The sequence below is a fragment of the Rhinolophus ferrumequinum genome, chromosome 3 (genome assembly GCF_004115265.2).
Source record: "Rhinolophus ferrumequinum isolate MPI-CBG mRhiFer1 chromosome 3, mRhiFer1_v1.p, whole genome shotgun sequence".
NCBI lineage: Eukaryota > Metazoa > Chordata > Mammalia > Chiroptera > Rhinolophidae > Rhinolophus > Rhinolophus ferrumequinum.
Window position 1 is genome coordinate 93364950 of NC_046286.1, and position 144179 is coordinate 93509128.

General features: G+C 43.3%; 2 protein-coding genes and 1 pseudogene across 2 annotated transcripts; 2 read left to right on the top strand and 1 right to left on the bottom strand.

Moving 5' to 3' along the window:
* Positions 1–37618: 37618 nt before the first annotated feature.
* On the top strand, positions 37619–104390 carry PPP1R14C (protein phosphatase 1 regulatory inhibitor subunit 14C). The gene is made up of 4 exons (XM_033103700.1): positions 37619–38051; positions 87756–87839; positions 89213–89245; positions 102809–104390. The coding sequence occupies exons 1-4, from the start codon at positions 37746–37748 to the stop codon at positions 102881–102883; spliced, it is 498 nt and encodes a 165-aa protein (XP_032959591.1). The 5' UTR covers positions 37619–37745; the 3' UTR covers positions 102884–104390.
* LOC117018350 (akirin-2-like) lies at positions 65867–70574 on the bottom strand. The gene is given in 4 exon segments (XM_033099317.1): positions 65867–66357; positions 66360–66568; positions 66571–66987; positions 70415–70574. Coding segments are annotated over 4 exon segments (984 nt in total). The 3' UTR covers positions 65867–66159.
* LOC117020901 (60S ribosomal protein L9-like) lies at positions 77988–78990 on the top strand (annotated as a pseudogene).
* Positions 104391–144179: the final 39789 nt, after the last annotated feature.

Genomic DNA, 144179 nt, shown 5'->3' on the forward strand with positions numbered 1-144179 from the left:
GCAAGGCTTCATCCAGCTCTGAAAGTCTCTGATCCTGTGTATAAAGCAAAGTTTTCTAGTAGAGCTTCTCTGAAGATGATTTTTAAAATTATTGTTCAATGAGTGATTTTTCCCCCCATCTCTCTCTATGTTGTCTGAGATAGGTCATTGTTTATGTTTAAAGTCTGGATTTTGAAACAACTCATATTTTAAACATTGTGTTTTTAAAGTGTCTCTTGAATGGCCAAGGATACTCAACAACAATTGTGGATCCTTTGTTTCCTTTGTATTTTCTTTTTGATGTGCAGCTGGCAAGTTATTTGATTTCAAGTAGAAAACACAGGAGAAAACACAAGCATGGAATCTTAATCTTGGAATTAAGAACATAGGTACATAAATTATTATTTTTTAAATTAAAAAATGAAGGTACCTTAGGAAGAGAAGAAATACCAGGGTGCCAAAAACATATATACAAGTGGGCACTTTGGTCAATGTTGTTCAAGCAGTAGTTCGTGGTAATCAGAAGTGTTTGGATACTGATTGTAACCACTTTGAGTACCTCTTGTAATTGCAGAAGTCAAACGTGATTTGTATTCATCTTTTGTTATCAGTATATATCGAGTATTACAATTTTAACACAGTTTTCCTTTCTTAAAATGTGTCTACATTATTTTGGCATCCTCTGTATTTTGCTCCACTGTAGTGCATGTTTAGGAATAACCGCGCTGTTCCTCCATTTCAACTTTGAACTGCCATTCATTTTTATCGACCTACTTTCCAGCTTCAGAAAGAAACAAATCTTGGTGCTGTGAGATTTTTTTTTTTTTAAGTTAATTTCAGTGTCGTTTCGTTTTCTTCTGTAAACATAGTTACTTTATTCCAGGCTGGGGAGGGCATAAATTCACTCTTTTTACAAAGATGATCCCTCAATTTATGAGAATGTGTAAGTGGTCATCTGGGATGAAGTACAATTTCTCTGATAGCATGTCAGCTACACTAACTATTCCACAGTGTAACCCTGTGCGATATACCCAGAGCTAAAGGAAAAGAAATACCACAAGGATAAAAATATTTAAAGCTTGTGCATCAAAATAAGCCTTTGAAAGCTAGAGGGAGAAAGTGAACATCGTTTTAAGGAGGCAGGATTCTGCACAGGCACCACTGGTTACACAGAGGGAGAGGCCTACAATTCGTAGACAAGCTGGGGCATGTGGCTGGGGAACCTCTATCAGATCTGTCGTTAGCCTGAACAGAGAAGGGTGGGAGGATGCTTTGCTGCCTTTGCCTTTCTGTCCATATGTCTCACTCTTACAGCCAGACTTCTTTTTGGGCAGCTCTTTCCATGGTACCCACTGGACTTTTGTGTTGCAGGTTGGTCAGGAAATATGATTTACTCCATTTCTTAGGTGAGGAAACAAATGTGGAAAGGTGAACTGACATGCCCAAGGACACACTAGTTAGTAAGTGTTGTGGAATTTGAACCCAAATCACTTGATGTGAAATGTAATGCTTTCTCTGCATTCCTTGTGACTTCTGGAAGAAATTCTCAAAATACTTCCTGCACTGATTTGCTGCCTTTCCATTACTAAACTTCTAGCAGAGTGTTAATAACATCCTCTGTGACCCGGCGAGTTAGAACCAGTCAGAGACTATGAAAATCTTACATCCTGTGGCTATGGGAAAGCAAGCTGCTGCTCTAGCAAAGAGGGGTGAAGTGTCAAGATAGCACAGCTCATGATGTCATAAAAATGGTGGTGTGAGGTGGGTCTCTTGAAATCTCCTCTGGAATTTACAACAAATTGAACAACTATAACTCCACAAAGGACTCCCTGCACAGCAGACAGGCAAGACGAAGAGGTGCACCACTGAAATCACCTAAAGGTGGGCAAATTGCACAAGTAGGGGAGGAGGGAAGGGAGAAGTGCTGAGATGGGGCCACGCAGGCGCAGGACGCAGACTAGCTCAGTGCTCCGAGCTTGCTGCATTCTGGAACTACCGCAACTGCAGGAGAGGGAAGAACTCGGACTGCTAGGGCGCCGCTTATGGCCCTCAGGGCTGAGGGGACATATAACACAGGGCATATAACACAGCTGAACCCAATGCTCACGGCAGAGACCTCGGAGCAAAGACTGAGGGAAGAAGGCTCAAAACGGTGGTTTAAGCCCTCACTGCCGCAGAGAACGGAAGCCTTAGGCATTGAGACTAGCCGACCTCTCCCTACCCTCCCAGAGCTCACCCCGCTCCCACCTGCCCAGTGCTAGAAGCAGAACAGTAGCAGTGTCAGATCAAAAGAACAGAATATTTGCAATTCTGAGAACTGTGGTCTGCAGACATAGATTCGCAGCCCAACTAGTTCCGGCGAAGGGGAAGGAGCTTTGGAAGCAGGACTGGCTGTGGTGGTGGTCGCCGCCATTGCTCTGGGCCACCTCTCACAATCCACACCACCCCTGTCCCCACCTATCTGGGCAGATCCCTGCAGGAGTAAACAGAGCTGCTGAAACACATGGGCTCTGAATCTGGTGCAGGAAGAGCTTTGGAACTTCAGAAGCTCTCCACATCCCCCCACGGAGGTGGTCCCCTATGACCCAGGTGAACTGTTCACAGAGCGTAGCCCGCCTTCCAGGGAATCCCCCCATTGTGTGAGAAGCTGGAATAGTGCAGAGAAAATATAACACTACAGTGTGAGAGAGAATAAAAGTTGCAGTCGGAGAGAAAATAAAACATTCTACCAACACCTACTGGAAAACAAAAGAAAGACCTCTTTCTATCAACCTATTGCAGAACCCACTCCTGCCGATGTCTAGGAAGAGAAATAATAAATCATTTATTGCCATGAAAAACCAAGGTAACAAGATAGCTCAGAAAGAAATGAAAAGTCTCCAGAAAATGAACATAAAGACATGGAAATAGGTGACTTAAATGACAGAGAATTCAAGACTGCAGTTCTTAAAAAACTCAATGAGATGCAAGAAAACACAGACAGGCAGTTTAATGAACTCGAACACAATCAAAGAACAAAATGAACATTTTACCAAAGAGCTTGAAATTTTAAAAAAGAATCAAATAGAATTTCTGGAGATTAAGAACTCAATAAAAGAAATGAAGAATGAAATAGCCAGCTTAGGTAGTAGAGTTGACCAGATGGAGGAAAAAATCAGTGACATCGAAGATAGAAATCTGGAAATGACACGGATGGAAGAAGAAAGAGACTTGACACTTAAAAGAAATGAAAGAACTCTACAAGAACTTTCTGACTCCACCAGAAAGAGCAATATAACAACAAGGGGCATATCAGAGAAAGAGAGAAGGGAACAGAGAGTATATACAAGCAAATAGTCGACGAGAATTTCCCAAACTTGTGGAAAGAACTGGATCCTCGAATCCAAGAAGCAAGTAGAAAACCTCATTACCTCAACCCCAACAAGGCTTCTCCAAGGCACATTGTATTGAAGCTGTCAAAAATTAACAACGAAGAAAGAATTCTCAAGGCAGCCAGGGAAAAGAAGACGGTAACCTACAAAGTAAAGCGCATTAGATTATCAACAGATTTTTCAACAGAAACTCTACAAGCCAGGAGGAAGTGGAATCAAATATTCAAATTATTGAAAGAGGGAAGTTATGAGCCGAGAAAAATGTATTCAGCAAAGGTATCCTTTAGCTATGAAGGAGGAATAAAGACCTTTCCAGACATACAAAAGCTGAGGGAATTTCCTAACACACGACCTGCACTACAAGAAATAATGAAGGAGGCTATTTGACCAGCATAAATAGGGGTAACTTGTGCCAAGCAAAACATACAAGGGGGGAGAGTAAAGGCCTGAACCGAAATATGGGAATGGAGAAAGTAAGCATGCTGAAGAAAATGGAATACTCTAAATATGAAACTTTTTTTACATAAACTTAATGGTAACCACTCAAAAAAAATCCAGAACTGAAATATATAATGTAACATAAGAAGAAACAGAGGGAAAAATCATAGAATACCACCACACAGAAATAATAGACAACAACAAAAAGGCACCGGTCTTTGGTTTTCAGTCTTACCAGAAAACCACAGATAGACTGATAGGAAATCCTCATATATCAATAATCACTCTAAATGTAAATGGACTGAACTCACCAATAAAAAAGCACAGAGTAGCAGATTGGATCAAAAAACTAAACCCAACCATATGTTGCCTCCAAGAGACACATCTCAGCTACAAGGACAAACATAGACTCAAAGTAAAAGGTTGGAAATTGACACTCCAAGTAAATGGTATCCAGAGAAAATCAGGTGTACCATACTGATATCAGATGAAACAGACTTCAGGATAAAAAAGGTAACAAGAGACAAAGATGGACATATCATAATGGTAAAGGGGACTATACAGCAAGAAGACATAACAGTCATCAATATTTATGCCCCCAATCAGGGAGCACCGAAATATACTAAGCAACTACTAACAGAACCTAAGGGAGAAATTGACTAAAACACAATTATAGTAGGGGACCTAAATACATCATTGACAGCTATGGATGGATCATCCAAACAGAAAATAAATAACGAAATAGCAGCCCTAAATGACTCAGTAGAAGAAATGGACATGATTGACATATATAGAGCACCTCATCCTAAAACATCAGACTATACATTCATTTCTCGTGTACATGGAACATTCTCAAGGATAGACCATATATTGGGGTATAAAACTAACCTCAGCAAATTTAAGAAGATTGAAATCATACAAAGCATATTCTTTATCACAAGGCTTTGAAATTGGATATCAACTGCAAAAAAACAAAAAAAAAAAGCAGGAAACACTACAAGTACGTGGAGATTAAACAATATACTTTTAAAGAACAACCAGGTCAAAGAAGAAATAAGAGAAGAGATGAAAAGAAGAGATGATACATAGAAACAAATGAGAACAAAAATACATCCTACCAAAATTTTTAGGATGCACTGAAAGCAGTTTTAAGAGGGAAATTTATATCATTGCAAGCCTATCTCAAGAAACAAGAAAAATCCCAGACAAATAACCTCACGTTACACCTTAAAGAACTAGAAAAAGAACAAATGAAACCCAAGGTCAGCAGAAGAAAGGAAATAATAAAAATCGGAGCAGAGTTAAATGAAATAGAATAAAAAGACAATAGAAAAAATTAATGTGAGAAAGAGCTGGTTCTTTGAAAAGATTAATAAAATTGACAAACCCTTGGCTAGACTCACTCAGATAAAAAGAGAAAAGACACTAATAAACAAAATCAGAAATTAAAGAGGGGAAGTTATGACAGATGCCACAGAAATACAAAGGATCATCGAAGAATACTATGAAGGACTATATGCCACCAAATTTAATAATCTAGAAGAAATGGACAAGTTCTTAGAAACATATAGCCTTCCTAAGCTGATCACTAAGAATTGGAAAATCTAAATAGACCGATTACCAGTAAGGAAATTGAATCAGTCACCGGAAACCTTCCCAAAAGCTAAAGTCTGGGACCAGATGGCTTCACTAGTGAATTCTACCAAACCTTCAAAGAAGATCTAATACTTGTTCTACTCAAACTCTTCCAAATAATTAAAGAAGAGACAATACTCCTTAATTCATTTTATGAGGCCAACATTACCCTGATACCAAAACCTGGTAAGGATAACACAAAAACAGAAGACTATAGACCAATATCTCTGATGAATACAGATGCAAAAATCCTAAACAAAATTCTAGCAAATCGAATACAACAATGCATTAAAAAGATTATTCATCACAACCAAGTGGGGTTCATCCCTGGGGCACAAGGATGATTCAACATCCACAAATCCATCAGTTTGATACGTCACATAAACAAAATAAAGGACAAAAATCATATGATTATATCACTTGATACAGAAAAAGCATTTGACAAGATACAACATCCATTTATGATTAAAACACTTAATAAAATAGGTATAGAAGGAAAATACCTTAACATAATAAAGGCCATATATAACAAACCCTCAGTTAATCTTATAATTAACGTTGAAAAACTGAAGCCCTTTGCTCTATGTTCAGGAACACGACAGGGCTGTCCTCCATCACCTCTGCTTTTCAACACAGTGTTGGAAGTCCTCACCAGAGCAATCAGGCAAGAGAAAGAAATAAAAGGCATCCAAATTGTGGATGAAGAAGTTAAATTGTTACTCTTTGCAGATGACATGATGCTATATAGAGAAAACCCTAAAGACTCCACCAAAAAGCTATTAGAAACAACAAACGAATACAGTAAAGTTGCCGGCTACAAAATCAATGTACAAAAGTCCATTGCATTCCTATATACTAACAATGACACCTCAGAAAAAGAAATAAGATAAACAATTCCTTTTGTAATTTCAACAAAAAGAATAAAATATCTAGGGATAAATTTAACCAAGGATGTGAAAGACCTATACACTGAAAACTGTAACACATTTTAAAAAAATTTGAAGACACAAAGAAATGAAAAGACATTCCGTGCTCATGGATTGGAAGAATCAACATAGTTAAAATGGCCGTATTACCCAAAGCAATATACAGATTTAATGCAACCCCCATCAAAATCCCAATGACATTTTTAAAAGAAATAGAACAAAAAGTCATCAAATTTGTATGGAACCACAAAAGACCCCAAATAGCCAAAGAAATCCTAAGAAAAAAGAACAATGCTGGAGGTATCAAACTCCCTGACTCTAGTGTGTAGTACAGGGCAACAATAATCAAAACAGCATGGTATTGGCAGAAAAACGACACACAGACCAATGGATTAGAATTGAAAACCCAGAAATAAACACATATAAATATGGACAGATAATTTTTGACAAAGAAGGCAAAAACATGCAATGGAGAAAAGACAGCCTCTTCAATAAATGGTGCTGGCAGAATTGGAAAGCCACATGAAAAAGAATGAAACTGGACTGCTGTCACCATGAACCAAAATTAATTCAAAATGGATCAAAGACCTAAGCATAAGACCTGAAACAATAAACTGCATAGAAAAAAACATAGGTACTAAACTTATGGACCTTGGGTTCAAAGAGCATTTTATGAATTTGACTCCAAAGGCAAGGGAAGTAAAAGCTAAAATAAATGAATGGGACTATACCAAACTTAAAAGCTTCTGCACAGCAAAAGAAACCATCGATAAAATAAAGACATGACCAACTGAATGGGAGAAGATTTTTGCAAACAGTGCCTCCGATAAGGGGTTAATATCTAAAATATACAAGGAACTCATACAACTCAACAACAAAAGAACAAACAACCTAATTGAAAAATGGGCAGAGGACCTGAAGAGACATTTCTCTAAAGAGGACATACAAATGGCAAATAGACATATGAAAAAATGTTCAACATCACTAATCATCAAAGAAATGCAAATAAAAACCACAATGAGATATCACCTCATCCCAGTCAGAATGGCTATCATCAACAAGACAAATAGTAACAAGTGTTGGAGAGGCTGTGGAGAAAAAGGAACCCTCATACACTGTTGGTGGGAATGCAGACTGGTGCAGCCGCTATGGAAGGCAGTGTGGAGGTTCCTCAAAAGATTACAAATAGAATTACCATATGACTCAGCAATCCCTCTCCTGGGTATCTACCCAAAAAATCTGAAAACATTTATCCATAAAGACATGTGTGCTCCAATGTTCATTGCAGCTTTATTTCCGGTGGCCAAGACATGGAGACAACCAAAATGTCCTTCGATAGATGAATGAATAAAGAAGTTGTGGTATGTATACACAATGGAATACTATTTGGCAGTAAGAAAAGATGAAATAGTACCATTTGTGACAATATGGATGGTTCTTGAGAGTATAATGCTAAGCGAAATAAGTCAGACAGAAAAAGTAGAGAACCATATGATTTCACTGATATGTGGTATATAAAACTGAAAACAACAAAAGAACAAGACAAACAAAAGAAGGAACAAAAACTCATAGACATAGACAATAGTTTAGGGGTTACCAGAGGGTAAGGGTGGAAGGGGGAGCTCTAGAAAAGGGTAATCAGGGTCTAATATATGGTGATGGAAAAAGAATTGATTCTGGGTGGTAAACACACAATGTGCGAGATAGATAAAGTATTATAGAATTGTACACCTGAAATCTATGTAACTTTACTAGCAATTGTCACCCCAATAAACTTTAATTTAAAAATAAAGGATAGCATGGCTCTGTGTCAACTGGCTTGTGCGTCTCAGAGGCTGACTGGTGGCTGGGCTGTTTGTGCGAGTCTGGTAGTTTTAGCTTCCTTCATCAGTGGTGGGGGATCGGAAGGGGATGGAGCAGAGGAAGTTGACATTTATGGGGCACCTGCCATGGCTCTCCCTGATGCTCTCCAAAGTGGTAGGTTGTAGGAGGCTAGATATCATCTCTTCCAGCTCCCGGCAGCCAGGTGGCAGGCTTGTCTCCTGAGCGTGCTGACTGGATGCTTTTGCCTGGGATTCTGAAGTGGAAAGACTGGCCAGGGTGCAGGGAGAGTCTGGGATGATTCATGGCTGCAGCAGGGAGCCAGTGCCCTGTGGGGCAATTGTGGTTTCCTAACCAGAATGTCCCTGTGGGTTATCCTGGCTGGGCCTCTCCTGGCCTGGTGCCGTGGTTTGCAAGCCTGGATCCCCAGCCCTCCCAGGGATCCAGAGAGACTCCCTTTCAATAGATCCTTTCTGCAAAAGATGGTTTCTTTCTGTCTGTTGCATCTGAAACCCCAACTATGCAGCCAGGAAGAGGTAGAATCATGATTCAAACTGGGTTTCTCAGATATTGTAAATGTGTTATATATTCTTCTATGCCTCCAAAAGTGATCAGAATCTCAGTGACTGCCAAATCCTGTCCAGTTTAAGCCTTCAGGGGAAATAGATTTAATAGATCAATAATGATTAAATAGATCAATAGTGATCACACACATATATCTAAATATAGACACACACGTATCTATATTTACACACGCACGTTTAAATTGATTGGCAAATTTAATGAAATAAATTAGTTAAGCTTTATGTTGCTTACCCTTGTGACCTTGGACAAATTATTTATTTTCTTTGGTCCTCGGTTTCCTTATCTGTAGAATGGGGATAATAATACCCATTTCAAAGAGATTAAAAACACACAGTGCTTGGCACATGGTTAGTGCTCAGTAAATGGGAGGTATTGTTTTTATTTAAATGTATTGCATAGTTTAATTCTCACAGCAAGGCTGGTAGACAGGTATTTGCCCTTTCTTGAGTAAGTTTAGGAATCTTACTTGTTAGCACCTCCCCTTAGTTCCTTCTAGAAGGGCAGTGTGGGAGTGGGTGAGGAGCAGGTGAAATGAGGAAGCCAAAGAGATCTTTATATAAGTTCTGTATGAGCTTGAAGAGGCATCTGAGTTGTCCATTTTCAGGTTCATTATTGAACTGTTAGTCAATAATTGACTTGTTCGTTTTACTTGCCATAATACCCAAGACAAATTTATATTTAAATGACACTGTTATAAATGAAGAGCCCTCGGTATTTTATGATAAGCCATGATGCCATTTTCCTGAGTAGGGTGAGCTGTGTTATCCCTGGTCTCCTGACATTCAGGACCATGATACACCCAGGGAAGGCCCGCAGCCCTGATCATCCCTGCTGTAGGATGCTGCAGGCAGGTTCTGAGAGGTATCACAGGCAGGTTCTGAGAGGTACCAGTCCTGACGCTGCCACGTCACCAGTAAAGTGATGATGGCTTTGGAGGAAGCAAGTGAATCCACTTAGAAAATCAATCAATCAACACATTTTTCTTAATGAATACCTAATAGTAATCCAATTGTATTCTATTACACAAGGTAACATGCACAGAATCTTTGCCGGTATGCTGAGCAAATAAATGACAGGCACTAAAGGAAAACTAAAGTTCCCTTCTCCCTTTCTTACACAAACCCTATTTATGGCTTGTAAACATTTTCATCTGAGTTAGCTTATATAATTCTCACAATGATTTAAGAAGATGTGTGTTTGGGTAATTTTGTTAGTTTTTTCCTCTTTATTTTATTTTTTAAAATTAAAAAATATTTTTTCTACTGCAGCTGATGTTCAATATTATATGAGTTTCAAGTGTACGGCATAGTGGTTATACATTTATATAACTTACGATGTGATCCCCCCATACGTCTAGTACCCATTTGAGAGATGTGTGTTGTTTTTAGTCTCTTTTTGTCTGAAGTGGAAATCTAGAATTTGGAAAGAGGAGTTTTAAAGGATTGTGCTGTCTGGAAATAGAAGAGCAGGGATGTAAGCCCAAATCACTGGATAGCAATCTGTATTCATTCATTCCCCATTTGTGGATCACCTGCCATGTGCCATGGCCAACGCACGGGGGATCCATGTCTTGGCCATGGCCCGTGCCTGCATGGAACTCACACCGGTCATGAAGAGTCTTTCCTTTTTGCCATCCTGTCTGAGACGGCGCCATTTTTTTTTTCTGGCCCTAATTAATAATCCATTCATATCCCAAGGCCAGAGGATGAATAGCTATATTCAGGTTTCCAATTTATGGCAATTTTCTTTGGAAACCGACCAGTTTCAGGTCTCTTATTTCAATCTGCCCACATACTTCATAGTTCAACTGTCAAAAATGAGGTGGAATGTGGGAATAGCTTTTACAAGGCCCGAAAGAGGGGCATCTCAGGGGTCTATGACACCCAAACTCTCTTCAGTCTGGGAAACAGGGAGAAAGATGTCTCACGCCCAATGGTTGTGTTGTTTGTTTTTGTTTTCCATATGTTTTATTTATTTATTTATCTGCTTATTTATTTATTTATTTATTTATTTATTTTAATAAGCCAAAGCTGGATGTATTGCTTACTCTTGTAAGAGAGAGACAGCTATTTCAACCAAGGCTTGCTAGCACCTCAGCGGGGTGAGGGTGAAGTTGGGACACTTATTGAGACTTTGAAATCTAGTTTAATGCAAATCTTTCAATGTGGTGCTGGATTACGACTGCGTTATTGTTTTAAAGCTTTAGATTTAGTTCCTTGAGAGGAAAAAGCTTAGAAAATCCTTCTAAGATTTGGGTCTATTGTTCAAGTCTTCCTTTGGCCACGTTGTAACATAATTAGTCCAAGAAATCCAGCTGTGGGATGTATGGACCAAGACACCAGTGACCTGCATGTCCAGCCGCTTTGATTCTTCTTCTTTTTTTTTTTAGTTTTAATTGGGGAATATTGGGGAACAGTGTGTTTTTCCAGGACTGATCAGCTCCAAGTCAAGTCATTGTCTTCCATCTAGGAGAGCACAGCTCACCGGCCCATGTGGGAATCGAACCAGCGACCTGGGTGTTACGAGCACTGTGTTCTAACCAACTGAGCCAACCAGCCTCCCCATTGATTATTCTTAGTTTACCACTGCTTCCCAATTTGGTCCAAGGACAAGCCCTCTTTTCCTCCCCGTCCCACAAAAGGTGGAGCTTCCTGGGGCATCATATATATGACAGAATAATAATCATACCAACCACGGTAATACTAATTTATTTACCTCTGACTATGTTCGGAGAACTGGGCTAAACACTTCCCATTAAGCCCCATAAGAATGCTGTGAGGTGGGTACTGTTTTCTTCTTATTTATAAATTGGGATAATGAAACTTACTGAGGTTAAATAACTGGGACAAGGTGTTAAGTAGTGCAGGAGCCAGAATTCAAGCCAAGGCTATCTCCTACCTGAGCCCAAAGGCCGTATGCTCTTCCTATTATGCTGCAGAAGTCCTCTCTCCCTTTAAAATTTATTGTTTCTACAACTAATTTCTTTAAAGCAACATCCAAGTGTTCGCTCACAAGGGAGAAGATTGACTCTCCCTACAGAACTCCTCTCTTCTTTCAAGCTGGCAGGAAGTTTGGCCTTTAATCCACATTTAAGTAACTAGGTAGATCCTCCCGTTCTCAGGGGTGGAGGCTGCCCCACTTTTGTGATGTTCTGCCTGGTTTCCTGATTTCCCTGGGAAGGCTTCCAGGTAAAAAGCGGTCTCCTCAGTAACTGACAGCCCACCCACTGCCTCTCTGCCAGAGTGAATTCATCGCTTTGTGAGTCTTGGTTTCCTAAAGGAGTTTCTGTTGGGATATTCCCAACTGCTTTGACACATGTTATGACAAATTGGTGAAGAAGACACTTCCATGGGCTAGAAGGAATGAATATTCAAATAAATAAAACTGTCAACATAAATGGTGGCTGCTGTAGAGTGGGAGGACTTTGAGCAACTGGTTAATTTATTTTCCTGGCTTTAGGCAGACATATCTAATTGTTCTAGACAGATGAAATTCTACCAGTTTAAAAAGCTCCCTAGAGAAGGAGATTTCACTGTTCCCTGTAACCGGTGTACGGATATAACATTTGGGTCATTATTTCTAATAGCTAATCAAATTCCCCCACCTAGCAAGCTTAAATTCATTTCTAATTATTTTTCCTCGGGAGAAATGGACAAAGGATTGCCCACTTGATAGAAGGGGTCACACTTATTCTGCTTTCTTGTCTTACCCACAGGGCTTGCAGTTGAAGGAAAGGATTCGCTGGCCTTCATGGAAGGAAGGGTGGAGGGTGAGGGGAGCAGTAAACCCCAAGCTCAGGCTCAGAAAGTGGAGGCCCAAGTCCTAAAGATCAGGAACCATGATCATGGACCTTCTGGAACTCCATAAATGTTCTGTTTGTTTAGCTAGTGCCTGTTTCCCATTGGGAAAACACTTATAAAGCAGGGCTCTGTGTACTTGCTTCTAGGCAGCAAAAAAAAGATGAGGAGGAGGTAGCAGGTTGATGGTTGAGCTGACGTAGGGAACTGGGGCAGAGAACAGCCGCGGGGGCAGTGTGAGAGGGGACTGCTCCTTCAGGAGAAGATGCAGGCTGAGTCTCGGCCACCTGAACTGACAAAGGCATAAAAAGCATGGGGAGGGATTTGGGGTCTCAGAAAGGATTGTGACAAGACCCCATTAGAGCTGCATCCTACCATGGTCTTTTAACACATGTGTAATCTGTGAGTAAAGTTCACGGCCTCCTGACACAGCCCTGGGAAAATCGCACCTCCTCCTGACTTGTGGTTTTTTCATTCCTTGTAGTTTTGTCTGTTCTAGTCAAAGAGTGTTATTTTATATGGGGAGAAAATAAAATGGGGGGAAGAAGAGGAACCAGATTTCTCGAAACAGGTGAACTTTAAAGGTAGAGCTTGGGGAACAGAGACTTTTAATTTAAAGGGCCGGCAACAACAATAAATAAGTGAAGCCAATAAGAAAGGATGAAAGAGAAGTAGTCAAGACAGAGCATATACATTCCCATATTATGTGCACGTGCAATGATTATAGTCTTCCATTGATTCAATACGTTTTATTAATATTACCATTCCTAGGAACTGCACTGTTTGCTCTGGGCAAAGCATACATGAATTAGACTTGGAGAACCCAGGATCTGAGCTGACTTACGTAACAGAGCTAGATGGTGACAGTGAAATATGGAGGTCCACAGCCAGTGCCGTGGAGCTCAGAGAGGGTAAGATCCAGCTCAGCTGGAACAGCAGGGGAAAGGCTGGGGAGAAGGACGCCTGAGAACCAGCATTTGAAGAATCGCATGTCCCTTCCTTGCCAATACCCCTCCCCTCCTGAGGTCACCACTTCTGACACCATTGATTCGTTTGGCCTATTCTTTAACATCATGTGAATAAGATCATACAGCATGGTCTCCTTCTTGTCTGGTTTCTTTTGTTCTTGTAATGATTGTGACAGTCATTCTGGTTGTTTGTACCAGTAGTTTTGTTCTTTTTGGAAATGGCAAGTAGTATTCTTTTGTATGACCACGCACAATTCTGCTGTCTACACCAACCGTTCTACTGTCGATGGGCATTGGGGCTGTTTCTGGTTTCTACTTGTTATAAGGAAAGCTGCTGTGAACTTTCTTCTTTTTTGATATTAGTTTCCATTATGAAATTTCAGATGTGTTTCCTAGAAAACATTTTGACTGTAATGAGTAATGTGAAACACCAAACATTGAACTGAAGGCCTCCAAACGTAAAGGACAATGATGGTTTCAGATGGCATCATTCTCGTAAGTAAATCACATAGTAAAACAGTGTTCTCTGATATTATTTTTCCCTTTGGCACACAAGCAGAAGAGTTCACAGTAGTGCTTTCATACTGCAGATTGGGAATCATCAGTGTTATAAAGTAAAAAAACAATTTTTTGTTTTAAGGAAATAGAAAATAAGAGATAAACTAAAACTCTTTAGACCTGGTAAGGGTAAGACGTGTACTTTAGGACTTCTGTTTTACTGATGCATTCAAGTGTTTTTGAGTTGCAACTATAAAGGGAAAATTGTCCCAAACCTCACCTAGAACAACCCTGAATGTGATGGAATTCACAACCTCTTTCTGGGAAGAAACTAGCATTCCAGGTAAAATACTGAAGTGATTTTTCTGATGAACTTTAAAAGGATTAAGACTTGGTCAAGGAAACTGGTCACCTACCCACTTAGTTGACTGTTAGTATCAGTCAAGAATCTAGTGACTTTTACCCAAACATTTATTTTCTTTTAGTAGTTAGTCTAACAATAAACCATATATTTTAAATAAAATGTCCCCACCACAAATAAATCTTTGAATAGCCTATCAGAGGGCTATTCCTTTGCAGCAAGATTAGAAAAATAATAACTTAAAAATATGCCCATAAATTAGACTGACAAAAATTTTCCTTAACACTATGTAAAATATATTTCTAGAAAGAAATGAGTCAGGATCAAAAAGTCTGAAAGTCATTGGTTTAAAGTGGGCAGGACACTGGCCGACTGATGGAACAGAACACGTGGCATTAGGCAGTTTCCTGGATTCGGATACCAGGTCTCTGTGGCGGTCAGAAGCAGGGCTACAGAGGCTTTCTCATCCCTAGATGACACTGTAGGTGAAGAGACCAGGTGAGGGGCTCTCCAAGGGAGCAAGGGAACAACAACTGTGCGACGAATCATGCAAACAGGGTTCATGCCAAGACATCACCTGTGGGCTGAATTGCCTCTCTGGGTGGCCTTACAGCTGACGAATTTGGCCAACAGGTGGAGGGCAGGGTCTGAAGGTAGAGAGCGAGAAGCTGGAGTCTGCAACAGCCACAGGGAAAATCATCCGGGGTCTTGTGTCTTCTTGGTGGTCCTGCCATGGCAAGTGACATCTTGTGCCTTCAGTAGAAGACAGAAAGTTGCCTTGTCTTGCTCCGTGCTGCATCTCTTAGCACATAGTGGGTACACAGTAAACATCTGTCAAATGAATGAATGTGACTTTCCTATCATTAAGGGGTCCTGATGTGTCTCTCTCTACCCCGAAGTCCTCTCCGTGCTTCCTCAGACAGATCAGGGCCCAGCCCAGGGCTGGGTGGTGATTAATCTCCTTGGTTCCTGGGTTTCTACACTACCTGCTTCTTTCCCAACGGGCCAGGGGCTGGCGTCTGACAGATGGGTTTTGACTGGGTCTCCCAAATACATGGTTACCTGGATCCTAGTTCCAGGGACTTAAAGGCGGTTGCTAGCTCTTAGTATGACCAGTCAGAGGAAGGAGGAGGATATTAACAGAGAAAGAAGACTAAAGCATAGATGATTATCGTTAACAGGACAGAAGATGAAGGAAAAAGAGAGTGCATTTACTGTACCAAGAATAGTGAATAAAATATTTGCTGAGCAAATTCCTGAAAATGACTGAAGATAAAATTTGATAAAAGAACTCGTTAAGTAATATGCACTCAATTTGGTTACCTGATAGTCTACATTTTGAAATCGCGAATTTTAGCATATAAAATCTAAAATAGACCACACTGCATATCTCTTTGTTTGTTGATTCTGCTGGAAATAATTTGGCCTGGGTTATAAAAAACAACTTTCAGAATAGGCTATATAGTCCAGAAAGTATGTCATCATCTTTCCTTTCCCCATATAGTTGAGTATTTAGAAGCAGGTTGATTGTTTTATTTCTTCACTTGCTCGTTTCCATTGTGTCTTAGCCTGGGTTTTGCAGAAAGCAGAGGCTGAACAAAAGGCTTATGTATGAAGATTTTACTGGGGCGTGTGCGTGATCCCGCAGAAAGAAGTCACGGTCAAGCAGGGCCTTCCTGGCTCTTAGCTTGGCCTTGATTTCCTGTCTCACTTGCTGATTAAGAGGGAAAAATGATTTTGATCAAACTCTCTAAGGAAAGGAGGGAAACTTTAATTGAGTGACTGTTGTAAAGTATTGTTGAATCAGTAGAATAGCCCTGTACTTTATGACATGTAAATTATCCCCTAATGTTATAGTAACAAGGATTTCCCATGGGCTAGCCCTCCTCAGTCTTGGGAGAGACATTGATAAGGATGTAAAACATGCCTCAAAATGCAGGAAGCAACTTACACACATGGGCCATTGATACAACATCAGAGAACCAAGTTTTGAATTGTGCTGGGCAGAGATGGAGGCTGTTAGAGATTTTACAGCATCATCTTGGTGAGCCGATCGTGGGAAAAAGCTAATAAGGAACCACCCTGGGCTTATATTGTATTTCACAACATATCCAATGTTTTCGTTTGTCTGGTTTTCATAAAGTCGTATGGTGAGAAAATATTTTACCTGATTGGAGTTTCACTGAAATTTCATAAGGCACTTTTCTTGTGATTCTAGTTGCTGGCTATTTCTCTGTGATGCTAAAACATGTGAACGAAGAGAAAAAAATGCAGTCATCTCTGTTTTTTGCTTACTTTGCATGACTGAATTTTCAACAGTTCTTCCAAATGTTGGCAGCATGTAGGCTGAGACATGGCAAATGGCAGAGATTCTAATCATGGGTTAATGAGAGCTGTAAGAAAATAATCACGGCCATGTTGACTTCTGTCAGCGTTTACTGTAAGACACTGAGATTAATCTTATTCTAATTAGGATCATTACTGTGGCCTCAATTTCTTTAATAAATGCCAGGTTAAACCCATTACTTAGTTCACAGCTGTGAATGAGCTCCATTCTTCATGAACATTTGCATATACCAGAGGTCAGGTTTTTTTTCTTTACGTCAGGAGAATTTTTCCTTTTGTTTCATGTTTAGGATGTTTAACTTGTTGGTTCTGTCAAAAAGTGAACAGAGAAACCATTTATGATCACTGCTCTTTAGGTTGGGTGGACTCATTTGGCTTAGGGTAAAACTTGCCAACATCTGACAAAAATGATTTAGTCTTAACACAACCATTACAGACTGAACTGTGTCCTCCCCCAAATTCATATGTTGAAGCCCCGATCCCCAGTACCTAAGAAGATGACTGTATTGGGAAATAGGGCCTTTAAACAGGTGATTAAGTTAAAAGGAAGCCATTAGGGGTGGGCCCTAATCCAATCGGACTGACGTCCGCAGAAAAAGAGGAAATTTGGACACATAGAGAGACACCAGGGATGGCACAGGATGGCCATCTGTAAGCCAAGGAGAGAGGCCTCAGGAAAAACCAAACCTGCCAACACCTTGATCTTGGACTTCTAACCTCCATAATTGTAAGAAAATAAATTTCTATTATTTAAGCTATCCAATCTATGATATTTTCTCCTGTCAGCCCTAGCAAACTAATACAACCTCCAAGAGCAAATTTATCATTTCCCTATCCAAACTCATTCATTCTGTGACAGAGGCATTTACTGCTCACTGAATAACCCTGTAATTTTCTTGAAAGCCATGCCCACCTGTAGTTAGGTGGGACCATGCACTAGGTCTGATCTGTGGGTGACAACAATATTATTCCCTGTCACAGTGATGAAGGAGCTACTGTCCCAGAGGTGTAGCTCTGTGATGGTGGGATTTCCATCAGGTCCCTGGGAGACTGAGTGGAGCAAAATCTCCCACCAACCAGTGTAGTGTATGTCTCCAGGAGAGAAGTGATTTATTACTGTATTAAGCCTGGGATTTGAGAGTTTCATTTGTTTCTTCAGCTTAACTTTGTTTATCATTACCAGTACAATTGCCATCCTTAGTTCTCCTTGGAGTGTAACCTGAGCCATATATTTGGATTCCTCTAACTTCAGTTTCACATCTGACTGGTCACTAGTCTTTTCCATTCTACCTTTGCAGCATTCCCCAGCTGTGTCCCTACTTTTCCTTCACAGAGCTGCCATAGTTACCTTCCTGAACAAACGTAACGGCGATGATGATGACAGAACACTGATCCAGGGACTGTTCTTCATTCTTATACAAAAGTCATTTAATCTCATCACCTGGGGAGTGGGTACTATGATCATCTCCTTCTCAGGTGAAGAAATTGCAGTGCAGGGAGTTTAAGTAACTTGTTCAAGTTCACACAGCTGGTAAGTGGCAGAGCTGGGATTTGAACTTTGTCAATATGGTTTCCATTGTTTTTGAATACATTCATGGCATTAGTGGCCCTTTAAGTTCTAGTCTCAGTGTACCCTCTCAGTCTCTTCTCTCATCAAAGACAACCCTCCACCTCTGACTACTTCCAACCTGGTTACAGTCTAGATTGTTTCTGTTCTCCAAACAGATCTTGCATTTGTCAACCTCTGTTTCATTGCCCAAGCTCTTGCATCAAAATTGTTCTATTTTCCATTGCCTTTCCCCCTGGGCCCTAAGTATCAACATCCTATGCGTCCTGCACCACCCCACTCATTAGTCACCTCTTCCGGGAAGCCTTCCTTGGGTCATCTTCATCCAGCACTCCCACAATCCTTGTCTATACTTCCCTGTGGGCACTCATGGTTCACTTTTTTGTGTATGTGTCTATCTCTCTCCCTAAAGTAGAAGCTCCTTGAGTGCTGGGACCATGTTTTCTTTATTTTTAGATCGCCTCTCTAAGTAATGAGTGCATTGCACACAATCATTGTGTTATAAATGTTGATTGCAATTAATTGAAAGGAAAGTTTCCTTGCATGTCTCGCTATTTCACAGAAGATAATAATGTTATCCCTTCTCACTTTGGCCACAATGGCTTAGAATTCCCAATCACACATTGTGAAAGTGACTTTGTTAGCATCAGAGCATTTTTTCTTCGTTCTTCTGTCTGCTGTCGTTTCTCTGAGTTTGATGTTATCACACTTCATCTGTGTCATGTGAGCAAATTGCTCCTTTGGCCTCTTTATATTAGAACTGAATTTCACTGGATTTCAATTTTTTCTTAGCTTTGACTTATTGATTAAGAGCAATCTTTTATCCCGTGGTACTTTTCAAGCATGCGGTAATATACGGTCCAATCAGTTGAAAGAATAGAGAAGGATGGTGTTCCTGCCTCTCTCTTTCCCTGCAAGTCTCACCTTTGAGCATTTCATGAAATCTTAGCCCTTTTCTCTCAGGGATGGGCAGAACCCTGAAAGGAAGATGGAGTGTGATCACTTGCTAGAAGAATTTCTGTTTCAAATGCAGGATGAATTTGAAACGTAAACACAATTGAATTTTCTGAGGATTTCAGTTGATTGTTTCCCCCAAAAAAGTATTGGTGTGAAATGTATTCTTACATAGGCATGCATTCAACATGGTATGGCTGCCATTCTCCAAGATGGCCTCCAATGGTCTTCACCTCCTGGTATTCACACTTTTCTGTTGTCTCCTCTCACACTAAATCGGGGAGCGATCCTGTATGGACAGTAGGATATTGCAGAAGTGATGGGGTGTGACTTCCAAGACTAGATTATAGAAAACACGTGGCCTCCACCTTGCTCTGTTGGATCACTTGCTCTGGGGGAAGCCAGCCTCCGGGATGTGAGGAGCGGGAGGAATCCTATGGAGATGCCCATGTAGCAATGAATGGAGGCCTCCTGCCAACAGCCAGCACCAACTTGACAGCCATGTGAGTGTGCCATCTTGGAAGTAGGTCCTCTAGCTCCAGCCAAGCCCTCAGATGTTAGTAGCCCTAATTTTAATTCATGAGAGATTGGAGCTGGATCAGCCCAACCAAGCTGTTCTCAAAATTTTGACCAACAGAATCTGTGTGAGATGATAAATATTTACATGTGTTTTAAGCAGCTAAGTTTTGAGGTGTTGCTATGCAGCAACATGTATAACTAATATACATGGCACATGAATTTTGATTTTACTGATTGGTTCTTTGTGAATCCATAGTCTTGCGTTTTCAGTTCTAACAATATTTTTGGCAGTATATAGAGCATGACTCTTTGTATGGTAGAAGTACAAATCAATGGCATACAAGGAAAATGACCATGGTTTGGTCAGATGTTCAGCATAGAGAGGTTGCCTCAGTTTCCTGCTTTGGTTGTGCCTGGATCTCTGGAACTGCCCTGAGACATGCTCCTTTTACCAGCTCCTCCTTAAGACCCCTTTTAGTCCCTTCTCTCAGCCACCTCACCCCCCTTGCAGGTGGAACCCATCAACCCCCTGGGTCAACCTGGACCGTCATGCTCTTTACATCCACTATCATGCCCAACTGCTCTGATGGGAGTTCTGTGACATTGAAGAACTTCATGGAATATTTTCTCCATCAGTCCTGTAAGGAGAGACAACACACTGAGAAACTGATTCAAGTGCAAAATCACTGACCAAGGAGACCAAATCTTTTGGCGACTAAACGAAAGGGCTGACAGCAGTGAAGTCAGCATTTCACTGGGTGGGGAGAGAATGTGAGTGACTCATTACTTCAGTAGAACAAACCAGCCCCAGACACAGACGACCCCAGGTGAGGGACCTCCCTGACATCCATTACCTGAATGAGCAGGTGAAACCACCAAAGGTTACTTGCACTAGATGTGGCCTCAGATTCTGACATGGCAGAGCATCTCTTTGACAAGTACACCTGGAGACATCCACAACTAGTCAAATCCTGGGCTGTTTCCCTCTGGCCTTGAAAAAGATGGCCTCGCCCATTCCTGTCTATTTCAGAAGGTGCCTGTGTATCACCTTTCCCTTCTCCTCTGCCCCCGACCTCCCTTTCCTCTCCTCCTTCTCTACACTCCTATGCACTGGCACAATTATAAAATCAACGTTCACAATTCTAAATAGTACATTTAAGGAACTTAGTTAATTAGTAGAACTTCTGCATTGCTTTATAAGCAAGGAGTATGGAAAACATTGTGTAAAATTCTGTAATGATTAATTCTATTACTTTAGAAAGATAAAAACTGAAACAAATGTATTAAGTGTATACATGTTTCCCGTAAGATGTTTGAGAACACAAGCCATCTTTAACTTAAATATTTGCTGTGTATCTATACAATTTAGAGAGAAGTGAAAGTTAAAATCTGCATGGTTAATGTATTCAGTGTTCAAAACCATACTGGGTAATTTAGGCAAGAAAATATTCTTCATCTACTTTGATTAAATCTGCAAGATTTAATGTAGCTGCCAAATTTTCCCTTGGCTCCATATTGCACAGACAGATTAGAAGGATTTGAAAGATTTTATCAATAATCCCTGTTATCAGGATACATGCAACACCTGCCACTGCCCACCTCAGATCATTTTAGGTTTCAATCTCCTGATGCTCATGTCCAATGAACAGGTCAAACTTGGCTAAGTGTCCATTGGCTAAGAGCCCCAGGGTCTAAGGGAGGACAGAGGACTCTGGTCCTTTCAGGCCTCCTGGAAGCTCACTTCTTCCCTCAGGCTCACAGTCAAGTCCAGGCCTGCCCTTTCTTCCCCGTTACCCTGGGGCTGGCCCACTAAGACTGGCTCCAGGTAACACAGCACATCTGGGACAGAATGGTGTCTGATTGCTTTTTCCTTTTCATGGTGTCAATCAGGTGCTTTACAAAGTTGTCCCTCCACACCCCTACTCCAACAAGAGCTATTATTGTGTTATTGAAACTGCTGTGGGCACTTCCTGGGAACGAGTAATTCATCAAACAGAAACACACAATGAGAGGTATGAACAAATTCCACAAGTGTTTGCTCCTCTCGGGATGCGAGGGGAGGAGAGTACGTTGTGCTTCTTGCCATTGGAGAGACACTGGGGGATGCCCAGGTAGCCGACTCAGTCACAGTCATGACATGTCCGTACTGCTCTGAAGGGAATGTCTGGAAGGGACCCTGTCTCCAGGAGCGCAATCCATCAATCAGGACCAAAAGGCCATTGTTGTGACCAGTTCCCTGATGAGGCCTGGACAGCCTTGGACAAAACTCTGAAGTGGGTGGGCTTGTCTTATTGCTCTTTCTCCTTCGAGTCCTCTGGCACATGCTTTCCAGGTTTCCTCATCTTCTACTCTCACCACTCCTCTTCCATGGGCCACTTCCTTCTCATCACTGGCTCTCAACTACTCAGGCCAATCGGCTTCGTCCAAGCCAGCTTCCCCTCCATCTAAGACACCCCAGGCTTCACCTTCTCCTGGCCTGTAATCTGAGACGGTCCCCCCTACTCATGGGACAATCAAAGAGACCCCAGCACTCCCATGGCCTTCTCTGCTTTTGAGGAAACACAGGTAAAAGTTAAGACTCTCTGAATACGTAACTTTCACACCTTTCGGTAACCCAGCAGGGCCTACGGGGGAAGGAAGTGCAGCCTTAAGGAGGGAACATAACTGTGGACAGGCTGTGGGGACCATCCCTAGGGGCAGTGTAGGTCCTGCAGAGGAAACCCTCAGATGAAACAAACTTGGCAAACTGCTGCTCACAATTAAATAGCGCTCACGGATGTCTTTTGTTTTGCTTGCAGTTTTCTTAATTTTTTATTTAGTTGTCAACATTTTATGATAAGGGGATTTCACGTTAAAAAAAAAACCAATCTGTATTTCTGGATTTTCCTGAAAACCTGAAGACTTGGCCCTGCGGGGACTGAATAGATCTTGGTAGATGTGAAGAATGTACCTGTCTTTAATAAGCAAATGGGTCTGTTGTACTCTGAGGGTCGCAGGTTGGGGAAGGCCTCGCTGAGGTGAGGTGCCACCCGGCTGTTGGGTGACTGGTGCCAGGTTCCATTTTGGAGGAAGTCAGAGTTGAGATTCTTTGCTCAGAATCTGCATGCCTAGAATCAAAAGAAAGTAACCAAAGTGATAAGCTTGCACCTGAATAAACATGATTTCACAATGAAGCTGATGTCAACACTTCTAACCAGCTCTGAGGCTGGATTACTCAGGAAATTCCTCAGAGGTCAAGGAAAATCATTTCTGGGGAGCTGTGGGGTGGAGCTCAGAGCTGGCATCAGGGGCCTGTGATCTGTGCATCACACAGGGCCCTGCAGCCGGTGCAGTCACATAGGGCCCGTGCTTGGGAGGGCCTCATGCTTGGTTTAATGCTCTGCTGAGGTTGCCTTGAAATTATTGATAATCTTTGAGCAAGGGTGCAACAGTTTCATTCTGCACTATGCACCCTCCCAAACTTGGGTAGGCAGTCCTGGCAGAGCTTAACCAAAGCATGACCCTCACCTCACCAAGGGGATCTTTGAACATTGGATGCTTTAAAGAGATGTAAAATGTTGCTGGATGCCCTGTAGCTCTGGGGTGCTGAGCAGAGAATAATTTTGTGTAATACTGTGCAAATCAGTGAAATTAGAGAATCCAGTTAATTGATGATAGAGTTCCGAGGAGAATATGGGAATGGCTTAACACATTGTTAAGTGACCAGAAAGCTATTACTATCTCAGGGACGGTGAAGTTAACATCCCTGCTCTAAGACATTTTGCAGACGGTTGGGTAGGCCAGCGAGGATCAGAGCCAGCGAGGACCACATGTGGAGTAACTGGTGGGGACCTGCAATTCTGAAGAAGTATCCACATCTGCTCAGGATTGCTATTTTCCTTCCAAAAGAATATAGTACAAATATCAGTACAAATACCACAGCATCAACTCAAGTAAATCAGTTTGGGGGAGCTGGGGTGGAGCTCCAGGCCTGCCTCAGGGCCATTCGACTGGCCAGTTACCCGGGGCCCATGCTTAGTTTAACGCAGCCACCCTTTCCTGCTCTGCTGGCCCAGCAGCCAGCCAGTCAGGCTCAGTTAGGTTCCTAAGGCTTGAGTCAAGCACTGGCCCACCGTGTTCCAGGCATTACGGTTGAAGCCCACCCCTTACGGCTCTAAAGTAGGGGCCAAGCATCTTCCACCTGGCCCCTCGAGGATGGGTGTGGAGGACGTTCAGCAAAAACTGCCACCCCCAACTCCTCTCTATTAATACCCTTCATGTGAGAGAGGGGTCTGAGAGTGGCATGAGCCTTGTCCCCCACTTCTGTTTTGCAGTGCTCCATGGTGGTCTCACACCTTACGTTGGCATGTGGATCCGGTGTCATTTGGGGTCAGTGAAATGTAATAGAGCCCTGTTACAAGGGTTGACTCTGTGCCAGGCCTCACGTTCATCCCTGTGTAATACAGAGTCTAAGTGTATGATCTCATGTCATCCACACAATACCTCCAGGAGGTACGTGCTATTCTTGTACCCATTTTCCTGAGGCTAAAACATTTAATGCCTTGTCAAGGTCAACAGCTGCTACGTGACAGAGTCCAGAGTAAAATCCAGGTCTATCTATCTGACTCTAGGGCCTAATACGGATTACTGTAATAGTTAAAAGAGTTTTGTTATTTTTTTCAATTGTTCAGAAAAGCCCTGAAAACAGGACTTTAAAATATTAACGAAAGTACTTCCCATAGCCTACATTGTTCAAAATGGTGCACCTTTATTGAAAGTAGGAGAAAATAAGGTTCTGGCTTTATCCATAATCTCACAGCTCATTATGTGGCAGAGACTGCTATGGGCTCATTGAAACCTTGCTCTCCTTTCTCCCTGGGCACACAGCTACACTCTGTTTCCTTGCAAGGTCCCCTTGCAATGAGGAGTGTCCCATGTGACTGAGTCCTACCCAATAGAATGTGATGCATGCCATTTCCTGGCCTGGCCTATGAAAACCTACTCCATGCTGTCTTCCAGGCTTTCCCCCTTCTGAAGGCTCGATTTCATCACCGAGGACACCTGGAAAGTCACAAGCTGAAGATGGCAGCGTGTTCATGAGCCTGGGTCTCTTTTTAAATGACAGCGTGGAGGAGGGCTGCAATGGAAGAGGGCTGTCCATCTACCCAGAGTTAATATGTAAGCCCAGAAGAAACGGCTACAGTGGTGGTGCTATTGCATATTTTGGGTCTTTGCCATAGCAGTTAGCGATTCTAATGACCATACACTGTGTTAACGATACAGAAGCAGAGCAGGTGGCTCACAGGCCATGTGGAGATAAGTGCCCCCCAAAATCCACACATGGTATTACTTTCCAGAATAAATAAATGTATCGACTCAAGTTTTTCTGAATAGTTTTAAGGTATCATTTTATGCCAACCAAGGGTCCGCTAAGTAGCTGCAGCCTGGGAGGTGTCCTGGCGGTGGTTTAAGGAGTTCATAAATAAACATAAGCCACCTGTTGTCTTGACTGCATCAGGTAAATGGTCCTCATTAGCAAACCTCCCTCAATCCCATTCTGATTTCTCAGGCGCACGCAGAAAACTTACTAGAACCTCTCGGAGGTTTGGCAAAAGGCAGTCATCAATCTTGATGCTGTGAATAGAATTATCACTGCTGTCCTCTTGTTTGTCTGTTTAAAATTTACTTTCAATTCTGGCCATTCTAACCATGTCCAGGGGAAATGTGACATCTGGGAAGAGAGCCATTTAAACAAACAGTTTCGCGTTTTACCTACGCGAAATTACTGTATTTGCAAACACTAACTTGCTGCCTTAGGAAGAGAAGCCACAACTTCAGGTCCTTCCTGATTACACTGTGATGTACGCCTTGCGCATGGGGTGTTACATGTTAAAGGATTCCTTGTACCTGAGAGCTGAGTGTGAACATCAGCTTTCAGGAGGAGGCTGTGGAGTGTGAGGATCTTGGGTTTGGAGGGAGATGGATAGGCGGTGACCAGGAAGAGCTTGTCCTGGAGAGACTCAGTGGTGCTTGTGAGTCCCAGGGAGATGGCCAGACGTGGTACTTGCGAGCTGCGGACACTTCATAAATGTTTATTGGAGGAATGACTCCTAATGAGAGGCTGGATAGGGAAGGGGGTTACACTGGCTGGGGTTACTCTGCCCCTTCCCAGCTGTGTGATTTGGGCAAGTTACTTAACCTCTCTGTGTTCTCTTGGCCTCATCTGCAAAATGATGAGTTGTGAGGATTAAACAGTTAGTAGGTGTAAAAGAAGCAATTATGACAGTAGCGGGTATTCAGTAGGGTTATGTAAGTGTTGTTTTCCTTATTACAGTAGTATTATTAATATTCTGCCCAAATATTGACTTTCAGGAGGTTGAATTGATTCTTAATGTTTCTTTCTTAACAAGCTGAGTAGAAGAGCACAGAAGAGTTACAGCTTATCAAGATGATATTTTTATGTCCAAGTAGCATTTGGTATTTAAATATTTTTATGTTTAAAAAATTAGCATATTTAGTCATGTATTTATTCATTAAATTTACAGCTTGTCAAATACCATGTTAGGTAGTAGGGATACCAATCTAAGATGGTGAGCCAAATCAGTTTTTGTTTTTCTTCTGGGATTTTATAATCTAAACCCTGTTGCTTAAGCCATTTTCTTTCTAGCCTCACAAATTTTCTGAAACCACTGTGACTTTAAATCTTAAATATTTAAACTCTTAGAAGCTCGTCCTTTTTTTCTGGGATTCTTTTCTAATATTTTGGCCTACTAACTAGGTACTGGGTCCAGTTCCTACTAATTAAAAATCAACTGACCCTCAGTGCCTTTGGATAAGAATTAATAATTCCACAGTTTTGAAAAGATTAGATTTATTTGAAAAAGACGTTTGAAAAAGATTACTTCTGATTCTAAGTGTGTTGTTTTGTATTCATTTCCTTCCCTCCCCCCCAAAAAGTGAGAAACAGAACAACATGGTAGGATAGCGAGTGAGAGTGGGGGCCACTGGCTAGAAGGTGGGTGCTAAGCCTGGGAGCCCTGGAAGGTGCCTCCAGCAGGGCTGGCAGTAGGTGGTATGAACTGTCACTCTTTCTTCTGGGTTCAGGGCAGACAACACTAGTGCCCGGCAACGTTCTTCCTGGACACAGCTCCACAGCTCGCCTCCAAGCACAGTGCTAAGTGGCCCCTGTGAAGCAACGTGAGCCTCCATTTGAGATGAAACTTACTTTCTGCCCCAAATCTGCAGTAGACTATGGTTAGCAGCCAGCTGCACACTTATCTTTGAAGGCTCTGTATTAGTTTCTAGGGCTGAAATCACAAGGTACTACAAACGTGGTAGCTTAAAACTGCAGAAATTTACTCTCCCCGAGTCCTGGAGTCTTAAAGTTGAAAATCAAGGTCTTGGTAGGGCCGTGCTCTCTCTGAAGCCCCCAGGCGAGGACCTGTCCTCGACTCTTCCAGCTTCTCTGGTGGTTCCTGGCACTCTTTGGCATTCCTTGGCTTGTAGACGCCTCACTCCTATCTTTGCATCCATCATCACACAGCATCCTCTGCGTCTCCTCTCCTCTTACAAGGACACCAGTCATATTGGGCCAGAGGCCCTCCCTACACCAGCATGACCTCATCCTAACTAGTTACATCTGCACTGATCCTATTTCCAAATAAAGTCACACTCTGAGGGTCCAGGAAGGACATGAATTTTGGGGTAGGGGAACGTGGGGACACCATACAACCCAGCACAGGCCTTTGCCTTCTGCCATTATCACACAGCTGGTTTATCCCAGTTAGTAATTGCTGCCTTGGTCCTGGATGATGAAAAGGAGGGCTGGCGATGGGGACAGAGAGGAGTGAGAGATGTGTCAGGGGACAGGCTCGTGAGAAGCTCTGCCAGCACATGGTGGTGAGGGAGGGATGGGGCACCTGGAATATGCACCTGGGTGAGGTGGGGGACCTGGAAACTAGGAAGAGGGACACATATCATCCACTCACAGCATGGATCTAGCTCTGAACCAACCCAGAACTGCATTTAGAACCAACCCAGGTGAGCTCCCCGGGGGTGGGGTCTGGCTTGTTCCTTGCCCAGCCTGACGGATTTTATAGGACAAAGGAGGGGCTACCCTGTTTCCCAGGAAGATTCCACATTTCTTGGTTTACTGGAAGCATGAATTTGCTAGCATTTTTATTTTCTGAAATGATGGCTGCGATGACAACGGCAGTTCTGCAATCTATACAGTTACAGCTTTGGAAGTACCTTGAGGCTTATCTTCATTCATTATGCTCTATAGCATTTCTGGGTTTTTCTGTATAGCACCTCTTTCTAAGGGTCAGACAGCCAAAGGGCATCTGTGGAAATTTTAATAATTTTCTCTGTGGGTTGGGCAGTCGGAGCAGAGGAGGTTAATGTCATTTATTACTTATTCCACAGCTTATTGCTTTGCTGTCTACACTGAAGACATTACATACACTTATTGCTTGACTCCTTTTCTGGACTGTAGCTTTATTGCTGTACATGACATACAGTGTTATAATGTGGTCTGCTTTCCAAACATTATGTATGCAGCACAGTGCAATAGATTTTTCTACTGGAAAAACATTTTTTCAGCTGGAAAAAAATGCCGTTATCTAGTTTTTCAACCTGTTATGATGCCTAGTGTCAACATAATTCTCTACACCAGGTTTTGATTCACACACTCGAGTTATTGTTGTTTTTTTTCTTCGGGTTACGTAATCAGATTTCTTGGTGAGATGATAGATTTAGTTATTTATACAAGTCTATAGCTATATCTGATCCCATTCTTGTTCTATAATTGAAGTGTTTTGGTCCATAAAGATCCACTCTTTTTATATTTCAAAACAGTGGCTAAATTGCTTCACCAGTTTCAAACTGTACAATGAATTTTGCACTGTGACTGAATTGAGTGTTTCTATCGGAGTTGACACATTTGATTCAGCATTTAAGGAGGAGTTGGTGATGCTGCCGCTGAGGTTTTTGTGCAGCAAAGCCCTTGAGGAGAGAGGAGTTGAGAGTGGGAAAGAAGGGAAGATGGTTGGGAAGAGAGGGCAGGGTTTGAGGAGACCAGTTGTCATTTGTAAGATTATCATCAATGGTCTGGGACGTTAGTCCCCAACACTATCCGCATGGTGGAGTCACCCAGGCATTTTAAACAGCACCAATGCCCAGGGTGGCCCACAGCGTGGGATGTGCATCCCAGGTGGCAGGGCCCATGGAACTGAACATTCTAGGAGATACCATTTATAACTGCCAATCCATTTCAGAAGCTCTCAGTTCTCAAGGCAGAAAAGGGGAAAGGAAAAACTGCCTTCATCAATAGAAACAAAACGTGGCCACTTGAAATTTGGAACTGGACTAGCAATCTTTGTGGGGGATGGGCTCGTGTTCTGTCCTCTGAGGACGACTGTCCCTGAAACTCGCTCACAAAGACCCCAGGCTCCACCACACTAGGCTGGAACGGGAGGAAAGGGGATGCTGTGGGCCCATAACCCCATGACCCAACCCTAAACACATAGCCCTGCCCCTAAAGACCCTGCACAGAACTGAGAGAAGGCTAGAACATTCAAGTAAGATTTTACTAAGGACGAGGCCAGCAGATAAAAAGTAAGAGCTCTACTACTCATAAAACCACAGGATGCACGTAGGGGTTACTTAGCTTCTCGGAGCTTGGCTTCCTTATCTTTCAAATAAGCATAATCATCAGTCTTACAGAGACGTTGATTATCATCCAGGGTTGTGGGAATATTTAATGAGGTAGCATTTATGATAAAGTGCCTGACACACAACAGGTGTCAGTGATGGGTAGCCTTTGGTATTATTAAATCCAAACTATTATAAACCTGGGTCATCTGCTCCAGGGAAGACGAGCTCAGGGCCTGCCGACCCTGGCTGTGGGTGCACTTTCCTGTGGGAGACACCTACAAGCCTCGTTAGGTCTAGGCATCTCCCTAGAGTCTAATCACAAGGCCAAAGAAAAATGGCTGCTTCCACCTCCCTAAGGAGTTTGGCTTCTGGAAGGACCTTCCAGTTCTCCAGATAATTGACACTGGACTGCCAGGCCCTTCTTTGATACTCAGCTCCCTGTCCACTGGGATGGAGCCCATTGGAACACAATGCAACACACTATGCAACAGAATGCAACACACTCAACACGATGCAGTCATGAGAGACACACAAAGAAATGGGCTGATTTCTAAAGGAGGGATTCTCACGCCATCCTCTCCAGGACACGAGAGCCAAACCATACGATGGCCACACAGCCTCATCAGAAGGCGAGCCTCTTTCCGGGTCACTGGCGTCAGCTCTATTTTTATCAAAGATTTATGGAGGAGGACATTAAAACCAGTGTCTCATTCTCTCAAGATGGAAGGCAATGCCCAATTATTATTGCTATTATTATAGCTATGAAAGTTTATTAGCCATTCATAATTATAAAATCGGGCCTCTAGCACACTGATTTTCAGAGTGTGGCTCCTGAACTGGTGCCAGTTGGTGAACTGTTTATTTCTGGACCATGGTGAGGTAAGTACAGCACTCAAAAGTAGATATTTAGAAAGTTTGAAAGACATTAATTGTTTTTCAATGACAGTTGACATACAATATGATATCAGTTTCAGGCGTATAGCATAGACATTTATATAACTTAAGAAGTGATCACCCCACAAAGGCTAGAAACCATCTGACACCATACGTAGTTATTACCTTATTATTGGCTATATTCCCTAGGTTGTATTTTACATCCCTGTGACTGTTTTTATAACAGGCAACTTGTATTTCTTAATCCCTTCACCTTTTGCTAGATGGGAAGGGATTACAGGGATGGGCAAAAACCTTTCAGAGACATTGTTATAGGACCAATGGTATATATAGACTGGTGTCAAAGGACAGGGTTTAGACCAGGCCGCGAGTTGTCAGGCTGCCTTGGTGAGTCGAAGGTGACACAAGCTGCAGGACCACATCTGGGGAACAAAAATCGCTGCCTTACCATAGACAGCTTTAGATGGTAGCCTTCAAAATCATTCCTACTTTTGCAGATGCAAAAGCAACCTCTTGGCGGGTGGCAGAGTTGGGTAAGAGTAATTATGATTTGCTTTTACACCTAATTCCTCAGCCACTGTCTCATAACGGCCTCAAACCAACAAGGTGTTGAAAGGCTGAAACTGAATACTGGAGAAAAAGGTGATTGTGTAGAACCTTGGGAGAACGGGGTGACAGTTGCTTCCTTTGTTTACTGTGGAAACAGTAGAAACCCAGGGATCTGTGGAGGGCAAACTGTGACTGCCTATGATTTAAAGGAACAACCATTCCTATGATTTAAAGGATTGGGACTATACTGAGGAGAGATGAGAGACACTTGTGTTTTTGTATGTTTGCATTGGAGAATCAAGAAAAAAACATGTGCACAGTCAGAAGTGGAGACAGTTTCACTCATTCACTATTTGGGGGCCCCTGCCACGTGGTAAGCACTGCTCTTGGACCTGAGAACACAAACTCCCATGAGCCATGTCCTCGTCTTCAGTTTACCGTCCAGTAGGAGGGACAGATGACCTAACAGAGATGCCTCATGCTGCCACTGGTCTCACACTGTTTTAGGAAGTGGAGATACCAGAGTGAACCATGGAGTCTCTGCCCTCATGAAGTTTAAATTCTGGTGAGAGAGGGAGGCTGCTACCAAATACGTACATAATTTTCAAGTCGTCATAAGAATGAGGAAGAGAAATAGAGTGAGGGGACAGAGGGTGCAGTGAGAAGGCCTGTCTGAGGAGGTGACATGTGGGTAGAGACTTGATCACAAAAAGGCTTGGTGGGTGATGAGATCGAGAAAGAGAGTGAGATGGTGGCCAACAGGCAATCATGAGAGTGACACCTGGTTAGGAAACTGAGCAAAGAAAATGTAAGACCCAAAGCTGATCCTGGAGGGGTATGAGGGATCAGCCTGGCACCATGGGGAACTGGGAGGGGAGGCTGTGGGCATAGGCAAAAGTAGACAGGGGAGTCCTGTATTTGGGAACTCCAAATTCAGTGAGGTATTGCGCAGCATGAGTTGTGCATATATACAGGGTGTGGTGGGGAGTGTTTGAACAGATGTTGGAGCAGAAAGCAAGGGCCAGAGGAAGAAAAGCCCCATGTGCAATGCAAAATTGTTTGGACTTTAGCCTGAAGGAAATGGGGAATATGGAGGGAATTTTAAACATAACTTCAAGCAGAAGACTGATACGATCACATTTGCTTTTAGCAATCTCTCTGTGGGAACAATATAGAGAATGGATGGGAGGCAGGGCTAAGAGAGACAAGCTAGGAGCGCCCAGGAGAAATCCAGGAGGGAGCGTGGGGATGGAGAGGAGGGGACGGATCCAGACAAATGTGGGGTCAATAGGATTTGCTGATTGGACACTGAACAAAGTTTCTAGATTAGACCAAGAAGTAGATGGTGTTCAACAGTCCCAGCAAAAGGATGACGGGAAGTGAAGTGGGTTCAGCCTGGGAAGATGGTGATTTCAGTTTGTATCTGTTACTTTGAGGTGACTACAAGATATCCAGGTGCAGGTGTCAAATGAAGAAGCAGCTTCAGAGCTGGAGGTAGACGTTGACCTCCATTTATTGGGACTTGTCAATGGGAACTGTAACTGAATAGAGCTGTGTGGTGAGTAAAATCCCTCTGGAGATGTTTCCTCACTGTTCTCCTCACATCCCTGAAATTGGAATGTGATACACCCATGATTTCTTTGGAACATTGCTGGAACAATGGTGAGTCATTCCTCTCGGCTATGTTTATGATCCCTTCACACATGCTAGCAGGCATTATTCTAGGTGCTTTATTCCCAGGAACTCATTTTCCCTCAGAACAGCCTGTGACACAAGCGCTTTTTATAGATGGAGAAATGGAGGCACAGAGGGGTTAAGTAACTTGCAAAGGTCACAGAGTGCCTAAGTGGCAGAGGCCGGATTCAATCCAAGCAGTTTGTGCTGGAACCCACCACAATATATTTCTCTTCAAGCTGGAGGTTCTACGAGTTCCTAAGGCCTTCTGATCTTTATCCTCCTGACACTCCATCATTTCCTGAGAGAGCACGGAGGTCCAGGAAAGTTGCATCTTAACTTCTAGAATATTCTTCTTCTCTGGTTCTTTTGTGGCACTTCTAGAGGATCACACACATGCCCTATGCCAGCCTTATGAGGTCAACATTGTTTACCGGAACACTTAATAACTTAACAGTGACAGAAAGAGAGTGCCATGGAAATACATAACAAGCCTGGAGTGTACCATTAAAACTAAGGAGGCCCAGGATTGGCACTCACAGGCACTGTTCTGGCTGACAGCAGCATTTTTCAAACTCTGGGTTGCAACCCTTTAGTGGGTTGGGAAATGAATTCAGGGGATTGTGAGCAGCATTCCTTATAATAATGAGGCAGAATACAATAGAATAGGACGTGTCAGAGTGTATCACATGTAATATAGGTAAGTTATGTGTGTGAAGATATATGTGGGTCATGACATGAAATGTATTTCTTATTGTGGTTTCTGGTTAAAAAAAATATTTGAAAAATGCTGAGCTAGAGCACTCTTTACTGTGCTGTCAATCCATAGTCAAAAATACATTCAGTTCACTATTTTGTTCTCTAATGCACTAATATAGGTGTCTATTTGTGTACTTATAAATGTATTTGCATAGTGCATTGGCCCTCAAAGCAGCATACCTATAGATCCGAAGCTCAGACCAGAAATCCGCCATGATTTGGGGAGTTTGTGGCAGGTAGATGGTAGGTTGTCAAAACAGAAGCTTCAGCAGGAGATAAAATCACCTGGAGAGAGCCTGTGAAAGAGCCGAGAAAGAGCTGAAGGAACCACCTACCTTTAAGGCAGGGATGTAGGAAAAGGAGCTGAGATGAAATAGACAAAGAACTAAAAGGCAAACCAGGAGGTTGTTGGCATAGGAGGCAAGAGAGAAGAGAGTCTGAAGAGCAGGGAGAGGTTCAAGATTTTCAAAGGTAGAGGGAGGTCAAGTTAGGTAAGAGCTGAAAAACCCACATTGAATTGAGCAACATGGAGTTTGATGGTGACTTTGGTTGGTGCCTATAGTACACTGATGGCAGGTGGATGCAGATGGCTAAGTGGTGAGAGGGTAAGACAGAGACGTGGGGCAATGGACAACTCTTCCAAAGCTTTTGGCAATGAAAGGGGGAGGGCAAGGGACTGTTGGCTAGACAGGGATAACTGACTCCTCTAAATACAAATTTGACCCTAGTTTTAAAAAAAGAGACAGAATATTCCACAAGCTAGGTTTATAGGAAGGCCCGGGGATATTTAATCTTTGTTAGAAGGAATGAGCTGAAGCTATGTTCCCCTAGCCCCACCCTCTTGCCCCGCCCCCCCCAACACTTTCCATCATCTGTGAACAGTCAGGTAAGAATTTCTGTGAATTGCTAAGACAAAAATTTACAATTCTGACAATGACTGCTCTGGTTATTTATGCACGTAATGGCTAAGTGTATTTTGGAAGTATGATTCCAAATTGTAGCGCACGATACAATCAAAGATCCAGAATTAGGAGGAGGGAAAAAAACACAAGAGGATGAAACACTCAAAAGAGAAACCACATTGATCCACTGTGAACAGCATTGCTGCTATCACTCCGTAAAGAATATTGAAATAATGGACTGTATTCTGCAAACTGAAAATGTTGTGGGTAACTGACAGACTCCCCAAGGACAGATTACATTTCTTCTACTTTTAGGAGGAAAACCAGACTTAACATTCTTCTTGCTTTGAGAGAATCTGGATGTAGGCACCTTATCCCCTACACTGTTACTCAAGGTAAGAATTTCATGTTGAAGTTTGTGGACCTGGGGACTATAATTGTCACAGTCTCAAGGTAGATTACTAGGTGTTGCATAACTATTGCAACACCCTGTCTTCAAGGAGTGAGGAAATTTGCATCTGAGCATAAACATTTGTATTTAATCCTTGTTTTCCTAGGGCGTGAAGAAAGCCCTGGGACCCCTGATTAAGTCACCTTGTCTAACATGCTTAGACAAAAAGCATGTTAAAGATCACTTTCAGAGGTAAAGGCCCTATGTAATTCCTAAAAGAAACTTCCCCCAAATGAGAAAGCAAGTAAAAAAATGTCCAGTTAAGAAAACACAAAGCAATGCAGAAAGGATATCGACAAATGAATCTTCTTTAGGCTGCTCTCATAGCAGGGAGTAATTACATTACTCATCCTTTGTGTTCTAGAAAATTCTCACACCACTCAACTTATTAAAAACTATTCATTGTTTTTTATTAAAGCACTTTAAAAAACTTGTCTAAATGGGTTAGAAACAAAAGCATTTGCCTTGAACACATAACTATATATCTATATCTAAACATAGATCTGTCTTGTAGATGAGAAATATTGCTGGTTTTGCTGAATTTAAACAGTCATCTCTGTAAAGGGTCTCTGGCCTGAGAATAATTCCCTTATCCCCAAATATTTTGAAACATGGAACTGTGTGTGTGTCTGTGTATTAGGGGTGGGGGCTGTGGAGTTCACTTTAAATATAAATTATGTCCAGGGTGGAACAAGTGGATTTATAGGAAGAAAAACTCCTAGTTACAAGTCAATGTACCTGACTGACTCTTCACTGGCTATTTTTCTACAAGATGCCTAAAACCCTAAATTTCTTTTTAAATGTCTCTTCATACTTGTCATTTTGAATTCATAAGTGAAAGTTGAGCTTTAAACACAAAGAAAAAGTTAAGCTATGTAGTGAGAAAAAATTGACACAAGAAATTTCTCAGAAAGAACTTAGTAAATGTTTATAAGTTCTTTGAAGTTATTCTTGAATTACTGAAGTCATTGTCCAAAGACTCAACAACAGGAGTTGGAATTCCCCACTCTTTCCCATACTCCTGTATCCCAGGCACAGTTTTCATATTAATAGGTATAGCCAGGTCCCAGTGCCAGAATGAGGCAGAGGGCTCATATAATTTCTCCTTTATTAATTAAAATTTTAGCTGTTTTTGTTTTGATTGACATCACCTGGTTAGCTGAGTTGGTTAAAGCTGGTGCTAGCTAAATGAATGAGTGCCAGATGTCTGGAGAGAGACAGGCTTGTTTTGTCTGTCTCACTGCAGCCTTCCCTCCTCTTCCTCCTGGTCCACAGAGTCCCCTTTTATTGATGCTCTCACCCTCCTGGCTGTGTGTTCATGGTTTAAAAATGACCTATGATGTTTCAGGGCAGGTGTGGGTGGAGGTGACGTGGAGAATGGTCATCAATCTTTAGGGCCCAATCACAGTAGTTCTGTCTCCCTTGTCCATGAAAAGTTGGGTGGGAAAGCTACCTTCCTAAGGACAGCTGAACTCTTCCGTGAGACAGGGATCTTTTAGTCTTGACCTCTTCTACTTATGACAGGGGTCCAAGACCCACATCAGCCGCCCTATTTCATTTAATCCCCACTAGATCCTTTCCCTTCACTCTTCAAGGCCTGACCTGTCTTGATGATGAGCTTCAGGCATGGAACACTTCGGGAAAATTCCTACTCAGGCTCTTGCTGCAAAACACCAAAGAGAAGAAAGAGAGCCAATTATAAATCTGGGCACCATTATTTGAAGAACCAGAAGAGCCAGGAGAATGTTGCTGGGCACTTCTATTGCTTTTGGTCCCTTTACAGCTGTTGGTCTAGAATCTCACCATAGAAAGTATTCAGAGGAAACTGACTTGGTTATTTTATCTCTGAGAAACTTCTTTGAGAGCTGCCATTCACCTTTCAGAGCTTAAAAAAATTCATAAAAGCTCCTTACTGTGTTTGAGCATCTTTGTGGTTTCTTTCAGTTGCCGGAACAGAGATGTAATGTTATATACAACAGAAATATATTAGTGTCTCCCTACAATTTTACATGCACACACATGCAGTTTTCTGTTTATAACTTCCCTCCCCGTCTCTTTGCCCTAAACTTTATAATGAGCTCATTCATTCCTAACTCTATTTGGCTGCATGATGTTTTTAAAGTAGTCAGTGCAGTTGCTTTGCAGGGTAAAAAGAGGTAGTTTGGAAATCGTATTGAGAGAGAAAAAAGCTGGCTACGCAGGAAACGCAACACCAGAAATTAAGGCCAGAAAACCGTCCCTGACTCTTTTAGAGAAATGTTTGCTGTCTGGATGTCCCCCCAGCCCTTTAAACCAAGAGATATCAAGTCTTCTGTCCTTTAGATATAAAGATACCCCAATGCTCTGCCTATGAATAAACAGACACTTCGTAAGGAGAGAAAAACTGGTCTGGAGAGAATTTCTCAGACGTGGCGACTGCCTGATTGAACAAACATCGCCTCGTCAATTTTTCTCACAATCCAAGAAAGGAAGTGGCATGAATAATAGGAATGTGTGTTGGAGCTCTGGGGTGGGGCCGCGAGCGGAGGAGACACTTCCCCGCCCTCCCTTGAGGAACCTGTGGCGCGATCCCTTTTCCCGGTCCCCTTCCCGGCGGTCCCCTGCCTCCCGCAGCGCAGTCCGAGGCCGCGGGAGGCGGCGGATTTCGTGCGCTCCAGGACTGCAGCGGGAAGCGAAATTCCCAGTCTCCGGGAGGAGAGGACACGGTCACCCGCGCCGAGGACCATCTCTGGCACCAGACCCACACCCGTCCAATCGCTTGTCTAAACACGAGCAGCCGCGCGTATTTACGCGCATACATTCCTGCTTCCGCGCGCAACTCCCACTCCCCGGGCCCCCTTGCCTGCTGGGCGCCAGATCCGCCTCCCCGGCTGGACCCAGAGGGTCCTCGGTGGCGTCTTTAAGGCTGCGGTCCCCGCCCCTCCTCCTCCCCGCCCTATTCGGGGCTGCGGCGGCTCCTCCGACCTCCCCACGAGCCCGGCGGCTGGGCGTGCGCGGCGCGCCGAGCAGGTGCGGGCGAGCCCCTTGCATGCCGCTGCCGGGCGGGAGGTGGTAGCGGCGCCCGGCGCGCTCTGCCCGCCCTCCTCCGGGCCGCACTCGGACTCCCGCGCGCGGGGACATGTCGGTGGCGACGGGCAGCAGCGAGGCGGCCGGTGGGGCCGGCGGCGGCGGCGGCGCGCGCGTTTTCTTCCAGAGCTCTCGGGGCGGCGGCGGCAGCCCGGGCTCGAGCAGCGGCTCCTCCCGGGAGGACTCGGCGCCCCTGGCCACGGCGGCGGCCGCTGGGCAGGTTCAACAGCAGCAGCAGCAGCAGCGGCGCCACCAGCAGGGAAAAGTGACAGTGAAATACGATCGCAAGGAGCTTCGCAAGCGGCTGGTGCTGGAGGAGTGGATCGTGGAGCAGCTGGGACAGCTGTACGGCTGCGAGGTACGTACCTGGGCGACGGGCCGGCAGGGGCCGGGCCTGCCTCGCCAGCTCTGCCTACACGGGAATTCTCCAGGGCTCCGGGGTGCTGACTCCCCGAGACACAGCCCTGGGAGCAAAGCGCGGCGTGTTCCCTTTCCAAGGTGTCTTCCAGCGCCGGGGCGCAGCGATTTGGGCGCCGCTGCCTGGGTTCAGCTGCCGCGTGCCGGGAGAGCTGCGGGTCCCCTTCATGGCTGTGGGTTTGGGTCTTGCAAAGCGCATTGCTTTTCTCCGAGCCCCGGGCGCTTCTAGCTGCAGCTATATGAAGCAGGGCTTGGAGGGGCTCGCCCCAGCTGCGCCTGACCTAACGAGAACAGCACTCGCTGCTGGGATGCTGGCAGCCCCGATTTTTGTGGAGAGGGAGCAGGAAAGGGACCCGAAGCTGCTTCACGGAGAGGAGAGGTTCTGGGGATCTCAGAGGCCCCCTCGGTCCCGGAAATTCTCTATCAAAATCATGAGATGAAGCTTTCCCTTTTTCCACCAGCCCCAACGCGTGTCCCCATAATTGCATTTACCAAAGGTGCACACGTTGGTTGATCTTTCTTGAAGCAGCTTTCTTGTTTCCTCCTCAAGCTCAGTTACTCCCGCTGATGGGCGCAGAATGAGAGCGGTGGGCAACCTGGGTGGGAGGAAGGTAGCTCAGCGGGTGGTTGGTGTGCGGGAGCTCGGAATTATGACTTCCCACAGTTCAGGAGCTCAGGTTATACACCAGTTTGACGTGCATGCATTTCATATTAGGAGAAATAGTTAGAATAAGCTGTAACAAACGTAGGCTAGAAAAGCGACCAAAGCCAACATGATCTCCTATGAGAATCTTTAATGACAGTAATTCTACATGAAATGTTCTACTTCTCTAAGACAGTGGAGTTTGGAAAGGGTGGAGGAATGAAAAGGATTAATAATTTAGGATATGACCCCTGAGTTAAAGCTAGGTTTGTGTCCATACAACTATTCAGCAAAAATGAAAGCCAGATGAACTCACTGGCTTTTCCACTGGTTTGGCATATTCTGTATTTCATACATTTTTATGGCCCATTGTGAATACATATTTCCCTTAACATTCTCATCACACAAGGAAAACAGCATTCTCATTATGCACTACTGATGAATGATTATGATATAATGAAGCGTGACTATATGACTAAATGGGCTTGTAAAAATATATTGTTTCTCCAGCCCAGCTCTTATAAAAAGCCATTTTAGTTGCATAAAAAAACCTGGCCAACATCGGAAGTGTTCGTGGTTTTTTAAAATAGGAAGTTGGCAAAACTCTCTAAAGAAACAATATGTTTGATTTAGATGGAATTACTGTTGGATGGATGGATATGCTTAGTCTTGCCTCTGTAGCATCTAATTAATTTTCATTTATTTCATACTGGCCTTTATACTCCATTTTGGATTTGGAGAAGATTTGAGTTAATAGAAAAACCTGTTGTTGAAATTAACAATGCGTCAGCAATGCTCCTTTTATGGCAAACTAATTAGATGTAACTTGGAGCACGAAGGTAGAAAGAGTTTCAGCCCCTTCGTAGGTTGGCAATTCTTCTATTTTAAACATTCTTCAGCATAACTCGGAAACAATGAAGGATTGATTGTTCACTGTATTGAACCTGTAGGTTAGGTATACTTTTAAAGGGTAAATAGGAGCTTGACTCTTTTCCTTGTACTTCTCGTATCCCATTTTAGACCTTCAAAGTACAGCAAACAGCTAGAGATTTGGAAGACAGGTTTTGTAGTGAAATGATACAAGATGCTATACTAGTATACTGCCCACATGTCATTAAAATGTGGCAAGCATTTCTCTTCAAGTTGTTTGTTCTGTCATTTTAGACTGAAAGACTATAAATCATTGAGAAGGTTGTCAATTTGTAATTACTATGCTGATAGTCCACTTTCATTTAATAATCACAAACATGTGGAGTAATAAGTAGCCATATAAAGTATTGTGTTCCTCCATCTATTTCTCCACTGGTACGGCTCTATTTTTAGGGCTCTATTAGTCTGTCCTTGCTGATAGCTTCAAGTAGTTCAGCCTCTGATATGTGACTCTAGAAGGACCTACCCTGGCTTATAGCTCTGAATCTCATGAATATGGAGGTTAGGAAATGTTCTTTTTACACTTAAGAGTTGGTAATGTTTTCAAATGTTTATTACGTGAAATTGTCTCAGAAAGCCAATTTGCCAGACTTTAAACTTGTAAGAGGCCTGAGTTATCTGCCAAGCTGGGGAGGTGGGGGGAACATGAACACATATTTAATTTCAGAAGAACTTTTATCAGGCAGGTCAGCAGATGACTTGTCCTTTGCAGAATAGAAAATAATGATCTTTTGGACTGGCATAAAGCACAATATTTCAAATTAGAAAGGAGTGGGAAAGGAGAAATACACTGCCTGGCTGAGATCTAGAATAACTTCCTGGCTGTGGTCCTATCTAGAAGTTTGTACTGGCCAATCAGTTTTATATGAAGAATACGACATTTTTGGAGAGTTTATTATGTACCAGGTGCTGTTCTAGGCACTTTATGTGCACTCATTGCTTAGTCTTTAACAACCCTATGAAGAGAGTGCTGTTATTATCTGTTTTACAGTTGAGGAAACTGAGATACAGAGAGATTATGAGGCTTTGCCAAGGTCACAGAGCTGGTGAATGGCAGGGGTGGGGGTATGAACCCAAGCCTGCCTGTAACCCTGCAGGGTCCTGTGCAAGAGAACAGATGGAGGCCCTCAGAGCATATGTCTAAATATTCAGAAACTATGCATTAAGCTAACGAGCACTTATATAAAACTTATTCTATCCACCTACCTTGATAACAATATGTCCATCATGGCCTGGAAGGTTGGGTTTGATTGTTTAATTCTCAGAATTCAGGGCCCAGTGCTGGAATGCGGTTGGGAGAATCTGCCCGGGACCCAGGGTCTGCTTCCCTTTGCTTCCCACCCCTGTATAGTCCCTGGTGGAGGATATTGTGTCCAGTTGCATATCCAATCTCTGTCCACACCCTCTGCCACCCCTTAACCATACCTCTGGCTCAGACCAGTGGCAAAGTCCCCCCTTGGGAGGACAGATCTGGGAGGAGTCTATTCATGCCCTGGAAGCAGCTTGGTGTTTGGTCAGGGAGCTCTGAGGACCTGGAGCATAGCTGAAAACCAGATGGAGGGATGCCAGTTCTGGGTAGGTAGGTCCACTTGGTCCCAGGAACTCTTCAGGAAAAGGGGTGTGGCAGAACTGGGGCTCAGATTGTGGCCTTCCTTACCTAATCTAAGGGGGTATGACTAAACACCACACCATACAGCCTTTTGGATACATAGATAAATATTTTAATAGATTCTAAATTCTTAGTTATGTGTTTACAGTTATTATTGCATTTCATCTTGTACAGGTGGTTAAATCTTCAGCTAGGAATTTGGTTATTATGGTGCTCTTCGGTTAAATTTATATCCACATATAAGGCTTTCTGTTTAAGACGTTTTCATATGTCTTCCAAACCCTGAGGGTTTTGAAGAGCATTTTAAATCTGGCCTAGTGTCTGCTTGGACAAGTATTACAAGATGATTTACTGGGTAAGTCATATCTGTTTTTCCCGTCTTGCCCAGCATCAAGGTAACATCTGTACTTCCAGGTTTGCAATTTGATTTGCTTTTGAAACGAAAGCCTGTTGTTAACCTCAGATTATGGCACTGCCTGGAGCAGCCTTGTCATAAACAGACTTGTACACAGAGGGTGTTTCCTGAATTGTTTTCCTGATTGTCTATTTAGGAGCGCTGTCCTCTGGCTGCTGCTGTCTGCATTTTAAAAAGTGGTTTCTGGCATATTCCCCCTTTTCATCTTCCCTGACTCCCTACCATCCTCAGGCTGTAAGTCAGTGTTTGCCAAAGTTTTATTTTTGATGGTGACTCATAGGAAGAAATACCTTTAGATTGTTGCCTGATACATACATAGACACATGGATGTATGAAAACAGATACACAAAGCACCCGTTAATGTTACTATGTATACTAAAGAAAAAAAATGACAAAAGTAATATAAAATATTACTTTATTTATATTTAAATACGATATTCTGTTCTATTTCGTTTCCCAGAGTTGCTGGTTGTGATCCTCTAGATTGATTTCATAACACATTTTTGGATTATGGCCTATAGTTTTAAAAAGACTGCTCCAGAAAGGGAAATGCCTAAATATATGTAATAAAATTAGCTGACCTTTATCGAATGCTTTCTATGGATCAGTATGATTCATGGACTCCTAGTAACAACCTCTGATACTCCCATTTTGTGGGTGTGAAAACTGAGGCACAGAGAAGTCAAGAAGCCGCCCAAGCCCTCAGCTGGGATGTGGCAGAGCCGGGATGCATCCAGGAATTCAGATGCACCTTGACTACTGCATTGTACTGCTTCTCGAGGTGGGACAAGCTTCTGTGAACCCTGTGTATTGGGTAAGCCCCAGGTACGGCTGTTGTAACTTCTGATTGACTGATAGTGCCTGGAGAAGGACACCACTCTCAGTGGGTTTGTTCTTGTACTTGGATCAGGCCTCGCTTTAAGTTTCAGTCCTTGCTTTGTATCTAGATTCTCTCTCTACAACATCAAATTCGCCTGCCTTGCTAGTTTGTGAGTTCCTCCGCTGGAGGCAGAAACTGCTGCTTAGAATTCAGCTTGTGGATTATTTGGTGCCTCCCCATTTGTGTAGGTATATGGGAGTGAATAGCCTTTTAAACAAAACTGCTTAAAAAAACAATCTCTGTAAGCTCAATCTGTAAAATATTGAGGAGTAAATGAAACATGTTAAATGTCTATGAACAAAAGAATTCTAAGTTGCCAAAGGAAGAAAAGAAAACTGTACTGAACACGTTTCCCTTTGGAATAATGGTTAGGGACATTCGGTGTGGAGGCAGTGGTTAAGAGAACAAAGGCTTTGAAACTATGTGTACCTGAAGTTCTAGCATGGCCTGAGCATCTAGGAATAGTTAGAGATGAGGCAATTTCCTTAACCTCTCTGAGCCTCACTTTCCCCCATGTTTAAAGGAATTGTTCTGCAGGATTGTTCTGAGGATCGAATGGGTAAGACTTGGAACTTGGTAGGTACAGTCAGTGTTGTAATTTGACTTATAACTAGCCACTAACTGTTGGTTATTGTGTATGATGAGGGGAGAGGGCAGAAAGGAGAAGAAAAGAAGGTATTCATGTCTACTTGGTGGTACAACTTGGAGAAGGATGTGTGGGTATTTTGGGGTCAGAGATGTTGGTGTGTGTTTGAACTTGAACATGGCAACCATTCTCTGTATCATTCCCCTTTCCCCTAGAGCCTTCCTTGTTCTGGAAGTTCTATGGATTTCCATATGTGTTTACAGAGAAATTAGACTTCAACAATTTTGAATACAGGATCTGTCTTAGTTCTTTTTGTCTACACCCTAATACATCCCAGTTCTTTAACCATTAAGCATTTGCGTGAATAAATGAAAAAGGGTCAAATATTCAGAAAACCTTGGAAAAGTCACCCATGTTTTAGCATTGAATTTGTTGGTGGTGTTTCTTTATCATAGTCATGGCTAGGAGAACAAAACTGGATCCATGGTTTTGTTATAATAATCCATATCATACTCTCGCATCATTACTGTTTTATGTCAGCGTTGTTGAAAAATACACCTGCCTTCACTGACTTATTTGTTCCAAACAGGAATTTAAAGGTAGTAGGGGCAGCAAATTGATTTTTAGGCTTATATTGAGAGAATTCTTTTGAAAATTGGGTCTTCCCGGAGTCTCTTGTCTACTCTCTTTTTCTCCACGTCTGCCGTGTCCTCTGCCATACTAGTTCTGCCTGCTGGTCTCATCTCTGACCCGTGGTTGCTTCCAGTGTCTTCTGTTTTCCTCCGAGCTTTGAAACAACCAGCTCCATAGGGCATCCCTGGCCTAGCTCATGACTCCCCTCAAAGATGCCACCTCTCTCTAGGTGGAAGGAAGAAGAAAGACTGAATTGTTCTCTTTTCCATGTGGTGTGTGCCCAGTTCATTTCGTCTCTTGTTGCTCGTTTCCTGCACTTGGCTATTTCAAACCTTCACCTGTCTTTTCAAGGCACCTTTGCTGTTACACGCTCCGCCTCAGCCCGTATCCTCAAAACTTCCTCCTGTGGGGGCTAGTCCAGCCCCACCCCCTGCGCTTCCTTCCCTTACTGACCTTCCTTTCTTGGCCGCATTTTCAACACCCCCCGCCCCTTGTACCCCAGTATAACAGACAAGTTGAGGTTTTTCTCTTCTGTCAACAACTAACCTGTACCACAAAAAACGTGTTCTTTTCTCAATCCTGTAACTCCTCTGGTTGCTAGTCTATCTTTCTCCTTCTCTTACTATAATATATTTTTTCCCAGCTCTTTCTCTACCCATGACGCACACTGTTTATCTACCACACCTGGTGTCAGCTCCCACCACGGCTTCCCTGAGGACCTTGTGGTTTCTCCATCCAGTGGGTTTGTTTGGGTCTTTATTTGACTTGGCTTTCTGTGGCATTAGGTACCTGTCATCATTTCTTTTGGAAGCCTTTGGCTTCCCAAGCCATCCCCTCCTGGTTCTCCTCCTGTTCCCTCACTCCTCTTCCAACCTCCTTCCTGGGTTTTCTTCCTCTGCCCGCCTCTTCATGCTGATGTCACACGGCGTCTGCCTTTGGACCCCTGCTCTCTCTTCTCTGCTGTTTTTCACTCCTGCATGCTCTTTCTGGGTGATACGAATATTCCCGTGGCTTCGATTTCTGTCCATTTGCTGACAACTCTTCAATCTACATTTTTAGCCGAGGTCTGTTTTCTGAGTACCAGACATATTCCGAGAGTTTTGAAATGGACAGCTCCACTTAGATAGCTCATGGGAACCTGATACTCATCTTCTCTAAGAGTGAGTTTAGAGACAGATTCCTCTGCAAATCTGCTCCTCTTCCTCACTGCCCTCAGTGAATGGCAGGGGCTGCCATTTCCAGAGGTCCCAGCCAAAGATGGGGCTGGCATCCTTCTCTCTTGCCTCTCTCTTGCCGGTCACACCCAGTAGTCATGAAGTCTTGTTGGTCTTGCTCCTTGTGGCTCTGGAATCTGATTCCTTGACTTCCCACTGCCACTGCTTTACTCCAATACTTTAGGATTTCTCCCCTGAATCAGGGCAGTACACACTTCAGTTTCGTTTCCTTCAAATTACTGCTGGTTGTCGTACTGGTATTGCTACTACTACCAGCTCTCTCCTCTTGCTGCTATTATTATTACTACTACTTCACCACTAATACAGCTGTCAGTGAGGCCCAGGTAACTTAGATGCCTTATCTCCTACAATCAAACTTCACAAACCTCTATGAGGTGGCTGGTATCATCTTCGCTTCTTCCTTATAGAGGAAGAAACTGGGATCAGAGAAGGTGTGACTTGTCCTTGTCCAAGGTCATGCTGATTCCAAAGTCACATAGCCAGGATGCTATCATCGCTTCTGGCAGCTACATTTATTAAGTTCCTACTGCATACCCCATCCTTCATGAGCTCTCCTTTAATCCTTATAAGGGTTAATTAACTCTGTAAGGTAGGTAGAAACTGAGAGCTGGAGAGTTGGAGCGACAGGCCTTTGTCCCAGGTCACGTAAGTCTCAAGTGGTGAAGTCAGGGGTGGACCCCTGTCCTGTCACTGGTTCCAGGGCTGGAGCCTCCTCCTCTGAGCCCTCATTTCCTGCTATGCTGTCTCAAGTGGTGGAGTCAGGTGGAGTCAGAAACACTGCCTGAGTGTTTCTAAAATCCAGACCTGAGCTTGTTATTCCCCACAGCCTTCAGGATAAAGTGTGAACACCTTAGCCTGTGACAGCAGCTGGCTCAGCGGTGACCCCTGCTCACCTCTCTAGTTCCATCTCTTGTCACTGTCCCCACCCCTGCTTTTTCAGTTATCAACTGAGATCTAATGCGGGGCAGGTAGGAACCCCTTTGCACTTGCTTCTCCCTTTGCCAGAATCATCTCTCTCTCCCTCCCCCACCTTACCTGTCTACTTGTTACCTGTTCTTCAGGCTCACCCTGTGGTATCTCCCCCAGGAAACCTCGCTGGCATGTCTCCTCACCAGCAGGCTTACTGACAAGGCCTTTGTTGGCTTGTTCTCACCCCTTCCTCGGCATCCCATCTGTAATCTTGTCTCCCTCCACCCCTAGCTGCAGCTTCAAGGAGGCAGGAACTTGTGACCTTTGCGCTCGAGTGCCTCTCGCACACCTGGTGCCCTGTACCTGGATGTCAAACGAATGAGACAGAAACTGACTCTCAAGGGCAGTTGACAGCATCTTCCAGTGCTGTGCTTTTCAGAAATACATACCACAGATTACTTGCATTAATGTAATTTGGCTCTGCCTATATTGAAAATCTGCCCTTTCATCACTGACTTGACATTTCCGTTCTTTCTCATGGTTATGAGTTATAGCTCTACAGTCCTTTGAACCTGTGAACTAAAAGGAAGTTGTTATGGAATAAAGCACAGATGCATGGGTGATAAAAGTCCTCTAAGGAAGTAATCACAGGTTACTGCCATTTATTTCTGTAATTTTAATTTTTCAGCATGTACAAGAATGCTGTTTTATTTATGCTGTAATTGTTCATTTCTTTGGGAGCAGAAATGCTTGCTGTGCTAGGAAGTGGGGTGTGCTTTTCCACCAGTGGATAACATTCAGAGTAACAGGCTTACACAAGTCTTGATAGAACAGGAATGAAAGCCAGGATTCCTGCCTCTGCTTAAAAGTTTGGGCCAATAAATTCTCACCAGGTTTTTCTTAGTCGGCATTGGCATTTTGGAAATCTGTTCCACTGCATAAAAGCTTAGAAAAAAGAAAAGACCAGAATGTGGGTTAGGCTCTAAAGCATCACTTCATTGTTGAGGAAAAAAATGATCCTAGAAGGGCTTTTGCTTTTTGAAAGAATCCTTGGGGAAAACTGTGGAAGGAAGTGTGGAGGGCAGGAATATTCATTCATTCATGCATTCATTCATTCATTCAGCAGGTATGTACATAGACGAGGAAAAAAGAACGAGAAGATTTTATCCTTTTAAACTGGCTAAGAGAAAAAGTAGACTAAGTAAAGGAACCCTTCCCATCACAGGAGAAGAATTGGAGGAGTTCATATGAGAGCATGTGTTTTGAAGGCACAAACTGTCTCCTGCTTGCAGTTGTATTAGTGTGTCCAGCATATATTTATTGCATAGTGGTTGTGTATTTCCTTTACACATAAGCTTTTTCCATAAGCTTTTCCATTTCCATAAGCTTTCAGAAAAGGTTATGATACATTTATTGACATTGTAGTGTAAATGACTGAAAACACTTCGTCTTTTATTTTAATAGGAATTAAGATCTTAAGAGAAAGTAATCTCTTAACAGCTGAAGTTCAGGAATAAGCCTGAGCAGGCTGTATTATTTGTGGGCTGTGGGACCTTGTTGGCATCTATGAAATCAATGAAATCAAACACGTCGATTGTTCCCAGTACGATGTTTTGGGAAGGGCCCTGCCTGGTCTGTGACACTCTCCCTGGGCCCTGCTTACCAGCTTGGGTGACTTTGGCAAGCCATATTCCTGATAGACTTTTGTTTCCAGGTTTACTTTCCTCCTCTGAAAAAAATGAGGGTGGTCTAGGGATTTCAAGTTCTACTTTAGAGATGCTATATAAATCTGGCCTTGCACTGGAAAAAGTGAGATTTATTAAAGAGACGGTGATAGTTAAAGCAGTAACAGAAGGGTCTGTTCCTCTCGAGGTAAACTGGAGACAAGAATTAGACTTGTTCACCAGATCATCTAATTTACATAGTTAATTTTAGTAGCTCAAATGAGAGTGTATCTTTCCACCCTTTCCTTGGCATAATCTCTGGTGTGATGTGACTTGGATAGAAAGGATCAAATTGAGAAGCCTTTTCTTTTGAAATCCTTCTTTCCCGCTCCAGCACTTCCTCCGCACTATTGACTTCCAAGTTAAATTTGAAATCTGACAAGTACAGATACTCATAGCTACCCTATCCGCTCCTTTTTTTTTTTTTTTTTGCTTTAATTGGGTTAACCTTTAAGAAGAGCTGGCATATTTGACTTAAAAACTTTCAGCATATAATTTATAATATTGGCTCTTGGGGGTGGCTTTCCTGTTCTTATTATTTGTCCTTTATCTTGGCAACTCTTAATTTACTAATGTTGGTATTTATTTTAACTTGAGCAGCATGTGTGTTGAGCTATAAAATGAGCATCTGAGAGGGAAAATCGCAGCAGCTTTAGGAAATAAAATTTAAAAAATATGAAGGGTACAAATTAGCCTAAATAAGAGGCTGAATAAATCTGTACTAAACAAATTAGTTTTCACTGGGGAATTTATTCCTGGAATGTCACTTTATTGTTAGTTTTAGAACTAACATGACAGCATAGAAAAAAGAAATGAAGATTTTTTTTTTTTTATGGACAGTTTCGGTAGGAAGTGAAAAGCAGAATTTCTTCCTCTTTATAATATTTACTTTGTATGATGACAGAATTCATAAAGAATCCATCAGACAGTGCCATTCAATCCTCACAAAATCTTTCTGATATAAGTAGTTATCTCATTTTTAAAATGGAAGAAAACTGAGGCTCGGAGAGACTTAGTCCCATGTGTAAGTTTAAACTGCCAGGAAGAAGAGGAGGAAGACACACTTGAAACTAGGATTTCCACACGGGAATTCCCGCCCGTTCTCGGGAATTTCTTTTGCTTTTCCATTCCCGAATCCTGAGAAAATTTGGTCGGGAAATCGGGAAAATCGGCTCCTTGAACCCAGGTGGTTGGTAATATCAGCCATCACTTTGTGGAAGTGATTCATCGTGGAGAACAGAAAACAGTTTATACCTTGGGATTCGGGAATGGGAAAGCGAAAAAAATTCCTGAGAACGGGCGGGAATTCCCGCCTGGAAACCCTCCTGGAAACTGCTCTTGGAAACAGTGAATATCAGTTTCACCTTCGCCACCTGATCATTTCGGTGAATACCTATACACCGGGAAGCCTTTTCTGCTTAATTTATTTGATACATTTTCAGATATGCTTCCTTTTTAACAATTTACAGGACCCCGTTATTTCTTAGATAAGCCATTTCCAGGATTCAGCTATTTCTTTAAAAAATTCAGTTCCTTTAGCTCTCAAGTACATATCACCGTGAGTGTGTTACTTATTTCTTTGCCAGGTTTGCATGAGCAGTGAGTGTTAAAGCCCGTAGGCTCCCTATCTATCCACTTAGATGGAATTTTGAGGTTAAAAGTTAGAAACTCATTTAAAATAAGCCAGAGGATGCAGAGTGAGTATTTTATTCTACATGTTTAAAAGTACCAGCTATTATTACTGTTGATATGATAGAAGTAAGAAAATAAAATATAACGTGAAAAACCTTAACAACTTGTTTTGCTTCTGCTAAAGGATGTCTTTGTTCTGAGTTCTTTGGTCAATCATCTGTTAATATCTTTTATATGTCAGGTGTGCAGCTGACATCACTGCTTCATTCATTTCTGCTAATTTAATTAAATGTTTCAAGCCAAGTGGGTAAGGTGTTGAGTTTTCATATTGGCAAAAATGGCTTTTCTGCTTAATTCTTGTGAGCTAATATTCTACATACCAATTCTAATTAGTAAACTGGTTTTTCTCCTGTTTGTGATGGGGCATGGAAGCTCTCTGACAAGTCACAAGAAAATGAGTCATTGATTTGGTGCTAAAACATGATTATACTTGCTATAATGAAAACATCCTACAACTACTATAAGAAAAAAAATAACATGTACTATCTGTAGTAGACAAGTGACTTTTGTTAAGCCAAAATACTCCATTTCTTCATCAAATCCCAGATGGTTCAATATTTAATAAACTTATGCCCGAGCACTTTTTATAGATGGATGTTTAAATAATGAAAACGTTTGTGTATGTAGGTAAACAGACTACCACCTAAACTAGCCTGAGACTCTAAAAGCATTTAGCTGCCAGTTATGCCTCAAACTTCTGAGATATTCCCATGTTAAACTCCAGAGAGGGATGGTAGGCTGCATTTAATAAGTAAACATCCTAAGCTTGAGTTAACTTAGTACTCCAAAGAAGGAGAAAATGAGGAACTTGTTTATTGATCATTGACACCTTACTATGAATTGCCTTGCACAAAGCAACTTAAAACAGTGAAGGAGCACAAAAAAATGAGATGCAGAGCCCATATAAAACATTGAGTAAAGTGAAATTCAAATTCTCCAGCCGTCATTGTGACTAAGACACTGGCCCACTCTACCTCCTGGGTCCTCCAGGAACTGAGACTCCACTCTTTCTCCCTCTTGGCTCCACTTTACAAAATCAAAACAAAATGAAAATTTCCTAGATATGTCTTCTTACTGGTGGTAGGAGTTAGTTTGCCTCATTTCAGAGATCCCTACCGGTAGCAATCAGGGGTTCTTTCTACATGCTTTATTGCCGGGTGCCGGGCATTGCCTTCTGGGAGACTCTGCCTTCTCCTGGGGTAGGCTTGGTCTATTGAGGAGGATGAAGCAAGGCTCCTCTCATCCACCTTGAAGGATGTCTTGGCTGCTTCCAGTTTGGGGCGCTTATGAATAAACCTGGTGTAAACATTTGCAGGCAAGCTCTTGTGTGGATACAAGTCTCAAAGCTGTTGGGTAGATTTGCCAGGTGCACTTTCAGGTGCCAGGGCTACAACAGTGAATCAGAGGCAGAGCCTCTGTGCCCCAAAAACAGATATACATGAAGGAGTCAAAATGGTTTCAGCTCTTAAGAAGTGGTATGAAAGAAATAAAACAGGCTAATGGGATAAAGAGGGAACAACTGGCCAGGTTGGTGGGACCAGGTAAAGGGCCTCTTTGAGGGTGTTCATTGCATTTGAACTTGGACCTAAATGATGAGAGAGAACACCCCTCCCCCCCACTGTGCAAAGGCCTGGCAGGATGAGCTTTCTTGCAGCAACCTCAGTTAATGCTGAGACCCTGAGGATGAATGGAGCTTGACTTAGACGAGGGGTTGGGACAGGAAGAAATGTGAGATGATAATGAATTAGAGCGTCAAAGAATTTTTTTCTTATAGTATGGCGTACAAAGTACACACAGATCTTAAGTGTACAGGTGGATGAATTTTCCCAAATTGAGCCCACCACGTAACCACTGTCCAGATGAAGAAACAGAATCTTGGGAGCACCACAGGCGTCCCACTCGTCCCCTCTTTCCATCATTAGCCTCCCACCGCACTCCAGTGTGACCTGGTAGACTTTGCCTTTTTGGAAGAATTTTTATGTGTTTCTTTTGTTCAACCTTAAGTGTGTGAGATGCACCCTTCCCAGCATGCCATTGAGGTTTGTTCTTTTTAGTTGCCATATAGTATTCCATGTGTTAATATATCACAATTATTTTTCTATCCATTCTGCTTTTGATGGGCATTTGAGAGGTTTCCAGTTTGGGATGACTCTGAAGTGAGCTGCTGTGTACATTACTGCACATGTCTTTTGGTGAACACAGTGGTGAAATTTCTGGTTTATAGGGTATGTTCAGCTTCCCTAGGTATTCCCAGCTGATTTTCCTAAGTAATTATACTGACATTCCCACTGCAGTAATGAAAGTTCCAGTTGTTTTGCTATACACCAACACTTGGTATTTTATCTTTTTCACTGAACTGTCTGTTAGGTGTATCGTTGTATATTGTATTGTGGTTATAATTTGCATTTACTATGTACTAAAGATGTCCAGCCTCTCTCATATGTTTATTGGCCTTGGGTGGCCCCTTTGTGAAGTGTCCGCTCAACTCTTTTCCCAATAAAACAACCAAACTTTGGGTTGAGTGGTCTGTCTTCTTTCTACTGGTTTTTATATATCCTGGATAAACAAAGCTTTATACATCCTAGATATCAGTCCATTGTCAGAAATATGTGTTGTATTTTCTCCTACTTTGCGAATTGCCTTTTCCACTCTTTTAATGTTTAGTGTTTTTTGATGAACAGATGTTCTTAATCTCAATTTTGCCCAACTTATCAGTTTTTTCCTTTACACATAGTGCATTTTGCCTCCTTTTAAAGGAATCTTTGCTCGAAGATCATGATAGTCTCCTATGTTATCTTTTGGATGCTTCATTGTTTTACCATTTATATTTAGATCTGTAATCTATCTGAAATTGATTTTTATGTATGTATAATGTAGGGATCAAGATTCACCTTTTTCCCCTGGAACATCCAGTTGACCCACCACAGTTCATTGTAAAGATTATCCTTTCCTCACGGCACTGTAGCCACAGACCAGGGAACCTTGTATATGTGGGTCTATTATAGATTCTGGCATGTGTGTGGGGCCTTCCTGTCTTGCTCTGTATACTCCATCTCCATTTCCTGGTACAATGGCCCATGTGCTATGAATGGTCAGTAAATATTAGCAGATTGATTGACTGGTCTGAACTTGCCTTTATGCAGGAGTATTTAAAACACCTAGGTTCAGGCTCAAAGAAAAGATACTCAGATTTTGTCTTAGAGAAGCCTTTATGTGACTAGTTAGTTATGTTTTTTTTCAACTGGCCCCACTATGGTTTTGGACAAGTCCTGCTGGCCAAACTCCTAAGGAAGGCCAGTCAGCCTCAGACCACCCAGTCATTAGTAGTGCGTCTATTCAACCATCCAGCCAGCCACCCAATTCATATTTGTTCTGGCCCCCTTATGTGCGAGGCATAAAATAGAGCTATGAAATAATGGGATTCTTTTCAGAGTTTCTATTTTTAATATTAGAAATTTGTTTTTTTTTTTCTTTATAAGGTAAATGCTCAGTGCAAGGAGGGTAATTTTTGGAATTTTCTTCTATTTCTGGGATAGCTTTGTTGTTCTATTGTAGTTGTTTAAAATTTATTTGTATGACAGTCTGGGTAAATAGGCAATGGGCCTCAGAATTAGAGCTTTTATGCTGCTACTGGAATATTTTAAAACAAACCCTACAAAAGAAAAGAGATTATTATTTTTTAATGTTTAAAAAGCACATTATTTCATCCAGTGAATTCAGCAAGCAGTTAAATACTTTCCTCATTTTTAGAATTAAGCGCTAGGCCGAAGACCACGTTCAGAGAAAGAGACATGTATTTTCAGGAAGTTGGTGTTACATCAGATGCAGTGCAGGTGGGTCCCACGCTGAGCACTGTGGTTGCTCCTGGCACTTGTCCATTCGGGCACCTGTCCATTGATGGCTTCTCTCCGGCTGCCGTCTTGCCCAGTCACACCAGGGCCATGGTTCATGTCACTGGTCCCCTCTGCTCCTTGCCTCCCTTGGGGATGTACAAGCAGAGTGGCAGTGTCGACAGATACCCTAAGCTGGGGCCAGCCCCCAGCATTAGCTGCTGGAAGGTGGGGCTGTCTCTGCCAGCACTTCTTTGTCTGCTGCTGTCTGTTTCTGGTGGTTGCCAGTTCCAGCCGCTCAGAGCATTTTGTGGACCCTGGGAGAGGCGTCCGTGCAGCTGGGCCATGGCCGGCTCTGCCCCTGCCTCACGAAAAGGAAATAGACTGGCAAGAGAACACAGTGTGCTGTCAACTCTCACTTATATAACAGGACTTTCTTATTTAGTGAATGTTGCTTCTGTTTTCTTTATTTTTTTTAGTCTGTCTCAGTGGAATGTTTTATAGATTTAGTGAAACCTCACCTACCCGGAGGTCACTCACCTCAATCATTTGGTGAATTAGTGAAGAACCTAAAAGAAAACAGGATGAGTAACTTTGAGAACCTGAGGAGCTGTACTGGAGTTTATGTTCTTTATTGATTGGAGAGACCCATAGGCTTTTGTGAGAGCTTCTTGACTCTTGGTTTCGCCACAATTCTCACAAGCTTGGTTTTCTGACTTGCTAGTTCACTATGATTTAGAAGCAACAATCTGGGCTGCAAGTACTGGGAGACCTGTCTAGAAGTGACAGCTGACAGCCTGACAGTAAGGGGGTTGACAGAGAATCTATAAAAAACTCAGAAGATTGGAGCCATTTTATAGAAGACAAAAAGTGCTCTGTGCCTCAGTGGACTAAAGGGTAATGCAGAACAATAGAAAGTCTGATCGCCAGGCTGACCTGAGTCACTGAGAAAATATTGAATTATATTGGTAGCCTCTGCCTCTGAAGGCAGGTGCATGAGTAATATATTTAGAGAGATTTTCAGAAAAAGAGTTTAAATGTTGGTTATGTGGAAGTCATTGCTTATATAGAGAGCCATGGTTTTCCTCAGGGAACTAAATAAATAAAATAATTCTCCCTTTCTCTCTATTCCCCTCTTTCTTCCTTTTTCCTCTCTCTTCCCTCTTCCTCTGTCCTCTCTCTTGCTTTCTTCCCTCCCTTTCTCTACCCTCTTCCCCTCCTCACTCTCCTTTAGTTCCACTTCCTCCACCTATCTCACTATCTCGCCTGACTGCTTTTCTTCCCCTTTTCACTTCCTCTTCCCACCCCCCGTCCCCCACCCCCAACACAATACAGTTTCCCATGTTTCTTTGTCTCTGAAGGACACTAATGTCCAGTGGGTTGCTGGTAAATGTTTAACAACATGTTTTTGAGGACAAAATCCCCCTGATTGATAGCATTTACTCGTTTCCTTGGTGTAAATACTCCCACCATGGTTGATTTCAGGCTACCATTGTGAAATCACTGAAAATGGAGCAGTAACAATGTTCCTCCATATAGGTACAATAACAACCTCAAGAATATAGATAAGAGGGAGAATGGAATACAGTTGTTAGAAAGTGATGAGTTTTGAGTATTTATTAACTTTGTCTTAGTTATAATAAACTTACTTGTATGTTTGTATCATTTACTTTTTAATAATGACTGTGTTTAACAGCTGTTTTGTAAAATTCCTGAAAATTTAACAGTCATCTCTCTTGCGAGTTGCGACAAGCCAGCTCCAACACACCATTGTACGTACCGACATCTTATAGCTGAGAGTTGCCTTGTAAGCTTATTCGACCATAACAACAACCTAAATTCTATGAGACTCTCAGAAGAGAGACCCTAGGGCATCTATTCTGATCTCTCTGCCTGACACATTAATTCCATCCACAGCCTGGTGAAAAGGCATTCCAGGGCTCTGCCCAGATTCTTCACATCCCAGTGCAGAACCCATGATTGACGCACACATTTGAAAGTTAAGGGACGTTCTTCAGGCTCCAAACCAGGACTGGAATTTAATCTCTTTCTCCTGGTGCTCTCTACTTTCATTTTCCTGAAAACAACCCAATTCCTGATTTCATTATTTAGCACAGGACATATTTTATTTGTAGGGATTAATATAAATACCATAAAACCAGGTCATTAAGTAAAATCAACAAATGTTTACTAGCACTTATTACATGGTAGGTGTTCAGAATCTTTCCTGTTTTTTTGCTAAAGAATTTATTTTACAGATTCATCACCCATCTATAAAGGACATTCATTATATAGGTTTTATATAACCTATATATATATTTATTACATGGTATATTCATTCTAGGTATATATATTATACATATATGTATACTTTATGTATGTATGTATTTGTGTATATGTATTATACATACATATGTATATGTATACTTCATGTATATGTATTATACATATATGTAATCCATTATATGATACTTTTGACATTTAGAACTAATGGTTCAAGTTACTATAGCTAGAAAATAATTGATTCCCTTGGGTCAGTGAGACTAGACAGCTTTCTAGAAGATCTCTCTAACTCCAGATGCTGATACTTTTATGACAAGGTGAAGCTCTTTTGTAAAGCTGCACTTTTGTGTGAGTTTGTTAATGCAGCCGACCATAGCTGGCCTACTGTACAAGGCCCAGGGTATCATGGGAAGAATATAACCTGCAGAGCAAGGCAGTCCTCAGCCTAAAGGAGGACTGCTGCTCACTAGTTGGTAATGGTTCTTTGTTTGGACTATTGAGAGCAGATGTTAGGCATATTTCTTCTTTCCTTAAGAAGCCTGGGTTTATTATGGGCCTCAAAATAGAAGCTCCTTAGACTGGAGATAAAGTTCTTTGGAAATACTATCTGCCACCTCTCCCGGTGGGCAAAGTTGCTGTAACAAGAAGCATTGGGTGTGTGGGGTACTGTGTGTGATGGGGTGGGCAGATGGCTCATGACAAGGAATGTGAGCATGGTAATTTGAGAGGACAGTCCAGCCACTCCTTGTCTCTAACAGGCCGTATTTGTTCGGATTCGTCATGCGGCTGGATGTGGGCATGAGGACGTGCTCTCACATGTCGGGCCTGGGCGTCTCCTTGGTCTCCCATCAGCCATATTGCTAAGTTGCTCAATCAACTCATCACCTTAGCTCCAAACCAATACTTGCCCTTACTTTCTCTTTTTATTGATGATGTGATGAATTGCACAAAAAGACCTGGAGTTTTATTTTGCTTTTATTTTGAGATAATTTTAGATTTATGGAAGTATTGAGATTGTACTGAGTTTTCCCATATCCCCTTCACCCAGCTTCCTCTAATGTTGTCATCAACATTGGCACAATACTATTAGCTAAACTATAGTCTTTATTCAGATTTCCCTGGTTTTTCCATACTGTTCTTTTTCTCTTCCAGGGCCTCATCCAGGATATCACATTGTATTTAGTGGAGTTAGTTTTTGACTCCTCTCATTTCCCATCTACTCTTTGAAAGACCTAATCCAGTCCCTTACACACCCACTTCCTGTGACAAGTGCCACAGCCCAGCCCCAACCCCTTACTTCTCATACGTGGACCCTGACACATTATTATTGCACTCCTGTCCTCAGATTCCCCCACCTTCTTGCAAGCTGCCCAGAGCTGCCTGGTGAACCATCGTAAAAATGACTCTTCTCAGGTGGCTCAAATCTCACCTTGAATGCAAGCTGAGCTCCCGACAGCTTCCATTCTAACCTTCCAACATTATCTTGTATCACTTTCCAGCTTCAACTTCAAGGTCTTCCACAGACAGTTTGATCTCTTGGCAGCCTCCTTAACACTGTTTAATATCTCACAATTGCGAACCTTGAGTCCTAATGTGTGCCAGGAATGGTGCTAAGCTCCTTACATGCTTTATCTTACTCAGTCTTTAGGACACTTCCTATGAGGGGGACCAGTTAGGAAACTGAGGCACAAAGAGGGTAAATAATTGGCCATGGATGCTCACACTAGTATGTGGACGAAGAAAAGGTTTGGATTGAGGCAGTTTGACTGCAGAACTTAGGTTCTTAAGCACCCTAGTCTCTCATCTCAAATTCAAGATGGCCCCATGAGTTTTGCTCCTGCCATTCCCAGTATTCCCCAAACCCTCCCTCTCTCAGTGAGGATCCTCTCCAGCCTCCAAATCCCAACTCGGACCCCATCTCCATGGTGTTTTTCATAATAGGCTGAAATAAATTTGCTTACCCAGCCCTTCTTAGTATTTATAAATCAATTAAAAATGAATGCTTTAGCATTACTCAACTGGCACTTACCACAGGCTGCCTGTGAATGTGGTTTCTTATGTGCATGCATCTTCCCAATCCGACTATAAGCTCCTAGAGGGTAGGGACTTTGGCTTATAATATATGCGTCTTCCAAAAAGTCCAGCAGATATTCTCTGTTGAATGGATGTATTTTAAATAAGTGTGATTTTTTTGGAATATCATTTGATTAACAGTGAAGAGTGACTTCTTTTTGGTCTCATTCTATTTGAAACATTATCAGTGATTTCAACATGGCTTATGTGCTGCTATGGCTTTTAGTCCCTGTTGTAAACAATGAGACCAATAGTAAGAACAGTAAGTCACCTAATGCTTATTGTATTCTTGGCTCTATGCTAATACCCTTCTCACATTAACTCTTCATAGTCTTAACAAACCTATGAGGTGGCTACTATCACTAAGTCCCATTTTAAAAGGGTGGGAACCAGGCACCAAGGGGTTCAGTCACTCACTGAGAGCCACAGAGGAGCTGGTTAGTGGAGCAGGAAGGATTGTCCCCATGGTCCAGGCCCCTGGGGTCTCCTTCTGTGGTGTCTTTGCCAGCAGAGGTCACAGATGGACATGGAACCCGACCTCCTCTTTTTGTGAGATCAGAGTGGTCGTTTACTAAGGATACAGAATGTTGATATGTTGAGTGTATTTTGGGGAAAGTGAGTTTGTTAATGCTGTGAGCCTTTATAAATATTTAACTCCTTGCTCTTTATGACTGCTTAATGGTTTCCTTTGTAAAGTATTCCTTCAGCAAATAAACACAAATAGCACAAGGTAAGGCAGCCTCAAGCGTGGCTCTTGTGAGGGCTTCTTTAACAGTAAGGAAGTGGCTCTGACATTTCCTGGGTGGTGGTTTGGTCCCCCCAGGACGCAGGAGACACCCAGAACTCTTTGTGTGTTTTTCCTGTTTCAGTGCTTAGTAATTTTACAACATCCTATCAACCTCCTGTTATTGGGTAACTGTAAAGCTGCCTTTTGACTCTGCTAGGTTTGTCTGGGGTTTTTTTCAGCAGAATTGGTTAAAATAAAACCTCAATGTCATACCCCTGCACTGTTCTGGGAAATGCCGTCTGAACCACAAACACCTGAGGTGTTTTTAACTACTATTTGGTTTTCTGGTCTGAATTCAACAGTGGGTTCTGAAAGTCTCTCTCTCATAACAAGAGCTCTACGCCGCCATACTTAAGTCACAAGTGACTCTACTGAAGAATTCAAGACTTCACGGGGGTTATTTAGAACATTGGCCCTGACCTTTTTCATTTCTTGTGGACCTGTTTGTTTTTTTGGGGGGAAGGGGTTCTCAGGATTGGGGTCAGCAGGACGGATCCTGTTGGGCACCACCAGGTGAGGGGGTGTGGGGTTGAGGGTAGAGTCCACGTGATGCTTGCAGCCTGCCCTGCTCACTAATCTGGATGGGCCATTTCTGTCTCTACAGGGGTTCCCTTGCCACCTTGAGTTATCAAGCCAGCAACTCCTCCTAAAAATCAAGTTTGAGGCAGGCTGCCCACGGTACAATCGGTGTCCGGCTACTTGGGCAACTGCCTCGTCTTGTTTTCTGCTTCACGGCAGTAGCTTAGGTTTAAACGGGATGCCCCTCTTGATTTTCTGTCTTAGTGCCAAAGGGGTCATGGAGAAGTCACACCCTATTTCTTTCTATACTATCTTATTTAAAATGCCAGATAAATTCAGGCTCAATAAATGTGAGAACTTCCATAGTTCATTCGAAGGAACTGTTCTTTGTCTAATTCATGATCTGCTTCTTTCTACTGGTATTTTGGTGGACTAGTGGATCGGTGGTGTCTCAGGGGCTGGCACATTTTATGGTCATATTCAAGTAGTCCACATTCTAACAAACCCCTTTCAGGCCATACAAGTGATGTTTTTCTTTTAAGCTGTTATTGGGAGTGAGGCCCTGTAAGGGCAGGTCTGTGTCATTGCTACAGGTGTCTGGGTTTGGCAGAGGACTTGAAGGGGTGGCTGCATCAGGAGAATCCTGTTCACTGCGTAGGGGACCCTGTGGGCAGGGCGGTGGGTTTTATACTGATTGACGAGGCCACTCAGGGAAGTGGGAAGCAAGACTGCTAGGCACAGCCAATTATTTAAGGCGGGTCCCACCGAGCAACTGATCTAGCTTTACCCCGTGTGTCAGCTCGCCTGTCGCTCCACCTTCTGGCTTCCTCTGTTCCTGACTTTATGTCCTGTGTTCTGCCTTCCCTTTACCAGAAATTCTAACATCCGTGTTCCCACCCTGCAAACTTGGCCCTAATTCCTGACAGATGTCTTGCTATGTGGTTTTGCTGTAGATGTTTTTGATGCTGGATTGCTGTTTGAACAGGATTAAGCCAGTCTTAACATTCAGCAGAAAGGGTGCAGGCCTTTCGCCTGCACTGTGCCGTTTGCAAAGGGAATGGGCTTCTGCTGCGAGAGTTCCCAAAGAACTAGGGGAGAGGGCTTCTCCTGTTGTTTCTGTGAAGAGATCTGCAGAGAAGAGAGGGAAAATTCAGTGATAGTTTGGGCCCATATATGGGTCTCACTTAATGGTGCTTTCAGGCCAGGTTTATATTGGGAAGGGAACTATCTTGGTAGATAAGACGTGAAAATTCTTGCCCCTGTGACTGAGGACTGGGCCCTATCTGTTGATAGCAAACAGGGGGAAACACAGGGTCACGTGTGGAGTATCCAAGGGCCATAGAGCTTTTGTGAAGTTGCTGTGGTTTCACACTTAGCTGTGCTTTTCCTTCTTTCTATTCTGTTTTCCTGTTTTTCTCTCCCTGGTAGAGGGGGAGCAGAAGGTGGGTGGGGGAGAGTTACTTTAATTGGGCCGATTGGACCTGTGTCAGAACCGCAGGGGTAGGGTCTGCCCAGTGAGTCTCCCAGGGAGTGGACGGGGGCAGACCTCATCCCTGGGCAGGGAAGATGGGCTTCTCTTTTCTGTCTGTGTCTTTGCTCTTTGCTGCGCTGTTAGCCTGGGTTGTGGTGTAAGTAGTGGCTAGTTACTCATCAGCTTAATGTTTTACCTCGCTTGTGAGAGTGCTTTTCCCACATGGCCGAGTGCCATGACCATAATGTCCCAAGGGCTTTGTGCGTGTGTCTCCTGGCACCCGGGGCGGCCCCTCACCCCCCCTGCAGACACCATGGGGCTGTTGTGTGGAGGTTTTGTGCCCGCCTAGACTTCCTGCGTCCTGTGATCAGGGGCTGGCACTGCACTGGGAAGGTTTGCAGTGACCTGCCTGTCTGTGCCCCCTCTGGGAGCTGTGGAGGGAGGTCTGGACTAAGGTTCCAGGTGGCCTGTCTGATAACACAGTCCATGTGGGAGGCTGGAGGATCCCCCAAGTGTGGGCAGAGGAGCATGCTGGGGGGCCCCAGTGATTAGGGAAGCCCTATGTGGGCCGACAGAGGGGGCAAGACCAGCTAGAGAATCTCAGGAGACTCTGGGCTACAATTGGAGGGGAAGGGGGTTACAGCAGGTAGAGATTTGTTATTGTCCTAATATGTACGACCAGCCGTTGAAGTTCAGTTCTTCAATCTGAGTGACAGCAACACGATTGATTGTAGACCTACTGGAAATATCTCAACCAAAGAGATGACTGCACATCAAACCTAAGCATAGATGCATCGTCTTGCCTGCTGTTTCCTCTTTCTTTTTTTTTGGAATCATTAAAATACATTACACCTGGCTTTCAACATTATCATGGTGATACAAAATACCGTATCAGAAATACTAAAAAGGATCTTTCTGCTATTGGTTATTGTGTTACTATGAGTGGAAGTGATAGGCTAAGATGAAGAGATAGCTTCGGTTTGTCTCAAATAACCTGACCAGGCTGAAGGAGACAGAGGTCATAACGCAGTTGAGCAGATGGCAGTGTTCTTTGTTGACTTAGTTGACATCCTTGTCCCATTTTTCATGGTGACTATTACGGGATTTGAAGAAGACTTTGGTCTCTTGACTGGATAAGAAGGCACCCAGGTGTCCCTGATTGAATTCAGCCAACTTTCTGGTCGTCTTGTGGAGGACTAGGGAAATACTGGAGTCTCATCTGCAATACATCATCAAACCATCTTTTGCATTAGAGGGATTTCTGGTGACAGCTAAGCTCATCATGTTGATGTTGATTGTTCTAGGTTTTCTTTCAGTGGGAACATTTTCTGAGCTCACATTCTAGGACTGCTCGCATGGGGAACCTTTAAAACCCCTTTTCAGACCAACATGGAACGTTTCATTATCAAGTGCGCCTCTGGACAGAGTTTCAAGAGCGCAGACAACTTAATACCAACAACCACAGTTTGGAATCGTAACCCAGGCTGGTTCTATACTGAATCCACAACCCACCACTTCCTCCTACGTCTTGTGTAGGGAGTCACACAGATCTGTTGTGAGTTATAACTGCCCGCCCCATCCCCACCCCCACCCCTGACACAGAACACCTCCCGGAAGCTGCAGGAAGACAAAGGCCAAGACCGTCACTGTTCAGAAGGCCTTCCAGTCTCAGCCTAGTCTTGATTCCTTGTCTCACTTGTAGGTGAAAGGCGAGAGAAAGATGGTTTTGGTCAAACCAACTTTAGTCACACTGCCTGACTCAGAACAAATCACATAAGCACTCAAAGTCTTCATTTCCTCACTTGTAATCATTGCACTCACAACTAGGACTGAAATGAGACGTAAGTACACCGTTGATTGTAAGAGTTACTGGTGCAGTGCTTGGGACAGTGCTACTGATATGATTAGCTCTTATTGTTTTGAAAAAAGAAGACTGTCTTACTCAATTTTGCACTTCTTGACCAGACCGAGCACTGTACTTTGTGATAGTTTATGTTTACAGAGGTTTTTTTTAAAGGATCTAAACACATTGGCTCGAAGTCACTGACTCAGAGCTGATTTATGGTTCAGGACTTTGACTTTTTATTATTAATCAATGGACAGAATAGTCCCCACTCTGGGACCGATTTACTGATTCTTAGAGGGTGTAGATCAGGTGGTTGTTAAGCAATCTTCTGGTCAGAGGCCAGTAATCCTTGAAAACTGAATAATAAAACTTATATTTTGAGCTCTGTAAACAAAGGCATCACCCATGATAACGAATTTGAATCAAGACTGATCTTTTTTCTTGCCTGGGTCCACTGTTGACTTGCTCAGACTTATAGCCGCTCTCATTGGCGAAGCAGGCGCTGTTAGGCAAAGGACATACTATTTAATCTTGAGACAGTCCAGTGAAGTGGGTTCTATTATTTATTCCCATTTTGTGGATAAAGAAATTGAGGTGCAGAGAGATTGGGTCACACAGATAGTAATTGGCAGAGCGGGGACCAGAACCTTGGTCTGCTTGGCTTAAAGTCTTTGTTCTGAAATACTATTATTGCTTGAAGGTCAAGGTGATGTTGGGTTTGAGAAATGTTCCTTTAAGAGCAAATATTTAGTGGAGTGTCAACAGTGTGCAAGGTGATGTGTGAAGTCCACTGAAAAGGAACCTGCCTTAAGTGTCCAATTACATACTGTACCCCTTGTGGCTGTTACTTGTTCTGGAGGAAAAAAGAGAGCTACCCAGACTTTCTTTTGTCTAGGATCTGGTTTGTTGACCTCGTTTGAAAGATTTCTTAATTCACTTGCTCTTTCTCTGTCTGGACTCACTAGGAATTCATGATGGCTAAGTACGAGCAGGCCGCAGCACTTACACTTCGTTTGTCTAGTCCATCCGTTCTCCCATTTTCCTAGGTGACAAATTCGTACCATTCTTCTTTCCTCCATTCTCAGCCATGGACCTTGTTTCCTGTTTCATTGAGAAAATAGAGAAAATCAGAGGGAGCTTCCCACGTGTCCCCACCGGCATCTGTGCCCATATACACTATGCATCTCCTTACGGTAGACGAACTCTCCACGTCCCAAGTTAGGGACCGTCACTTATGCAATGGACTCCATCCTTCTTGACCACTCAGGGATATTGCTCTGATAATTTCTCCTCCCTCATAATTATTTCCTTTTCTGGTGGATCATTGCCATCAGAGTATGGACATGCTATTATTTCTTCATGTTAAAAAAGAAAACGTAGAACCCTTTCTTGACTTTCTTATTTCCTCCTCTAGTTAGCAACCCTCTCCTTTCCCTCAAAACGACTCTTTGAAAACTCCTCTATACTTTTGAACACCAGCCCAGTCCCAACCGCCCTTCATCTCGTGAACTGACTCTGGGTTCCCCCCACCAACACTGCTCTTCTTGTTAGGTTACTGTGCCATCTGTGTTGCTCGATCAGTGGCCCCTTCTCAGTCCTTTTCTCACTTGTAGGGTTTGACACAGTTAGTCAGCTTCTCCTTAAGACACCTTCTTCTTCATCTGGCTACCCAGACACCAAAGTCTTCCCATTCCCTTTGCTGGTTCTCCTCCACCCTTCTAATTTCTACACATTGGAGGCCTCAGGGATTAGCCCTGAGATTAGACCTCTTTTTCTGATTTTCCTATATTCCACCTCTTGGGGCTCTGATTTAGTCTCATGGTTTAGATTGCCATCTGTATACTGATGAATCCCAAATTCATATCTCTAGCCTGGACTCCTCCACCAGACTTCATTCTTCTATATTCAGCTGTCTCCTCAACACTTGTACTTGATGTCTATTAGGCAGCTCAGCCTTACTCTTTCCAAAGCCAAGCTCTCATCTTCAGCCCTGTCCCTCTCCCAGTTGCCCTTCCTGCCTGTCTGGCTCATCTCAGTAACGGCGACCACATCCTAACAGCTCCTCAAGTCAGAAACCTTGGCGTCATTCGACCCTTGCATCCTATATTCAGCTGGTCAGCAAATCCCATTGGCTCTTACTTTAAAATATACCCAGAGCCCGAGCTCCTCTACTTTGGTCCACAGCACCAACTTCTCTTGCCTGGATTATTTTAGTAGCTTCCACCTGCTGTCCCTTCTTCCTCCTTCATCCCCTACCACTTTATTTTCGACACAGAAGCTAGAGTGATACAATTAATATAAATCGAATTATACAGTATGAGTCTTTACACTGGTCCACAAGGTCTGCGTGATCTGACCGCCATGCCCCACTTCATTACCTCTCTGATCTTCTGCTTCTCTCCCCTTCACTCACTCTGCTCCCCCACACTGGCCTCCTCGTTCCTTAAACATGCCATAAGTGTTTCCTCCTTGGGGCTTTGCAATCTGCTGGTCCCTCTTCCTGGAACATTCTTTCCCTAGGTAGCTGCATGGCTCACTCCCTCACCTCCTTCTGAGCTTTACTCACAAGGAACCTTCCATGGTCAACTTTTTTGGAATTGCAACACCCTCAACCCTTCTTATTTCCCTTTCTTGCTTTAATTTTCCTTCTAGCACTTATGGTCTATCTAACATTATTTTGCATGTTGAAATTCCAGGAGGGCAAGGATTTTGTCTATTTTGTTTCTCGCTCTATCCCTAGTACTTACAACAATGCCTGCCTTATAGTAGGCACTCAATGAATATCTGTGGGATGAATTTATCCACCAAATGTTTATTGTAACTATGCACAAAAAACAGCACTTAGAATTGGGAGGGACACAAAAATAAATCAGACATAATAAGACAAAAGACATGCACATAATACTTTTTTGCAATTATGAAGTGCCATAGTGATCTGAGACTTTAAAAGAGAGACACCTGACCCTGCCCGCTGTTCTAGGAGGAAGTTGTTTCAGGCATCAGAGTGGTCTTGAGCTGGGATGTGAGGTGTAGATGGAGATGGAAGAGCATTCTAGGTGTGGATGCTCCTAGAGGTAGGAGCTTTCAGACTCAGTGTGGGGAAAGAGTCACTTGGTCTGCAATACCATTTGTTTCTAAGTTTTCAGTTTATGAAGTGCAGTGTCTCCTAAGAAGGGTACTGAATGCCCAGCCTAGGGTCCTCACAAATCGTGGAAATTCAGTACTGGAGATTTGATTGGCTTCAGAACTACGCCGATCCATTTTTACTTTTCTCATTCATTTTGTGGACTTGATTTGGATGTAGTCATTTAATTGTCTCTAAGACCTGGCCCAGATTATTTGAATTGTACTTGAGTGTGCTACAGAATGACATGGGCACAGTTGTACATTCGGTCAACTTTTTAGTGAGAAGAGAGAGACCCTGGAATATTCTGAGTGTTCAGTTCTCTTTTGCTGCAAGTCTCTTTTCTTAATCTCTTGTTTAAGTGCAAAGTAAAAAATCATTTGTATAGGCGTCCACTGGCAGACATGGGCCACGCTTGGATTCATGGAGAGAAGGAAGCTTAGAGGTTACCAAGTTCTGTGTTTCCCAAACTTGATGCTTACAGTCATCTGGGGAGCTTTTTTTTTTTTTTTTTTTGAAGTGTCATTCTACAGTTTTATTTACACAACCAAGTGAAGGGCCTGTTCTTAGAATACCAGCTTTAATCCTTTTCAAACATATTAATATAAGAAGCCAAATTGTAATGATACAGCAAATGAGGCCACTGGTATTAATACAGGTAGCAAAGGTCCACATCCAGGTTGTACTGACATCAGGGAAATTTCCAAAACCACTTGCTGCCTAAGAGTGGTTGCCACTGACAAAAGCTCTAAATAACCTGTATTCACAGGGGGGTGTTGGCATTGCTGCATGTCATAATTGGGACCTCTTGCAACAACTCAACAAGGAACAAGGCAGCCCACAAATGCAGAAAATGTGATTCATGAAACATAACTAGCAGGCTGTTCTCCATATCGTCGCATTATTTGATCATGTGTAAACTTCACAAATGCATCATCTTGTTCTGCAAGTTTTGTGTTCAGTATTTCTTCATACTCTTCTCGAACTTTCTCGTCACGTTCTTTCAACAAGCGTTCACAGATCATCCCAACCTGCCGTAGGGTGAATAAGGGCTGCTCTTCTTTTTTACTGGTGAGGATGTTTCAGAGGAAGTCCCTGGGGAAGCTGGTCCACTGAGGAGAAATGCATGTGGCTGTGCGTCAGAAGTACAACATGGATCCGTCTGTTGGAAACTAGCTTCTAAATGTCTTCTCTTCTGCATGCGTTTAGACTCTTGTTTTATGTTGTACAGAATTTGTTCTGTGGTGAGGCGGGAGGAAACGTCGCGCGGGGGGACGGCTCCATTCGGAGATACTTGTGCGGCGTGGCCGCGGCCGCGGACGACGGGGAGCAGGCGGCCGAGGTGGGCGCCGACAGTGGCGCACATCGTCTCCGCTTTGGGGACTCTGGGCTCCACAACGGGTCGAAATCCAGAGTCCTTTTCAGAGTGGCTCCGCACGCCACGGCCGGGGCAGCTGAGGTGCGGGGCTCGGGTGGAGTCGGGAGGGGTGACGGGAGGGGAGGCCGAGGGAAAAGGGGACGCGAGGAGAGCCTCCCCGACGGGCTCAAGAGCGGAAAGACGCCTGGAGGAGCGCCGGGAGGGGAGCAGAGCCGCCGCCGCCGCCTCCGCGGCAGGGCCAGTGGCCGGGCCGGTGCAGGCGAGAGCGGGAGGGGCGGTGTCGGCAGGCCACGCCAGTCGCGTGGGGGCCCTGCCGCAACGGGGGCCCTGCCGCAACGGGGGCCCTGCCGCAACGGGGGCCCTCTCCCGCCGCCTCAGGCGCGGATACCCCGGGGAGAGGCTCCGGCCGCCCCCGCCATCCGTTCGAGCTTTGCCTGGGAGCTTTTAAAAGCCACTCCAGGCCTCTTAATCAGCCTGTCCAGAGAACAGGCCCTTTTTTTTGTTTGTTTAAGAAGCAGAATGGAGGAGGGAGGGCACTCTCCCATCAGCCTCTACTGGGTCGTTTGGATCTGGAATATCCTTCCAAGGCAGCCCATTCTGATTTTGAACAGCTGTTCGTGATAATAGCTTAGTCCCCATTTCCTTCAACTGCCATTCCTGTGATGTGGCTCCTGACCCAATGTCCCAAGCCTCGTTACCCTGGCTTTCCTCCAGTTCTTTAGCAGACATTTATTGAACGCTGATGTGGGCATGGTTTTCTTATCTTCTTCCCCCCACCCCCACCCCATATCCCTCTTCTATTTTGATTACCTTTCCCTTATCCTAAGAAATGGTTACTCAACCAATTCATAACACTTCTGAGGATTTGGACACAGCTTGAGCCAAGATTTATCTCTGTATTGCACACCCGTGTTTGTTATCTGTTTAAAGAATGTGTACAAAATGATACCGTCAACAGGATTTTTCAGTGATGTGTGTAACATAGTGAAGAGAACCAAATGATGTCCCACCACCATTTGTATGTCAGTTACAAATCAATCTTTCCCATTAATTGAAAGAATAACTCCAATTGTCTACCAAGCAACAGTTGATTATACTAGGGTGGTTTTTTGAATGCTACTTTAAAATGAGGAAATAACTTTCCATTTACGATATTTTACATTTCATTAAATTCATTGGCTTCTCTCTCCTCACTCTGAAATCACTGACCGTTTTACTCGGAAGGCGGCTGGCTACTCTCATTCCAGGTCGCCTGTAGCACAAACACTTCTGTCATTCATTAACCTGATAAAACGCCTGGCCAGGGCGGCTGTAAAACATAAAAGTTGCTCTTACAATTTGTTCCTTAATTTAAGACCCTGTTTTGTTTATTTAAATTGCTTGGTGGTAGACGATTGGTATTCTTTAGCAGCTCAATGAGTAAAGGCGGAAGTCTGCTTAAGTACTTATACAGCTTGAATGCAATTATTGACATGGAATTTAAAGCCAGTTCATAAATATAACAATTGATCCAAGAGGCTCTCTGTCTGGGATGAATCGATCAGTGAAGGCAAGAGTTATAAAAAGAATGTATCTCTACTTTCCCCTTGGACTTTCTTACATGCCTAGAGCAACTGCTGTTTATAGCTTTTCTTATATAAGCTGCATGACCATCTCATCTCCAATTCTGGGTTAGTTTCAAAAGGAAATTAATAACCCATAGAATTATATGGGTTCCTCTTATTCTTAACTTGAATATTCTAGAAACTGTTTAGTGGTAGTTTTAGGCCAAAACATTTTATTTGGGAGAACGCTGTAGAAAAAAACGTATTCACACTGTAGAAAAAAAATTCACTGTGAGAGTCTGTGGGTTGCATACCGTGCTATGTATGGGGGTAACAAAAATAAATGAAACACAGACCGTGTCCTCAGGAGCCCTCAGTGTGCTGGTGGAGACAACAGATACACATGATGAGTTTGAATATGCTAGTGACTCTGATGAGATTTAATGTGCTAAGAACCACAGAGCTGTGGGAGGCCAGCGGACAGGAAGTCCAGGTGCTAAGTCAGTGTCAGGCCACGGGCAGTGGTTGGCCTGAATGGTCTTCTCCCCGTCTCCTGATGTGCACTGTATGCCGAAGAGAGGAGCCTGAGACTCTTCAACCTGGTCATCATCAGGGCTGAAGTACCTGTCTCAGTGAGTGGAGAAGTGGGATTCTCCCGTCTTATGGCATAGAGACTGAGAACTGTGGTCCTACCTAGTAGACCCTTTCTTTCTAAATAATAACGCCACCAGGGTATTCAGAAGGGACTCATCACGATATACCGTCCCTATGCCTGCTGAACTGCTAGCTGGGCTGCTTGAAACAGCTAGAGGCCGGCAAGGATTTATGGTCATCATGGGCAACTGGGCAATCATAAATTGAATCCTGCTTGCCTTTATAACAACCGAGTTAGTTTGCAGACAGCCATTGGGACTCAAAATACATCATTCAGTCAGTCACTCAACAGATAATTGTGGAGTGCCAACTAGGTGTGAAACATTCTGTTTCCTCTTAATTTGTGTCAATATTTAGCAGAGTAGGAGGAGCAAGACATCAGATTCTTGAACCTAATTTCTGTTCCAAGACCCTTTTTTTCCCTTTTAATTTGCAAGGTTGTTTTGAGTATGTCATTTTCAGTCCAAATTGTTTCCTGCTGAGGAGAAAATCAATAAATATTTGGGGAGAGATTTGACCATTCAACACCTCTTCCCGGGAATGAAAATGTAGATCAGTGTAAGGAATTTGCCCCCTTGTTATTTGTCACCCACTTTTTTTCTCCTTTGAAAAGTAAATCTGTAGCTAAATAAATTCATTTGTTGAAATTAAAGATAAAGCCTGGCATCCCCTTCTCCCTTTCCATCTGCCATTACTTGTGATCTGAAAGGAGTGTCTGTTCCAGGAGCAAATGTCACAGCTGTAGGTGAGGTACCGACTTACTGCCTTACAAACTAAAGCTAACTTTGTGACCAAATCACAACAACAAAATTGGAGTTTTGGGAATTATTGGAGTTATAATATATGCTACTTGCCTGGAGTCTAAGCTACAAAGCTATTATTGTAAAGGTGAAACTCTAGCATATCAGACTGACAGCATTTGTAAAGGACAGATGAAAAGTTCCAGGGCTGAGGATGGTAAGGTTTTTCTTTCTTCCCCTCCCTACCCCTTCACATAAACCTGCCCTTCCACCCACCACTGACTACAGCTTGAACTTCTGCTACTTGTGTCAACCCTGTAGTTTCCAAACATGTAACCATGGAGAATGACTCAAATCTCGATCCTTGGAGGGCTGCAGAAGGGTGACAAGGGCTGTCAGCCAAACTTCCCTCTGTAGGCCTTGGAGAGGTACCGGGTGAGAAGTACTTTTGTGGGAGAGGAGAAAGTTAATAGAAAGGAGCCCAGTGCGAGAGGCTCAGCTCCGGCCTGATGAATTTAAGCTGGCCCAGCTGCAGGTCCACTTCATGTGAAGACGGGCTTTCCAGTTACTGCTGCTTATCTGGGAAGTTGCTGTGTGTGACTCTTACCACCGTCAGTCACTCCCAGAAGAAGCACCAGTGGATCTCTGGGCATTTGGCATGCGTGCAGAAGGCACAAATGTTTGAATTGAGCGAAAGGTTCATTGCTTGCCTGGGATCTATGAGATTAGGGAGAAGGGGGCAGATGGCCCAGAAGTGAAAGAGTTGCTTTGTAGGTTGGCAAATTGCTGATTTCCAGACCGTTATGAGATATCTGGTGGTGGGTATCCGGGTAGCTGGAGCATGGCTTCCCAATGTGGTGCAGGCAATCTGGAGATGACATCTGTGCCCCTGATTGCCGGAGTTGATGAGGGTAGGGCTGAGTGAGGGGTGCCGTGTGCCCCTGCTCTGGCCGCACCATTGTCAGACAGTCTCCATCCCAGGGAGAGGAGCCTGGCTGCTCTTTGGTAAGAAGGGTATGTGAATGGCTCTGTTCCCTGGCCCGAACTCCTTTTATTCCTGGCATTTTCACTAACCTCGTCTCACCCTGTGTTTAAGACCTGTACAATTACAAAAGCTGTGGAAGGTGGGGTTCTTTTTTTGACTCATTTTCAAAATGGAGTCCCCCATGGGCACCGAGGAGCACTCAGGTGACCTCAGCAATGCCATCTGTTCGCGGAGGGTCTCAGAAGCAACAGCAGAGCAGCGACGGCCTTGGGCGGGGAGAGAGCCTCCTGTGGCCCCTGATTTAGTCACCCTGATTTGGTCAGGACAGCGCAGCTGGCTCTCACTCAGGCAGCTGAGTTCTGCTTCCACAGCCAAGCAGCGTGTTTCTTTGTGTCGCAGCCATCTGCCTCGATCCGTAGTTCCTTTACGGTTTTGTCTCACCCTCGAGCTGCGGGTGTGGGTCTTCCGTCTGGTTGATCATTGAATCCTCAGCACCCAGTGCAATGCCCAGCTTCCAGCAGGCAGCCAGCAAACAGTCATTAAAGGTCCTCCAGGGGTGTGGGAATCAGCAACCATGCATAGGGGTGCCTTTTCCTTTCTTGGTGACGCTATCCGTGATGGAATGGCTTCCCTTACATAAAAAAAACACGCAAAACCTTCTGAAGCAAGGGTTTGCAATCTTCCACCGTCTTACGAATGTCCAGTGGCTCCTGTTACCAATGGGGACTTCTGAGCTCCATCCTACATTCCTGGGGTTTGCCCAGGAATCTGCATTTTTCACCGGGGGCCTTTGGCACAGGCGTTTCTGTGAATCACAACTTGAGGAAGAGCACGTCCAGCTTCTAGCTGAGAAGTGCTCGGGAAGGAGGCTCTCCAAGTGGTGAGTCAACAACTCGAGACAGGAACTCGGGCTCACGGCCGTGGCTTTTATCACCCCTGGGTTTTTCCACCCTTTGATTTCCTTTGTCCCCTACGTACACTTTAAAATTCTCTTCAAGCACACTTTACATTTTCAGTGGTATGGTTGAAGACAGTCAACATTTAGAAACTTGAGTATTTTTATAGGAGAGCAACAACACAAAATTACTGGACATACGTTTAAGAACCAGTTAAGTTTCCAAATACCAGAAAAACTTTATTTTAGCCCCAGGAGACTGGCGATACAGCACAGCCACCCCTCAAATGTCAGGGTCCTAATTACTTGCTTCTGTGCAACAGCTGCCTTTTTTCCTCTCCCCTATCATCTGGGACCCTTCTCTACCCGAGTCTGCAGACTTCAGTGTATCATTTGCACCCGAAGGTAAACCCACCTCGTTCCCATTTTGGGTGTGGGGAGCACTCCTTTCTCACTGAGTGGAGCGTACTAGAGACTGGCCCAGCCCTCGGCTCCCCGTCTCTTTGGACAAGCCCCTCAGGTGCAGATGTGGCCTCCCCTCTGACAGGCAAGAGAATAGCAATACTTAAATCAACCATCTCCGCCATATTTGTCATAGGTGAGGCCCAGGCTTCCAGCTGGGTGTTTATTTAACATGTTCTCTGGAAATGGTTAGTCATTCCCAAACTCACCCCCAAATCCTGAGTCCATTCAAGTCTGTCTCCCACAGGGTGTGGCCCATGGAAACTTGGAGTTGTTTCCCGGGTGCCAGATTGCTGTGGGAGTCTTGGCTGCTTCTGATGTGTCAGGTGCGTGTCAGGTGCCTGGAGGCATGGCAGAGCCTGGAGGGCTCCCTGGCTGCCGTCCCACACTATTGAAAGGCCTCCGCCATTCTCCCTCGCTGCTCCAACAGTCACTGAAATCAGGGGAGGGATCTTGTCTCCTGGGAGGCATACACCATAGACCATACATGTCGGGGTCAGATTATCTAGGTTCAAAACGAAGTTTTTCAGCCCCAGTGGTCGAGATATTCAAACATCCCTTCTGTAAAATAGAGACGATAATATTACTCCTCTCCGGGAATTGTTCATTCTTTAACTCAAAAGGATGATTATCAAGGGCTTTCTATGTGCCATGTACTGTGCAAGGCACTGCTCTAGGGACTTATCATTTAGGGAGAGAGATGGACAGATGTAAAATTTTATGTGTGGTAAATGCAACCAAGGAGAGGCACATGGTGTTAGGAATACAGTTTCGGGGGTGGGGAGGTTGACCTTGTCACAGAGGAGACCAAGGAAGTGATTGCTGACTTCGAATAATGAGAAGAGCATACCACACATGCATGCAGCATGTGCAAAGGCCCTGGGCAGGCCTAAGTGGGGAACGTGAGGCAGGACTGGGAGGGGCCAGCGTGCCTGCGAGCAGTGTGTTGAATATGGCTGGAGAGGACACCAGGAGCCTGGCACCCAGAGCCTTACAGGCTGCGTTAAGGATTCTGGTCTTAAGATCAGTAGGAATCCATTCTCAGCAGGGCAATGACAGGTTGGTGTTCTTAGAGAGTTGCTACTCTGGCTACGGAGTGGAAACTGGATTGGGTGGGGAATGAGAGTGGATGTGTGGAAGCCGTTAAGAGATTCCTATAATTCAGGCAGGAGATAATTTAACTTAGACTTGGGGCTAGTGGAGGTGCTAACAAGTGTGGATTCTGGAGATGGTTAAGCCATAGAATTGGTGCTGGACTGGGGACAGAGGGAGAGGAGGGGGCAGGGTGAGGGGCCAGACATCCCAGACTAGTCACATTGCCTGCGCAGTGTAAGCACTCATTACGTGTAAATTATTATGGTAATTATTCACAAAGCAACACTCACTGGTCTGCACATTTCACATTCACGTGACTTTTTTGGGGGGTGAAGGGTTAAGATTGGAATTTGATGAAAGGTAGCTGGGCCCCTGTGTCCAGGCACCGTCCTCTGACCCTGGCGTGGTCCTTGGATCAAGTGTGAGCTCCCCTCCCTTTCCTCCTGAGCAGTGTGAGGAAGGTAATGAAACTCCCGCAAGTTCTCCTCAGGCAGAACATCTCTCGTGGGTGGTCCCGAGCCCTCTCCTGTACCCCAACTTGGGCCATGCAGGCAGAGGAGCTGTCTGACTCCTGCCCGCTTCCCCAGACTGTGCCCACACCTTCATGCCCCAGGCTTTCTTGGTCTCCGGCTTTGCTTCTCCTTCTCCCATCTGCATTCTCGACTGTTCTGAGGGTTGGCACATGTTGTCAGCGGTAACCCTGGCTCCTTTCAGCAAGGAGTCGGACTCTCCACCCAGGCCAAGCAGGCTGTCCTGACTGCAGCTTCTTTCCTGCTGGGACAACCTCCAGTGACTCCTTCTCTAGGAGCTTCCACATGGCACCTCCCTCACACTGGCCCTGGTTTCTGAGGTTGAGCTTAGTGCCGGGATGTGCCTCAGGCGGCTGAACATTGCAGTTTGACTCACACTCAGAACCTTTGACCCATCCATGTATCGTAGTAAGGATCAGCACGGCCATTAATAGGAGGGTCAGTCTCTCACGTTGCCATGTGTTAGCACCACCAGAACAGTAGCTTTTCTTTTTTGTTGTTTTTTGTTTTTCACGTAGTGGCCTTTAGTTTTTAGAAGAGCTTCATGTTTACAGAAAAATCGAGAGGAAATTACAGAGTTCCCATATACCCTCTCAACCATCCCCACCTGTCCTTCTACCTCCCCTGTGAGTAACAGCTAGTATTAGTCTGGTGTATTTTTATAATTAAGGAAGCAATGTGGATACATTCTTATTAACTTAGCCCATCGTTTACATTAGAGTTCCCTCTGTGCTATGCATTCTAGAGGATTTGACAGTAGTGACATGTATCCATTACAGGACCACACAGAATCATTTCACTGCTGGCAAGTGCCCTGTGCTTCGCCTGTTCACCTCTCCCTTCTGAGAGCCTTTGACACCCTCTGATTTCTTTTACGGTTTCCATAGTTTTGCCTCTTCTAGAATGTCGTATAGTTGGAATCGTACAGCAAGTAGCTTTTTCAGATGGACTTCTTTCACTTAGCAATATGCCTGTAAGCTTCTTCCATGTCTTTTTGTGGCTTGATAGCTCATTTCAACCACAGTCTTTCAAAGTCTAGCTGCCTCGTGGCTGCTGGTCTGCACCTGGAGGTCCCCATAGGGGAATCACAGTTTCTTTTCATTGCCTGGCATCTCTTCCAAGTGGCCTTTCCACACTGTCTTCTCAGTCTGACTCTTCTGTGCACCTGTCAGACCTGAACACACTTGGCTATAGCTGATTTAGCAACCTTCCCAAGATAGGAGGTAGAAAGCGTCTGGATTCACTGTTCTGTGTTTAGGAACTCAAATACGGCGGTGACTCCATATTTCCGTGGGAATGATGCTGTCACCGGCAGTGTAGCAGCAGTTTTGGTAGCGTGGGGGCACTGTCTCTTCTCTAAGAATTGGGCTGTAACAGGGCTTTGAATTATTGTTGGCTTTGTGGCATCCTAGGGGTAAATTGGGGGTTTCTAGCCTAAAGAGTTCTGCTTGGCCCCTAAGCAGTTTTACTAACAAAGTTGGTACCCACCATCTTCTCTCAGAAGGCAGCCCTGGCCAGATCACTAAACGGATGGGAAGCAGGACATAGTCGAGTGTGACTTTTTGGAGACAGGCTGGGCGGCCATTGCCGATTGTTCTCCTTGGGGGACACCAGCCCTTCCCTTGGGAGCACTCCTTTATTCTTTCCCAGTGTGCTTATACATTGCCTGTAGCCCCGTACCAGTTTGAACTCATTGCTGAGTTGCCTTGTCCAGATTTTTGAGCTTCCAGTCCCTTCTGTCTTTTGATGATGTACATCCCAATGTTTGTCTCCACCGGCTTCCTCAGGACCTGCATGGTGTTTGTTGTGATGTAGGCGCCGTCGGGGAGAGCTGAGGGTCGGAGGGGAGACACTGCTGTAAAGCAGCACAAGGATGCTGGCCGTCTGTCTGCTGTAGGCAGAGCTTTTAGGGCGTCCTCACCGTCCTCAGTTATGCCATGGCTAAGAAGGGTGCGCCTGCCATCTTTATGAACTGGCATCACTGATTTTCAAATACCTGGTTAGGAACAGCTTCCTGACTCTCTTGTCACTTTGGCTGATGAGCAGCTGTGTACATTTGGTGACCACATGCAGAAACGCAGAGCAAAGTGTTACTGTTTCCAGACAGTTCTGCCTCTGGGGATTTTTTTCTTACATTTTCTTTCTTTCTTTTTTCCTTTTCATCCTTGTGGTTTTGAACAAGTTGGTAATGTGTTAAGTCTTTACTTGAAATTTCCAGGCATCTGGAGTGAAACATTTCTTAGAGGAGACATTTACATGGAACTTTTTTAAAAAAGAGGAACCAACTGATCAAATGTATCCCGTCAACCCTCTGAGGTCATGTCATGAATTTGCTGTCGCTGGGTTTGCGCTACACGCCCAGGCACCTTCATGCGGGTTTTTATGCAGCCTCGAGAATTAGACAAGTCATCCCCATTTTACAGGCGTGGGAAAAGAGGGTGAGGAGGGTGAGTTGTCTTGCTCCAGCTCACCCAGGTTGTTAAGTGGCAGAGGAGACATATTAAAACCTGGGCCTCGCTGCAGACTCCATGCCCTGGGCATGCTGCCGCCCAGCCCCTGCTGGTCTCATTTGTGCTGAGAAACAGGTCAGCGGGGGGCCTCTGTGGGAAGATGGAGGATTTGGTCACTGGGTTCCTGTTCTGTGCCCTGCTGACCCAGACGCAGGGTCCTTTGATCACAGAAGGAAGTGGCCTCATGAGCCATTGAGACTAAGAATGGGACATAGAACACCATCTCTGCCCTGACTCTGAGGGTTTTTTTTTAACTCTATCTGGAGAGCTATGATTTTTCTCTCCAGAGGTATTAATTTGTTAAAACAAATTGCTAAATGTCAGGTTTTAAGAAAGGCAGCTGTTTCACGGTGGAGGAGGCCTGATGCCCTACAGAGGAACACCCTACATGGAGGGCGGGGGAGGGAAATGGGGTTCAGACTTGGGACAGCACCGCCTCGGCTTGGCTCCTCCTTGCCCAGGCCGCTCCTTCCTGCCTGAGTCAGCATGCAGTTCACTTCTCCTCATGTCTGCATCCGGGCACACTCTCGCCAAGTGCCCTCCCTCAGCCCTGCATCGGCATTGCCAGCGGCTCACACCCACCATCCCACCCACCTGCTGCCTCTGCTTATTAGGTGTGCTCTTGATACCTGAAACCTGCAAAATGCTCTCGCTCAGACAGCCGTCATAACTGGTGCAGCTGCAGACATATTGTTTGCTCTTTGAGGTCTGGATTAGCAGTGACCCCAAATAAGAACAGAATATATTCCTGTTGCCGCTTTGGCCTAAGCCAGTGTCCTCTCTTACCAGGTTATTTCTGTGATCTCCCGAGTGGTCCTGCTTAGGCCCAACCCCCCGCCAACAGCCTATTCCTCACAAAGCATCCAGGGTGATCCTTTCTCAAAGGTAAATCAAATCACACCACCCCTCTGCTCAAAACCCAGGGACTCTTTGATCCAATTAGAGTTTTTACAGGGGCCCCGCCCCCAATCTACTCTACTGACCCTGGCTTCTTGCAGCTTCTCAGATCCACCTGGGCACTTGCTGTTCCCCCTCTGATGCTCTTCCCCCCAGATGTTGACATAGCTTCTGCTCTCACCTAATTCAAGTCTTATATTCAGATATTTCTGTCACTACTCTGACCACCCTATTTCAAATTCCAGCCATCCTGTTATTCCCTCCTGCTTATTTTTCCTGCAAACTATTTATCACCATATGCTACACAGGATATTATACTAATGTATTTGTTGTGTGTCTTCCCCAACAGGGTTTAATCTCCATGAGATCAAGTATTTTTGTCAATTGTTGTTTGTTTATTCCTGACATTTAGAAAGTACCTGGAGGATAGTAGGTACTTAGGAAATCGATGTTGTATGGATTTGCCCAGTGCTCTTAAAGCCTGATGTAGAGGTGCCTAGTTCTAGAATACTCTCACATGACCAATAACGTGAGTCTTTATGTCTATAAGCTGGCATTTCTTTTGTTGATTGTTAGGGCAAGAATTCTCTATTGAGCTGCTGTGACACGAGGCTGTGTCACAAGTGATTTGTTCAGTGATAAGAGTGAAAGTACCAAATAAAGCTAGCGAACTATCAAAAAAATTAAAACATATTCTAGAGTATTAAAAAAAAAAAAGTTTGTCCTGATCACTCGTATCGCAGTTTGTTTCCTTGAGCAGAAAGAAGAGAATGGCATTCCGTCTGGGGCCTGGGTGCTGGGGATAGCACATGTCCTGTGGCTTTTCTCTCTGCTGCAGCTGTCATGTGTACTTATGCTCTGAGTGATCCAGAAATGAACCTTAGCTGTGGGGTGTGTGGGATCAAGAGAGGTTCAGACCTGCTTTCCTGGTGGCAAGAAAAGCAGCCTTGGTGGGTGGTATTTAAAACATCCCGCTGTTTGCTGCGTCTCCTGTGAGGATGAAGACCATTCTCAGTAATCAGACGGTGGACGTCCCAGAAAATGTGGACGTCACTCTGCAGGGACGCACAGTTATTGTGAAGGCCCCTGAGGCACTCTGTGGAGAGACTTTAGTCACATCAATGCAGAACTCAGTCTCCTTGGAAGGAAAAAGAAGAGGCTCCGGGTTGACAAATGGTGGGGGAATAGAAAGGAAGTGGCTACTGTTTGCACTATCTGTAGTTGTCATGCAGGGTGTCATGCGGGGTCTCCTGTCCTGCTCCCCACATAAGAACATAGGATATGGTGAGGCCAAAAAGGAACACCCACGGAGCCATAGATAGGGGAGTCATACTACTGTAGTCTCACTTGCGGCTGGGTTGGAGACACAGGAAGCAAACATCCGCCAGTACCCCAACAAGGGGTCTTCCTGCACCAGTCTCGCTTGCTAGCTCAGCCACCATCTTCTTGCTAGCCCCCATTTTCTGCTAGCGTAGCCACGGCAGTTATGTTAGTGGCCAATGGCTCACTGGTTACAGCTGACGGCCAACTTGCCATAGCTGATGGGCATCCAATCGCAGTTGATGGCCATTTACTACCCGAGTGAGCACCTTTCCACGTGAGGCCGAGAGCCTGGAAACTATACTCCTGGCTCTGTCCCCACAGTAGTCATGGCCAGAACGTGATTAAGGGTCTTACACTGGCTTCCGTTACAAGATGAGGTCTGTGTGTTCTCACTTCCCTATCAACGTCGTTACTCAGGAGAATGGTTCTCTTGTTGAAATCCAAAATTTCTTGGGTGAAAAATACATCCACAGGGTTCAGATGAGGTCAGCTGTTGCTTGTTCAGTATCTCAAGCCCATAAAGATGAGTTAATTCTCGAAGGAAATGATATTGAACTTATATCGAATTCAGCTGCTTTGATTCAACAAGCCACAGCAGTTAAAAACAAGGACAGCAAAACATCTGGGGATAGTGTCTATGTTTCTGGAAAAGGAATGGTTCAGCAGGCTGATGAATAAGATCTAAGTTGCCCAGCTACAGAAATGCCAAGATGTCGAGTGATTCCTCAGAATTATTTGTGATACTTTAAAGATGTAATAAAAGTCGTCATGTATGAGTATTAAAACAAACAAACATCTCTTCACTGTACCATAGGATCAAGTTTGCTCAGGGGACTTTGATTTTTTTAGAGAAGTTTGGGAAATTTTGCCGTTTGGCTATGAGTAAGCTTCCACTATTGGTGGATACTGAACTTTTACAAGAAGTGTATGTTGCGGACATACTAGTAACGTGGGGTCACCTCATTTGCCAAGGGTGTTGAAACCGCAATGACCTATGCTTGTTTATCCCATTTTAGTTCTGTTTCAGGGGTAAGTTGAGGCCATCCTATCCCAGCCCATCTGAATGGCCTGGCCACCTGTGCGGACGCATGCCCTCAGGAGCTGGACTCCATGCCCGGAATAAAATAAACTCATCTTCATTCCTTCCACTCAGCTTCCCAGCTCTTCAAGCTTCCATTCACTTTGTTCTTCACTTCCTGGCCTTGAACTTCCCCTCCTCAGTCCTGATTTTAGTGTATGCCCTCTGGCCTCAATGATTCACAGCTCTAGATGACTTTCCTAGTTTGTGTCTTTGTTTTGCCAGAGCAGTACTTCCTGAAATGGGCGCTAAATGTATTAAGACGTAAGAACTAATGTGTCTTAAAATGTTTATGGTGTTTGTCTTAGCTGACAGTTTGGGGGATGAAGGCATCCAGGTAGGAAATCGTGTCCTCTCAGGATTTTGGAATCGTTGCTCCCTTGGCTTCCAGCTGGCAGCATTGCTGTTGGGAAGCCTGACGACACTGATTCTCTGTCCTTCTGTGTGTGACCTGTTTTCCTTCTGAAAGCTTCCCGATCTCCACTTCATCTCCGATGTTCTGATAGCCCATGGTAATGTGCTGTCGGTAAGCTAGGCTCCTTTTTAAGTGGGAAAAATGTTTTGTAGATTTCAGGGCTGATTTAAATATTTAATATTATAACATTTAACTATGTACCACTCAAAACTAAGTATAAACTCCTTCTGCTTATGGTTCTTCCAATTATAAAGTCAAATCGAAATTGCAAATTAAACATAAATACCCAGTCAACGGGACTCAACCGTACAACGTGAATTTACCAGGATGGCTGACGTTGTTCTTTTTGTGTGAGGAATTAGGTACAGAGTCTACAGCTCAGTGTCCTCTGGGTGATGCCTTCTGGTTATACTTGGTGTGAATCAGTCATTTATGCATTAAATCTACCCTCTGGCCTTTTTCTCATTAGCTCATGACAATTAACGTAATTCTGCTCGATGCCAATGTGTAAACACAGCCGACTTGATTATAGGATGGTCATTCAGACGATTCTTAGACTCAACAGGCTTCCATTCGATAAATTTTTTTTGGATTGCCATTAAAACTGAAAACATGAAATGCAAATATTCTCATAGAAAACTCACATAATTCTCAGGATTCAGTTTGTCTCTATTCTTTTTAGCTTCTGCCTATGCTGGTTTCCCCTGTAGACTTATAGAAAGGTGAGCTCTCAGAAGTGTTGGCTGTCATAATAGGCCGTTCCCCACTCCCTATCCTCTGGCTGTCCCAGGGTCTCCCTCAGCTGCCATCACGTTCTTAGTACTCTAATCCTAAGGTACTTTACATTCCTATTTTGAGACGGAGACTGTGCTGTGAGCCACTGTCACTTTTAGGGAGCTGTTAAGCTCTCTGTCATAGAGCTTAAAAACCATAATCCATTTTCGAGCTGTTTTGGCTTAAGTATTCCTGCTCCCTTCACTGTTGTAGAGAGAGGTGAGTGTGTGTATCTTTTAAAAGCTGACACCACACTTGACAGGGTTCATGGTGTAAATTTTCGGGCTAGTTAGAAGCGTGTGTGTGTGTGTGTGTGTGTGCGTGTGTGTGAGAGAGATATGTTTTCACCAGTAGTGTTTCGGGAACCTGCCTCAGTTGCATTACTGCAGCCTGTCGCCTGAGCCTGTTGTGAGCTCCTGGCTGTTACAGGTCCGGCTGCAGGCTGCAGGTTCTGTCTGCAGGGTCTGTGCCTCTGTCACTCAGCACTGCAGTGTGTCTCTGAGCCGTGACAGCTCTGAAGTTTAGGCGTGCTGGAGATGGCTTAACTCGTGAAATGTCTTCAACGTCCCAGGTGTCCTCCTACCATGGCATCTTTGTCTAAAAGCTCTCGGGCTCCAAACCTGGACCTTCTCTACTTTTTCCTTCTCCGTCATCCAATACCCAGTTCACCTCCGAATTCCACCTGGTTTTCCCTTCCTATTTATCACTGTTTGAAATGTTCATTTTGTTCTTGCCACCACTTGCATTCAAGCCCTGCTACCTCACAGCTGGAGGAGCAAAGAGCCTGTCAGCGGCCTCCTCACCTCCTCCCCCTTCCCCGGGCTCTACACCTGGGCCAGCTCGGCCTTCTGGCATTACCTACCCTTGCCCTGGAGCCCTCAGTGGCTGCAGTCTCTGCAGGATGAGAAGAAACTGGCAGCCTGCAGGGTGATGGATTTTATTTGTTCTTCACAATATTTTAGGGAATCGTTAACCAAGTTAAAAAAAAATCGGGATAGTTTCACTTTAAAAATCTGTATTTCCAACTCTCCCTGAAAACTTGGAAAACCTGCCCACACTGAGCACATGTTTCAAACAGGTTCCAATAGGTGGGAATAGAGTGTTCTTTGCTGCCTTTCCTTGGGGCATGTCTTCTCCAGTTTGCCACACTCCCCACTACTCCTTAGAGCACCCCACCCTACCTCAGCTCTTATTTCTGTTACCCGTGTGGCCTCCATAGCACTCAGATTTGCAGCCCAGAGTTGTCTGACTTAGGCCAGGGGCCTTTCTACACCGTGTGTTTAGAACACACCTTGTACTGTTGGCCTTCTTCTGTGAAGCATTTTGTCCCTTGTGGATGTTCTCCCTCCCCCCTAAACCTATCTAGATCCTGCCACTCCACAGGCCCAGCTGACATGCCCTCTCCTCTGTGACCCCCCCAACCCCGCCGCCAACCAACCCCAGGTAGACGTTTTCCTCTCCTTAACTACTAAGGCACTTGGAGTTTGTCACTGTCTTTTGGTGCCATTGTATGTTGTTTTGTTCCGAGCTTAGACTTTCAGTCCCTCCAGGGCTGGGCCTCACGGTGTCCGACACACAGTGCCTTGTACATAATGTACTCAGTAGATGTATAACCAGAAAAATGCAAAACATGACCATAGGACTTGTTCTATGGGCACCAAAAGGTGGACCTCTGACTCAATGTGGCATGGTGTTAGCTGGTGTCTTATCTCAGTGTCTCCAAAGTGACTGTGTCTCTTGCTGTCACCAGAACCACTGCCTGGGGATCTGTTTTTAATGTGTGGAAATCCCCAAACACACTGAACTCTTGTGCACTAGAGTGGACTACGGGGGGACTTACTGCCTTGTAAGGGATTTCATCCGTCACTAAGGTTATTTACTGACCCTGCCTTATGCAGCAGATAGAGCAAAAGAAAATGTCAATTGAATTTAGACTATTTTCACACTCCTCATTAAAAATACTAAATACCTGATATACCCGCATTCTGTATTCTATACTAGATCAGTCTTTCCTTCCTGGACTCTCCCACATGTACCTCCACGCCCAGGTCTCTATGTCCTTCTCACTCACGCTTTGGTTTTGGCGTCATGGGCCTTCAGAACACACCCCAGCGGCACGCTCAGTGTGCACCCTGGGCTCAGACTCCTCCTTGCCTCTGAGAGACAAGGGTGGGGGCAATGAGAAGCCACACAGACTGCTGGAAAGTGCCGATGCTTAATGGTTATTATAATTACTCAGAGGAGAGTTCGTACCAGTTTTCCCACTGGGAAAAACCAAGCCCGGGGTTTCCCAGCTACGTGCCTGGTAATGGTAGTGCCCTTGTGATGCATTTTCTTTACTCTGTCACACACCTGTCAGAGGGGAGGGAGCTTGCTTGCTGACCTCTGGTCCAGAGAGTGAGTGGATTCTAGGCCTGTCCCATCTGATGGATGGAAGGTTCTGTATTGTGCCATTCAGTGCAGTAGCCTCCCACCATGTGTAGCAATTGATCACTGAAGTGTGGCTAAAGGGACTGAGGCACTGTATTCGTAATTGTACTTCATTTTAGTGAATTCAAATTTAAATACCACACGTGGCTGCCACGTTGGACAGCTCAGACTTCGAGGGCTGGGGAAAACGGGTGAACTGCAGGGCCTGAGGAAGAGCTGTGTGCGATCGTCGTGAGAGGACACCTAACTGCCGGTGCCTGCTACGTGAGTGGGCCTCAACCTTGCTGCTGCTCAAGTAAAAGCTTGGTTGACCAGATTTGGCAGGGCGTCAAAGCTAAATAATGTTTGCAAGAAAACCCACTTCTGTGCTTTCTTCTTTTTTTCTTTTAAGAAGAGCAGACACTGAGTTCTCCTTAGCTGTGACTCCTTGACTAGGTTCTATATCCCGCTTCCTCTGCTTGATTTCATTAAACCTTCATATAAATATATATCCCTTGTGCTCAAATCAAATATGAACGGCGAACCCACGTGACTGATATGGGGAGAACTGGGGAATAAATGGCTACCGACATAGAAACTTGTGGACTTACCTCTTTTACTGGCTGTGAGTATTTTGTCCCTATGTGGTGGTTATTAAAGTCACACCATGCCCGCGCCGTGGAGAGGGAGCTGACTTAATTCGGGGCCACGTTTGCTAGCCTGCACGCATGCGCACTGTCAGGGGAGTGGCTCCCCAGACCCCACCCTCACGGCTTCCACACTCGTGGCCAGGGAGGGTGATTTCCACCTGTGGTCTTGTAATCTGGTTAGTGTTTTGGAGGTATTTCAGTCCCCACCGGCTCTTTGACTCTTAGAAGTCTGACAAGTCCTTGACAGCTGTACCACTGTCTATCTGTGACTCCCTCAATGATGCCCTTTCTCCCCAGTCTTCCTTTCAGTGGAGGTTTCACATATACACACAAAGAGGACGTTGGGCACACGGAATGTGGGGGAGGGGAACGGGGTGGCCAGGGAGGTGGGTGCCCATGGAGGGAGGGAAGCAGCACGTACATCCAGGGAGGTCTTTCCCAGTGTCCTGACAACAGAGTGGAGCCTTGGGACCCTCCCGGCATCTTCTGCCATCCTCCACCCCCTTGGAGGCCACATCTGTACCCACCTCCCTGCTCTGCCCACAGGGCGTTAATAACGGCATCTCATTTGAAATAGTGGCTCTGTACCAGTCTGAGAGACAGACTGGCTTGAAGAGGTGTGGGACTGATGGATTGTAGTGCAGGACAGCAGCCCAGCCGCCTCTAAGAGGAGGGCAGTATATACTACCTGTGTTCACTGACTCATGTGGATTGAGTCTCCAGGGCCTGGCAGGTACCGTCAAATAGTCTCATAGCTATATGCACACTCACACCCCTGTACTGCTCTCTGACATCCTGGAAAGCTAGGGGATGATGTTTTAATTTGAGTTCTATCACTACTCTCTAGCAAGAAGCGTCATTCCCAGTTTCAAGGTCATTAGAATTTTCTAAGGAGATACGCTTTTTCTCATCTCTTGTTAGTATTATATTATTATTAATTCCTTTAAAAGAGATTTTAACCTTAATAAGATTAAGGATGTTAGAATTGCCCTCTACTTTACGTTCAATGTTATTTCTGTTTTATCTGAGCTTTTCCAATATGGACTGTATCTCTTACAATAGTAAAGAAACAATAATCAGTAATCAAGAAGTCTTAGCTGTGTGCTAGGTACTATTATTTTAAGAACTTGATATCAATTAGCTAATTTAACCCATACATCAATGTTGTGAGGTAGTTGTTATTTACTTTCCCATTTTTTTGGGTGGGGAAACTGAGGCCAGAGAGGTAAAGGCACTTGCCCAGTTGCCACCAGCAGTTGGTGGCAGAGCTGGCCTCTGATTGAAGGCTGCCTGCTCGGGCCCTATGCCCCTAGCCACTGAATGGTCACTCGTCAGCATTATTCTCAACATTTACACTTCCTGTTTATATCATTGGCTTTGTTAATAGGTAAATGATAATTAAATATAAATATTAAAGGTGATGAATACAAAACCTCTCTTCTATTGGGTGGAACTTTGCAGATAAGGCCAAAGACACGTTGATTATCCTACTGAACACCGGATCAAAGGATCGAAACAGGAATTCTCCATAGCAACAGAAATAAATCCCTCGGGGATCACCAGAGGGTTGTTTCTGGAACTGTCCATTGCCCACTGAGGACCTGACTTCAGGAGCTAGTGTCACTGAGGGTAGTAGGGTAGGAAACCACACTCCTTTATGTTTCTCTTTTACTCTCACACTATTTCCACATTCACAACACTTCTGAAACCAGATGTGTGGGTGTACCACAAGTCAAGCAGTTCTCCTAGACACCACCTAGGTGTCCTGTAATTCAGCTGACTTCTACCGCGGAGATACCATTGGGTCCCACAAGTTAAAGGCTCCGTCCCATGAGATTACCCCCACTTCAGGTGCTAGCCTCAAGTCCCAGATTGCCTCCTGTGCTTCTGATCTACTGGCTCTAAATCGGGGTTCCCAGACCCCCTCCACGGATTCAGAACAGAGGGAAGTACTTATGTTTACTACAAAGGACATAAGAAAGGTGAATAGCCAGCTGAAGAGGTACAGAGGGTGGGATCCAGAAGCGTCCCCACACAGGAGCTTCTGTCCCTGTGCAGGTGGGTGCACCTCCCTCTCGGTACATGGGTGTGTTCACCAACACGGAAGCTCCCTGAACCTCATTCTATTGGGATTTTTATGGAGGCTTCATCACATAGGCATGATTGATTCGTAACTCCATTTCCAGCCCCTCTCCCCTTCCAGGAGGATGGAGGTTGGGGTGGAAAGATCCAAGCTTCTGTTTATGGCTTGGTCTTTCTTATGACCAGCCCCCATCCAGGAGCCCACCAAGATTCTCTTCATTAAACAAAAGATGCTCTTATCACCCAAGAAATTCCAAAGGATTTAGGATCTCTGTGTCAGGAACTGAGGTCAAAGACTAATTATTAGAACAAAAAATTCTCCTAGCACCTCTATATACAAGGGTTTTAGGAGCACTGTGCCAGGAACCAAGGGCAGAATCACACACACACATACACACACACACACACAACGCACATGGTGCCAAAAAAATGTTTACGCATTTGAAGAAAGGAAAAAACTATTAAAATTGTAATGCTTAATATACACCAATAACGAAAGATGAATACAAGTCACATTTGACGTCTGCAATTACAAGAGGTGCTCAAAGTGGTTACCATCAGCATCCAGACACTTCTGATTACAGCGAACTACTGCTTGAGCAACGTTGACCAACGTGTCCACTTGTGTACATTTTTTTGGCACCCCTGGTTGTGTGTGTGTGTGTGTATGAGTGTGTGTATTTCTTATTATTTCACAATAGTGTGTCATATTTCTCAGTTTCCTTAAAATGCTTGGGTCCTCTTTTGTGTTGGAATAGGAAAAAAAATGATTGAAAACTATTACTAGTTTTCAATCTAGTAAAATGCATTTTACTAGAAAGACTTAGAAAGTCAGCCTTGCCTCTGCTGAACAGATGATGCAGGTGACACAGACCGGCTAGTCCCAGGTGAACACACAAGTGTCCCCCACACAGGTGTCTCCTTCTCTCTTCTGGGGCGCTCCTCACCCATCCCTGTGGTTGGGAGGAGTTGGGGTACAGGTGACTCCTAATGGGAAGGTGAAATGCAAAATTACAGCCTCTCTTAAATGCGATTTGATTTCAGTGTTCTCATAGGTATGCGGAAAATCAGATAACAGAAGAAATGAAAAGTAGCAGAGACCTACTTTGGGTTGGAAGTACAGGTTCCAAATTAGTGAGGTCTGTCACCACATTCCATCTGGACTTCCTTACCCTCTTTTCTGGATTGTATGTCTTTGGTTTTGGGAGTATTAAATTCCAATCACACTGGCTGGAATAATAGCAGGGATTTACTTGAGGGTATACACCTTTATAGGTGGTTTGACTCGGCAATTTCAGTGACGTTATCCAGAACCCTTTTTTCTTATTTTTCCTACTCTGCCCATTGTGGAGTCAGACTCATTCCCTTCAAGGTCAGGGCATTTCCAGGCTAAGAGCTTCCTCAGTGAAATGAGGAGGATGCTTCTGTTGGAAGAATTTCTTTTCCCAGAGCCCCACTCGTCCCAGTGGGGGCACGAGTCCTCTCTTGAGTCAGGCAAGAATCACCCATGCACCCTGTGGTAGAATCAGGTTTACCCCGCCCAGAACCATAAAAGGAGTTGCCTAATCCTCACGAAAGATCAAAGGTGCAGTAGTCACCAAGAGAAGTTAGTCGCTGGGTAGGAAACCACAACTCTTACCCCTCTTTCTATAATTAGCCTATCTCCTTTGTATACTCACAGTTTTCTGCCAAATAGAAACTTGTCAGTTTTGAAATACGTGTATTACTTTATATTGCTTTGTGACTCTTAAATCTCCTCTGTTCCCCCCCCACCTCCCTTTCTTTCCCCCTCTTCTTCTATTCTCTCCCTCCTTTCCCCTCTTTCCCCTCTCTTCTTTCTTTTGCTTCTGTTTTCCTTTACCCCTTTTCTCCTCTCTCTCTCTCTCTCCTATTTCCCCTTCCTTCTCCTTTCCCTCCACTTCCTCTGAGTCTCTCTTTCCCCCTTAATTGATGAGCTAGTCATTGAACTCAGCAAAGTTGGTTTGGTGCAATGCAGTTTCTCACTAAATAGAATGCCTTCGCATTTGTCCTCCAGGAAGAAGAAATGCCAGATGTAGAAATTGACATTGACGATCTTCTTGATGCAGACAGTGAAGAAGAGAGAGCTTTAAAATTACGGGTAAGCAGCTTTCAAAATCGAGAACCTTTTGGTCATAGATGCTAGAATCCACTTGGGCTTCCAGAGCTTGGCATGCACCAATTCTGCCCTGTGGAGATGTTGGCACAGCACGTGGGCCTGGCAGCTTGCAGAGAGGAAAGCAGTGGGACGCTAAGCGTTCACCCCCGTGAAGTTCATCTCTGGTGATAAAGCAGCTCTTGACTACAGCCAGTTCTCGAAGCACCTTTCGGATCTGCGCCTCATCTTCCTGGGAGCTGGTTCTGCCTCCAGAGATCCATTTGCCAGAGAAGGAAGTGGTGTCCTACAGTTGTTTGAGGAGAGGGGCTGAGCTGGAACCGGAGTGTCCATTCATTGTATCATTCGTGAAATTAATTTCTAGATAAGATGGTTTACAACATAATTCTGTTTAGTAAAATGTCTTTTATTGGAGTTTGCTCACCTGACAATATTCTAGTACAACTATGGATGTTGAGATGTCTTATGTTTCCTTAGTCCAGAGTAATGCAATATTCATTTCCCTTCCCAGAGGAGGTCAAATCTATCATTTAGAAATCTGTATTAGAAAGTTTCTAAAACCAATTAACCTTTGACCTGCCAATGTTCTTACTGTTCCCTGATAATTACTGTTAATGGCTGTTGGTTATCACCGGTGACAAATGATTACTAGAGGGCACATAATTAAAGGGCACATTTGAATGTTTTAATATGTTTAATGTATTAATAATTACCAGCATCTCTTGAGTGGTGAACAGTCTCAGTTTAATGATTATTTCCTGTTGGTAAATTTAATTGGGAAATGAAAGTTAAAAAAAATAAAGCAGGCATCAGTTCTATACAGACTGAAATGACAAAAATGTTTTCTTAAAATTGAGAACTTGAAAGGAGCGTTAGCTGCCATCAGGTCACCCCCTTCGGTTCCCAGGTGAGGACACTGAAGCCTGCAGAGATGTGACAAGCTGCTCTGTGGTTGCCTCCCAGCCGGGCCAGTCAGTGCCCAGTGTGATTGTCATCATCTCTCACAGGCTGTCTCAACTTAAGTATATCCAGTTTATTATTAACCAAGTTGGGACCCCAAAGGAAAGGGGTGTGTCTGCGTGTGTTTGCGTGTGTGTGTGTGTGTGTGTGTGTGTGCGTGTGGTGTGTGTGTATTCTGGAGAGTGCAAGGCATTCCTGTATATGAAGGGCACAGCTTTTTATATCTTTGGATGACTAACGGGTGCTAAACTAATGTGTGACGCTAGACAGTCAGTATGAAATGTTGATTTACCATGTTTAGAATCATACTACAAAGATGAAATAATTTTTAATTTCATTTTAAAAATGATATTGAATTTTAAAATAATGAAACTTACCTTCTGTGTATTTTATTCTAGGAAGCTCTTGTAGACTGCTACAAACCAACAGAGGTAAACAAATCATGTTTCCTAAATGCCATGTTTCAATTGGATTTTATTAAATCAAGTTATCTATTTTTAAAGCTAAGCCACAATAAGTGGGTTTGATTATGTAAATACTAAGTAGCAATTATTATCCATAAGTGAAGTGCGTATGTTTGACTAGTACTAACTTCCTTAATTGTAAGCTTAAATATGCCTGGTTTAGGAAAACGTAAAACTCATGAGATCTCATGTGTTGCTTGCTTTTATATAAAAGCCAAACTTCAAAGGTAAATGTGAGAGGTTTTGGGATCATTTTAGTAAAAGTTTAGATTTATAACAGGAAAATACATTCTATTAGTGTATATGTATGTATTTTTAAGAAGCTTAAAGCCAGTTCTGTTGTTCACAATTAAACAGTTGCCTTTGTTGAAAGAAGAAATTTTATGCTTTGTTTTGATATTTATCAAGTGTAGAAATATTAATGTAAAAAGCAATGGTTATTATTTTGATTAGACCAACACATCTAATGTACTTGTATACTCTAATGACCAAAAGTAAAATGTAGGATTTGATCTATTAGTGAAAATATTGGTAAAGGAAGTGCTTTCACTTTGTTCCTGTGGTAAGTCAGAGAACTTAGAAGATTCATCAGATATTTTGGAGTCTGTTTGCAATCTCAAAGCAATGGTGGTAGGACTTCTGTTTTTCGAACTGGTATAATTACAAAGTGACAGGAAAGCATGCTTTTCCAAGTGTGTAAGATTTAAATGACTAGGTTGTTTTAAGATCATTTGGTTTGAGGCCAGTTACTTATCTGAGCTTTATTCTTATAGTCTCCAGTTTTTCTTCATATTTATTACATCTTGCAGTCATAGAGATTTTAATTGAATTTTAGTTATTAAAATATACATATTTTAATCAATATAATACATATTTATAGTTTTGAAAACCAAAAATATGATTGTGCTTATAAAGAAAAAATAGCAGTGCCTCTTCTACCCCTCAGTTTCCCTCTCTAGAGGTATATATTTTCATATTTATATGTTATATTTATGGTTTTTTTAAATACAATAACACTTTTAGCTTTTTCCCTGCTACTTACTCTTTCATTCCTAACTATGCATTTACTTACTTTTTTTTCATTTATTGACTTGAGGGGAAATATTCCCTCTCTTACTCTCTACACAATTCATCCCTTCATCCCCTTAATAACATTATTTAACACTTTTTCGTTAAATCAGTAGTCAAGTATGATAATTTATTATTTAAACAAATGTTTTTCACTGCTAAACCAAATAGTAAAATGTGACCATGGCTCCTTTCTTGTTTAGCCCTTTGTTTTTCCTGGAGTTGATAACTGCTTTGTCTTTGTTTTGTCTCCTACCTAGTGCTTTTTTATTTTGACTTAAACAACAAAAATTTATAGTTGAACTCGCCAATATCTTCATCAAGCATGTAATAATATGTTTTCTGTATGCTCAAACACATCATTACCATGCCCCCACCCCAGACTTTCCTCCTGGAGCCCCTGTGCAACAATCTGGAGAAGTTATTCTCTGGATCTACTGAGTAGCTACTGTCCTGAGGTTTCTGTCTGAGGTCTACTGCTGTCCTATGTTAGATGCTTTCTTTCTTCAATCCCAGCCTTCCTCATTTTAGTAGGAGTATATCATCCAGTAGATTTTTGGGAAAGGATGCACAGAAGGTAAATTTTTTGAATTCTTGCATATATAAAAATATATCTTGATCAATATAGTTGGGATAATGTAGACTTCTAGAATAAAATTTGTTATTTAAATTCAATTTTAATGGTGTTACTCTATTGTTGTATTACTTCTATTGTTAAGAAATCTGATCATCATTATTTTTTTTCTCTTCAGTTAACCTTTAGGATTATCTCCATATTTTGAATTTTACAATGATATGCTCTAGTGTGGCTCCTTTTCTGTTCAGATGCTGGGTACTTTGCAAGCTCTATTAGTCTTAAGAGTTATGTCAAAATTGTCTTTTATTATTTATTATTTTTATTAATTTCTCCCTCAGTCTTCTATATTTCTGTCCATGCTGTTATTTAGATGTTATATCTTCTGGATGGAGCCTCTAATTTCTTACCTTTTCCCTTTTGTTTTTCTTCTCCTTGATCTTTTGTTCTGAAAGATTTCTGACTTTCTGAAAGATTTCTGACTTTATTTTCTAGCCTTTTTACTGAGATATAAAATTTTCAGTTACCTTATTTTTAAGAAGCCTTTTCTTGTTAAAGTTCAAGAATCCTTTTTTTGATCTCTGTTCACTATTTTCTTTTAGTATATCTTATCTCATGGACGCAATTTTTTTCTCATTGAGGATATGAATCAAATGTTTTATTTTGTTTGTTTTTGTTTTTAAGATCATTCTGCTCTCTTGATTGTTCTGTTTTCTCTGAATCCCACCCTTTTTGCCTATTTTCATCTGTCTTTGCTGATTTGGGGCAGTGTACCCATGTTTGAGTGTTAGGAACCGTAAGCTGATTGAAATCTGTGTGTTGAGCACAGCTTGTCCATTAATGGGTCTCACTATTGAGTGATCAGGTTATGAACTAGATTGTTTTTTTTTTCATCGTATGTGTGGATGGAGCAAGGAGACCACTCAGAATGTTGTTATTTGGACATCTTTTTTTTTTTTTTTCTGAAGAGATTTTTATTATTATTATTTTTAAGAGTTAGACACTCTAAACTCCTGCCAGAGGTATGATATTCTGATTTCAGGCTTTCTGAAAGTAAGAATGGGAAGTAGGCAGGAGACCTCACCATTTAGTTTTTTTTTTTTTTTTTTTTTTTTGTGGGTCAGGGAACTAGAGCTTCTTTCCTCATAGTTAGTTGGGGGAATTAATGTAAGAGTTAAAGCAATTATTTATTTGAAGAATCATATTACATTGTTGTGAAGGGTTAGACAAGAATAATAGGATTGTAGTCAAGAAAGCTGTTGGATTATGCTGATGAATTAACGTGATGTGGAGGGTAGGATTGCTGCTGAGAGTAAATCTGGACTGGTAGGTGCAGACCTGTCATTTACCTACTTTTCATTCCCTTTTTCTCCAGTTCTTCTCCTAGATGGAGAAGTGCATGTTTGGGTTATTTAGGTGGGAAAGTTTGGACGTGCTGTTTTCTTTTCTGATTGGCTTTGCAGGTAGGCAGCAGTAGAAAGTCATTTTCATTTTCTCACTGAAATAAGCCCCATTCTCCCCAATTTTTGCAGTATCTAGGGAGCAACATATTTACACTCACTAACAGCCGTGCAGGTAAATAAAAATAATGGGTCTTGTCCCCCTGGAACAAAAGTATTCCCCTTCTGGTTTCTATAAGGAGGCTTAAGAGATGAAAAGATGTAATATTTGAATGTTCTTCAGAGTTTCAGAGGAAGAAAGAAGGAAAAGGCACACGTGTTTACAAGTGAACATCTCTGTTCTTTGTTTAGCTCACAGTTTCTAGGAATGAAATGCTATAAAATGCTAAGGAATTTCAGTCAAGTTCATTTGTCTATTAAAGGATCATTTCAGAAAAGTTTGGATAGTTGTACCTTTGAGCTTATCATGTTCATAAGAAACCAGTTTTATTGGCACCTGGATTGTGATGATAAAAATAATAGCTTATATTTCCCCAGAGCTCTATAGTTCACATTGTAGTAAGGAGCGTTATCTTATTTAATTCTCACAATCAACACTTGAAGGAGAGAGTTTGGGTGACTTATCTGAGACCTCACAGGAGTGAGCAAAGAAGCCAGAAATCAACTTGAATTTCTGTCACTTAATCCTGTGCTCTTTCTTTCTCCATCCTGCCAGTCTTCCAAAGCTACTCAACTCGCTAAGACTTTCAGGACATTAAAGGATTTTGTCCTATCTCAACTAAATGCCTAATAGTTAATGATGTTCTTTTTGAAGTAGCCTTCTCTGGCGGTGCTATTTTTTTGATCAAAAGAATTTTATATACAATTATGATGCCACTTTGACGTTAGAAATGTTAGGAATACATCATTGCTGATTCAGATAACGTTTATTTATAGCATCATTGCATAGGTAGGGTGGGTGGTGGGAAGAAGACTGGACTTTGAATCAAGAGTGTTACGCCAGTGCCAACACTAAATGTATGTGACTTCAAGCAATTTCCTTAGCCTCTCTGAACCACCAATTCCTCCTTTATAAAATGGAAGTAATAACTACCTCCCTGGGTTTTAGTAAGGATTTTCACAAAGGTAATAACTTTAGTGATAATTACAACAACAATAATAATGGCTAAATAATTACTAAGCACATACCAGGTACCAATCTAATCACATCACGTGTATTAACTCATTTCATCTTCACAACAAAGCTATGAGGTTGACACTGTTTGTTTCAAATTAGGGACTTGGACACATACAAAGGCGATGTAATTTGCCTACGGTGCATAGTTAATAAGTGCAGAAGTCAAGGCATGTATGAAAGCCCATAGCATAAAGCTTGGCACATGCTAGTTGAATCTGGTTCTATGTAATGCTTCTCCATTATACTGCATTAAGTACACAAAATGCCAGAATTCACCAATAATAATGTGCTTGAGTTATTCAAATTGAAGAGTTGACTTTGAAGAATCTGCCAGTCTTACAGAAGTGATACTGTTTTTGGTGTGTTACTTTCTGTCATATACTTTGGGTTCATGTCATCCTGTGTCGTTTCCTGACTGATAAGCAAAGGACTTGTGTTTTCCCATCTTGTCTCATATTCCATGCTGTCAACTCTTGACGTGTAAATCTTTCCTGACTGGGATCCTTCAAAACACAGCAGTGTAATTGTAAGTCACCACACTAATGTATTAGTGATTGATTAGTAAGAATGGCGTTTTAACCTTTCCCCTTCAGTAAATGGCATTTCTGATGTAGCTGATATTACAGTAGAGCTGATTGAAGGGTAGCAAAAGGATGTTTCTATGCAATGCAAGAAGAAAAGGAGTAATTATGTTTTGGTTATTACTTGAATTTGGAGGATCAGTAGTGACAGCCTTTTGGACAATTGTAGAAATCAGGGATGGGGGTATTGGGACCAGCTAGCCAGCCCAGAAAGGAGCTTTTTCTAATTTTCTCTCCAATTTTGTCTGTTTTCAAATCTTAGGATCACATAGGAACACCTCCATTGTATTGGGATGGTGGACAGCAAATGCATTTAATGTGAGCTTGAGGGGCATCTGTCTTAGCGTTTGTTCAGGGAGCTGTCAGTCCAATCAATGAACTGCTGGGAATCTCTTTTATAGCTCAGTGTGGCAGTACTATTGCTCTCTGATAATCATCAGGTTTTTCTTTCTGTGCATTTATTTCATTTCTGTGAAATAGAGGTTGTGGTGCTCCTTATTACTTCAGCAATCAAAACCTGTAAGTTGATATGCATCAGGGATTTAGGCAGGATGACGAAGTCTGAGACTGTGGTGAGAAGCACTTCTGGGTCTCAGTAATCAGTAATCAGCGAGGTCATGGAAATGTCATGGCCAGGTGAGGTACCGGAAAGATGTGTAGATCGTGGTTTGCAAATAGAAATTGGCCAGTGTTGTTTGGAAAGGCAGGCCTGCTTTGTTGTTCTTTCTGCGTTGGCGGTAGGAAGGCAGAATCTCCCTCTTTCGCTCTGATGTCTTGGTGACTGCATCTCACTTTTCTGACAGGCTTTGGTGGTGAACATTGTCAACTCATCCTGCTCATATCAGCTCTCTATCCATTTAGCATTTTAACCTGTTATTTAAAATTTTGTTCAGTTTATGTATACTGTACATAGTCCCTGTTCATTGAGCTAATTGCAGAAGAGAGAAAATATAAACTGCATATTTACAACACAGAGAGACTGTGTGGGTGATCAGAGGAGATGTGGCTTGGCGTTTTGCTATGTTCTCTTGATTCATTTGCTCCACAAATTTGTATTGAACATCCATGTGCTTGTAACTAATTCAGGGACTTAGATGAAGCGAAGAACTTGTATGTACATTTTAAAAACAATCTCTTGTAAGGCCACAGTTAACTATGGTGAGAATTTCAGTGCTCAAAGAATATTAAAATAGAAATAAAATGACAGAAATGCCAGGGTATCAGCTTATCCGATGGTTCTCTAAGTTAGGAATCAAATTGCTTAACAGAATGTGATTATCAGGGGATCTGTAGAGAAAGCTGAGGAAGCCGCCATTTCCCTTCAGTTTAATGGATCTGAGTGTTTACACACAGGAGAGCCTTGCCATCTGGCCTCTCATGGGGTTTCCTCAAAAGAGATTGTAGTTTTGGGCTGAGGGTGAGGAATAGAGTTTGAATGCTTGCTGAAGGAGTTGAAATGCAACCTTGGAAAGCTGTGACCTTCAGAACAATGTTTCTGACTAGTGAGAGAATTGGGAGTTTCCAAAGAAAGACTGTAATCAGATGAAAATTACATTTTAGTGGTTGTAGCCATTGGCTGTGAGAGCCTGATTAGGTTTAGTGTAATTTAGGTTATAATAAAGGGGTGGGATTTATTAACCAGAAACTCGAGTAACCTCACCTAGAAGCCAGAAGGCTTTTGGTCCCAGGATGTCCATTGCTCACACACTTTCAATAAGGCTCTTTATACAACAGGCCTCTTCTGCCCAGGAGAAAGAGCCAGAATGTGTGTGGGTGGCATTTGGGCCCATGTCTGAGTCGACATCCTGTGACACTCGTCTACTTCTCACTGTCTTTGTCTGAATTCTTACGAGGTGAGCACAGTCTCCACCTTGGACTATTTATAAATCTGATTAAGATTGTTTTCGTTGAGGAACATCAACCCAGAAATGTTAGGTGAGCTAGCCAAAGACATGCGGTCGTGGAGCAACACTCTGCGTGTATTTCCTGGTCTTCACTTCGTACTCTTTGCAAAGTTCGGGGACTGTTCACCGGACCATCTTCACTTCTGACACCCATTGCAAGTTCCGGGGTCTCTAAGACCATACTCATGTTTGATAATTTACTAGAAGGGCCCACAGAACTCACTGAAAGTTGTCATACTCACAGTTCTGGTTTATTATAGTGAAAGGCTACAGATTAAAATCAGCCAAGGGAAGAGATGCATGCGACACAATCCAGGAAAATCCCAAATGCAGAGCTTCTAGGTGTCCTCTCCCACTGGATTCACAGTGTGTACTCTGGCCTATGATGTATGGCTGTGTGTAGAGAATTTTGCCAACCAGAGAAGCTCACTTGATGAGCCTGATGTCCATTCTTTTTACTGGGACTTGGTCACAGTCATGGTTGACTGCCCTCATGGTAATTTCAGTCTCCAGTCCCTTGGGATATCAAGCTGGTACCATGTGACCCAAAGCCCCTACCCTAAATCACATTGTTAGATTGTCTTGCAGGGCCCCAGGCCCCCAGGTAAACAAAGATATTTTCATCAGGCAGGACATTCTAAAGGCTTAGAGCTTGCCTCCCAGGAGCTGAGGGAGAAGACCAGACCTCTTTTGGGGCAAGGTTAAATTCTTGACTACACACTCTTAGAAGCAGGATGTCCATGAGAATAGTGAGAATGATGATGACAACAGTAATTGTGATGTAACAGAAGGAAAGAAGAAAGAAATGCCATAATAGGGACAGCCACATGCATCCTGCCTTTGGATACTTTCCCCCAGTAATTAATGATTGTTATTTTTTTTTTAAGATGTAGTAGAGGAGGTACAGGTTTTAAAGGGCAATGGACCTTTACATGGTTGGCATTTTTGAATGACTGATTGTGATTTTATGGCCTCTTCTTTTGTTTTTAATTAAATTCAGAACAAATGATCATGTTTTCAAAGCTCATCAGAAAGTCCCGTGTTCTCTTCTAGTGTTCAGACTTATCTGGACAGAAGAAAGAACATGAGTTAAAGGCAATTTAACACATGACTTTTGGATTTCTGTACTTTTCAGCAATTTAACACATGACTTTTGGATTTCTGTACTTTTCAGCAATCAAAACCAAATTTCAAACAATTTGGAAATGGATTTCTTTCATTTAGATAAGATTGAGGTGTTTATAGCAAATGCTATTCTCCGTCCTTGGTAATGGGACCCTTAATGAAATTACTTTAGTTGCATGGTGATTATAAAGTGGGGATTATAACTTTGCCGAATTAACTCCGTTGATTATTTACATTGGTTGCATTATTTATGTGGATTTTATTTTATGTTGTCTGAATTGCAAGTGTGTGAAGGAAGAATTAAATGCCAGTAAGGTGGAATATTGTGAGAACAAACAAACTGTCCCTCTGTATACAAATAAAGGCTAGAATTTGGGTACAAAATAAATAAGCTCAAGAGCAATGGTCTGAATCTCTAAAATAGATTAATGGGACTGCAATCACCAGTAGTACAAATTAATCCTTAAAGGCAGATAGTCAAGAAATTAAATGGACAAAATAGTGTCAGTGGTTTTAAGTGAAAGGGGGAGAGAGGTTTGGGGACAGAACAACCATCCAGGATTTGGTTAACACCTTCAGAAATTTCTGTTGACAGAAGAGATTATAACAGCAGGTGCAAACCCTTACCAGGGACAGAGTCATAAGCCTCTTTGCAGATAATGAAAAATAGGATCAGTTGTGGTGTGCTCTGTCAGCAAATGAACCTTTCTCACCATAAACAACACTGTCCACCCACTTTCCCCCAAAAAAAGGGGGGAAATTAAGTATTTCAGTGGGAAGCGATGATGGTAGTTGTGAAGCTGAATAATGCCCGTGACTGCAGGGAGCGAATCCTAGCATCACACAGGGCTGGGGACACCCCCAAAGCTGTGTGCATCAGTGCTAATTCACTGCCTGCCCCATTTGGCCTCCGGGGTGACCTGAATATAAAAGTTTAAGGTGTGATTTTTAAATGCTTAGCCGGTTCTTTGGGTGAGGACATTTTGCCATTTGAAACAGTTTCCAGGGTTGCCATGATGTTTTAAAAGAGATACATTCTATTCTTCCATTGTCCTCACTTATCTAAACTTTGTTGGTTCTAGAAATTCTTCTCGTACAGCTGGTGACTATAGTGAACCACACTGTAATGTACATTTGAAAGTTGCTGAGAATAGATCTTAGAAGTTCTCATCACTGAAGAAATGCTGTAACTACGTGGTGATGAATGTGAACTAGACTTACTGTGATGATTTCACAATACCGGGGATGCCAAAAAATGTACACAAGTGGACACTTTGGTCAATGTGGCTCAAGCAGTAGTTCCCCATAATCAGAAATGTCTGGACACTGATGGTAACCACTTTGAGCACCTCTTGTAATTGCAGAAGTCAAACGTGACTTGTATTCATCTTTTGTTATTGGTATATTTGAGTATTACAATTTGAATAGTTTTCCTTTCTTAAAATGTGTATATATATTTTAGCACCCTCTGTATATACATATAGCAAATCATTACGTTGCTCACCTGAAACTAATGTAATGTTATATGTCAATCATGTCTCAAATTAAAAAAAAAAAAAGAAATTCTGCTCTCCCTTCACCTGGTCACTCACCCGATTTCTACATCATCTATTGAATATCAGGCTTTGGGGAAGAAGTGTGTCAGGTAACTACGTAAAATTTGTGGGGCCGACTTGATTTGTTGTCATCTAGTGGTGAGACTCAGATCAGGAGCAGATGGTCCCTGTGAACATATATGAATATTTTTAAGGCGATGACCGGTGCATTTCTCGGGGTGACAAATAGGAGACTGCACTCGGGGAAGTTGCTGACCTACGTGGATCCCAGCCTTCAGAATCCTCACTGCTGTCTCTCTTCACCCCATGTGTGCTCTGTGTAAGGGGTAGATGACTTTTGTTTTGAAAAGCAGGCTGGGCATCCGGCGTTCTGCTGGGCACATTTTATTGGAGCTGGCACAATCTACACGATTACTGTAGTTGGTGACACCAGTCACCGAGCAGCACTTTTAGGCATTTCTTTCAAAAGTCCTTTTGTCAGGAAACACTTCTACTCAAATGGCTATTGCATGATATCCATTTATCTTATTTATCTTTTTAAATGACCCGATAGGCTGGAAAGAATGGCATAAGTGCAGTTTAGCCGCAAAGCAGTGATTTGCAGTGATACTGTGGTTTCTGCTTTTCCTACTTTCTGAGGGACCCATCTTCCTTTAAGCATTGCCATATCATCAATGAGTGTAACAGATGAATCACTGAGTGACGAGGGAAGGTTCCCAGACGCCTGGCTCTGGTGATAATTACAAAACGTGTGTCCATCTGCCGCTTCTGGCACAGTCTGGAGCAGGTGGGAGGGGGTGAAAGCTGAAAGCTACAGGGCTCAAGAGGGATCAGGGATGAGAACTCAGAGTAGAGGGTGGCCACTGCGATGCCATGCCCTCTTATGGTGCCACATGGCCGAAACTCCAGAGTGAGGAAGGGCCTTCTGTTTTCATACCGGCTGCCAGGTTCCTCAGAAACCTGCTTTGGCTTCTTTCTTTCTTAGAAGTCTCTCATAAATCAGATGGCTGCATGTTATATAAAGTCAAGTTTCCAAGGTCAGTGGAACTGTTTCTTTTCTTTCTATTGCTTCTTTTATCTCTCTCTTCTGTGTATGTGTGTGTGTGTGTGTGTGTGTGTGTGTGTATGTGTGTGTGTATGTGTACACAAGGATCCTAGGCTCTGCCCTTCCCCAAATGCCTCTCATCTTCCCTTCCCCCAGGTTAGCTAGTTTTCCAGTGCTTAAAGGAGAACCTCTAGAACCTTCTTCCATAGTAGCTGGGGTCAGTTGATACTTTGTGCAATTCCAGCCACCCCCCACCCCCACTCCAAGTGACACACAGTTGCCCGTGTCTTGCCAATCTAATGGCTTTGTTTCTGTCTTTGACTTATTTAACCTCTTATCAGCTCTTGACTTCATTGAGCACCTCTTCCTTCTAGAAACACTAGAAAACCTTCCAGCCACCACTTTCTTGGCTTCTTAACAGCACACTCTCTTGGGTTTTCCCTCCTATCTCTTTGGTTTCTTTTTTTCCGTCTCCTTGGCTAGCTCTACCTCCTACAAGACCTCGCCTGTTAGAGGGCCTCTTCAGCCCTCTTTTCTTCTCTATTTACACTGTCCTCCAAGGTTGTCTCATCCAGTCCTGTGATTCAAAGTAGTGTTGTCTGCTATCCAGTAGTTTTCTGAGATGATGGACGTATTCTGTATCTGCATTGTCCCATACGGCAGTCACTCGTCATATGTGGCTACTGAGTACTTGAAATGTGGCTAGTATGATTATGGAACTAAATTTAAAATTTTATTTATTTTAATTAATCTGAATTTAAATAGACACGTGTGATTAGGGGCTGTGGTATTGAATAGCCCAGGTCTAGCTCATTGTTTATAAACTATGGGTGATAACCCATTAGCTCGTCATGACCGGTGTTTTTTGAAAATAAAATAGAACAGAAAATGTCATATAGTAAGAGTTACATTTTTTTTTCACAAAACTTTTGTTTTAGTCTTGTGTCTCCGTCTACTAGGTTACTGTAACTATGTGTGAGTCACACATAGTAGTTTAGTTTTCTTTTTAGCTGAAAGCCACCGATCTAGGTGCTGCTGGTACCCATGTTTATGTCGTCAGCCATAAGCTGAAACCCAAAGTCATATGAGATACGTTGTTACTTATATAGGATATTTTTGAGTAATAATGGACGAAGAGCCATCAATCAATATTTTTGATTAGAGATCCTTGAATTTCCTTTGTGACTCATCTGTAATCAGCGAAATCTTTGTGTTGCCAGTAGTGTTGTCAAGTTTCTGTCTGGAGAATAAATATTGGTCTTGCTATTTTTTAACTTACTCAGCCGAGCACCTCATTACTCAAATGTAATAAACAGTTTGAAATATGTACAGTACATTAAGTTGTAGATGTATAAATTCAGTATGTTAATATAAATTTAAAATTAGTTTTTCATTAGTGTTAATATATCATAAGTACAAAGCACGTTATTTATTAGCTTTTTAATCACTGAGATTTATACACATCATGATCAATTTTTTGAGAAAATTTGAATTTGATACAAATTACCAAATTTCTTTTGTCTTGAAGCAAAAAGGTCTGTAGTTTAGGGTACATTATTCTAAGTGAGTTCTTTAGTCCTTATTTTTATAATGATCTTTATGAAAAAATGTTACTAAAATAGTGCAGATAAATTACCAGAGTTATTAACAAGATAAATGATAGGGTTTGTAAGTCTGACATTTGCTTTTAAAAAAGAAAGGAAGTCTACACTCAAATGTTAGAATTTTTCACAGGAGTCAGTTGAGTAACAGATTCCAAAAACCACAGAATTGAAATTTTATGTGCAGCATATTATGTATTATTTAAACCACATAGTAAAAGGGACAATAGGAAACGCATTTAACTTTTCAAAATGAAAATTGATTACAAGTGGGAAAATTTGGCATTATTTCATCCTAGAAAATTCTTTAAATTAGATAAAATAGTATTCAGAAGATTAAAATTGGACCTCATGTGACTTCACATGGATTTTATTCTTGCCAAGTTCAGAAATGGTGGGGATTAAAATGTTTTTGGCTTTGACCCACTTCTGGATCACTCTCCAAAGGGAATAATCCAAATTTCAGGCAAAGATTTATGCACAAAGGTGTTAATTGTGGCTTTGTTTATAATTTTCAAAAGCCAGGAACCAACCAAATATCCAGTGATGGGGGAATTAAGCAGACTGTAGAAAATCCATATAATAAGGAATTGCATAAGGATTACAATTAATGTTTAGAAAGACAATTTAATGTTGTGGGGAAAAGCTTTGACATACTTCTAAGTGGGTAAAAAAAAGAACACATTTATACACTATGATCTCAATTAGGTAAAAATAATTTCCATGGAAGAAAATATGTTAATAAGTAGTTCATTCTGAGCAGTAATTGTTGCTGGTTTGTATTTTCCAAGTTTTCTATAAAAAGTACATATTACTTTGATAATACCAAAAAGATTATTAAAAAAGGAAATTGCAGTGGCTGATTAAATATTTAAGCTTATTGTGTTTTAGAGCTGGAGAGGAATTGCAGGATCATTAGTGTGGGAGCTCCTGACTGAGGGTTGTAACTGGTGGGGGAGATTGCCTGAGAGCTGTTTTGCAGAAGGCCATAATGGAGAGGAAGTTTTCTTAGCGTTTTTTGTTGAGTCCTGGCATTCACTTGTTGTCATTTGCAGATCAGAAAGTCTGACTGGCTGTCAGCTTCATCTTTGACAAATATAAAAGAGGAAGGCAAAGTAATTATTATCTAATAAATGTGACTTGTTTGGTAGCCAAATATTTTAAAACATGAAGCAACAATGAAAGATGCCTGATGGTATGAACTGGGAACCATTCTAAGTTGTTCTTCAATCTCTGGGTTCTCATCCATGAATAGGTCATGGAATCATTTTAGTGACTCTGCCACAGCATTATCTTTTCAATGAAATCAGAATAGAAAATATAGAGTGTGTATAGTAAGTATCATTTAAATTTACTGTATTGTACCAGTTGGGGTCAATACATCCACCCAAACTCATCAACTAAGGTTAACTGCAATTGACATCAATTCCTTCATGCAGATTTTAAATCCAAAGTTTAATAAGAGCCCCCTCATATTCACTTCTTCTGATCTCTTTTAGGAATTTATCAAGGAGCTGCTCTCTCGGATAAGAGGCATGAGGAAACTGAGCCCCCCGCAGAAGAAGACTGTGTAATTCTGGCGCAGGGTGGAACTCACCCGGAGATCAAGAAAGGGTTCTGGGTTTGGACTTCACAAGGACTTTTAGTAAAGAATAGTTGTCCTTATGAGCAACTTTTTTTTTGGGGGAGGGATCTATTAGACATTTATTCTAGAGCGTTTGTTTGTTTGTTTTTTAAAGGTGTTGTTAGTATACTATTTTAATAGCAAAGAGATCAACGACTTTGGTTTCAGCCCAACCAGGGATTATCAAACCAGGCAGACATCCAAGGATGGGCTGGGCCAGACAGTATTTTCTTCGGGAAATCTGATGTTTAGGACCTAACTATACAGGGATGATGGTTTTTTGTTTTTACAACTAGTTTGGTAATACTTTTTTTTTTTAAGTTGTACATTTGACTCAAGACCGAATTTCTCATACCTGTATATACATACACACAAGTAAGTTACAATGTAGATGTGAGTTTTATTTCACATTGTTGAAATAAACTTGTGGTCATCTCTTACCTGGAGGTCACAGCACATGTGTTTCCAAGAGGCCACTAGATACTCCTCATGGGAGCACTGCTGACCTCCACATCCACTTTATGCACCAAAGTGAAAGAATTCAGTGTATCCGTTATTCTAATGAGCTACACTACAAAAATGTTGAGTTAGTCAAGGGCTTAATTTATGGACTTTATATTATTTCCTTAATTGGGATGCTTTGCCAGGTCATTTACTTATTGCCTCATGTGTGGTATTTTAAAGTTTTATGAACCCTTAATTTGAAGAACTTCACTCGAGAAATGCCCACACTAGCTGAGCGGTGTTTTGCAATGGAAAATGGAAGCACTGTGTAGCAATTAATTCTCTGCTTTCAACCAAGTACTGTGTGTTAGTCTTTCTCCATGAAAGCAGGTCATAAGGAAGTTAGCAGATTATGTATCTTCCTTCTTAGAAGTAGATTCTGGTCACTCTGTGCTTGGGCAGCGTCAGACCAGAGGGGATAAACTGACTGTTGAACAGGTGAGAAGTGAGAAAGCTTCACCTTCTCTCAAGAAAGTTGATAGAGGAGCATTTGCTGGTTTGGAAGCATGGTGGAGATTGCATTTCCGGTTTCTCTCAGTGGCCTGTGGTGAGGACTCTGGCCCCTGGCCTTAATTTTGCACCCCGATCCCCTTGCTTGGAGCTAGGCCTGGGGCTCCTGCCCAGCCCCTCTCAGTTACATACCAGCTCCTTGGGGGAGGCTCAAAATTCAGATGGACGTGGGTGGGGTAAAAGGTCAGAGTAGAAACTCTTTCTTCCCTCCAGGAGGCCCCCCATTGCCTCCCCACAGAAACCACACTTCTCGTAAGGTGTCTCTAGGAGGACCTGTCAGAGGACAGGGCTCAGGCATTTTCTATCAAGGGTGCTCTGAACATATTTTATTTTTTAAAGAACTATGTTTGTGAAATTTATGTATACTGGCAAGCTTTTGAAAAATGTATTTAATTTTGTAATGTTTACCAATGATTTATTTACAAGCTATTTACTCAAATAAATGGAGCTGCTTACAACTCTGCTTACACGTTTGCCTTACAAAACATGTTCACATGATGATTTGACTGTGTCAGGTGCTCTGCAGATGAGGGTACCTAGCAGTTATGTCTAGCTGTTCATTTTCAGGCATTTGATCCTGGCCCTTTCCTGATGAAAGCAAAGAAGCCAGAACATATCCCTGGGTTGAGAAGAAAACAAGACGATCGCTGTGCACTTGGCCCTACCTGCCTTCTATTGCAATGCTCTCCTAGGCCATGCCCCTTTCTTTAATTAAAATTCCCATTTACCTATCTGCTCTAAATCCTCAAGAAGATTGTAAATTAATTAGATATTCCAATTACTGTTAGAATGCCACGTACCCTATGAGTACAGAAAAATGAAGAATTTGTAGGCTTTCCCTCAGGCTTAACCAGCCCAAGTTAGGGTCTTCAGATGAAGTAAAAGTGAACCTTTCCTCCACAGGCTTCTAATCCTACCTTGTAACAAAACTCCTGGCCTTCCCCTCATTCCTGGCTCAGGCCCTGGCATCACTCCCCCTGTGTGCTCAAGCCATAAGCGTGGATCTCCTCTTGGATGCCTCATCGCTGCCCCCAACACCCACCTTCAGGTTCTTAGACCTGAAAGAATGACGATTTGTGTCACCTGGGAAGCTTTAATGACAACTGAAGCCTAGAGGCTAGTCCCGGCCAATTTAATCAGAGGCTGGAGGAGCAGAGCTTAGGCATTCTTTACAAGCTCCCAGGTTGTGCACCACTGGGTCACTCTTGTCTAAGTCTGATGCACGAGTTTGACCTCAGCTCACCATGTTTATGCTCTTACAGCAGGTGGCAGCTATGACATTAGCACATTGACTTCCTCATTTTATTCTCTACTGGAGAGGAACGAAAGCACAGCACTGGGGGATGACTCCCAAGTCTCCAGCTTCTAGTCCAGTGCTCACTTGAACACTGGGAAATCTAAGTTTAAACTTTATGGAGTGGCATACTTTACGGCAATCGTAATAATGGTTCCCATTTATTTATCACCGTGCTAAGGGCTTACAGCCTTATCTCATTTAATCCCAAAATTAATGTTATGAGGTAGATTGCATGATCCTCATTTTACAGATGAGAAAAAAAAAACACGCCAAAAAACTCAGGTTGAGCAGCTTACCTGAGGTCACACAGTTATGGAGGTGAGCGTCAAACCCAGTCCTATTTGATTCCATACCCTTTGGCCATTAAGCTTGCCTGCCTCTTACAGGTGGTTACTCTCAATCACCCTCATGAGTGAACGGCGGGAGCTGCAACTAATGTGAGCTGGCCCTTGAGCTGATGGGTGGAGGGGTGGGAGGCTCTGGGGTTAGAGAGGGTCCTTGGCCACCTACCAGTAATTCCTTACTCTCTCCTGAGAACCAAGGGGCTCCCTGCTCCTGAGCAGAGTGTAGCCAGGCTCTGTGCTGCTGCCCCTCCATTTCCAGGCTCTTCTTGCCTTCTCCCCTAACAAAATGCTCCTGGACTTGGCGTTAGCAGCTGAACATCCTTGCATCAGTCCCCGAGAAGGCAGCATTGGGAGAAAGAGCAGCTCAGGGTACGGTGGTTTGCAATTCCTGGAACATACAAATATCTGTTTTTCATTTACCACGAAAGACTGTGTGCTGTGCATAATCAGTTTATCCACAATAGATGAATATGTGATTATACCTGGCTCTTTTCAAGAAGACACAGTGGTTGGGAACATGAGCTCTTTCTGAGCCATGACTACTACTTCACTGAGATAGCCAGTCTGGCCTAGGCTCTAGGCCCACCACCTGGAGAAGCAGGTGGGAGAGCACCTGGGAGATGACCCCTCTCCTTCCCATGGTGCCGGAGAGGCTGCAAGTGGGACCCAGATATTTGCCCTATGGCTTAGTTCTGTGTGGGGCCTAGCTCCACACTCACCTTGCTAAGATTGAGTTTGTCATTCTTGTTGCATCTTAGTTTTTAACAAAAAGTTTTAAAAGTAAAATTTAAAAAAAATTTGAATAGGAAAAGCTTATGGGATAAAGATATATAGAGAGAATATGTTCAGACAGCTGTACAATGTGTTGGTTTTAAGCTAAGTGTTATTATAAGAGAGTCAAAAAGTAAAAAAAGTTTATAAAGCAAAAAGTTACAGTAAGCTAAGGTTAGTTATTGAAGAAATAAATTAGCCTAAGTGTGCAGTGTTTATAAAGTCTACGGTAATGGACAGTGATGTCTGGGGCCTTCACATTCACTCCCCACTCACTCACTGACTCACCCAGAGCAAGTTCCGGTCCTGTAATCTCCATTCACGGTAAGTGCCCTATACAGGTGTACCATATTTTATCTTTCATACCATATTTTTACTGTACCTTTTCTATGTTTAGATACACAAATACCATGGTGGTACAGTTGCCTGCAGTATTCAGTATAGTAACATGCTGTGCAGGTTTGTAGCCCAGGAGCGATAGGCTATATCTTATGTGATACAGCGTAGGTGTGTAGTAGGCTCTGCCATCTAGGTCTGTGTAAGTGTACCCTGTGCTGTCCACACAATGATGGAATTGCCTAACAGCGCACTTCTCTGAACCTATCCCCATTGTTAAGTGACACATGACTGTATACACTTCATCACATTTATATACATATTTTTAATTCAATGTTAATGATTGTTGGGAAATAATTGTACGTGTCTCTCCTGTTTTTGCGTTTGTGAACAGAGACTACCTTAGATCTGAACAATTGTGTTCACGTATGTTTTTATGTATAATAAACAGCCTTGGACGCTAGAGATAGTTTCTCCCTCTAGAGCAAAGAGCAGTCAAGCTTACTGCCCATTATAAAAGATGAGGGTTCCTTGAGTTCAAAATTCTGCTCCTGTATAGTAGCCCGCTGCATGTGCAGCTGTCACCTAGCCTTCTTTGCAACTTTCTGTGGGAATTGGGACTTGAGAAATCAGCACCAAAATATGCTGCTATTCTGGTTACTGCTATTGCTGTGAGTGATAAACTGTCCTTTCTTTCTGACCCAGGAGTGCCGGGTCTTCTACAGCACCCCTGATACTGTCACTAACTAACTTGTCAACGTGCAGTGGGGTCAGCTCTCGTACCCTGCACAAATCTGGACAATGGTCAGTCTTCTTGGTCTCTTTCAATATGACATGTGCCATTCATTTAGCTAGTAGATACTTTCTTATATTTAGATCCTAACTTGATAAATCATTTTCAACTATATGGGATCAGAATTTTCCTTTAAAGAGATTTCATGCCTGGAAACAGTTGTTCAGTGGACAGAATTTACTTTCACAAAAGCCACTTCCTCTCTTCTGCCTTGTTAGCAGCAAAAAAGGAATGTTGACTGGTGGATATCAGGGAAAATGAGTGATGAAAGAAAGACAAACTAATTTATTTAAAAAACTGGCAACCTAGAGTGAGGTGGAGAAGACAAGCAAATGGCAGTTCTTGCCTCACATCTTTCTCTTTAAAATATGTGTCTATCTAATATGAGTAGCACATTATCACTTGCTATTTTGAAGTTTCCAAATTAAATTCCAAAAGCAGTTTTATGACTGTAATTTAGCAGTATCACAGTCTACCCAGTGGTGACTGAAACTAAAATTAGAAAATGAGCGCATGGAATATCTGGTGCTACCAGATTGGTTCTTGTCAGGTCAGAAAGTGATCTATATAAAGTGTGACCCAACATACCCTGCTGGGTCACAAGTTGCTTGAGAGTTTTGTTAGTAAAAGGAAATTGTTCCATTGGTGCTGATCAGATTCTTAAAAGGGCAATTACTTCCTCAATCCCCCTTCCTGATAGCTCATGACTAAAAGGATAAATATGATAATTGATCTTAAAAATACTTGAAAGCACTTAGCATAGCACCTCACCCTTTTTTTGGCTGTAATCCCAACATAGGGGACCAATGTTACAATCTGTCGTGTAGGCTGGTATTACTTTAACAGGATACCCCCAAAGCCTTAAAGAAGCACCACTTTCTGAAATTGGGATGAGTGAGGAGTTGAACAAAACCTCACAAACTGTTTGGAAAAAAAAAATAGCATCTGTTTTTCTTTTGAATCTTATTTCTGTTTTAAGCATTTGTGCTCCTTTTAGAGCTGACAACTTTCTGCCTATATTTTTAAGCTAGGAGTTCTTAAAGCAACAGCTCATATAGGTTTAAGGGGGACCTCATAACCTCTGAAACTTTGCAGAAGAGAGAGCAGGCTGAGTCAGAGCCACAGAGAGAGCTCATATGGCAAGGAGGGAGTGTCAGAAAAGAAGCAAGACACAGGAAGTGGCAGAGAGAAAAGAGCAGAGAGGTGTGAATATTTCAGGGAGAAGAGGCTCTATGCTGTCATCGGGTTCTCCAAACGTCCATATCTAGAACATGTGAAAAGCCAGGCCTGGAGCTTTGAAGGCTACAGCCAGACAGGAAGCCAGGGTTTCCAGGTGTCCCAGAATAGTGGGGTGCGAGCCCGGCCTCCTCTCCTCAGCCTCAGAACTGCCTGATCAGATTTCCTCATCTTTTTCTTTCCACCACTTACCCAGATGTTCCACTCTGCTGAATTCCTTCCATGGATGGTAGCTTCTCCCCAGACACTGCTCCAGGAACAAGTAACAGCCTGACTGGCAGGGAAGCTGGGAAAAGGGCTGGTTTCACACCCCCTCACACACATACACTGGCTTGTTCAGGAGCTGAGTGTCACATCTCTTTCTCCCGCTTTCCGTGATGGGTTCCGCCCATGGGTTCTCATGATCACAAGCCATTGGTGGAGATTTACCTCCAATATGGTGTGCTTCAATTGCTATCGCCATTTGTCTCACCAGGGCACACCAGGGGCTGGAAAGACACCTGGAGAAATACCTTTCCTCAGCCTCCCTTCACCTTCTTTCATCTTGTTTAGGTTACCAAACAAACAAATTAAGACAAGCGTGTAAATACTGGTGTATGATACAGAGCAATGGGTGGAAGAAAATTCCATGCTTTGTCATCCTGTCCCTGGGGAAAAAACCAAGATGGGGAAGGGTGAGAATGATGTCTTGTCCCGTGACAAACTACCTTCTGTGTGTTCTTTTGTTGTTTCATAGGTGTGCCAAGAAAGAAAGCTATTAGGTTATATTTGGGCTGGGAATTTAAGTCCCATAAAATATTTAATAACTTTTAGGAGGAACTGAGCTCTTAATTGCTCTTTTTGCTCGCATTTTATCACGAGTCTCATTTAATCCAAAGTGCTGCTCCGTAATTTACGATCTTTACATGGAGGGAACAAGAAAGACACTTGTTAATGCCATTGTACAAACAGGCTTCACATTGACTGTTGGGACCAGAAATTGCCCCTGTGTAGGCACTTGCTCACCCTTCTACCACCTGAAGTTAACAATGACTCATGCATCCTTATGATGAACCAGACAAAGCCACATTTCTGACGAGCTGCACAGCCTGAAGGCAGAAACCCTTTAAGGGTTCAGATTCCCATTTTGTTGTCAACAACAAATATCAGACTTAATGTGCATTCAGTGATGACTGTCCAGGGAAAAACAAGCAGAAATTATGAGCTTTTAAAATTATAACCAATCATTCTCCCAACAATCTCCCTCAGATACTCATTTCATTACTAAGGGGGCTGTTATTTTTGTGTTGTCAGAGTTTTAATGAGAAGTCCTTGGTGGTTACTCACTGGTAATTGGGAAAGTCTATGTTAATGTCTGCCGCCGATTAGGGAAGGATGTTTTATGACTAACTGTTCAGATGCTTATATTGAATTGGCCGAGTTTGGAAGTTTCATTGGTTTTCCATCCAAGGCTTCATAAAAGCTTTTAAATTATCGGTAGTTGTCAGAGGGAATTGTCTTCTCAAAAAGGTGGACGAAGCTTGCCACAATAGTGAATTTCAGGTTTTTAATACAATGCTGCTCCGTCTGCCTCTGTCTTTCCTTCTTTCATTTTACATCATGTAAAATCAGTACACAAACGATAGTGTACTGATTTTAAAAGAAAGCAAACTACAAGAAACAAGCTTAGGTTATTATGAGTGGTGGCGGTAGCAGGAGAGGTACGAGGAATCAAGTTTCAGCAGACATAGGGACAGTCCCCTGGTACCCTGCCATCCTCCCCCCAGCAAACCACAATCTCTTACCTTCTTAGTGTGAAGACCTCACGCTCCAACATGCACTCTCCTTCACGTTAACCAGCACGTGCTCCTGGCACGGATTGGTCTTAAGCTTTAATCATCTTTGCTTTTGTCAAATTCCTTATAGAAGCGGAGGGTCTGTGAGGGGCTAGTTCAAGGCAGGGGAAGGAGTACCATCATCACAACTGTCATTCGAATGTCATTAGGTTGCTGACAAAACACTTTTATGTTATTTCCTGTTAACTCTTACAGAAACCCTGTGATATGAGCAGCATGTTATCAGAATTAATAATAAGGAGCCAAACTGAGAAAGGTTAAACTCTGCCCCGTGACAGAGCAGGGTGGGTATGTAAACTGGAACCACGCTTTTGGCGGGCAACTTAGAAATATTTATTAAAACATAATGGATTAATATCCTTTGACTCAGCAGTTAAACTCTTCTAAATGTACTGAATACTTGTACAAATATATAATGTAAAGACTCTTTATTATGGTATTGTTTATAATAGAGAAAAATGGAAACCAAGCCATGCCCATCAGTAAACATTACACAGTTTTAAAAAAAAATGGGATACCAACACGGGGTTGGTTACTAAGAGGGAAAAGGAAATTACAGGAGAGTATTTAATGTCATTCCGCTTTTTAAAACCAGTATATACATGTTTGAAAAAGTGAAAGACTATTCTGTCACCAGTAGTTATCTTGGGGTAAGAACATGAGGTTAGGAGTAGGGAGACCACTTATTGTCTATCACATGGCTGTAATGTTTTAGTACATGTTTCATAGTCAGAAAATCTTCACTCTTTGAGTTAGGAAACAAAGCCTGAGGAATAAGACAACTTTTCAGAAGGTCCCTGCCCCTTGCTCTGTGAACCTCACACTTGTGTTCAAGCCCGCATGAAGGGGGTCAGCAAAGGTCGGCCCGAGCCCTTGGGCCCACATGACTGCACAGAGCACCTGGAAGGTCCCAACAGGCCCTCGCAGAGAACATTTAGCCTGAGGGCTTGTTCCTCTGAGAGCAAAGGCTGACGGTCAATTGGATACCAGTCTGATTCGCAAAAGGTGCCTGTGAGGAATGTGAGAAAACAGGACAAAATAGTCTCCACCTCCAGCAGGAAGGATTAAATAGACCTTGAAAGTGCAGGGTGGTAAAAATGTATCCATAAGGACATGTTGGAGAATCGAGGGAGAGGGCATTGGTTTCCTTCTGTAAAATATGTAAGAAAAGGGGGAGGGTTACTTTTTCTCTCCAGAACGGTCGAAAGCAGTGGCAGCTAGAACAGACTCAGGTGGCCCTTTTCCTGTGAATCCTGAAAGCCCGCCCAGCCTCTGCTTGTTCTGTCTATCCAGCTCACGTGACTACTTGCTATGTACGTACAGAGAAACTGTTTCTATGTTCAAGATGCTTACACTTGGGGATGCTGTCATGATCACCAACCCCTGGCTTGAGCAAGTGATGGCGACCTCAGCTATCCCCTGGGTGTACTTGGGTGAACTGTGAACTTGGATGCATTACCCAGAAAACCCTCATTGCTGTTCTTGCCCATGAGGCTGGTGCTATTCCCACAGTATAGATAAGGAAACAAGGCTTGGAGAGATTAAGTTGCCTGGGTTCAAACAACCAGCAGACAAAGTTTCTATTTCAAGGTAGGCAAATGATTACAAAGCCAGCTCTGCTAACCTGTATAACTTGTGGCTATAGGTGAAACTCAGATGCCGAGTGAGATAGCTAGTCGAGCTGGGGAAGTGTGAGCCATCATGCCTTTGGGCTCCCATCTTGTGACATAGGCCTCCTCAAACAACGTATGGGCGTCTCTCGGTATTTAAAATAAAAAATAGCAAAACTTGTACTGAGGCAGGCCCTTGGTGCTAGATGAAGCAGTTTGTGATTCTGGTTTGCCCATCTGAATATTGCCTCCACAGACACTTCACACAATGCAAATATTGTAGCGAAAGGTCTAGCTCAGAGCAGTACCAGAGGGGCCATGAGATGGAAGCTTGCAAGGGCGTTGGGGACAGGTATGAGCTTTGTTGTGATAAAACCACTGTGTGTCTCAGGTAGACTCCAGGAGGTTGAGAGAATGAAAAGAACACTTGGATCTGTCACAACCCAGTGTGGTGTCTTTGGGTAAGTGATTCTGTCTGCGCTTCAGTCTTCTTATCTGTAAAATGAAGAACATTCGTCTTGACTATCTCACAGGGTAGAAAGGAGCAAATGAGCAATTAATGTGAAAGGTCTGGCACAGTATAAACATCTACAGAAGCAAAGTAATATGTTCATTATTGGAAGCTTGAGTAGCTGCAAGGATGTGGGGCCAATTATTCAATCACTGTATCAATCCATCAACAGCACTGGGCTTGGGATTAGTCCTGCACACTAGTCCAACTTGCTATCTATGTGATTTCCAGTGCTGCCTTAGGTATTTGCCCTTGCTTTTTTTTATCTGTGAAGTGGGAAAATAACAGGATTAGAGTTTATATGTATATAAGCATACATATACATACAGCGTCTTATTACTCTTACATAATAGAAGATACTGCATGTAGGTACTTAGAATACTTTTCTCGCTCACTTCCAGTTTCAAAACATGATCACTACCCTTCAGGCAGGCCCTCCTCTCCCTCTTCCTTCGTGGTCTGTTCCCATGTTCAGGCACAAGTGTGGAACCAGGGAAGTCCGGTGGAGTTAAGGCTGCGAGGCCACAATTAGGACGTGTCTCTAGAAGCAAGACTGGAGCACCTGCCTGGGAGGGACAGGTGTCTGTCACCCAGAATTCTCAAGCGCTCGAATGCTGTAGTTAGACACTTGTAGAATCTGAAAAAATTTTATTTTGCTCTTTGTCGTCTGTGTATTACACTTTCTATTTCTTAACACTGAAATATGTTTGTATCATTTCTCCCACTTGGAGTTATATTTGGCCGGGGGGTGGAGGTGGAAGTTTAGCAAGAATCCCAAATCCAATAACCATCCCAGAAGGCCAAATTCTAGGTGAGAAAATGGCCCTCCACATCTGAGGTTCAAAGAAGGAGAAATCCATCTAACGAGGCACACATGTTTTTTTCCTAGCATTTCTCAGAGCCGTGTTTTTCAAATCAAGGGCAAGATTATGGAAGATCATCTTTAATTAAACCTGCAGTCACTTCCTCTGGGGCTTTGGGCTGTGTTTACCTCTTAAATTATTCAGTCCAATTCCTCCTGGCCTCCGGGCTTTATTTGCAGGTCTCCCCGTTCTCTGGCAGCTACAAGCTGGTGCTCCCTGGAAGCCTCCTCTATAGGATTTTTTTGGTACTCTGCCTTAGGCTGCATTCTTTTTCTTTCTCAGTGGGTCTTTGCTGTGAGCCCGGCTGAGGCCACAGCCAGCTCTACCACTTAAACCCTACCCCTGCCTATCGCCACCCCCCTGGTTACCACTCCTGGCTTTCCCCCACCCCCCAAATCTGTTTCCATTGGTCCACAGTATTTTAATAAGGATGTTGATCAGCATTTCTGGTTGTGTCCAGAAAGAAGCTTAGGAAGCGATGTTCCCCTCTTAAGACAGAAAAACCCAAGTATAAAAGGACCTCTAGGGGAAGAAAGGGAGGAGTCTCCTTAATCAAGTAGGACCTGCTGACACTTCCGTCTAAAACGATTAGAAAGAGTTGTTGATTTTTATCATCATTTGATAAATTAATCATTTGAGACCAGAAAATGTGGAGTTTCTTTCATATTCACCCTAAAAGACTGGCTTCCTGGAATATCTATTTAGAGCTATAAATTACTCAGCAGTAATTTTAAACAATAATAACAAAATTTTCCGGTGTATTAAAAAAAATCTAAGGAATATTATTAAATTATTAAAATTTCTCTGTATCTATATCAATAGCTATATCTACCTATCATCTATTTACCTACTTGTCACGAAGCTTAAGAAGTGAAACTTCACGGGTCAAATTGAAGTCCTCTTTGTGTCCATCACTGACCCATCCCTCTCCCTCTGTAGAGAAAACTGTGAACCTGACTTTGATATTTATCCTTTCCATGCATGTCCACCCTTCCATTTTGCACCCCTGCATGAATGCATGGGGTGCTATCCTCACAGCACCTATTCCTCATGGTTCCGCTGGCATTCCAAACTCTGGATCTCTCTTTTCTTATTCCATGTCTGCTAACCTACAAGGAGGCACTTGCGAGGTGGCTTTCCTTCCAGGTGACACAGTGCCTCATGCAGCAAAGAGCAATGCATGTCTCTGAAGGCCATTTCGGCTCTGTGGTAGGTCTGGTGGCTCTCTCCCTGCCTCTCATATCACACAGTGGCCTGCTCAGCTGGTGCTTAGGGACACCCCGACATAAGCTCTGCAGCCACATGGCCCATTTGTTGTCCTGGTCACGCGTCTCCTAAGGAGATTGCAGGACTGATGGAAAATATCTTTTTTCCTTCTATCTCCACACCGACAGTGAGCTTACAGGTCCTGTCTGTCTTCCTCTGTCCTCCCTGTGCCCCAGCAAGGACAGCGCTGGCGGCAGTGTATGGATTACCTCCTTGAACTGACTCACCGTGCGTCACCTCCAGTGTTCCATCTTCATTCATTTCATCTGAAGCTGAGCGCCCCCTTTTCATTGTCTCGCTTTAAGACCAATTTTGCAAAATCTGAAAGAGAAAAATAGTTGCCTATCATTTGTAAGAAATAGGTCCTTAGAATTTAATAACTCATATTAATGTGGCATTTTCTTAAAAAGTATTTTCATCTATATCATTTGATATTCAAATCAACTCTATGAAGCAGGTGAGGCAAGTATTACTATTCAAAAAAATGGGTTGCCACTTTATAGATGAGAACTTTAAAGCTTGAAGAGAATTTTAGGCCTTCCAGAAATTTCCAAAGTTTCTAGAGCGGGTATGTGATGAGTCAGACCCAAATTTTCAACTCTTAATCCTATGATTTTCAACTAAACTATTCTTCAGTCAGGTTTTTCCAGAAAAACAGAACCAATAGGGTAAACACACATATATATGCATATGCATATGTCTATACAATTGCACACACACACATATATATGTATGCATACATGCATATGTATGTGTGCGCATATTATACAAAATGTATTATTTAAATAATTGTAGAAATACATATACATTATATATATAAAAAGGGAATTATTATTTTAAGGAATTGGCTGTGTGACTGTAGAGGCTGGCAAGTTCAAAATCTGTTGGGCAGACCAGCAGGCTGGGAACTTAGGTAAGAGTTAATGCTGCAGTTTTGAGGCAGAATTTCTCTTCTCTGGGAAACTTCCATTTTTGCTCTTAAGATCTTGAACTGATTGAATGAGGCTTACCCACATTACCAAGGTTAATCTCCTTTATATGCTGTCAATTGATTGTAGAAGTTAACCACGTCTAAAAGTACCTTCTCAGCGACACCTAAATTACCGTTTGATTAAGGAACTGAGTACTAGAGCCTAGCCACGTTGGCACATAAAACTAACCATCACAATTATATTATAGAAATATAATATAGGGTGAGTCTCCATTTTTGTGGTGGGCAGAATTAAGCATTAGTACTGAGGGGTGAAAATGAAACGGAAGATTTATGCACTGGCCTTTGTTCCCTAGATGCTGCGTCCCCCGCAGGCATAGTCTGTATCAGGTTTGGCTGTCTGGCACCCAGAATATTTCCCGGCATGATAGGCCATCAGAGGGTATGTGATGAAGGAATATGTGTAAGCCCACCATGTTACCTGAGAGATTCTGATCATGGAATTAATCCTATCTTATAAAACTAGTGGCTTCTAGGTCTTCCCAGTCATAAGAGGTGTGTTGTGGCTGCCAAGAACTGAATCGTAGGATTCCCAGGTGCCAGCTGTGCCACCTTAACCAAGTAACTAAAGCTCACTCATTTGAAAAAGGGGGGTGATAATTGTATCTCTTACATAGGGTTGTTGTGCAAATTAAGTGAATGTTGTGCAAATTAAATTAAGTGAGTGGCTCAGCTCAGTGCCTGACACATAGAAATAATACATGTTAGCTGTTATTTCTATTATTATTTACACATCTATCCTAGATTCGTTTGCTTTGAGCCCCGCATTCTTCACCTGTAGGAAGTCCAGCGTTCTACAAATTCTTTCCCACTCGCTAGATTCCCAGGTTGCTATTGCTAACTGTGCACATCAGAAACACTATATTTTAAAAATGGGTAAGATACCACCCCATGGAAGGGAAGCCCTCCAGATGAATATAATCAAGAATAACCTAGTAGATTAGTTTGCTAGGGCTGCCATAGCAAAATACCACAAACTAAGTGGTTTAAACAGAAATTCATTCTCTCATAGTTCAGTAGGCCAGACATCCAAGATCAAGGCGTTGACACGGTTGGTTTCTTCTGAGGCCTGTGAGGGAGAGCTGGTTCCACGCCTCTCTCCAAGCTCCCGGCAGCTTAGCTTTCCTTGGCTGGTAGGTGTCCCTCTCCTCCCTGTGTCTTCATATTGTCATTGTCTTCTTTCTATGTGTACCTGTGTCTGTGTCCAAATTTCCCCTTCTTACAAGGACACCAGTCATATTGGATTAGGGTCCACCCTAAAGACTTCATCTTAATTTGATCACCTGTGAAAACCCTATTTCCACACAAGGTCATATTCATAGGTACAGGGGGTTGGGATTTCAGTATCTTTTGGTGGGAGACACAGTTCAATCCATAACACCCAGCTGTCATACTGGGCTCAGTGAATTGTAAACCAGGAAAAGCCAGTGCTTATGCTCTGGCCCTGAGGCAGTGCCCTTTAGCTGATGAATAAATACCCAATTCCAAACTACATAGTGGTATGTACACAGGGACCCTAGCCAGAGCGATGTCGGGGGCCACTGTGTTGTTAGTTTAACATTCACTGTTGTTATATTTAACATCACTTGTATATCTTGCAATGAGCATTCATGTAGTCGGTGGTGGCTGAAAGATGGGTTGGAATGAAAATTAGAAATAAAAAGCTATGACAAAGGCCAACGCCATGATGTACCATGCTATTCGCTTCAGAAGACAGAGTTAGCTGAAAGAGTAGATAGAATGCTAGATAATTGTTCTAAAAAGCATTACTGCATGGTTGTTGATTTACGTGCTGTGAGAAGTTTTTTCTCCCCCATTACATTTATTTCCATTTAAACATTAGTTTGGGTGTTGCAAGGACTTCAGGCTGAATTCCTCCCGTACAATGCTACCACCCTCTAAGTGTGTAATGTGGCATTCTCTCACAAGCATTGTCTCAAGTACCATGTAGTTGATCTAGATATCTCACAAGCTGCCACCCTGACGTCTATAGGGGAGGATGATCATCCCTGTGTTACAGGTGAGGGCCTGTATGGAGAACCCATTCTGGGCTCACTCCGCGGCTGCAGGTGGAAGACCTTGTTAGGACAGCAATAACACTCTTTCATGTCTGTACACCGCTGCGTTCAGACAATATAAGGAACTGGTTCCCACTCGCTCAGAAAGACAGGAAAATCCTTAACGATGGGAAAAGATGAAACTGTCCAACATCAAGTCATTCCACTGGGAACTCTTTAAACTTGAAGTGGAAATCAAGCGCTTGATCATGAGTTGTCCTGAGGTGTCCTTTTGAGAATGATTGGCCAAAAATCAATTGCCTGATTGAAGTTAGTCTTGCTGTTAACTGATCAAGCTGGGCGGTGCCAGGCACTAAATAAAACATGTTTGTCACCTATTGGAAATAATTCTCGGTCCAGCTGCTCCAGGCACTCCACAGCCTTCCACAAATATCCAGCTTGTCATCACCTTCCTTCAGACTAGATCAGACACTTCCCCTCTCCACTGTGCCTCTCTGGAGGGAACTGTGCCATGCCAGCAGGGCTCTGGGAGAACGCGGTCCTGAGATGCTCTTGGGCAGAGACACAGTTGCTGGCAGGACAGGAAACAAGAGTCAGGGTAGTGCCATCCAAGTCTAATCAAGAGCCTGTCATGTGCTGGAAAGCCTGCTGGGGGCTAGACTACAACAGTGAATGAAAGTCATAGTTACTGTTTTCTGAGGACCTGCCATGTGCCGGCACAGCACTAAGCACCTCCCATGAGTTACTTCCTTTAACCCTCATAACGTTCCTGTGAGGCTGGTAGGTCCTAATACTCTACCTTTGTACAGATAAGAAAACTGAGGCGTAGGGTGAAGAAACTTGCCCATGTATACAACTAAAAGTAGGAGAGCCAGAAAGGGAACCTAGTTGATCTGACTTCAGAGCAAGGTCTTAACAGCACCATACAAACATTGAGGAGTTTACAGGCCAGTGGGAGAGACCAGGAAGCCATTGAATTATGACATGAGAAGGACTGTGATGAAAGCTGTGGGAACAGAGAGAAAGGGCCCGGAATGGAGTCTTGGGGAGGCATCATGGAAGCACTTCCGGGGTTAGGATTCTCGCTATGTGTCCCCATAGCACCCCATGATGGTTAATTTTATGTGTCAACTTGACCGGGCCATGGGCTGCCCAGATATTAAGTCAAATGTTATTCTGGCTGTTTCTGTGCAGGTGTTTTTGGACGAGAGTGACATTTAAATTGGTAGACGAAGTAAAGCAGATTGCTCTTCTTTGTGTGGATGGACCTCATCCAATCAGGTGAAGGCAAGAGTAGACCAAAAAGATGGATTTTTCCCTCAGTAAGGGAGAATTCCTCGGCCTTTGAACTGGGACATTAGATCGGTTACTGCCTTTGGACTAGAACTGAAACGTTGGCTCTTCCTGGGTCTTGAGCCTGCTGGCTCACATGGGTCTCTGGCTTGCCGACTCACTCTACAGCGCTTAAGACTTGCCCACCACCGTGATCACATCAGCCAATTACTTACAATACATCTTTTAACTCTCTCTCTGTCTCTTTCTACACACACACACACACACACTTTCTATTGCCTATTGCTTCTGTTTCTCTGGAGAACACTTAATACAGACGCCCTGTTCTTATCCTGTCATGCCACCTATCAAAGCATTTTACCATTACCTGTTTAATTGTGTCCCTTCACTGGGCCGTAAGCAGGGACCAGATCTGTGTGTTCATGGCAGTATCCTCAGTACCTGGTGCACGTAGGGTACGTACTAGCAGAATGCCTGTGGACGGACTGACTGATGGACTAAATGAGGTGCTGGGACCCCCAAGGATGAGGGGGAATGAGCCAGAAGGAAGTGTAGGCAGTGGTGGGGTTAGAAGTTGAAGAAGGATGGTAAAGGCTTGCCTCAAGTGGCTGGCCAAGCGTAGGCATGGTGAGGGTGAGTCTCACACATCAGAGTTCAGCTTGGCTGCAGGCTGCCGAGAGAGGCAGAAGGGTGAAGCCGGGTCATTGGTCACCAAGGGCTTCACACACGTTAAGCAGTTTGGACTTCATCCAAATGGGCAGCCACTGCAGAGGATCGTGCAGTGTGATCTTGGCCAAGGTACTAATTCCATCTGGGCCTGGTTTTGTTGTTCTTTGGTTTTTCGTTTGTTTGCTTTTCTTTTTGTCATTAGACAAATGAGGGGAAATGTCTGCCTAGGGTAGTTGTGCAAAGCGTCAGTGCTGTACAATGACTGGGAGGCAGGATGGAGGTCTGGAGGGAGCTGGGACAGGGCCCAGTGTGCCCCTGGGGATGGGTCCCGCCTCCCCCTTGCCACATAGATACAACCCAGGTCATCTTTCTGCTCTGAAGATGTGACAACTGGCAGCATGTGATGGACGAGTCCCCAGTGGCATCAGAGGGTAACAGTGCCTTCCCCGATTGCCTGACATGAAGAGAGTAATTTCTCTGTTGGGAGCAGCTAAATGAATAAATGGTGTCTAGGAAGAGTCTCTGGGGAAGAGCCACAGCAACATGAGCCAGAGTCTCTGTGTTAAAAGAAAGGGCCATTGAGTTCCAAGTTAAAAAAAATCTTGGATTTATGTAAGAGCCGTCTCTCTGCTTGTGCTAGTTTGGTGTTTATCCACCCGCATTGCATATTCAGCTCAGCAGCAGACTAGACCTTTCCATTGGTCAAATGTACTCCAGTAAGTCCTCACGTAATGTCATCCATAGGTTCTGTGACTTTAAACAAAATGATGTATAAGGAAACCAATTTGGCCCTAGGCTGACTGATGCAAACAAGAGTTAAGTTCCTGAGGCATCTCCTCAACCTTATCATGAAATGACTGTATTGGGGGCCCTGCTGTATGCTATAGGGGAAAATGTAGAGTAGATTCAATAAATATTGCAGAGCCTTCCAGATCCCGCTTCGCTTCCAGGGAAACTCCTGTCATAGCACTAACTGGTTGTAATTATTTTTATGTTTACCCAAATGTGATTTCATCATCAAGGTCTCAAAGAGAATGGCTATCAGGGTCATCGGGGGCACATGGGAGGTGTTCAATCCTGATGACGTAATGTCTGTACTTACTTTCGTCCAGTGGCACAGGGCTTGGCACATAGTGGGCGTTCGGCACATCTTTGCTGAGAGTCAGGGTTCGGTTGCAGATCATCGAGGCCACTGACACTATTTTAAGCAGAAAGGGATTTAATACAGAATATTAGCTGCTTACAAAATTGTTGGAAGGACAAAAGGAGTGGGATTCTAGTCCAGGCCCCCAGGAGCGACTCTCAGAAGAACATGATTGCAGGACAGACCTCTCCAGGGAACATCCAGGAACTGGGGCATCAGGGAATCTCCAGGCGCAGGGCTCCTGGGGCCGCCCCCTCAGCCATACTGCAAGGATCAGGAAGAAGCTATTGCACATCCTGGGTAGTCTAGGGACACTCTGTGCCAGCTGTGATCCTGGGATCAAAAGCTACCATTAAACCCCAGGACCACGAAACCAAACCATGACTGGCAGCCCTGCCTCACTTACCTCAATCCCTAATTCAAGGCTGCATGAGTGCATTTGCGTGCACACCTCAATCATAGGAAACCCTGGTCGCAAAGGGTCTGAGGAATTCTGTTTTTAATCTTTTCAAAATGACTGCAGTATGTGAAAGCTCTTAGAAGAAGGTTGGAATAGATAAAGAGCTACTGAGTTACCATTTCCACTGCACTAAGCATCTGAATAGTTCTCAGTCCAGTGTATGCCAGTAAAGATCAATGCTGGGAGTTGGTAAGAGGTAAAATTCTCATTAGCTTCCTATTTTAAGCATCTATGATTTAACAGGTCTTCCTAGAAAGATCCCAACACTTCTCTGTCCTCTGCTCCCAAACTGTGTTCAAGGCAAGCACAGTTTGTAGAAATGATTTGCTAACCCAGGGTGGGGCAAACACCCAAAGAATTTCTGACAATGGACACTTTTATGGGCCAGAGACAGAGACTGAGATGGCCCGGAGCCAGTCCATTCAATCTCCCTTTCTTCCTCTTTCAATCTTGCTCCCAAATCCCTTCGCCAAGATTGGATGGGTGATGGTAGCTTTCATTAAAGTTGAGGTTCCCCAGCTCCCAAGGAGGTTTCTGGAAACCCGCACTTAACTGATTTTAAAAGTGTGGCTGGGTGATAACCTCAGCAGTATATGCTTCCAAATCCAAGTCCAGGGTCAGGTGGGTTCAGGCATGTTCCTGAGGGAGGGCCCCAAGAAGTCATCAAGCCAAGACTTCCTGATGCTGATTCCAACTGCATGACTCATGGAAATGACCCCAGCATGTTTGCCCCCCCCCCCCACCCCTAATGAGAAATTGCCAGTAAGTTCATTCATTTGCCAATAACTGTCCTGGTGCCAGGACAGTGTCTCTCTTTCCTGGTTATAAAGGCAATAAATGCTTGTCATAGAACATTGGAAAATATATCCAGTAGGGAAAATGGAACACTTATCTATAATTGTACCACATGCTGTTACATTTTGGCACTTTTCCTTCTTTTCGTCTTTTTTCTCAAAGTCGTGGGAATTTAACAGCAATCCAAGAGAACCAGTTAGTCTCTTCTCATCTACACACATCTGAGCGAGGGCTGACATAACCAGGGAGACATCACCACATTCTGTTGCAATATTCATCACTCTGTCAGGAAAAAAAAATTTTTTTTCCCCGATAGTTAACTGAAAAAAAACTGGTATGGTTATAGACCATCTTCGTCATCCACTGCCCATGGTGATAGGTGACATTTGGCCCTCGCTATCTGGAAGATATGAAGAAAGGCCCACAACCTCTTTCAGACAACAACAAAACAGCTTGGAAGAATCGCCAAGGGCCTGGCTGGCGTCTAGGGGGTGTGAGGGAGGGCACTGAATTAATAAGGGTTTTTTTTGTTTTCAAAGCACTGTGTGGACAAAGGCTGTGCTGAACGGGCAGCATGTCCATGTAACTCCCTTGTCATATGCCCTAACTCTGCTACTTAAGCCCACAAAAAGTCAGCATATGGCTTTTCCTTCTCTGTCCCCAGTGGAAAACGACAGGCCAAGGACATGTCTGTGTAGCCTGTGGTAGCTCTTGCTTTGGAAAAAGGCATCTGTGTCATGCTGCCAATAAATATTTCTCAGAAGACTCCCCCACAAGTGTGACCTAGTTTAATCCCTTGTGGGTGAGAGCAGAAGGCTAAGCTGACAGGTTCGTGGGATGAGTAACCAACAGGCATAGCAGCTGAGGTTTGGGGTTCCCCGTGAGGTTAAATAAAACCTCACACATCTTTGAGCTACTTGGAGACACAAAAGGGCACCTCGGTCTTCAAATGATACTCTCAAGGGAAAAAACACATCCACTCTCTCTCCTGGAGCTGTGCAGTTTGCAGGGACTCAAAAGATATGAAATGAATCGCCTTCTCCCATGTTTCGTTGAGAAAGATCCTGAAGTGAATGCACCCGGCTAATGGCCAGTCACCTCGGCCACTTTCCATTCTCCTTCACTCTCCTCTCCACTCTGATTCCACCCTATGCTTTTCTTTTTATTGCTGATGCGTCAGAAGCATCCAGGAAACATGGCAAGGGCTGGGGGAAGTTAACTTGAGAAAACGGAAACGGGGCGGGGGGGCGGGGGCTGCAGTCGGAGGTTTCCAGGTCAGATTAATACTGTGAGCTTTGCCTTCTCTGAAGGGAAGACACAGAGCAGCACAAGTTCCCCTCTGTTCTTGGTGATAAGCCAGTCAGGTATCTATTGTTGGACGTGGACGAAAACCACTTGGATATGACAACATTGCTTCCTTGTCCCATTTGATAGCAAGCAAACTAAAAGCACTGCTCCCTACCCCCCAAACAAACCAGTGAACAGAAGGTGTGATATGGTGATTTATATTAAGAAATATATATTTGGTCTTCATCACTGTTTTTGGCACAGAGCTCCTAAAACCCTGGGAATTTCCTAAGTGCTAAGAGGGGGGAAAAAGGTGTCTTTTGTCATGTTAATAAGGTGACTTTTGAAAAGCCCCCTAGATCACTTGGGGATGGGGATGGTTGCCAGGGGAACCAACCCTGTAAATAGAAGGTTGGACCTTTCAGTCCCACCCCCTGATTTTGGGGGAGGGTAGAAGAGCTGGAGATTGAATCAATCTCCAATCATAATCATAATTTAATTGATCATGACTATGTAATGAAACCTCCATAAAAACTGAAGAAGATGGGGTTCAGAGATTTTCTGGGCTGGTGAACATGGGTAGGTGCTGGGAGAGTGGCAGGTCTGGAGAGGGATGGAAACAAGCTCTGTGTCCTTCCCCACACACCTTGCCCTGTGCATTTCTTCCATCTGGCTGTTCCTGAGTTCCATCCTTTTATAACAAACTGATGCTCTAGTAAGTAAAATGTTTCTCTGACTTCTGAGAGCCACAGCGGTAAATGAATCAAACCCAAGGAGGGGATCACTGGGACCGCTATATATATCCTGTCTGTCAGAAGCATAAGTGACAGCCTGGGCTTGTGACTGGCATCTGAAGTGGGTTGAAGGTGGCAGGGAAGAAATCTTATAGGACTGAGCTCTCAACCTGTGAAATCTGGCGCTATCTATTTCCGGGTAGATAGTGTCAGGATTGAGTTGAATTGTGGAACACTCAGCTGGTGCAGGAGAATTTCTTGTTGGGGGGGTGGGGAAACCCCACCACACACATCTCACCCACACACGTTAGAAGTGGGTGCAGAATCATTGGAAGGCTATCGCATATGTTTGTGCTGAAATAATTTCAGTGCTTCTCAATCTTTTTCCCATTACATCATACATAGAAAAGATATTTGATGGCACACTGGAGCAAACGGACAAGCTGATGAAAGGTGAGGCCTGGGAGACAGGTAACAGACCTGTAACCCACCTGGACAGCACCAGGGAAACATTCTGAATTCCGTGAGCCCAGTCAGCTGTGTTACCTGAGGCATGGAGTAGCTGGAAATGCTTCTAGTGACCAACTTTCACGTGGTTGATTTCTCCCTCCCTCCCTTGCTCCCTTTGCCTCTCTTTGATTGATTGATTAATTCTTTCTTTCTGTCATTATTCAAAATCTCTCTTCAGGGATCTCACCTTCAGTTCTGGGAACAAAGCCCACTAAGCAACCACAAGGCAGTGTTAAAGGTCAGAAGAGAGAAGAATGGTCGAGAGGGTATTTACTGAAACATGAACGTAAATCAGTGACTCCCCAGGTGTGGTGTGCACTGGAATCACCTGACGTCTTCTTCATAGGTGCAGCCTCCAGCTGACCTCAGACCTCTGGGGCTCTACACGTCACACTTTGGGAAACCTGCTCAAAACCATGTTGCTCCCACTGCTTCCTTCCTTTATTCACTGAGTGTCAGGATGCGTAGAGTCATGCTGTATTTCTAGGGAACATATGGTGTTTGCCTCCAACTCCCTTCTGTCAAGACTTAGGTACGTGTTTGTCAACACCAAGGAAACGCTGCTAATCCTTCTGTTTCCCAAAGGGTACCAAATCTCCAAGCATACCTTCAAGGGGAAAAGTGTTTTCTCCAGCTCTGGTGTTCATCCAGGGGGTGGGGGCAGGGGTCAGATGTGCTTGATGGTGGTGTCTGCACCTGGCCTGCTCCTGTTCTTGAGCTGGTCCCGCTGGAAGCAAGCGACAGGCTTGTGTGTGTGAAGACATGACAGCAGCGTGTGAAGGACAGAAGACTCTGACCTTGACCGATACCTAAGCTAAGACCTGGGGGAAGAAAACAAGTGGGTGGTGAACACGTTTCAGGCCATTCCACGTGGGCCTGCCTTCTGAAAGCAGAGTCTGGGAATACTTCCCCGTGCTTTGTCCCTGAGGCCTGGCAGGCACTGCCGGCATGCCCAGCATCTTTACTTCTTCACCCCCTTTCATAGGCCAAATACGAGGGTGTCCATATACTTTATTGTTTAGCCAGACACTGTTGAAGTGAAAAGGGTGCTGTTATTTACAGTGGACAATAATATACACCGGGCTGTTTTGGGCACCCAACCTAATGCCCACTTCTTTAAGTGACGGAACACAAGACTGTCAGTGTAAACTGACATAAACCCTGTGGTTTCAGCCAGTTTGATCACAGAAGTCTATGTCGGATGTGTGCTTCCCACCTGGAATGCTGAGGCCCAGCCTTCCGTTTACCACTACCTACTGGCGTGACCTTGGACGTGCCACTGGCCATTGCGGGCTTCCTCTCCTTCTCTCTAAAATGATCTGAGCCTTCGCCCCCTGGCCAGTTGTGAGACTCGGAGCTGTGTGCTCTCATGTCCTTCCTCTTTTTTTTTTTACTTCCTCCTTTTAACTAGTGCTTATTCTCCATTCTGTACCAACTTGGGAACAGCAGCACCTATGGTGATTGTTACTATTTAAAAACTCCTGTTTCAGCATGCAAACCACGTGGTTACAAAATCAAAGACTATTTTAATTGTGGACATTCTCTTACAGCTCCTTGGGACAGAGACACGGCTGCCTGGCTGGTGCAGTTGGAATAATACTCGAGTCCAGGAGCCATGCTCAATTACGACTTAGGGCTCCAGCAATATTTATAGTTGTCATCAAATGAGCAGCAGGAGAAACGTCATCTTTCTGGGTATCAGGCTTCCTGTTGGTTGAGACTTAATAAAAAAAGAGAGAAAAAGAAAAGAAAAAGGGGTGTAGTCTTAGAGACCGATAAATAGTAATCACCGTAATAGCTATCATGTTGAGCAAATCCGGTAAACATCATGCTAGATGTTTCATACATGTGATATTTAACTCTTATAACTCTGCATGGTTGAGCACTGCCTGGACCTTACCTGAAGGTCATTTGACTAGAGACCCAGAGAGGTAAAGAAACTTGTTCAAGATCATACAGTTTTAAATACCTGGACCTAAGTGGGTCCAATTCAAAGTTTATTCTATTTCTACTGATTCTACACTGATTCCCTTCATAAACTTTCTGCTTTTCTTCATTTTCTCTTTCTGTAATTAGCTGAGTCTACAAAACTGATGTGAGAAAGGACACAGTATTGGCCAACAAAACATAGCAGACAGACTGAGGTTCTGTTTTTTTGTTCAAAAATATTATAAGACTCCATTTTTGTAATGTTGCCTCCCAAAATGCTGACTATAAACTGTTTCTGTACATTTTACCTGAATCTTCATTGACATGACTATGTTTTCTTGATTTTTAAGATGCACATTTTCCTATCCTCTAAAATTCAAATGTTTCTTCAGTTGCATTCAACCTGGATTGAAATCAAGTTTCTTACGAGAGAATCTTAAGTTCTATTTAAAGATATCTCAGTTTGGGGATGCTACCTGCTCGGGTTCAAACTCTCCAGGGAATTGTTTCCCCCACCTTCATCCAGTTGAAACTTGCAAGTCTTCTGCTGTTACTTCTTGTGGAGTAGATTTATTCTCATTTAGACCTACACAGAAGGTATATTCGTCAATGGATCAGCTTTATGCAGAGAGTCTCCCAATATGACCAACTTTTTCTTTCTTATTGTTACATAAAATAAAGATGTTTCTTATAGTCAGTGATATTTTAGACCTAATGAAATACAGTGTTTATTGAGGTCTGATGTAATAATAGTTTCAAGCAGTGTAACAGCCAGTCTCCATGACACCCCGTTACCCCCCATGACTCTTGCCTCCTGATATTCACACCCGTATGAGTCTCCTCGTACTGAATAAAGCTTACCTGTGCAACCTATAGGACATTGTGGAAATGACAGAGTGTGACTTCCAAGGCTGGGTCATAAAAGACCTTGCTGCTTCTGTCTTGTTCTCTTTAGGATCACTCATTCTGGAAGAAGCCAGATGCCAGATTGTGAGGACACTCAAACTGTCTCATGCAGAGTTCCATGCAAGGGATTAGGAGCTTCTGCCAGCGGTCAGTGCTAACTTGTCAGGCATGTAAGCGCACCAATCAGCTGCCTGCAGCCTCATGAGACCCTGAGCCACAACCACCCAGCTAAGCCACAGATCTGTAATTCACAGAAACTGTGAGGTTGTAAATGTGTATTGTTTTAAGTTAGCAAATTTTGGTATAATGTGCTATGTAGCAGTGACAACTAATACAAAAGCTAGAAAATATATATATATATATATTGAAACAAAAAGTTTTACTTGTCTTTTCAAAAGCAGTTTTTTCAGTTTCTTTTTTTCTAATGAGCACTTTTCCACATTAAGGAGAATTTCTATTATTTTCAGGACAACTGAGATCTGAGAAACTATGAATATTTACTCTGTTTAACGTAAAGGTAAATACTGATAAATGACTTCATGCTTTATGTTTCAAACGTCATAGTTTTATTGAAGAGATTTTTCTGATAATTATATAAATTGGAATAAAACATGTATTGCTTTTTTTTTTCTTTTAGAACAGGAAAGTATTGGTTGGATTATTTTTAATCCAGAAGGAATAGTATACTTGCACGGCTATCCTTAATTATGCTAAAATGCCTTAGTATGGGGCAAAAGCTAAAAAGATATGTTAGGTTACTCATAAATATTAAAGAGACCTTGCTAAGCCCCAGTTGCCAGTCTAAGCTATATATTTGGAAGTACTGAGGCTCTGCCCTTTGGGCTTGCTGACACTTATATTTTAATGAATATTTAATGAACCCTTTGGAGCGCCTCTTGGTATTTGATGTCATTAAAAAAAAAAAAAAACACACGAAAAAAACTCCAGCTTGTGTTGTCTTGTGCCCTAGACAGCTACTAAATCTGTTGAAATAGATTAATATTATTTTTCCACTTTGATATTCAAATTGATTGTTTTAACCTGCACTTTGGTTATTATTGTTGATTCTCACAAAAATCCAGTGGTTTACAATAATCTAGATATGGAAGCAACTTAAGGGGCCAATAGAAGATGAATGGATAAAGAAAATGTGACATATATAATGGAACATTACTCAGCCATAAAAAATGAAATCTTGTCACTTGTGACAATGTGGAGGGACCTAGAAGGTATTATGCTAAATGAAATAAGTCAGACAGAGAAAGAAAATACCATGTGATTTTACTTATGATGTGTGGAATCTAAAAAACACAAAAATAGAATAAACAAAACAAAGACTCACAGATACAGGAAATAAACTGGTGGTTACCAAAGTGGGGGAGGTGTGACGGATGGGTGAAATAGGTGAAGGAGATTAAGAAGAACAAATTTTTAGTTCCCAAATGTCATGGGAACGTAAAGTACAGTATAGGGAACATAGCCAATAATATTGTAATAATTTTGTATGGTGACAGATGGGTACTAGACTTGTGGTCATTTTGTAATGTATATAAATCTTGAATCACAATGATGTATATCTGAAATAAATTATATATTGTTTGCCAATTATACTTTAGAAAAAAAAATCCAATGGTTTTGTAACTTTGTTGCTCATCAAAATCACCTGTGGAGGTATTTGTTTTATTTTTCTAAATATAGATACTGGACCTCATGCCTGATTTCCTAAGTTCGAATCTTCAGGAGTGAGCCTTGGGAACCTGTATTTTTTAGTTAACAAACTCTCCAGTTGGTTCTTTTAGACTCATTCCAATGTACCACTGATAAGTATGTTAGAACCCACTGGGTTTACTTCCTGCCATCCTCCTCCACACAGCCTCCAAGTCTGCAGGAAAGAGAAGATACAGAATAGTATTTGCAAGAGGAAATCCTAGAGCTCATCGGGTCCATGCTCTCTCATTTTTCAGATGAGGAAACCCCTACTTCATCAGGGAAATGGAGCCACTTACTTCTCTGGGAGTTTGTTATTCCATTAGCATTATGACAATGTAGTTGGAAATAAAAGCAGTAAAAACAAATACAATGATTGTTACAAACCTCCATGTTAGGGGAAGAGTACCATTCATCTTTTGGAAAGCAAAGCCCTCCAAAAGGCCTTGCCACCTTGCAAGTGGTTTATTCACTGATGGTTTTCTTAAAGAGTCTTTTCGGAATGAAAGTATGTCTCTTTTTCAGATTGAGTAATGAATTAGATTATTTTTAACCCAGAAGAAAACCACATTATTTGCTGGGTGCAAGAGGCTTAGAAAAAGAACCAACATTTTCTGCATCACAAGTAGCAGGATTTCCGGGTTAGAGTCTCATAGTCCGAGAGAGAGGATGTAATTGGGAGGAAATTGAAGACCAGCAGACATCCACAGATCCCAGGGAGTGTCAGCAGGCAGGAGTCCTACAAGGAAGGAACACCCATGAGAAAGTCTCTGTGGTGGGAGTGGCTGGGACAATGCAGGACTGTGGTGTCTAATGCTCAGTTTCTTGTCAACTGAACTGTGCTGTAACTCTCCCTCCTTTATCCCAACTATCACTAAACTGTCGTCTACACACAGTCATCTTGTGTTGGTGATGCTTCAGGGAACGAAGGAAGAGGGACAGCATAGGTGAAGTGAGGATTACATGAGGATGAGAATTCAGTGATAAAGAAAGATGGGTGAGAGAGAGAGAGAGAGAGACAGAGAGAGAGAGAGAGAGCGAAACATCAAGAGGAATGTCATCCCTCTGAGACGTCCGAGAGACATGGGGCACTAGCCTTCATAAAGAATGTGGATGGGCTCAAGTTATTTTTCTTGGATGCTAAAGGGAAGTGTGCCCCCCACTCCACCTCCAAAGAAAGACTTGGGAGCTGACATCCCAAGCAGACGCTTGGATTACATCGTAAGTTTTCTATGAAATGGAAGTGTTTATCATGCCACACACATTCCTGCCACATAGAAACCTTGGATCCTGATGGACATTGTCCCCAGAGGCCGAGACTGTCCTCCTTCTCATATACATCCAGCTGTTCTTTAGACATTGTTTCAGTGCTCCCCAAAGAATAAAGCCACAAGTACTCCATCACAAGGAAGACAGGTTTACAATAGCTGGGCCAAATGCTTAATTAAAGCCCCAGGAAAGGGCCAGAGTTGTCAAGGGAGAACTGAGGGACCCTCCACTCTTTCTAGCATTTGTATTCTGTGATTCTTAGGAAGAGAGGAGCCAAACCCTGGTTTTTTGCCGTGATGAATAAAATGGCCTGGCTGGGTGTCAGCTGGCCTGCCGAATCTGGCAGCTGGCAAGGAAGGAACAGAGAACTTCCAAGGAACTGGCTCAATTTGCATGTGTAATGTGTTCATATATGCTGTCTGCATATAGATTATATAACATCCATGACATACAAAGAAGGACTTTGGGTTCCTGGGAAAGAAAGAAGCTCAGAAATAGATATTTCTAGGGTGGCACAAATCAGGACAGAGATTCTGGTCTCATAAGGTGATCTTAGCCACCAGAGGACATTCTGGAAGCTAGAAAGGCACATATGAGGACAAAGGAAGTCGTTCCCAGTCAGGGCCCCAATCTGAAGCTGAGAGAGAGGGAGAGAGTTGCCTGGCAACCGCGGAGTCTTCCTGTTTTTCAAGCACCCCCACTGTCAAGAACTTGACAAGACTTCTCCTTTTTCTTTTCTTCCCTAGACTTTTCACTTGATTTCATCTGAAATTATTGGGGCCTCATAAGGATCATTCCTCATGGGGAAACTGAGCCCCAAGGAGCTAAATTCCATGTCATTGAAGCTTTTGGTTATACTTACAGGTTTACCAACTCCTACTGTGGGCAAAATGTGATGACAAAAACCTCAGAACTAGGAGAAAGGAGATGACATGGTCCCAAATGCCTGCAGAAACAAGTAACTGATCTATTAATTTGTATGATTAGTCTTACTGCGGGCCATCCTGATGTTTTAGAGAATCAGGCATTGGCTTCCAGTCCAAGATTTACCCCTGACTGTCTGACGTCACTTTGTCTCCCTGGGCCTCAGGTTTCCAACCTGTATAGGAAATGAACTTCCACCTGCCTCTTGTATGGTGCTGTTCTGAGATTCGGTTTGAGGGTGAAAGAAAACTCACTGGATTATAAAAGCCCTTGTGATGGGACCATCACTTTTTTAATCTCTAAGTACCTTAGAGGCATTTAGAATTGACTTTTTTTTACATACTAGGTCATCAAACACATGTTCATTGTGTTGAGCAATGAGAAGCACCTCTATTTTTGGGGGGCTTCAGGGAACCTGGCCTTTCTTATTGTACCACACCATTTTGTTTGGATATTAAAGGCCAGGGTGACCCCCAGGAGAAAGGCTTGGGACGTACTATCTCAACAGCAAACACCTGGATTATATTATCAAGCATTTTCTATGAAATGGAAAAGTTGAGATCTTAACATATGGCACCTGTGTAGACTAAGGCGTCCAGAGAGGCAGCCAACCAGCGTATTCTGCCGGGTGGAATTCTAAGGGGTCAAATGGGATTTAATACTCCTGGTTACTTCAATTATTACGGAAAAGGGAGTTCATTGTGGCTTTGGTGTGTCAGACCTTCTCAGGATAATTTTATGGAGAAGATATGTTCTTCATTTCCTGGAAGTTTTGAGTTTTTGGATTGAGGAGAAGAGCAGAACTTTACGGAGGAGACAAGCAATGCTGCTGACTGCTGGGCATTTCCGGAGAAGATGGGAACAAATAAAGGGCAGGAGTTCCCTTGGGAAGTATCCGGCTTGGAGCTGCCTGTGTGGGTCTGTGGGATTTGATGGGAGACCCTAAGCTATTGGGGAGGGACTCCATTAAGCCTTCTAGTTTGCATTCTGAATGGTGTCAGCCAGCAACTTTTTAAAATGTCTTTCTTTTTCTCTTGTTTTAAATGATCATTTCTTTCCCTTGCCAGAACTGAACCCTCTCTCTCCCTGCAAAAAGTGAGAGCATTTATCTTTTACACTCATCTGTGGTATCTGAGTCGTGTGAAAAGTCTATCCTAAATGAACCTAGAGAAGAAGCCAAGATGCCACTCACTCCCTCCCCAGAGTGGAGCCGCTTCCTGCCATGCCCCGGGCCTCCCAGATTGCCCAGGCAGAGTCAGGCAATGGAGACATCTCCTCATCTTTGTTCATCCCGCTGAGAATAGAGGATTTATCGGGTACGTTGTTTTCTTTTGGAATGGTGGTGGTAGTCATCAGTTTTGCCAACTTTGCTCCAAGAACATTTATGTCGTGGTGATTTATGGAAAGCACATTTCTCTGGTATGTTCTCCAAATGGCTGACAGTATCAAGTCTAAATTTGTGAAAGCTGAAGCTTATAAAGAACTAACTCATCTCATCATAGAAACTAAAAGCTGATCCTTTAAAATTACCTCAGAACATTCCGGTGCTTTTCCAGAGATAAAGAGAAAGTACTAACAACATGGAAGGCCACTGTTTAGTCTTGGTGCTCTGGTAAGCTACTATTAGAATAGCAGCAGCATTCCTAAATGTCTGTGGAGATGGAGCAGGTCCGTAATCCAGCAGGTGAATGAGCCAATACACATTTACAGGTGATACGACTGGATACAGCCGGGACTCAAATAATTACTAAAATATGACATTGTTATTTCTGTATTTTGTTTTTTTAAGGTTCATTGACGTATAATTGACAAATAAAACTGTAAGATATTTAAAGTGTACAACGTGATGACTTGATATATGTAAATATTGTGAAGGGATTTCCCCATCAAGTCAATGAACACACTCATTACCTCATATATTTACCTTTTTTGGGCCAGTGGTGAGAACATTGAAGTTCTACTTGCTTAGGAAATTTCAATTACACTATGTAGTGCTATCCGTTATAATAGACCTGCCTTTCAGCAGAGCCTGCATGACGCCTCACCTGTGAGTGTTTACCTTCCTTTGCCTCTTCAAGCTATATCTGTCAGCCACGCCCAATGCAAGTTCTATTTTTCTCATCAATCTTCGTCACCTCCTCCTAAGTGCATATATAGCATATCTGATCTGATCCCAAAGATTTCATTAATTGGGGTGGAAGGAGAACTCACTATGGATGGTGAGCACACAATGTGATAGATAGAGGATATATAGAATTGTACACTTGAAACCTACGTAATTTTACTAACCATTGTCACCCCAACAAATTTAATTAAAAAGATTTCACTAATTATAAAGTATGCATTATTATTTATTCTAATAAATAATTAGGTTTATTCATGTTAATGTATAACTAGATTTACAGATGGTCCCTGACTTAGAATGGTTCTAGTTAATGATTTTTCTAGTTTATGATGGTGTGAAAGAGATATGCATTCCCTAGAAACGATACTTGAAATTTTTATTTTTCCGGGCTGGTGATATGTGGTACGAGCCTCTCTGGGTACCAGCACTGAGCCGCAGCCCCCAGTCAGCCAGGTGATCATGAGGGTAAGCAACCAAAGTTCTACAGTGGACTGTGTTGTCAGAGTTTTTGGACATTGTGTTTTCACATCCCATCATATTTACAAAACACTCATCTGTGTCTCATGATTCTGGTAAGAAGAAGAGGCAGGCAGTTACTCTAAGATGAAACTCAAGGTCCTTGCCCAACTATAGGCTAATGTAAGAATTCTGAGCACGTTCAAGGTAGGCAGGGCGAGGCTTTGATGTTCGGTAAGTTAGGTGTGTTTTTGATTTATGATATTTTCAACTCAAGGATTTATTCAGACTGAACCCTCTCTCTCCCTGCAAAAAGTGAGTCGTAAGTAGGGGAACATCTGTATTCATTCATTAAGGAAATACCTGAGATTTGGAAATGAGAGACACGATCCTTGCTGAGGTAGCCTGTCCTGAGTGGCCCCAGCTTTTTCATGCCTCTGTATTGGCACCCCTGGGTGGTCCCTTCCCAAATGAGTCTCAGTATAATCATGTGACTTGTTTGGCCAATGGAACAAGAGCAAATGTGACACAAAAAGAAAGTTAAAACGTGCTTGCACATTGCGTCTCTGCCCTGCCTTGCTGCTGGAAACTTCCATCACCACACTAACAAAGCAGCGTTGATCTCCTGGAGGATGAGAGGTCCCAGTCATACCAGTTATTTCAGTTATCCTAGCCATCCCAGCCGAGGCCCCAGAAATGGAAGAAGCCATCAGACCTCATTCCCTACCAGCCAAGCCCACCCAGACCAGAAAAACTGCCCTCACAACGCTAGTTCCTGGATCGGGAGAGGATGCAGATACGTGTGTCACCAATGACACAGAACACAGCTATTGCTCTATGAGAAGCAGGTACCTCTGGTGAGGTACCTGCACAGAACAGGGGCCATGGAGGTGGCCTTTGTATGACAGTAAAGGACAGGCAGAGGCGGTCATGTGGGAGCTGGGACTTGGAGAAGGCGTGGCCACTGACAAAGCAGACCAGCAGGAGGAGAGTGGTCCAGGACAGAGGGGGTGCAGGGTAGAGAGAGGCAGAGCGTGGGGTCAGAGGGTGCTATGGAGATTTTTGTGCTGCTGGAGGGTACGTGGGTGGCCAGGCGTTCCCTAAAACCAGACTGTCTTAGCGTCTGTGCTGTCTATAGCCCAGCAAGTACAGACAGGAACATACATACATAGATACAGAAAACTCAGGGTAAAAGACTTGTCAACTGATTGATTTCTGAAATGAGTTTTTTTTCTTTTCAGGTTTTCGTGACTTTACTGTTTCTCACCTTTTCTTACTCTCAACCCCTTTGGTGTGAGTATTGGATCACCTTTGAGAGCAAGTCTGAGGCTCTATTAAAACATTTCTTGGGGACCGGTAAGGACATATTTGTATAACATGGATCACTGAGACCCCCTCCAGACCACCAAGTTAGGCAATTTGTATTGGCAGTCCTCCCGTCTCCGTGGCCCTGAGGGAGAGGTAAAGTGATTTGAAATGAGTTAACTCCATGTTGCCAATTATTAAGCTCATCTCTCTCTCTCTCTCTCTCCATCCCCCCACGCCCCCGTTTGGTGTTCCTCAGAAGGTCTGGAAAACACGGTTTACAGGGGAATGTCTTTTGCATGCCAGTGACAACACAGCACTCTCTGTGCTTCTTGGAGCAGAGTTCCGGGCCCAGTGGCCAACGGGAACAGGGGATAACAGTGATCAAACAGGACTGTCAGTTGTCATATCCAGAACGTCACACCCCATGCTTGGAAAAAAGTCTTCATTCATGCTAAATATTGCTTTTGCTGTCATCTTTCTCGACCCCTTCTGTCTTCATGCAAAACAATTCACTTTATTATTGTGTGAAAAAAAATATTTTTCTTTTATTTTTCTCATGGATATCCTGAAGGAGAGTAATTTCTGAGTGTTTCCCCCTGACATGTGAGAAGGCAACATTTTAATATGACTGTGCTTTTCTTCTTTCTGTTAAATGCACTTTTGGTCTGTTCACTGGGCAGCAGGCAGGCAGGGAGGCCGAGAAGAAATGGCTGTGATACTTGGAGGGATGGTAAAGGCCTGGGTCTGGTATCTTAGTTTAAGTTTTCCTAACAACTGCAAATGTTTAAATCAGAAGTTTTCAATAGGTGATGTCAGAGACCAGCACCTCAAGAGCAAGAATGCATTTGTCAGGGGCTCTGCTAGAATCTTTGACAGCAGCTCTGAAATGTAGCCTTACAGAAATGAAAGTAATAATTGGTAGAGAGTGCCTTCTATACTATTTCTCACCCCTACCTCTAACTCCTTTATGGCTCTCACTCTGAATATCTGGCCATCTCCCGAGCAGAAGTATTTCATACCCTGCTGAAAGAATCAGTATTATCAATGATATTTTCAGGCAACAGGCAAGAGCCAAGCTCGAGACCTTTAAATGTTTAACTAGTGTATCTGTTATCTATGGCCATGCAACAAATTATCCTAAAACTAAATGTCTTAACACCACAAATGTTTCTTATCTCCCATAGTTTGTTTGGGTTGGGAATCCAAGAGTGGTTTAGCTGGATGGTTCTGGCTCCGGGTCTCTCATGAGGTTATACAGAGATGTTGGCCTGGACTTGCTTGGGGCCAAGGCTCTGATTGTGAGATGACTGCCTTCTATGACTGTTGACAAGAGGTGACATTATAATAGGGCTTTGATATTGAATGAAAGCCTTCTAAGTCGAGTGCCTGTCTGCAGTTCTTGTCAAGGGCCAGTGTGGGGCTCAGCATGGTAGGTCTCAGCAAAGAGGAAAGTCGCTGGTGAATTGGTCCAGGAAAGGGGCAGGGGACAATGCAGGCAGCTCCCTGAGAGGGAAGATGAGGTGAATTTGCGTTAGACGGTCCTGAAGAGCATAGTTACGGAGCCGCTGGCTTCCTGGGCACAGAAAGGTCCCTTTTGGAAGCATGAACATACACCTGGGCAAGAGGTTTGGCAATTTGTTGAAGAGGGTGTTGAGCAGGATGAAAGACTTTCAGCACCAGTGATACGCGCTTGAGAACGACCTACTTCTCTACCACGCACAGCTAATAGAGGCTGAACCACGGGTAAGTCACCACCAGAAAGAAAGTTTAGTGGAAACTGCTCATGAGCAAAAGAGCTGGATTAATTGTTGCATTTCATTTCCTATGACCTGCAGTGTATTCTTGCTTTTATGTACCAGACATATAGCTGTGTGCTCTGGAGTAACAGTAACATGTCCTAAAATGTTAGCAGAGTTCTTCCTAGTATGGAATTTAAAGAGGATTCTCGTCCACCAATACCATTTCGAGGCCACTGAGTTGAGTGACAAATCTGCTACTGGACCTCCTCTCTCCTGCCCCCAGGGCCATAGGCCCACACCCTTTCCATTGGATGTCTAGAGAGATTCAGGCAAGGTTTTAGAAGACAATGAGCTTCCTTCCCAATTACCAGTCAGTGAAAGTGCAGGGCTCACCCACTGTCAGCTGCTCCGTAACTGAAAGCACCCTCTTATCAGCACACCTGAGGGCAAGGAGATGAAAAGGGATTGTTCAGGCTGCTAATGGATTTCCCTCCACTTGTGCTGTGACACCCCAAGCCTTACTTGCATTGTGACGGGGGACATAGTAGAAGTCTGCTAACACTGACAAACCCTTCTGAAGGCATAAATCATTTGTGCAAAAATGCCTTAAGCTCAGGGCATTCAGCAATTTGTGCAGCTGTCCTGGATTTCCAGAACTAGCCTTCCTGTAACCCTTGGGGTTACAGAGCCCATAGACACACTTCCATTCCTTGTGGGCGACCTCAGTTCAGAAGAGGTTGCCAGAAGAACCCATGTTTTTACTTCCCCAGGTCTTTGAAAGCTTCACATGGATGGAAGGGATGCCTGGCTATGCCCCGGTAAGACTGAGTTGACAGATGTCACCAACATATTAGTGTCAGGTTTTCAGAAGCATATTAAGACACGTTCATGTCAAATCAGTCTTGACAGTGAATCATGTGAATTAGTGACTTGCTTTCTGAAGGCCGAGCTGAGCGAACAGAGGCTGCATAGAACCAAGCACTTAAAAAGTGAGTTATTCACAGCAGTAGTTGCTTTTCTGTGTTGTTCGTGTGTCAAGGCCCTGGATAGTTTAACAAGGAGGAAAATAAGTCAGCACATGCAGCTCCAGGCTGATGGGCCCCTAGGGTGTATCTGCAGGGTGACAATGGCTTTAGATGTTGGCATCTGTCCCTAGAGCCTGGCCATGATTCGCTTCTCACCCTCAAGCTGACATCCCTTATAAGATTTTATTGAGATACGCTTTACATATGTGGTCCTGATGTAGTTTCCTACCCAGCTCTCTCCCGGAGGGTGACTGTGAGTATTTATTGCCCCTTCATCCCAACAATTTATTATGCTCTTCCTGTGTGCAGTTGTGGGCGTTAAAGCTTTGGGGTCTGCTCCTAGGCAGGGGGGATTGGCTGGCATAAACCAGTGGCTTCCACAGCTCCGGGGACAAAGATCAAAGCCAGCCGCAATAAGTTTATTGCAAGTGAGAGTGAGTGTCCCTCTGGCATAGGGAAAACCAGCAGGGATCAAGCAGTTAGGAAGTGTGGCAGACCACACTTACTGGGTGACAGTTCTGTTTGAGTCACAGACAGGGCTGTGCTAAATTTAGCATGTTGCTTTATTGGTGTTGACCAATACTATCCCAAGGATGCAAGATGCTAAGCCCAGTTTCCAGCAGCATGGCCTGGGGTCAAGGGGAGAAACAGCAGGAGCTGTGAGGCTTCCTGGGCTCAGGGAGCAAAAATTGCTGGGTGTTAATAAACAGTTCTCGGAGCTGGTGCTGGTGGTGGCAGGTCAGTGGGAGCCCTGTGGGGGCCAGCTTTCCCCTTCACTGTACCACCTGTGTAATATATATCAACAACATGGCACAGAAGGAGCCAGGCTAGTTCTGGAAGATTCTTACCACAGTGAATTTCAGCATAAACAATTAAAAATAGATTTACCTTTCTAGCATAGGATAAACCAGACTGATTAAATAAATGTCAAAGATTTCCAGAATAAGACATCCTACAGAGAGGGTGAGCAAACTGTAGTCCACATGCTGGCAGCCTGTCTTTGTAAATAAAGTTTCATTGGGACAAGCCACACCCATTATTTTACAAATTATCTACAGCTGCATTCAGGCTGCGGAGGAAGAGCAGTTGTAAGAGAGACAGGATGGCCTGCAAAGCCTAAAACATTTGTTATCTGGCCTTTTTAGGAAGTTTTCTGACCGCTGTCTCAGAGCTGTGATTCCTGGGCCTGCCTTTTTTCAATATTTCCAAAATCTAATGGGACTTTGTGCGTTTACTGCTGATATGGCCACAGAGACTGGCCATAGCCGGGATATCACAGTGGTGGCCCAGAGTCCACTCCAGCCTATGGATATGCGTTCTTGGGGCAGAGAGTTGTGTTTTACAAAAAAGAGCCACATTTTCAGAACAGGGGATTTTACTAAAAAAATGTCTGATTTTTTTTACTACATTTGAAAAATTGGGTAATCTGGCCACCCTGGGCCCACATTCTTGCATGGTAATCACAGGTCAGAGTCTGGCGAGAGCAGTCCCCCTTAGCTGGGGTGTATCCTGTTCTACTGTGCTACAGACCCCACCACTTCCTATTGTCTCCTCAGCACTGAAACAATGTCAGCTGCAATTTATTATGACCCTTGCCCTGCTGGGCTCTCACCCCTGGAGGCTTAGTTATATATTACCTACCATTTAGCAGGAGTTGACAACCTCAGAACCAAAATCAAACTTCTTAGCTTGTCCTGAATTCTCTCCGGTTACTTGAATATACTGGTTATGTCATGGTGATCAGACTATTACTTCCATTGAAAACATAATAAAATTAATACTTCATAGTGAAAAGAAGGGGGGCGGACTATTCCTCTAAAACAGCTAAAAAAACCCAGATGCAATCGCATGTAATTAGTCATCTTTTTTTTCCTCCCACCCCTTAGTCTTAGTGACTAATAAACCATCCACTCCAGGATGACAAGGGGTCAGGCTATTTCTCACCATTTTTTCCTCAGCCAGGTGGGTCTCTCTTACGTGCTGACATTTTCTCCCAGAGATTGTTGTGGGTGAATTTCCCCCAAAGAATAGATCATGTGCTGCCGGCAGAGAATCTCCTGGAGTGCTTGTAAAAGATACGCAATCCTGGACCCACACCACACCAATGGAATCAGAATCTGTTGTGACCATCACGGATGCGTGCAGAGATTGTCATCTATGCAACAATTTTTAACAATTTTATCTGCCTTCTGAATAACAGGGATGAAGGTACATTTTACCATTTTTAGAAAATTGAAGCCTTTGCCTCTCATTCCTAGGATTTGTTCGCTTTGTATTGATGAGAGGGGGAAAAAATAGTGATTTTTTAAAATGGTTTTACAAATCAGTTTTTGCATCTCCTTTCCATCTGCTTATTTACACAGTTTAGCACAGAAGAGATTTAATTCCTTATTCAGAACCTGCTGGAAGTTTGAGGCATAAAACTCCGAATTCTGTGACTAACTGAAGAGAAGATGTTTCAAGTTATGCAGCCAGTTTCCATCAAAAGGCTCTTGGACAGAGTTTGAATTGTCTTCATCACAGAAGCCAGAGCCTGAGGAAATGGAACCAGAGACAAGGTTCTCAGGTGGTCGTGTTGGCCCCAGTGAGGCTGGGGCTGGTGGGAAAGGCGGAGCCCACTCTGTGTTCCGTGTTGCATATGTATCAAGTGTCACCATTAGCATCTTCTTCACATGGAGAGTGATGTGGAACATTGGAAAATATAACGCTCCTTCCAAAGGCTTTGCTCTTTCTGCATGGAATTTGTGAATGAAGTTATAGTTTTATTTCTTTGTAGGAAACTGTAGGTCACAAGGGACTCGCTCTGAAGACATCATCCATAGTATCCAGTTTGGAAACTACCAGCAGCTCAGGTCCTTGCCACTCTGTGGTTTGCACATTTAATTCCAAGACCATGGTGGGGGGTAGGGACGATTTGGTTCGCTCCCTCCTCAAGGTGGGCACTCAGGAGAGATGCAGGCAGGGCTGGGCTGCTGGGCCTTTGTGAACACACTTACTTGATTGCCCACAAGGGGCCTTTGGACCACCAGTTTTCTTCTAATAAGTCTTCATTTGTTGATTAAAGCACTTTCTTATTTAAAGAAAATATTGAAGCCAGCAGTTGTGAACTCTCTATTAGGGAGAGGTAGGTGTGTGTGTTTGTCTCAGCCTAAATCTACTCCCTCCAGGCTGTCTGTGATATTAATTTTATGTGTTGACTTGGCTAAGATACATGTTCACAAAGCTGGCAAGATTTTATTTCTGGCTGTAGCTGGGAAAGTGTTTCTGATAGAGATTAGCATGTGATTCAGCAGATGAGCAGAGATCCTCTGTTACCAACGTGGATGGGCACGAGCCAATCCTTTAGGGGCCCACATGGAGCAAAAAGGCAGAGGCAGTGCAAATTCTCTCTTTTTTCTCAAGCTCTGAAAGGACCATCTTCTGCTCTTGGACATCAGAGCTCCTGGTTCTCGAGCCTTCGGACTCAGGTTGAACTATACCACAAGCCTTCCTGGGTCTCCACCTCACAGACAGCAGATGGTGGGACTTTTCGGCCTCCATAACCATGTGGGCCGATTTCTATGACAAATTTCCCGATTGGTTATATTTATCTGTTTCTCTGGAGAACCCTGACTAATATGCTGTCCACACACATTCTTATATAGCAGAAGAAAAATAATTTTCTCTCTATCCTTCCGAGCTCTTGGCTGAGACCCCTGTGATAAAAGACAGATTAGCAAGAAAAACACAAACACATGGGAGATACCTAGGGAAAACGAGTAACTCCGCAAGGTAGCTTAGAATTTAGACCCAAATACAATCTTAATAGGGAAAATAGGCTTCTTAGGGGAGAGTGATTTTTAGGAAAGATGATTGGGCCCTTAGAAAAATAGACGACAGGTATGAGAGTGTTTGACAAAGTCTTTTTTTTCTGGGTGTGGTGTGGGCTTCTTGTCCCTTGTCCTGTGATGTCGGTCTTCCCTGGTTTATGAAACTCCCGGGCAGGGATTAATAAAAACTGAGTTCCTATTGGCAGACCTGTCTTTAGGGGGATACAGGGAGTTCATAGAAAGCTTCTCCCTGTGTTGCTGCTTTTCAAGTGCCTATGGATCAAACCAATCAGTATGTCAAAGTGGCATGTTTTGGGGTAGCGTGTCCTAAACGCCTACCGTCAGATTTTGGGGTGGTATGTATTGCTACCCTTCACTTATTTTCCTTAATCTTAACTTGCATGTTTTTTTGGTTTTTAAAAACTTGGGTCCATCTATGCTTTTTCCTTCAGGATTTCCATCCTGTCTCCTGTGATGTGGAAAATACTATTCCTAGGATTTTTTTCCTCCTCCTTCTCCTTGTAAAACTATATTCCAGGCAGACGTAATGAATGCTTACTGGGGAATGGTGGTTGATCGGTTCTTCAGGTAACCCTGACCTACTGTGCCCTTTTCTCGCCATCTGAGATTTGGGAGAATGCCCCCACTGTCTCAGGCTCACTCCTTTCTGATCTCTATGTGCTGCCTCTTCCAAGCTGAATTCCAGGACTGAGACCAGCCTTGTGTTTATGGCTTCTGACAGAGAACTTCCATCCTCACTACCCTGGTATATGGAGCCTTGAAATCACCGGAGACTTCCTCCCCTGCTTTTTCAAACATAAAAGAGTCTAATAGCAGCACCACCTGCTGCCTGGTGGAATTCTGTGAAACTTGGAGATTTGCTCCCAAGATGGCGCTTTCACACTACACAAAATGTCGCCAGTCCCCCCCCACCACCGCCCCCAGCCCCATCTGTGAATTAACACGAACTGTGAATTAACTGAGTCCAGATGAAGAAAAACCTTGATTTAGGGTTTAACTAGTGAACAACATCATCATCATAATTTAAAAATAACATCATTTTTTGAATTTACAATAAAATTTGAAAAAGCCTCGTTGGATTAAAATTAAGGACATCATTTTAAAAATTAAGGCCACTGTTCTGGTTCCAACTTTGATATATATCTCTGAGACTCAGGCAAGGAACGCCCTTTCTGGCTCAGAGCTTCCTTATCTGAGTATGAAATGGCAGCTAAACAGCTCTAAGGGCCAAACGCGTTCTAATTGCCTTGCAGAGTATTTATTGTACAAGGAGACTCTTCCTTCTCCTCTCTGAGTCAGAGCTAATCATTTCTTTTGCTTGGTTTTTACCTCTGTGAGGATGGCACCTATCACATCATATTAGAGCTAGCTGTTTGCCTGCCACTTTTCCCAAGCAAAAAACAATCAAGTTCAAGTATTGTGTTGCAAGTACGAGAAAATCCAAATCAAGCAGACATTGGTAATAAAGATAATTTATTGACTCATGTAACCAAAAAGCCCAACTGTAGACCTGGCCAGAGGTCTGGCTGGATCTGGGGCTCCTGTGATGTGACTCGGCCCCAATTCTCTCCTTGCTGATATCCATCCCATTCACATGTGGACATAAGATGGCTGCCAGCAGCTCCTGAGATTTTGTCAACCCTCTGTCACTTCCAAAGAGAACAAGAGTTTTCCTTCCCAGAAGCCCCTGCAAATCTCCTCCTGCCATATTGACAGTTTGGGTCAAGTGTCTAATCCCTGAAGCAATCACTAAAGCCAACATGATGATGAGAAATAATAATTAGCATAAGCTACTCAGGCTTCCCTGCCTCCTGGGAGTTGCGGGTGGGGTCAGCTCTACCCACCTGCCTGGCTGTGGACAACGAAGCAGTGAGTCAGGGCAGATGCTGCAATTCCTTTCACACAGAGTGAACGCCTCTATTACAGCATCCTCCACTGCTTGCTTTAGATGCAGGTGTCTCTGTCTCCCCCTAGTGAATACCTGGATGCTGTGGTTTTTGTCTGCACACCCAGGGCCCGGCACACAATGTGTGTACACCAGAGGATTCTTGTAGACAATTGTTTCAGATGGCTCTGCAGTCTTTACTTTCAGATGCTGCCTCTTGGTTGCTCCCAGGGACTTTGGATCCCATGTTCAGATAGAATAGATGAAGGTCACTGGCACTGAGTGGGGAGCAGCAATTGCCTGGGTCTTTGGAGTTGCCTCCTCCTGGCCATGTTAAGAGCAGGGGGACTCCATCCATTCACCACA

What these genes read in the sequence shown, in the direction of transcription:
- PPP1R14C (XM_033103700.1), top strand. Translation starts at nt 37,746, where the DNA reads ATGTCGGTGGCGACGGGCAGCAGCGAGGCGGCCGGTGGGGCCGGCGGC. An exon ending in GACAGCTGTACGGCTGCGAG is followed by an intron (nt 38,052 to 87,755) that starts GTACGTACCTGG and finishes TTTGTCCTCCAG; the next exon opens with GAAGAAGAAATGCCAGATGT. An exon ending in AGAGAGCTTTAAAATTACGG is followed by an intron (nt 87,840 to 89,212) that starts GTAAGCAGCTTT and finishes ATTTTATTCTAG; the next exon opens with GAAGCTCTTGTAGACTGCTA.